The sequence below is a fragment of the Falco rusticolus genome, chromosome 5, assembly GCF_015220075.1.
Source record: "Falco rusticolus isolate bFalRus1 chromosome 5, bFalRus1.pri, whole genome shotgun sequence".
NCBI lineage: Eukaryota > Metazoa > Chordata > Aves > Falconiformes > Falconidae > Falco > Falco rusticolus.
In genome coordinates, this window is record NC_051191.1 from 39,713,953 (window position 1) to 39,858,131 (window position 144,179).

A 144,179-nucleotide genomic window follows, 5' to 3' on the forward strand; every position below is an offset into this window, starting at 1 on the left:
AGATTTTTACAGAGAAATTCCACTGAAGTAAAAGCAAGTTGCATATGTTATTAATCAAAGTCTGTTACAGAGCAGCTATAGATGATTTTTTTCTTCTCTAATAACTGTGAGAGGCTACAGGAAGCACTGGAAGCTCAGATCTTTACCTTGCCTACAGAACAAGGCAAGCAGGCATTACAATGTCTCCTAACCGAACAACATATGTAGTCTTCTGTGAAGGTCATGAGCTTAGTCTGTTTTGAACAGAAAGTGAGCAGCAGTAGATTAGATAAGACTGCTGACAATCTTAATTTTTCTTAAGATGAGGCTATACGTTTGAACACCTTCAGTGACAACAGTTCTTACATGACAGAGGTGATCTACCACAAAGAGATGGGTTCCAAAACACTTAAGGCAAGTCTAATATGGCACATCAACACCCTATAAGCCAGGGTAGGATTAATCCACTAGCGACATACTTCTATTTGGACATACAATTTACAAACCAATCTTCCACATTATAGTCTGACAGGAAGCATGGGAATGGTTCAAAACTGTGTAAGAGGGGTTCAGACTAGATACTAGGGAACATTCTTTACCGAGAGGGTGGTTAAACACTGAAATAGGCTTCCTAGAGAGGTGGTTGATGCCTCGTGCCTGTCAATGTTCCAGAGGCATTTGAACACCATTAACAATATGCTTTAATGTTTGGTTGGCCCTGAAGTGGTCAGGCAATTGTATTAGACCATCTTTGTAGGTCACTCCCAGCTAGAACTGTTCTGTTCTGTTCTATTCTACTCCTATTCTATTCTATTCTATTCTATTCTATTCTATTCTATTCTGTTCTGTTCTGTTCTATTCTGTTCTATTCTGTTCTATTCTGTTCTATTCTATTCTATTCTATTCTATTTTATTCTATTCTATTCTATTCTATTCTATTCTATTCTATTCTATTCTATTCCATATATCCTGTAGTTTTAAGATCTGTTTTCCAGACCTTTTGATCCAGAATGCTTTTGACTTCATTCTCCTTTTTTCAGCCTGTGCTCCAGTGTAGAGTTGTCTCCCATAAAACTCTTGCCTCCTTTTCCCCATCACTCCAGACCACTGCTGTTGCACCATATTTCTCCTTTCCTCTGGATCCTAAAGAAAGACTCAGCTTGGGGTGACTCATGTCAGGAGGTCAGAACAGACTGCTACTATCTAGGGCTCAGGGTAGTTTTAACTGAAAAATGTGAATTATTTTCTGAACAAGGATTGAAGCATACTGGGGTGTGCTGTGAGCTAGAAATAGTGAATGATGCTAGGGGTGAAGACAGGTAATACTGAAAGTGAGGAAGCTGATGGGTGCAAGCCAGCCTACAGGCCTGATGGAGGGGTACTAGGAGACTGCGGAAAATTCCTTCTCCTGGCAGTCATATGTGAGTATGACAACAGAAAAACTAGATATATTCATCAAAATAACAAAAAGACACAGAATAAAAAAAATAAATAAAATATATACAACTTTTGTTAGCAAGATTGTCAAAGAAAGCATAAGCCTCTCATTAGCTTTTTTAATGCAAAGGTCTTTGGTTTGTGTTCTAGTCAAAATGGATAAGATTTGTATAAAATAATTATTCTTTTAATGCTTTTGATTTAAATATACTTCTTTATGCTGCTTTTCCTATATTAGACTTCATAATTTTTATTATTTTTTTGCTAGAACACCCTTCTAACTAGATCTTCATTACACTTATGGATGAAGTGGCATTTCTACAGGAAACTTGTATATTCAGTTATTAAAAATTTCCAGAAGAAATAGACTTTTCAGGGCTGGTTGTTTGTTTGGGGTTTTTTTTTGTTTCAATAAAATAAATTTAAGTAGGGTGTTCCAAAACCACACAGATAAACAAATAAGTTCACTACATTGTTTTGGGGGTTTGATTTTTTTTTTAATAAATCTTGTTTTGTCATAACATTTATACTCTCATCCTCGTAGGAAATGCAATACAAATAAAACATAAGGCCCCATTAATCTTCCTTCCTGCCAAAAAAATATGCCAAAACAAACCATAGAAAAGTACTACGTTTGTTCTGTTAAAAATGAATGGAAAAAAATAAAGAATTTCTGAGACATAGTTTACAGACTTTAGTAGACTAAATCTATTTTATTATTCTCATTTATTGTACCACTAGAATCTTTTATTAATGTCCTAGACCAATTCATGCTAAAAAGAAATGGAAGACTTTTATTTAATTTTAGCAGGTGTTACTTGAATCATGTTTCTGTGATTACACAAAAGCTCTTCTTCAAAGTGCCTTTTCCAGCAATAAGAGCCAATCTCTGTTTCTTTCAAGGGCCTTCTCCAAATTAAGGAAAACTGTTCCTGAAGTCACCAATTAGAACACCATTCCTGAGTTTCAGAAGAAAAATAAAAATAGATCAAGACAGATTGTGCAAGTTGTGACTTTACTTGTAGCTCCTTTTACAACTCTTCATTCTCAGAGCAGTTTTTTTTCAGGTCAACCTAAATTTGTTCCTTTTTGTCCTTTAAGAGGGCAAAAGTTCTCCACAGTTTAGTTTTGGCCACACCTACAGGATGACCCATTTGCTATCCTCATATTATTAAAAAGCGGGATCTTCCCCTGACAAGTCATCTTTGTGGGTCTAATCACAGTTCAAACTCTGGAACAAAAAATGTGCACTTCTGAACTTCACAAATGGAAATTATAACCCCCATTACAGATATGGACCATTCTTTTAACCCTTTTCCTGCTATTTCTTTGGGTGATTTTACACAAATATGCACACACACCCTTTTCAATTTATAATTCGTTCATAGTGATCTTAATATCTTTGTTAAAGTCTTTATGAGGATATAAACCAGAATTTTTTACAGAATTTTAAGTATGTCAGACAAAACAAAGATCAAAGTAGTGCACAGTCTGGAGTTCGTTTTAAGCTAAATGTAAACATAAATCTAAATGTCTTTCATAGGGACTAGCAGACCTTTGGGTAAGAAATATTTGTATATGTGCATGTTTATGTACACACACAGATGACAGTAGAGAAATACCAATATTTCTAGTTACAGTCGGAGTACTAAATTCCACTCTGTAGTGCTATCTGAAAGTAAACCCCATTAATTCATGTATGAACTTCATTTAAGATTAGGAAAAAGCAAATTTATGAGAAATTAGGACTAACCAAGTTGTTTTAACAAACCAAAAGTTACTTCTATTTCTCCTAGAGTGTGTGGGCAAGATGCTGTGGTTATGTTAATCATTTAATTATGACAAAGAATAAAATTAGACAACAATGAAGATTAGCAATGAGAAGAAAAGAGACAATTTGTTGTTTCTTAATATTAAAACTTAACCATTCAGGCTGATTTCTTTGGAAGTATGTAACCATCACAGCCACAACATACAAGGGTTACCCAACCCACAAACTGGTCATGAAAATGGGTTTGTAGGATTCCATAATATAGAAGCACACGGACTCTTTGTTTCCATCAATTTACTTATTACTTTTAGTAAGGTTAGTATACTTACTGAGTATAGTTAAGCAAGCATACACACACACACACATATATATACATATTTACAAGGTATTACAAATTACCACTAGTTAAGCAACAAGTTGCTTAATTAATCATATGCATTAATATATATTTCTCATTCCAAGTATTAGCAGCACAGTCCATTAAACCCCTCTCAGGAGTGGACCAATCAATGATGTACAAAGTCTCACTGCAGGGATAATCCGCATCATGGAGTACAGCTTTGCCCAGGCATCCCTGGGAGGTCTAAAGGAGTGTGTAGACAAGTTCACACAGAAGGAGTTCTTGGAGGCAGAAGCTCATTTTGGGAAGGCAGTGAATGACTTTTATATCATTAGTGTGGATATACAAGTGGGCATAGGACACCAGTTCCTGGAACAGCTGTTGCTGATTTCTGCTTTCTTAGGTCAGTTTGTAGGTTATAGCAGTTTCTTTGTTCTGCAGGTTATGGCAGTTTGTTTTGTGCTTGTCAAGGATGCTCCAGGCTCCTAAACACACTTATCGAGGCCAACCCAGGCTCCCACTGAGGCTTGTCAAGGATACTCTGGCTTCTCAGGCCAGATTCCCAGGCTAGCAGTTCCCAGATTGGCAGACATTTTCTCTGTCACTATTTTAGCAGATATGTTTTATCAGCATTTTTCCCCATTATAACAAGGTCACCTTCATGTTTGCTCCGACATATATTTCCTCCCACAAATGTTAAGCTGGTAACACACAATGAGGGAAAGACTGAAAACTGAATGTATATTGCTTTATCTATATAATACTTTCATTTCCTTTTCATCTTACCATATCCTTGATGGTGAACATTTCCACTTAGTCTCTAATTTACAATACCTGAACCTTCAGAGGGCTCACATTGAGGAAAGTAAAGTATAGGAATTTACCTTTGTAAATTTACCAACAGGCAAACCATTCACACTCCAGCATAGATGCCTTTAGCTACATGCTAGGGGCACTTTCCTATGAAATATCTATTCAGCTTTCAGCTCCACCTCACATTCAGTATTTATAGGGAAACTGGGCTGAAAAAAATCATTTTGTGGTGAATTCACAGTAATGTACCACACGAAATCTCTTCCAAGTGTTGTACCAATGAATAGCGTTAGCAGTCCTTACTGAAAGTCAATAGCATACTTACCTTCCCAGCATCTACTTTGTCACACATTTTCATTTAATACAAGTTTGAGGATGAAACTGGAATTTGTCTCCAGTAGGTCAGACACTGCAGAAACACACACAAACCCACAATGCCTGTAATCAAAAGTTTACATCCTCAAAAAACCCAAAAAACAGACACAAAGTTTTCAGAAAGCTGCATAACATACAAGCAATGTTAGCATTGCTTTTACATACCATGCTACTTTAATTTTTTAATGTTTGGGTTGGGATCCTTTACCTGTGTTCTTAAGCACTTTGCTTCAAAAGTAATTCTGTAGTACCTTGGTGTCCTTTGTGGACTAATAGCTGTTCAATACAAGGAAAAGACCACATTTTGTTTATTTCCATTCCAGTAGAAAGGTTCAGGTTTTCCTAAGCTGTGACATTTACTTTATGTAAGGAGAAGGAAAAAGTGGCTGCAGTAAAATGAAGAAATAGATATAAAAGCACCATGATAAGAATCTGGGTGGGAATGATGGCCAAAGAAAGTGAAGAGAGAAAATCTTTTCTCTTACATGATTTTATGAAGGGGCAACTTTATTTTAAATGAGTTTAAAGCGAACAAAAAAAGATTTTATTAAGTTGCAATGAAAAGGGAAAATCAAAAACATTATTTGGCTGCATTGAAACTGGAATGAAAAATCTATGTTATTTATTTTCCTATTTGTAAATATCTTTCATTTAGCAAATTAACTTCAAATTAGTTTAATAGTTTATATGCTACTAACATAATGTCCTGTGGTTATACAGCCAAATCTATCCTTAAAATAATGGACAGATTTTAAATTAGAGCCTAAGCCAATACAAATTTCAGCAGACAGAGAATCCTATTGTTAATCATCAAAGCATTTACACAAGGGGAATGAAATCAATGTCTGAACACTTATCCTGTAGAAATTTACGTACCTTTTACACCTGCTGTGATGTACCCAAATGACACAATCCAAGACTATTACCTCAGTTTTTCAGTAAACTGGGGACAAGTAAATGCAAAAAAACCTGTCAAGTTGTTTAACTGGTAGGATCTAATAGAACAAAGAGCACAGGGCTGAAGTACAGAAGACACAGAATACAAACGAACATCAAATATACTCTTTGAACTGTGCCAAAAGGTAAAGTCTGGACTTTATAGTCATAATAGCATATTGTGGTTTACATGAAAACACAGAATTCCATCGAAGTTGCATAGAAACATGATAAATGTGATAATTCTTTACCAAATTGGTAGCAGAACTCTTCAAAGTTCACAAAACCAAAGCAGTTTTTCACAGCAGAACAAAACATATCATGGCCCAGGGCTAAAAGGCAACCTTTCTGGCAGCTGGATGTGTCAGAGGAAAATGTCCTTCCAAGGATGTGAAGGTACACATGTCTAATGGAAGCTGATAACTAGCTCCTGCTAGGAACTGGCTGCAAACTGGAAATCCTCCTTGACTGGAAATTCCAATTATTTTTTTTTTATGTTTGCCCTGAAACAGAAAGAAAACCAAAATATTTTATTTCCCTTTCCTCTATGGTATGTAGATTTTGAACTGTCTTTAGAAAAAAAAGTAGAAAAAGTTTTACTTAAGATTTTCCTAATTGTTCAAAAGCTGTAGTGGACCACAAAGGTTAGAGGTTAGGAATAGTTTTTTTCTAGAACTAGCAGCAATGTGGAGGTCTTGTGGACCCTGGCTCTGGGTTTTTACTGCAGAACACCCTGGAATCAGTCAGACCCAAAAGCGTGCCTTCAGGGAGCACAGTAGCTAGGGATTTGAGATTTTCTGGGGAAAGAAAAGGAAACTTTTAATTTATTTTTTTCCAATGGGCAGAAAATGAAATTTCCAATGCCAAGACACTCTCGATCATGATCTCTTAATGATTTACTTAAAAAGCGTAGTTTCAGCTCCTTCTGTGGGGAATTCAGGATAATGACAGTGCTCCCTTCCTAACAGGTGTCCTGGTTTCATCTGGGATAGAGTTAGTTTTCTTCCTAGTAGCTGGTACAGTGCTGTGTTTTGGATTTAGTATGAAAATAATGTTGATAACACACTGATGTTTTAGTTGCTGTTAAGTAGTGTTTACCCTAAGTCAAGGACTTTTCGGTTTCCCATGCTCTGCCAGTAAGGAGGTGCCCAAGAAGCCAGAAAGGGACACAGCCAGAACAGCTGGCCTGAACTAGCCAAAGGAATATTCCATACCATAGAGCATCATGCTCACTACATAAACTGGGAGTAGTTGGCTGGGAACCGTCAATTGCTGCTCAGGGACTGGCTGGGCATCGGTCAGCAGGTGGTGAGCAATTGCATTGTGCATCACTTCTCTTTCTTGGGTTGTATTTCTCTCTTTCCTGCTGCTGTCTCCCTTTTCATTACAATTGTATTGTTATTGTTGTTTTGTTGTTGTTGTTATTGGTATTATTTTTATTAAGCTGTTCTTATCTCACCCCACAGGTTCTACCTTTTTTCCAGTTCTCCCCATCCCACTGCAGGGAGACCGTAGGGGTGTGAACAAGCAGCTGCATGGTACTTAGTTGCTGCTGGAGTTAAACCATGACATGACACATTCCTCACTGGAAAACTAACCCTTGTTGCATCCTTTATATAGCCTGGGACTGTTTAAAAATATGGTCTCACTGTGGTAAAGATAGGTAGGGTCTGCTATGAAAATGTACATCTTAAAATGTCCAGTCCAAATTTAAACTGCATAACCACCAAATATTTGCTGAGATCTAGCATAGATTCAGGAATAAATGTGAACTGAAATTAAAATAAAATAAAATAAAATAAATTATTCATGAATAAATGGGAACTGATATGAGAACTGAGCTGCTGAGTGTATTGCAACAGCATTCAGATGATTTCAGCATTACATGATGCTTCCAAGTACTGAGAGGTTAAGGAAATATTTATTATGTTCTTTAAATCATCTTGACATTCAGAAGTCAGATACAATCTTGAATTTCCCATCTCTTCCAATACTTCTTGTTTTCTTTGCAAACCTCAAATTGTCCACCTCCTGAAACTCACACCACCTCAGGAGATCTCCAGTGCAACCTCCTGCTCAAAGCAGAGTCACACCTGAGCTCAGACCAGGTAGCTCAGGGCTTTTCCAGCTGGGTCTTGAAAACCTCCAGGGAAAGAGGCTGCACAGCCTCTCTGGGCAGCCTATCCCCCTCCCTGACAGTCCTTATGGTGATCCCCCCTGCCTCCATAATGTCAAGTCAGAATGTCTCCTCTTTCAATATATGATCCCTATCTCTCTTCCTTCTTCTATATGAAGAAATTGGTTCCACCTCCTTAAAATACTACTCTTAGCTGTTGGAAAAATATTTACATCTCTCCCAGCATTCTAATCTCTGGTTTTCATGAGTCCTCATGCTCAGTGACTCTCCTACCAGATGTTTGACATCAACTACCTAACAGAAAAGATGTTTTATTAATTCCTTCACAATTACAATGAAACATCTGCTTTTCATAAATCCTCCAGATATTACTGGATTATTTTTCCTGTAAATTATTAGGAATAAGGGAAAGCAAACAAGTACATCTCTAAGCTGGTTTTCATGCCTGAACTTGTAAAATATGATATGCCAGTGAAGGAGAAAGAAATATCTGTGTTTGTTGCATTGATATATACATTGTTTTCTCTTAGTAGACTCTTAAACTATTTTTAACATGAGAATATATTTGTTTATTTGTCACTTATACTTCTGCTATTTCCTTCCACTAGATACAGAGTCCAGTAATGAAATCCTGGTCCTTTAAATGCTAGCAGGAGTTCTGCTGTTGACAAAGGGGAATCTCACAAATGACTCCACACACACATATATATATATATATTTTTTTTTTTAATACTGCATATGTTTGTGCTCTCAACTCCTTTTACATATCATAGTGGTTTGTTTTTCTATTTTATTTGAAATCCCTGCAGAAAAGGCTGCACTTTAAAACATTTGACTTGAAAAACATACTATGTAGATAGAGTTTAGATTATAGGAATTGTGTATTTGACCAATTGGGGTAATTTTCATCAGTATTTGCTTAAGCTTCCCTATTTTTTTCTGGACAGGGAGATACCAGGGATTCATCTCTCTATGTCTGAAATAGGTGCAGAAGTTGATGTGCCTACTGGCAGGAATTCTGGGGAATTGTACTGCTGAATGACAAGAGGCACTGGCTTTGAAACAGCCCAGGTGTGAATGCATGTCTGCATGATTTCAGTTTTCAGTCACAATGTATTAAAATATGTAACTTTGTGGAAAGAAAGGCTAGATGTGTATTTTAAGTGAAATAGGAATACCTGGATCCATGATGCTTAATATAACGGAAAATAGAATATATTGCCATATCAGTGAGTTATCTTTCCAGATAATCAAAGTACTACTCACAAGAAAATCACCATTCCATTCTCCAAGATCCTCTTTTGAAAGTCTTATTTCTTGAGCTAGTTTTATTCTGTTACTTTGTTTCTTATTCTGGTTACTTTTTTCTTTTCAATAAAGCTGAATATTTATCAAGAATAATTTGTATTTCCTAGGTGTCAGTCACATTACAAAACTGATACTGAATCTTTCTTGCCACTTTGATGTGCAGCCATTCCTCTTCTCATTATTGCATTGCTAGTCTAGCTGACTTGTTTATACTCCATTCAAGCAATTTATAAAGATAAGAAATGGCAAAAGTAATTTGGAAGCCTGCAGACATCCCATATGGTAGACCTTCAAATGGATGTGATCTTTTTCCTGTCAAATAAACCCTTGCTATATATCCACTATTTCTTTTACAATCCTTTATTTTATTTAGCCCTTACTTAGGCATGAATCAGTGTGGAGATCTTCATCAATCAGCCAGTTATTCCATTATTGGTGATGTCCTGCTTTTTAAATTAGCATTTTCAGGGGGAAAAAAATAAACTGGGGAAAAAAAAAAAAGTATCTGTATGTGCATCAGACGATGAAAAAGAGACAGTAAACGGGTAAATTTAAAAATGTGATTAAGAAAAGCCCAGTCTGTGACAGAATTAAATTTCATATGTGAAGGATAGTTTTAATAGATGATCTAAACCCAAATGTTGATTGGTCTTAATACAAGACTTAATACAATGAACACTCAACACGAATAGTGCCAGACGAAAGTTTATAAATGCCTCTGGGAACTGTGTGTGGTCTCCTTCTACTTCCCATCAAACCTTCCCATTATAAACTCCCTACTGTCAATATTGCTTGTAAATTGAAGACCAACAAAGATGGGCTAAGTTTGAGTAAGCTCCTTAAAGATGAGCTGAAACATCTTGGCAAATCAGTATGTCCACAGACAGCTTTGCTGTCTTAGAACTAAGCAGAGAACAGGCCATAGCAAAACAATAATGAGTAACTGCTGCTCTGTTAATTAGAAGTCAAGATGGAGTTTAATGCTTTAATCAGACTGTAAATAAGAAGAGAGATTTATTTATACATATTTATGAGCATATTATCCTGATGTGAAGAATAAAATATTTTCTGCCTGTGAGATATTATCTTGCCCAGAGGAAAAGAAGGTAATCAGAGAACACAGCTAGAGGAGCAGCTGAATGGTGACCTCTCTGTGGAGCCTCCCAGTAAATGGGCTTAACACAGCAACCAGGTTATTATTCTCCATGAAGTTACTGACCTAATACCCAGCTGGATCAGAGAGGTTCTCTAACATGCTGGTTCAGAGAATGTGGGAAGGAAGCATCAAACTCCAGCATTCATCTCTGGACTCTCCAACATAAAAAGAACATGGACCTGTTAAAATGAGTCCAGAGGAGAACCACAATGATGATCAGAGGGCTGGAGCACCTCTCCTCTGAAGACAGGCTGAGACAGTTGGGATTGGTCAGCCTGAAGAAGAGAAGGCTCCAGGGAGACCTTACAGCAGCTTTCCAGTATCTAAAGGGGGCCTACAGGAAAGCTGAAGAGGAACTTTTTACAAGGGCATGTAGCAATAGGACAAAGGGTAATGGTTTTAAACTAAAAGAGGTAAGATTTAGATTAGGTATTAGGAAGAAATTCTGTACTGCGAGGGTGGTGAGGCACTGGAACAGGTTTCCCAGAGAAGCTGTGGATGCCCCATCCCTGCAAGTGTTCAAGGCCAGGCTGGACGGGGCTTTGGGCAACCTGGTCTAGTGGAAGGTGTCCCTGCCCATGGCAGGTGGGTTGGAACTAGATGATCTTCAAGTTCCTTTCCAACCCAAACCATTCTATGATTATATGATTAACTGTTCAAGACAAACCTCTGCCAGACAGAGAAGGAAAGGCAGCAGCTGCACCTGGCAGGTTTTCTCTCCCAGTGCATGAAGATCTACAGTTAATCTGGATCTACATGGGCTGTTGGGCAGAGGTTGTGAGAGTGCATTTTACTATTTTAATTAATTTATCTAAATGCCTGGCTAAGGCGTCTTACTAGGAAACAGTTTAGGATACATTTAATTCCTCACCTCAAACGATCAGGCACCTACTGGGCTAACAGAAGGGAGTGATTCTAAGACAGAGGCTCCTACAGGTGACTGGGGCACCCAGTGAGACACCTTCAGCATCCCACCAGCACATCACTTGCCAAGCAGATGGCAACCCTGCATTTAAAGAAGTTCTGGCCTGAAGACTAAGTGATGTACAAAAACATGGTTGCGTATGACCTGACAAGTGTTGAGGACAACTCATGAAGGTCATATTGCCTCTGAAGTGCTAAGAAGGCTATTCCACATGATGGCCACATCTCCAAAAAACTACTTCTACATCCCTCTTCACTAAATTATTAGTTAACATGCAAGAAGTCAAGGCACTGGCCCACAGGCAAATATGTTTCTTCCTGAGAACATATCATGACCAGTGGCACTAAAGGACCTTCAGTCCAGGCAGTAATACTTTTTGATCTTTCTCCTACTCAAGCTTAAACACCACTCAGCAGAAATGTTAGTATATTGTTAAGCCTTCAGGGACTATATTTTTACAGCAGGGGTCAGAACGAAGAATCATGCAATGCTGCTCTGTTTCAGAAGGTATTCCAGAAAACATGAAAATTCATATAGGTAAGAGAAACTTAAGATCATCAAGGGGCATCTAATCCATAGGTACAATATATCTTTCTGCAGAAAGCATCTCTCTTTTCTATAGGGTACTACAACCTTTGTGAAGCACTTGGGTTCCTAAAGACCATTCTCTTTCATTTCATTCCACCTGGTAAAAGACCAACACAGGACATTGCTCATGAGACTGCTTCATTTACATGTCATGTCAGAGAGCTCCTTCACCCTCATTCTCTCTATCCAGAGCAAACATTTTAAAACTTCATAATAATACCTGGAAGAAAGTGAAGGAAGTTTCAATCAGAACTTAAGGTACAGTCCTGGCTTCTTTACCAACCACTCTAATAAATAATAAGGAAAAATATTAAAAATGGAATTGATGCAGGCAGCATTGAAAGGAGATAGTATGTCTTTCCTAGACAGTTATTGTACTAGCACTTATTAACTGCCCAGACAGCTGGGCAGAGGAAGAAAGTAACATAGAAGGTCACACAAAACCTTATTTTAAAAAAAACAGAATCATATTAAATTGTCACGTGGATGATCTGCCTCTCAACAGTTTCTTCAGGCTGGTAAGCTTGAGCCAGGGTTTTTCTAAGTGTAATAACGTTTTTGTTCAAAAGGATTTTGTCATAATATGTCATGCTATTTTTGTCTACATGTATATATATATGTCAGAATCCTTTGAAATGAAGGTTCAGGTTCACAAACCATAGGCTTAGGAAACCTTTTATCTGTTGTAGGAAACTAGTCATGCAAACTCCCACCTAATAAAAGAGACCCAGGTTTAGGTAAGTCCTGATGGGAGTCTCTTCACTGTGGTCAGGATGGATGGGAAAAGTCTGTTTTTAGAAGGATGGATACTGAGAATCTAGTGTTGACAAAGGTTTGCTGAAGTGTGTGTACATGTGCGTGTCTGCATGTGTACCAAATAAATACTGAACCAGCAGATAGGGACTGTAAATTGCTTCTTTCTGTAACTTTTTCCAACACCCCTTAACAGGTGGTCTTCAGTATCTGGAGCTTATTTACATCTATTTGAAATTCTTGTTTCAAAACAAAACTAGCCCTGAGGAAAAGGTTTTGCCTGAATGATGTTTTTATGCATCCATCCCCAGCCAGCAAGCTTACCGGCTTATAATTCCGGGTTTGGAGTACTATTCACAGCAACTAGCTAAAAAATCTGTTTTCACTTTATCATTCATTGTTTGATTCAATTAATGGAAATTAAGATCATTTTACAGCACATTTTATCTTGGTTTTCAAAACATATATTTGCTAGTAACTAGACAATAACAATCGTTTAATAATATAATTAGTTAGGCTTTGATTTGCTAGACATATGACTTGAAACCATATGATTTCCAGGATTCCAGTAATTATTTTTTATTCAGGCTATAAAAATTCCATGCCATATTAACCAGCAAGGCTGGGAAAGAAGCCAAAGACACAGTTTAACTTTTTATGATTAAAAATATCATATATTCCAAACTCTGTTCCATTCCTAGCTTAGTAGTCAATTTTCTGTGCAGATATTTCAATGTTAAATCTGTGAAGGCTAGTCAGCACAGGATTAAACTGAAGTAGAATCTAGCAAGTAATGTCTACACCAGACCTTTCATTGATGAGCTGCTCCATGGACACAGTATGGGAGGATTTAAAATGCTCCAGCTCCAATGCAGCAACATGAAGTGCTCTGCCAAGCAAGGCATTGTAACCAGTGGGTTAGCAAAGACTACTTTGAAAGAGTTGGCTGAATTCAGCAGATAGCAACATAATCAAGATTTGTTGCATTTCATGTCCTACCTAAAAGTGTGTGTTAGAATACCTTTCTCAGCTAAAGAGACTCCCTTTAGATTTATTGCACACACGTACTTATTGCTCTTAATCTTCTTATGCCTCAGTTTTGGTTTCCCCCAGCCAAATAAGAAAAAACCCCAACTATTTATATATTTATTTGTTTATTTTAAACATGAGTAACATCTCTTTTTACAGAGATATTGAAAACCCAGGAACTGAACTTGAACTTTTGGTTATGTGGGCAACTCATCAAGTATTCCTCCAGGAAGTACAGATAAAACTTTCCTTCAGCTCATTCAAAGACAATGTCCAGAGAGGCTACGTCTCCTGTGCAAGAGGAAATTGAATTATTGAGAGAACTTTGATGTCAGCCAACAGTATTCATTTTAAACAGTGCAAAGGAAGCAACTACTATGGATCTGGAGCAGAACTGATCAACCTACTCTGTAAGGTTTTCAGCAGTTAAAGAATTTAAAGGGAAATCCCAATTCCTTGCATAGGAAGAAAGCACTCGTTTTGATACATACACATTAATAAAATTTGTAAAAATTATCATCATAAATACATTTTGATGTGAACAAATTGTTGAGGAAAACAATTTATATTTTCAATAAGCACTATGTGCATAGAGATGTACCCTGAGCAAAAACCTGGTGGATTCAGGCAATTCACATGGAACACACACAAATTGAAAGTTGAGCAGAATTCTGCCTGTGGATGTATGATTTCCATCCATGGCCATACTACTCAGCTGCAATTTTTTCTGATCCCACTACACAGAAAGTGGTAAGTGTTATTTACTTCCAAAATTTTTAAGCAAGTCAATTTTATGCATTCGTTTGCTCATAGACTTTATTCATTCATACACTTAACACCCATTTAGTCACAAGCACCATGCATGTACTCCCAGGTGGTTTCCCTACAGAGAACGGGGGATAATAGCTGTCAAGACATCTCTGAGGCTCTTCTGGATTGGCAATGAGGAACTAGTGTTTGGATAGACCTTCCCTTCCCTTCCCTTCCCTTCCCTTCCCTTCCCTTCCCTTCCCTTCCCTTCCCTTCCCTTCCCTTCCCTTCCCTTCCCTTCCCTTCCCTTCCCTTCCCTTCCCTTCCCTTCCCTTCCCTTCCCTTCCCTTCCCTTCCCTTCCCTTCCCTTCCCTTCCCTTCCCTTCCCTTCCCTTCCCTTCCCTTCCCTTCCCTTCCCTTCCCTTCCCTTCCCATCCCGTTGTTGACTGTGGTGGGGTTTCTCTTGCATAATTTTTTTTCTTAGTCCATTAAACTTAGGCCATGTTGCAGCACATTGTTTTCCCTTGTTTAGAATATGTGTTTGAAATACTGGCCCATAGTTAACTTTCATCTTAGACTAGAGGGAAAAAAGAAACAGTAAATGGCACATGCTGCAACCTTGTCACCACCCTCCTGGTGTGATGGTGCAGGGACTCCTGTTGACCAGACATCTGTGCTGGGGTTTTACCAGAGTGCAAGCTGCGTGACATCAACATAAACATCACCTTCCCCAATCTTACTGCTGGGAATGGGGTGCTGGCAAGAGTGTCCTGAGGTCAGAGTCCCTCAGTGTCAAGAGAGGCCACTCTTTCAACCTTTATACTGCTTTTCTGCTGGTGCTTGCACACTCTTTCCTAATTCCTTTCATAATTCTTTCATGTCAATATTTGTATCAGAAATTTCTGCAGCTTTACAAAAGTTGACATATATGACACATAAAACAGGGAGGTTTTCCATGGACCTAAGTCCTTTGAAATGCCAGCCAACATATAAAAGCAAGAGTTTGTTGATGGCTAGAAGAGCATTTCTTATTCTGCCTGTCTTGCAATAAATCTACCTATTTTACTTTATTTCTCTCATGTCTTCCTGGAACATGCTTTTCAGTTTAAATTGAATTTAACAAATATCTTGTTTATATGTTTCATTTTCCATGTTACTATTTTATTTTTAACTCATTCTAAGACCTTAGCTTTTATAGTCTAAACCACTGATTCATAACTCACTTTTCATCAGCAAAGATATCACGAGTTTCCAACTCTACTTCTTTTCTCTCAGTTATTAATGACTTAAGGCCAACACCATTAGAATGCATGTAATCTTTTGTCAGGTGCTTTGGCTTTGATGGTGATGACAGGGCACACCAAATCTCTTCATGAACTTGCACATTAAAGTACAGTACGGATACAAGTCTTGCTGATAATCAAAAAGCTGCTCTTCAGTGTCAGCAAGCTTTTCTGAATCACATAAGCTGGCAGGCTAAGACACATTAAATATACTAAAATCTTCCTTCTCTCTATAACATGAATTGGAAAAATCTCTGCTAGGTAGACTTTGAGCATGGTGTTTTTCATTGTATGATTCTGTCTTCTTTCCCTCAACTCCAGGCAGCCCAGCAGTCTTTAACTTATCCTCTTTAATTTTTGCAAGTATGGCAAAAGTTTTCATGGCTATTAAGAAAATTAAATTTCTCTCTATTGTTCCAAATTTTAGATACTTCTTTCTTACTGTATTTGCTAAGCAGAACTGAAAAAAGTGCTTGAATTTATGCATAAAACTTTAAAAATGCATTTTGTGATGAAGTGCTTTATGCTACTAAGAACTGCAAAATTATTACTGCACATCAGTTTAATTATGTAGCTTATTTTAAATGGGGCAGAATATTTTAATAGTCCAAGAAAAAACATATTTTATAACTTACAACTGGAGATGTATCTGTAATTTTTTCCATAAAGTATGCATGAATGATTTTCAGCTCCATTTAACTAATGTATTTTGAAGAGTCTTTGCAATACTAAATGCAACAAATCTCAGGCAAGATGGGAATTAATGTGTAAGTGTGGTTAAGAGTAACTTTTATTCTCATTTTGCACTTCAAATCTTGGACCAAATGTTTCTTTATGTAGATAGCTTCAGTATTATTCTCAAATGTGACAAACCGATCACCAGGTATAAAATTGCAAACTATGTCAGAAAATAAAAATTTCCATTCATCATAAACTACTCACAATGCATTTGTTAAAGGAAAAAGAAGTGTGTGCATCCTTAAATTGTCTAGGAGAACCTCTGAGACCTAACTATCAGCTGCTCCACAGATGGATGCAAAAGACAGTGTTGTCCTGAGCCTAGGTCTACTAAACAGAGAAAGAGCAGAAGTCACTGAGAAGAAGCAAGGGTTAAGATGTTTCTTCAGAAGCAAGGTTCTGATACTTCACATCAGAAGTAGGTTGCTAAGTTTTCAAAACTGAAAAAAAAAATTCCTGAACCCAGAGCCATCCCACTTAAGTCAGGCATATAACTCAATGAACCAACTAACGAAATGAGTGTCCCAAATGCTCACTTATGAACAATATCTAGAGCAAATCATCTCCACGGAGCAATTCAGCACACCTAAAATCTTCATCTGCCAGTGCTGGACCTCCTAGGAAAGAAGTGATTTTTACAATAGACCATAGAAAAAAATTAAACCCAGTTTAATTCTGGGTTCTGCTTCACCTCTAGTGAATTTGTAAACCACTCATGAAGAAATACACCATCTTTCACCTATTTCTAGGCCTGTGATTTTTTCACTTGTGACTACTTGGAAGTTTAGTTTCAAGAGGCAGAATTAAGCTTATTTTTGCTTTGGGTACAGTAGGTTTTATTAGAACATGAATCTAGGACTTGATGAAGCAGCTAATCCTGGAAAGGACTTCCAGGCACATTAAGGATAAGAAAATCATCAGAGAAAGTCAGCATGGCTTCACCAAAAAGAAGTCGCACTTGACTAACCTGATAAAAATTAATTTACGGGCCTGGTAGATGAAGGGAGAGAAATTGCCAGCCTGGACTTTAGTAAGGCCCTTGGCACTGGCTCCCAGAAGATCCTCAGAAAGAAGCTATTGATGTAAGTGCTTCATGAGCAGACATTGAGGTGGATTTAAAACTGGCTGAATGGTCAGGCCCAGAGGGTCATGATCAGCAGTGTAAAGTCTGTCTGGAGGCCAGTCACTAGCGGTGTACCCCAGGGATCAATACTGGGTCTACTCCTGTTTAACATGATGGGGCAGAGTGTGCCCTCAGCAAATTTTCAGAAAACACCAGACTGGAAGGAGGAGTGGCTGATATACCAGAGGGTCATCTTGCCACCCAGAGGGACCCCAGCAGGCTAGAGAAATGGGTTGACAGGAATGTAATGAAATTCAACAGAGAGAAATGCAAGGTCCTGCACCTGGGGAAGAACAACCCCTGCAGCAGTATCAGTGGGGGCCAGCCAGCTGGAAAGCAGCTTGGTAGAAAAAGCACTGGGGGTCCTGGAGGTCATCCAGTTGAACATGAGCCAGCAAAGTGCACTTGCGGCAAAGGAGACTAATGGTATCCCCAGCTGCATTAGGCAAAGAATTGCAAGCAGGTCAAGGTAGGTAGGACCTGAAGTGCTGGGTCCAGCTGTGGGCTCCTCAGTACAAAAGAGACATGGATATACTGGAGAGAGTTCAACAGAGTTCCATAAGGATAAGTAAAGGACTGGAACAGCTGACGTTTGAGGAGAGGCTGAGAGAGCTGGGACTGTTCAGCCTGAAGAAGAGAAGGTGCAGGGAGATCTTAGTAATGTATATAAATACCTGAGTTGAAGGGTGCAAAGAGGACAGAGCCAGGCTCTTTTCAGTGGTGTCTAGTAACAGGACCCAAGGCAATGGGCACAAACAGAAACACAGAAGGTTCCATTTGAACATCAGGAAACACTTTTTTACTCTGAGGGAGACTGAGCACCAGCACAGGTTGACCAGAGAGTTTGTGGAGTCTCCATCCTTGGAGATATTAAAAAGCCATCTGGACATGATCCTGGACAACTGGCTCCAGGTGGCCCTGCTTGAACAGGGTGGTTGGACCAGATGACCTCCAGAGATCCCTTCCAACCTCAACCACTCTGTGACTCTGTGATTTTGTGAGTTTTGGGGGTAGACTGTTAGTCTTGGGTGAATAACACGACCTATGAGTTACTGCACTAAAAGTGACATGGTGATACTGCTACTGTCAGTGCTGAACTTTTGAGGCTTATCTGACAACTGATGCTTTCACATCCTCCAACATGAGAGAGGAATGACTCAGATTTACTCTTTCTCTTGGTTGGAATAGGGTACACACAATACCAGAGGTCTGTAAGTAAACAAAGCCTTTTATTCCATAGTCAGGCTCATTGGTAAATAATTAGGTAGCAGAAATGCTTATCACTTGCCATGTGGATAAAGTTTTATGCCTTGCATTAATTACTAGAAAAAGGTAAAAGAATAAGAGAAAAAGAGGATGGAGGAGGTGGAGAGAAAGAAACAGAGAAATCACCAGTCCTGGACCCAACATTGGGCCCACCAACCAGGAGTATTTCTTGTAGGAGCACTTGTCCAGCAGTCCCTTCTTCTTTTATTCTTATTCTTATTGCCCCCTAAAATGGCACTTGCCTTCCTCTTTTATTCCCTCTTGTCAGTCTTTACTTCATAGAAAATAATGTTTTGTTTGATCTTGCAAGTATTTGAGACATCCCTTGAGTGTCTGAGACCTTACTTGGACAGGCGCAGGGGGTCTCCACCCCCTGTTCCCATTAACGCAGGGGTCCTCAAACTTTTTAACCAGGGGACTGGCGCGCGGATGCAGTGGCAGGCAGTCATCTGCGGCTGCTTGGTTCCCCCCCAACCCCCGGCAGGGGGGTCTGTAAATACCGGGGGCTGGATTGAGGACCCTGGGGGGCCGTATCTGGCCCACGGGCTGTAGTTTAACGAGTTTCATCTTCTGCTGTTGGTCACACCCTTCTGAGCTTTCCTTGGTGTTAGATTGCTTGGTTTTCCAGCTGGTCTCCTACAGATGCAGTGTCCACGGAAAGAGTAACAGCAGTGCTTTAAGCAGGGAGAAAGCAACAACCTTTGCAAAAGAGGTCCTGCTTGCCACGCCCAACTTAACCAATTGGAAACAGGGTTATCAGGTTTAGGAAATATGTCCTAAAGAATAAGCAGTTCTTACACATAACTATTCATATGTAGGACTTAGACCACATCTGCAATTAGCTAACTTGGCAAGTAATGAACTCCGAAACAATGCTATCCTTCAGCTCAGTTCTATGGCCAAATATTGCTCAATTTTCTGAAGAGAGAGCCTACGAGTTTAAATAAAAGTCTTATGTAAGAGTTTTGTAAATTCAGTCCTTTGTGTTTCAGTCAGCAACATTTTTTGCCATAAAATGTTGTGTTACTGCCTTGTAAAATTTATACAACTCCAAATATTTCCAATATATATTTTGTTTTCAATGTTTGAAAAGCTGCCTTCATATATTCTGTTTTCAGATGTTATAACAAAAAATAAAAAAAACACCACAGTATAAGAAGTATAAGATTATACTTTACATGATTGGTGGTATTGAAGTGAAAACATAGTTATATAGTCATTTTACTTCATTTTAAAAACCTGAACATTACTATTCATAGAAAGGTGGGATTGAAAATAGCTAACAGATATCCAGATAGCAGAAGAAATATAATACATGCAATGGCAATGAGCTATTTCTTACATGCTAAATTGCCCCATTAACATGACTTTTTCTGACCTTGAAATACCACACTGAAGACAAAAGAGTAGTTCTGCCTCAATTCTTGTTGATTTTTGCATTTTATGTGGAAAATGACAGAATATCTGGCCATTATAATTGTATCTGTTGCTACTCCTTGTCAAAAATATACGTTCAGCATAATCTTCAGATAAGTAATGTGTGAAAGAAAGGTCAACTAAAAAATATTTGAGCAAGTACAGACTAAAGATTGATTCAGTTTCCAAGGATGACAACAATATCTGAGGATTAAAGGATTATAAATTAGGTGTGCAAGTTATGTGTCACCTCTGCATGTAATACAGGTCTTAAGATCCAAAACCAAGTCACCACTACCTGGAATGTCGACCTTACATTCACTTTCTTGTACCAGTGGCAGATCAGGTTAGTACATACCATAAAGACTGTTCCCCAGGAGAATAAAAGCTAAAACTTTTTTTTTTTTCATTAATGACTCTATTACAATTGATTGTTGAGCTCTATTCCATCCAATTTCTAATCAATACAGTATTATCCACCTTAGTATTTCTAATTTAGCTATTTTTTCCAGTGTCAATAAATTAGGTGACTAAGAATTAGGTCAACAACATTAAGCATTTCTTTGCTCTGATAAAGGGACAAATGCAATAAAATTATAGAAATATTTTGCAACTAATAATTTATTTTATTATCATGGATGATGTGTGTAGGTGGTTGATAATTTCTGTTTTTCTCTCCACACACTCGGAAGTCAGACCAAAGAAGAGTAGAAAGAGCCCTGAGGAGCATTTGGCTGATTTCCCCATATTACTCCCCTCCAAAGGCAAAATTAACATCACGAAGCTAGATATAGTGTGTGACAACAACTGGGATGGAGCCAAGGCAAATATTCTAGACATATTGCCTAGATATATTCAGATTTCAAGGAGGTGGTGTCAACTTCAGTGAGTATTTAGTCAGATGCATATAATATGTTAACAATTTACTCAGACCAGCGTCTTCTGTAGCAGACATGGAAGTAGTATCCTTTTTTTCCTATTAAAACTATCTGAAACCCCCTTCTGTTTCATATCAAAATTAAAAAATTCAAAGGCACTTGCTCAGAATCTTGCAGCATTAGTTTTACAAGTTAAAGCTTCAGTCCAACTTCCAATTCAATATTATAAAGATCTTATGTGGATATCTATATTTATGTATCTGTGTGTGAAAGGAGGAGGGACTGTGTGCTCATGCGCACACATGCCTGAATATAAAATAAAAGGTAAATATAATATAGTAAAGGACAGTTTAAAAAATGGTTACATTTTGCTATTGATTTGCAACTCTGAAATAAAGTCTTGCATATAAATATCTCTTGATATCAGAGGAGTGTCAATATTTTATTCTTGACTAAAGCTACACACAAGGCAATGCCAGTAACAAGACATTTTATTTAAATATAAATTGTATTCCCACTCTCCCCTGAGAAAATTATCTAAATTTTTAATATATTTTTTTAACTAAGGGAAATATTTGAAGTTAGTAGTAAGAACATAGTTTGCAAATTATATTTTAAAAGAGTTTTTCACAGTGAGAGTGAAAGATTTTAAGAACATTAATTATCCTCAGATTAAGATATGCATTTATTGAGGATATAAAAATAAGTTTGGTGTGAGAAAATGTGATGTAAGCATGGCTGTTGGATATGTATCAAATTACTTTTTTTGCTATCTTATGTATTACTCTAACATGTGAGAACTGTGATTATTTTCTAATATGAAATTGGTATACTGTTATTCAAAATTGAAGTGAACTATTGAACCTCCCTGAAGTGTAAGAAATTTTATTTCTGACTTGAATAAGGTCATGTCTTCACCTTTGATTTTTCTAAGATACGTCTGATCTAGAGCGTTATTACAAGTAGTACCCTTTTCAATTAGTATACATGTTAATGTCAATAATTAATTGAATATGAGAGAGTAGTATTGCTTTCTTTCCCTAATATCCTCTATGACCATAAAACTTTAATTCATCATTCTACACTTAAAGAACCACATAACTTTCTTCTGTTTTACTATGCTCTACTGAAACCCCTGAGTTTTATAAATTTCGTGGAACTAAAAGGAGATGACAATAAACTCTTGATATACCATCACAGCAATGAAAGTAGAACTGATATTCACTAGTTGCCTGATGTTTCTGTGAAGTAGGAATATTAGCATATTCCTAACAGTAATAGCAAAAGTTTTTGAAAATGGTAAGCATGTGTTTTATTTCACTTTTATCCCTAAAGACACCTCAGTTTGAATTTCACTTTTATCCCTAAAGACTCCTCAGTTTGAAGCATTTTGTAACCACACCCTTGTTCAAATCTCACACTCAGTGAAGGTGTCTTTACAAAGGTTCCACGTCTCACATGAATGACTGAGCCTAAGAGCCCAAAATGCCTTCTGGAAGAAAAGGATCAGCTTGCTCTTTGATCATGTTGCATATTGCAACATACATACACAAGTGTATTTATACACACACACATATACTCATTTGTCTATAAACACATTCCTTTTGTAACATAAATAAAAACATTTCCTTTTTCCAAGTCCACTTATCCAATTATCAGACAATAACTGAGAATTGCTGTTAAATGAATTCTTCATGCGAAGAGCAGGTGTTAAATTACCTTGGGATATATTTTCCTTATAACCAGTTTTTATAAACTAGAATGTACAGATCCTTTAAATGAATATTAGGAATGTTTTGCCATGTTACAACAATTCTATAAAACCTGTCTTACTCCTTCAACAGTTTTCAAAATAAAGTATGCTCTTAGTCACTCTCCAGGAAATCACAGGCAAAGATAAAAATCATGTTTCTTTCTTTCACTAATTAAACTTCATGTTTAGGAAAGAAGACCCACTTTTAAAGGTATGACTTGCTTTTTACTACTAATGAACACCTTCAGAGCACTGTTTCATCTACAGTTTGCAAGGTAATTAAGCATTATTATTCTCTTGCTTTGCTGGGGAAATAGCGCAAAGAGGATGCCATCACCTTCTCTCCATCCACAGATCTGGGCCATGGTAGCAGAGCAGCCAGAGCCCACATCCTCACCCGTTGGTTACTAAAGCATTCTGCCTCTCAAGAATCAATTTTTGGAGGGTGAAATATATACTATGACTATCAGTGTATGAGAAGATCGTTTTTATTGATCTTTCTTGTGACACAATTTTGCTTTAAAAAAAAAAAAGAGGAAACAATTACAATCAGCAAGTGCCCAGTGGATTGTCTCAGAGAGGCACTCTAAGGTAAGGAAGATCTCAGAAATACTTCCTAATTTACCTAATAAATTCAATAAGGTAACAATCCACTTTTATTAAGGGTACAAAAACAGATGTAAATTTTGTGTCAGAATAGGCTACGTACAGGCCAAACACAACACAAGCTGTGCTGTTATGTGTGTTGAGCTAAGAATTTTGGGATCAAGTAACATGGTTCATATCTAAATTATTCATACTCCAACTTAATATGTCTTGAACCTCTGTACTCTGCAGGTAATATTGCATTATTAAAAATCTTCTTCATTTATGCTTTTTATCTCAGTAGTAAGTTCCTGGGAAATCTTTCAGATGATAGTCTTAAAAAGATACTCTTAAAAGAAGAGATTTAATATGCATGAACAAATACAAATTGCAAGTGTTTGGCCTTAGGAGTATTTCTTTTATAACTTTCTTGATTCCATGAAGAAAGATAAATTGGTGGGAGTATTTAACTCATTGGTGACAAGAAATGTGCTCATCCAGTTATTAAATGAACAAAGCATGATTAGAAGATACTACTACAAGGACTTGATGGAGTCCTAGCCACTTTGTATATCCACATGATGCTAAAACAACATTCATTTAATTAAGACATCATATGCATAAACAGTGAAGCTGAAAGGTCTGTAAAGCAAGAATATAACTAACATAAAGCACACAGTGGCTGAAGCCTGGCTTACAAAGAATTTATCATGCCCTTTACAATGCACAACAGATCTAAATCTCGTCACGTTTTCCATGAACCTTTTGCTCTCTTCTCCCTTCATCACAATACTCTCAGCTTCTTCATCTTCTACCATCAGCACCACTACAACACCCTCAGGCCTTCACTGTGATACCTCCAAGTGTATTGCAATATAATCTGATGTCGCCCACAGTATCCCCTATTCAACACACCAGCCAAGGAAAAGACTGAAGCAGAAAAGGGGACTAAGGCTCACCATATCATTACGGCATGAATTCATCCACTTCCTCTCTGATTTGTTACACAAGTTAAAAGTATGGATATGCTGGGACACCCTGAGAGCTGCGTGGGTGCTCTGTGCAGCTAATCAGCACATGCCTAACAAGTCTACTTAAGGACAGTTTTAGCAGATCCATGAAGTGTGAGCAGACAGGCCATACAACACCTAGACAGTGGTCAACATGTTCACAACGCAAGTGTGTACCCAAGGGCAGCTGATTGCACTAACTGAGCATGCAAAATATAGATGACCTGAACATAGGCATCTGTCATTTGTCTTGCTGCTGTTTCAAGTGGGCTGCTGGGCACCCAGAAATCCCAGAGAAAATGGCTAAAGCTGGTAGGAGAGCAGGAGGTGAGACATGAAAGCAATCAGCTAATGCCAAAAGCAGTAACATTAGCAGGTGCGTATTCCCTCATCTGCTCCTGAGGTAACCTGGATAGGATCATTGTAAAGTTGCAGACAGGACACACTATGAAGACACCGCACAGTAATTATTGTGCAATACGAAATCTTGTATTCAGTCATGGTCTGAAGCTGCTGTGGTTCTCACTATAGAGTAAAAAAGTAGTTAGAAGTTGAAGTAGGTAGGAGAAACATTGCCATCAGTTCTGCTCTGTGGCAAAATTACTACATGACATCTACCTAAAGCTCTTCATGGCTGTCTAAGAGAAGAATTTGGCCTATTATGGCTCTCACAAGTATTTGTCTTATGCTTTCCATGCTTATCGTTTCACCATTTCAGATTGATTTTAGCATTTTATTTACTGTTCACTCTTAGTAACAAACAACCACCTGGCACAGTATGGCCATAAAATATTTCTCAGCATTTGCTTTGTTAGGTTAATCATTAAGATCATTATGATGATTCCTATTGTCTTTATCAGAAGCAGAACTGGGATGGCAAGCTCCATAACACAATAGTATACATGACCTAGGTATTTATGTGAAAATATACATGTTGTCCAAATAAATTACACATACTGAAAAGAATTAAAGAACACACAAAATATGGTAATATACTAAAAGACATAGTATCTGTTTTTTAAAGCATGCAAATTGCATGTTTGTCTCAATAGGTTACAAACAGATGGAGTGTTGTGTTCAGCACATTTCTTCAGTTTCTAAACCTGCCTGATGGGAATTGCAGTACCTGCACCAGCTGTACAGGTGACCTCTTTGACTTCCACTTGCCAGGCTCTGAATATATGAGGCAGTGCTGGCATGATTTTAAAACAAAGTATATGCAAATATGGACATATTTGACACATTGCTGTAGTGCTTATTTAAAATGTATGCCGTCTGGTTTAACCCTTGCACCCATAATTACAAAGTATTCCAAACTGTCTGTGCAATAAAATGTTTTTATATCTTTTTCTTGATTAATCTACTTTACTTTTTTTTCCCTTAATCAGAAGCAATTAAGATTTCTTTTCACCTGTAATTGTGAGTCTTTTTTGTTTGATTTCACTGTGAAAAGTTACTACTGTATTCCTAAGAAGGCTGAATTTTCCAGACACTGAATGTCTACTTCCCACCCTAGGTGCAAATGCCTAGGAAAATCTTGAAAGCTTTCCCTATTGGGAGCCTTATTACACAGGAATTAGGATACATTTCTTGTTTTCATATAAACATAGCACATAAAATACTCCTCCTTTGGTTTCTGCCTCATTTATTCCAAAATACCAGAGTTAATGCATCCATTATAGAGTGTTTCAAAGGCATCCTAAAGCCAGTATTGAAAAATGACTAGTAGTTGTGTTGGTCTATAGTAATTTTCTGGCTGAGAGTGACCACACACTCAAGACATTCACCCTATTACACAAAAGGCAAAATACTGTTTTCCTAGGAGTATGAATAACCTGCATAAGACAACAAGCCTCATTCTAAGAAAGCATGCACCTAAATCCAGATGATTTCCTTGAGCTTCAGGTGCTCAAATGAGTATGGTTTTGAATGAGGATGTATGGCCCCAGTGAGGTTATGGCTGATTAATACAGTACATGTTAATGAAAGTGTAGTGTGCCCCAGAAAATGGACCAACCCTCGAAAAAGATCTCTGTCCCTCTACTTTGAGCTGGTCTGTAGAAGGGCTTCTGAAAGTTTAGCAAGCTATAGGAATAAGGGGACAAAATCTCTTTGAATTCTGCCTATGATCTTTTTCCGTTTCCAGCAATTAGTGTTGCAATGCTGAAAATTTTGTCTACAAGCAAAGGGAAAACATAACTTATATGTCAAGCCAAAAATTTACTCAAAACTGTAACAGTATAATCCAAGAAATACTATTGGATTTAGATCTAATTATTGCAGAAACAGAAAGACTTTTTTTTCTGTTGGGAAAATTATCTGTAATAAATAATAATAATAATAGTAATATAATAATAATAATAACAACAACAACAACAACAATACTAACACTACTAATACTATACACAAAGTTTTTACTCCTTTTCCTAGTGGTATACACACTCTGTCACTCCTGCAGGTCCTGAGATCAGTGGTTTCAGCCTGGTGGCAGAAGTGGATGTTATGATAAATGTCAGTATCTGGAGTCCTTCACCAGGATGAATATGATGTTCACAGTGGTGGTGTCTTCTCCCTCACACTATGATATACCTGGGGACATTTTTATCATTTATTACGACATTTTCATGCTTTGTTCTTTCTCCACTGATCTGAAGCTCCATGTTACAGCCAAATTTACTATACACAGTCCCTTTTACCTATATTAGATACTATTTATTTTTTCTCTTTGTTATCCCTAAAAGCAGTTTTGTCCAGCTCCAGTCCTTCCCTTCTTTAGCTGACCACTGGTGAGTTGTTTATAGGCCAGGGGTCTCCAGTGCCAGCCTGTGCCCATCACTTAACATCCCATGCCTGCCCTCTTCTGTGGCACATCCTGTGTTCTCACTTCTCAATGCCACTGGTGTTCTACCAGGCTGGTATTTCTGAATACTACATCATTATGGCAGTCATAAATACCTCATTCTACATAGAACAGCTGCTTGCTATTGTTATCTCAATAAAACTATGATCATACTCTACAAAGATAAAGAGGAAAAAGTCCAGTCTTGTTCAACTAATTCGTCAATGACCTGGATGAAGGGACAGAGTGTACCCTCAGCAAGTTTGCTAATGATGCAAAACTGGGAGCAGTGGCTGATACACCCAAAGGCTGCGCTGCCATTCAGCGAGACCTGGGCAGGCTGGAGGGTTGGGCAGAGAAGAACCTTATGAAGTTCAATAAAGGCAACTGTAATATTCTTCACCTGGGGAGGAACAGCCCCAGGCACCAGCACAGGCTGGGGGCTGACCTGCTGGGAGGCAGCTCTGCAGAGAAGGACCTGGGACTTCTGGTGGGCAGCAAATTGCCCACGAGCCAGCAGTGTGCCCTGTTGGCCAAGAAGGCCAATGGGATCCTGGGGTGCATTAGGGGAAGCATGGCCAGCAGGTTGGGGGAGGTGTTCCTCCCTCTCTGTTCCACCCTGGTGAGGCCGCATCTGGAGTGCTGTGTCCAGTTCTGGGCTCCCACGTTTAAGAGAGATAATGCATACAAATAGCATAAAGGCAGGTGTCAAGAGGATGGGACCAGGCTTTTTTCAGTGATGCCCAGCAACAGGACAAGGAGCAACAGGCTCAAATGGAAACACAGGAAGTTCCATCTGAATATGTAAAGTAAAAACTTTTTTACTTCGAGTGTGACAGAGCACTGAAACAGGCTGCCTGGAGAGATCGTGGAGTCTCCTTCTCTGCAGATATTCAAAACCCACGTGGATGTGACCCTGTACAACCTGCTCTGGGTGAACCTGCTCTAGGAGCAGGGGGGTTGGACTAGGTGATCTCCAAAGGTCCCTTCCAACCCCAACCATTCTGTGATATTGTGAAGGTAGAGCAGATTAGTGACAATCACAGCCATTAGGAAAATTGCTGTTAAAGCTAACCCAGGTAAAACAAAAACAGTTCAGACAGGGCAGGCCTGACACACCTCTGTCCTGGGCCTTGCAAACTCAGTTCAAAGCCTGCGGCCAGATAGTAGCAATGTCAATACCCTACTGCAGGTCTCAAGGTCACAGAGTTAAGTGTACATTTTGTAACCATAACCATATCTCATGAAAACCCACCAGAGCTTATTTTCATTTTGTGTCATTGCAGTTGCTTAAGATCGCTCTGCATTGTATCAAATTGACCTGCTGAATTGTCCCCTGGCAAACGTTCATGGTCTGGATTTTAACAGAGCTCTTCTGATCAGTGTGCAAAATGCATCCTGACCTAATACACCCCATTGCTACCCAGAGTCCTTTTCTATCTCCAATACACAGTCTGTGAGAGACCTTGCCTCCCTGCTGCGGCATCAGCTGGGACTAGAAATTTGCACAGTAAAGTGAAGACAGATACTCCAGGCAACCTTAGAAAAGAATTAAAAAGGAACTGATGTGGGGCATAAATATGACAGAAAAAGGGAGAAGGGATTAAACACGTTTTAGGAATGGGATGGTGGGAAGAACAAGAGGTGGCAGAGCCTGAGCTCTCAGGAGAGGAAGAGACATGATCAGCAAGAAAGCAGCTCAATGTCTGCTGCATGCAAGGCACAGAACTCATAAATGCAGAATTAGCAGATGTTCACTTTCAGCTTCACAAACAACATTACTGTGAGAAGTATAGGGTTAATTCAAACACCAGGTGCCTAATAATCAAAATGAAATGACTAGATGAAATGTCAGATTTATCATCTAAACTATACTGCAACAAGCTTTACAGATCCACCCAAGACCTGAAACATAATAGATTTCCTCTGGCTAGAACTAACCCTCTCTTTATATTTCTAAGCACCAGTGAACTTTAAAAATGTATTTGCTTTCAATCTTAAAGCTGTCAAGTAGTAATAATTCTAATCTAAATTTACAAGGATCAAATAAGTACTTATGGAAAGTGTTCTATAAGTATTGCAGAAACTATTCATAGTTTACAATGGTCCAACAAATGCAACAAGAGGCTACACTTGCAGACCATCAAAATGAAGTAAAAACTTAGATTGCTATTATGAATTTAAAATATTGATATAAAATCAATCTTTAGCCTAGCACCATCTAGGAAAGTGATTGTAACATTTTTGTTATGAAGTCTAGATATAGCAAGACTTTTGCAGTTTCTATAGTTTGATATCTGAAAGTGAAAACCATAATTCTTTAATTGCCTTTGGAAAATATTTTTATTTTCCATCAAAAAACAGCTGAAATGTGCAAGGATTTATCTGTCTTTAAAAGTAGCTTTGAGCAACAGCAGTAATCCCTTTTTGGAGAACATGGAAGCTACCTGTAAACCAAATTGCATTTTTCACAGATGACAAGGCAACTCAGTATAATGGAACACAGGTGTTAGACTAATTTCTAATTTAACCATAAATGAAGAGAAGAGAAATATTAATCCTCAATGCAACTTGTTGTGGTATTACAGAATCCATCATAATGAAGAAATGACCCCACTTTGCACAAAGGTTAACTGTACAAATGGTACTGCATCGACAAAAATGTTAATGAGTTTGTGTGGCAGCAGGTAAGCAAGATCTGGCAGAGGAAGCTATTGTGATAGGCAGATAATTACAATGGAAGTCATGTCTTTGGTAATGACTAGGATTCACATCACATATCTTTTCAGTCACAGTACAATTTCGCTAGCTCTGTTTATGGTAATCTATGGGATTATTTGACAGCAAGGTGACACTTTGACTTTGGAACAAATTTCTTTCATAGACAGCACAATTACTGATACTGTGACATTCAATTAGATACATCACTGCTGTATAATTTTGATTTTAGGAACTATAGAAACATAAGGTATATTTTTCATTAGTACATGAAGTTTTTTGGTTCTCAATTTGGGTTTCATCATGCTAAATGCTTTGACTTTACTAATGTGTGGGAATCAGGAGAAATGTAACAGTGCTGAATTTCTAACCATCCAACTGCAGGATTAATAATGAAAAAGGAAAAATTATGCATTTCAAATATGTAATTGCCTTAAAAAGAAGGAAAACACATTTTCAGGCAAAGTTAATCTGTGTTATAAACTCTACAACATAACAAATATGTAATATGCTTTTCAAAAGGGATTTCTGACAGTTACACATATTACATTCTAGGCCAAATCCGCAGCTAATCTATTTACCCTAATCTCACAAAACAGCTACAAATAGGAAAATATTCAGATGAAAAGTCAAATCTGTGTTAACCATTCCTCCCTTTATGGAAGGAATGTGAAATAACAGGGAGAGGACAAGACTGACAACAAATGTGGTAAGCAGCTCCTGAAATTCCACCATATCTTTCATCCACAGTAATAAGCAGGGTCTTACTGTGAGTATTTCACTGCAAGACCAGAGACTAGTCAGTAGTCTCCCACCACTACCTGGATGTAAGTAAAAAGTGTTCTACCCTTACAAATGATAAAAAATGTACTTTGGCAAACAGTAGTTTTTAAGAAAAATATATTCTCTTTGAAATTCTTCAAGAAATGTTTTGTTCAAACAAACTTTGTTTTCTGGGATGCTCATCGATATTTTCTCCATGTGTTTCATGTGCATGTTTCAGTGCCTGAACCTGTGTGTCTGGTCACCTAAAGCACATTTTGTTACCTCAGTTCTTTCAGTAGCTGACCTAATATTCCACAACTTGCCTCACTTAAAATCTCTTGTTTCATAAAGTTATATCCCCACAGATACAGCATTATAAATATTAATTTTATGAAAAAAAATAAAAGGGAGAATAGAAGAAGGTGTATGAATATATTAGAAGAAAAAACTTGCTTAGAAGACAAAAGAATTTCTACAAATACATTGCCTTACTATTAGCATGGCTCTTGTCCTGCTAGTGATTTCCTCCCTCTTTGATGTAGGTTTTACAATCTAAAGTTTATTTATCTGCCTTCTTTGTAACTGAATCTGTGTGAAATGTCTCCTATTTTAAGATACTTTAAGATATGGGATCTAAGTACTAAACAAAGAACAGCATTAAGGAACAATAGCCACTCTTACTCTGCATGATGTCTGCATCATTCCTTCCAACAAACTTAGGTGTAAACTTTTATACTGAAATTGGATTGGATAAATTGGCTTAGGTAATTTGCTTATAGTCATGATGTGGAAAAAAACCATTTGCTATCAGTATCCTATTATTTCCACTTCTGCTTAGAAATTTGTGACTTCAATGAACAAACCCTAAGGCTTTATTGGGATGAGGATGCTGCTAAGATTTGTTAGAGCAGCTAAATTTTTTCTCTCTCCAAGGAGACAAGTCACAGTCATAATGATCTTAGATTTTTAGAGTGTTTTTCAGGACAAAGGATGCCCAAATGTTTTAAAAAAATGACAAATTACATATGTGAATCTTACCATTCACCACTGAATTTCAGCAGCCTCGGTTGTGAAAGATTTTTAACAACACACAGTAAAGTCTAGTTCACTTTAGGACAAGATATGACTAGTATAAAGCAGGAAAAGTCTCAGCAGGCAGACAATAACCCTTCAAATGGAAATGCAAAGAGACCAGGGAAGTTAACATACTACTCGGGAAGTGTGTCACATCAATTTAACGACCTTCCTTTTGTGTATTGAGAGGACCATACATCCAATAACTCATTGAGTAAGTTCAAGTGCACTTTATGCACTTAAAGCACAGTTCTTCAAGGTGCTGAGTACTGTGGTTCACAAGACAACAAATGGTAAGTCTCTAAAAATGACATGATTAAATGTAAGTAAGTGCTTAAGTGCTTTACTGATCAGAACTTCCAGAGCTGTATAAAAGAGCCTGTGTCCCTGAGAGCCTGACATTCACATCTTGAAAGCAGGATTCCTGAAGGAGAGAAACAGAAGCAGTGAGAGGGGCTGGTATTTTTCACTGGCACAGTTTAAACAAACAGAAATAGATAATTCCCCTCAAAATCCATTCTCTCACCCATTCCTTGAGAATTTGCTTTATAAGGCTAGAGTTGAAGAGAACAAGGATTCTGTTTAAAAAAAAAATAGGGTGGGACGGGGACTAAAATATTTCAGAAGAAATTTAGACATAAACCTAGATCTCTAAAAAAAACTATTTCTATAAACATCTCCAGTGCTGTGCTGCAGCAAAGACTGTGCAAGAGGGAGGTCTACCATATGCACTAGTTTGAGTTTCTCGGATGGAGGCAAATGTGCCTGAGGACTAATAGCTTCTGAAGGTCCACGAGGATGGAAAGAGCAGGGAATGGTATGATGAGATGCCAGGAGATAAGGAGCACATCCAAGAGTCTTGGAAGAAGCAAGAAGGAGGGCTGTCACATCGAAGGGTGATTTTGAATAGCAAAATCTATTATCCTAGTGTTTTCCTAAAGTTCATTCACAAATGCCTCAGTCATCCTTGGGCAACTTGAGACCACCTGTCCTCAGATAGCCAACCTCTGGGACCACAGCTGCTGTCTTTTATGTCAGCATTTGGATTGGAGTTAAGTTGCTTATATTAAACAAGTCACGAAAGGTGGTAGTTGTGTGTCCCAAAAAGTATCTACAGCACGACAAGACAAAAGAAACCTAAGCTCATAATACTTCTTAAAGTCAAATCTAAAAGAAATGTTAAAGGAAGTGTTGACTTTTTTTTTTTTTTTTTTTCAGGTAAACACACATTCTTTAAGACTGTAGCACTGCACATGCAGTAGATGCCTTACTTCACAGTGATCTATGCAATGTACAAATTACACGCCCAGCCTCTCTGGGAGAGGTTAGTGCATTTCTAGAAAACGTCTTCAGAAAAGCCCATTTTCGACATGAGACAGGCAATCAAAAAGGACTGTGAACAGTATGATTTGTAAAAACCTAACCACGTCAAGCAATCAGCTACCCTGGACTTATTGACTGAACCCAGGAAAGCTTCTTGAGCCCATATGTCTAAAGTAGCGAGCGTTTTTTCCTTCCTAAGTAAAAGTCTGAGGGGGTTTGAACCCAGATTCTCACCGCTTGGGGAATGTCCTATTAGACTACTGGTACTCTGAAGAGAAGGCAGGGGACACTCTTGTTATCTTTTTTTGCATGGGGTAAGTGTATGAGAGCCAGAAAGAGTTGAAATAATAGCCAGTCCTCTTCAGTTAGTGGCTGGCAGTCAAATTCACTCTATTGGAGGCATCCAAAGAGCAGGAGGAGAGGACTGTTATATTAGAGCTGGCCTTTTAAGTCTGCTTTTACACAGCATTTCTGAAAAAAATGCATGAAGCTGGAAATGTGTACCTGTGACCTTCTTTTCTTGTATTCCCAGTCCTATGGGTAGTTAGTCCCCTACTCCTCGTACCAGATCTAAAGCAGCAGGCATGAACCCTGAGGGTAATATATATTCTGTGATACCCAGGAACGCTTCTCAGTTCCCATGAATGAATATTCAGCCCTGCCATAAGTTCAGGTCAGTATCGGCATGAGGTCTGACTGATAATCCCCATTCCCTGCCATGGTTCCATGTGTAAAGAAACATATGCCCAGATGGTTTCCTGAATGAATTCCATTAAAGCATCAAATCAAGAGACTAAAGCCTGGTGGACCTTCAGCTAGCACCAACAACAGTTTAGCATGGGTGCAAGGAGCACGAGGGCAGCTGGGGAATAGAGGAGGACAGCTGCAGGAGCTGGGGCATGCGAGGAGTGGGCGATACGCAGTCGGGACGCATACACATAAGCATATGACCAGAGGTGAGAAAGAAGCTCTGTAAAAATAGCACTGTGGGGAAGGGGATTCACCTTCTCATTCACAGTCTTTTGCTGGGAATCCCCAGTTTGCTCCCACCAGACCAGACTGAAGCGATCAGAGTAAAATCCACTGCTATAGGATTAGGAGGTGGAAACTGAAAGAGGACACTGGCATGAAATACCCCTCATTCTCATACATGTAATATAGCAGATCAGTTCCCCACTTATAATTTCATTTCCCTTTTCCCTTGTGCGTGTTTGAGATGCACAGTGGGAGGAGAAGGAGGTAAGGAGTAATGAAAGAAAAAGAAGAAAGGGCATCCTTTACTTGCACACACATGGGAGGAAGTTGAGAAGAGAGGGACAGTGTAATGTGTTCATTGAGAAGAAACTCCTTCAAACAAGGAGAAAACAGCAGGACAAAAATGGAGATGAAGGAAAACCATTCAGCTGTGAAGCATTTTGGGGAGAGGGAAAGGTGTCCCTGAAGCTGCTCCACTTTGCACTGAGAAGGAGGGAGAGGAAATAATCAAAGTTACTGGGTACCAAAGGCTTTCTGCTCCCTCTGCAGCCACCGCTCTGCCCAGCTGTCACCCAGCCCTGCCTTGGTTACAGCCTTTTCCCCAGCTGATGCCTGCGAGTGGGGAGCATAGGTGTAAATCCAGAGAGCACTTCAATACTTTTTGCTTAGTGCTAAATAGAGCAAGAGCTGAAACCATGTTCCCTTTTCATATATTTGGTTAAACCATGACACTTACCCACCAGCACATAGAGTCATTTGTGCATGCCCTTCTCCTTTTTCTTCTTTCCATCGTCTTTTCAAGGAAACTGAGAACAATAGTTTCACTCCTCCCAAGCTCTGAATGAATTTCTCATATCCCATTAAAAGGCTACAACAAAAACCCCTATTGAATAAAAAGATGATGTCAATCTTTATTTCCTAGTTTTCTTTTTGATCAGGCTTACAGGCAAACTAGAGGATGAATGCTTGTTAGTGAATTTGGGTGGAATTCTGATGGATAATAACCTCTTGGTGCTGAACTCTTCAGTTCTAGCAAAAGGTAAGACTCCCTGCACATGCCCTGAAAACTTCTGAACTTTTCATTATATCAGAGTTGGATTTTTCTGATTACTGATGATTTTTGTTGTTTGCACTTATAATTGCTACTGTTCTCTAAAACTGTTTTGTAAAACGACAATCAACACATGAAGGCTCCTGTGGTATTGGCATGCATCCAGGCAACTGAGAGCTAGGTACTACAAAATTTAAAAACACTTCAGCCAAGAAACTGTTCAGTAAGGTATGTCATGGCTAGTGCTTCTCCTCTAGGAAAAAAGAAAATCCCTAAAGACTCTATATTAAATTACTCTTCTTTGTAAAATTATAGCTCTTGGATATATTGTTTGGACAATGATGCTCTTTTTTTCTTTCTATTTGGTTTCATCGAAGCTTCAATATCTTTCAGGTATAAGAGATAAAATGATAAAGTATTGGAAATTCAGGCACAAGGAATAAGGAATTGAGCTAATACAATCTGTATGATTCTGATTACTGATGATGGGGCTTTACAGCTGGATGTTTTGGTCTGCCACATGCACCCCAGCATTTACCTAACTGTTGCTGCAACCACAGTCACACTCCGAAACAGCACAGATGTCAAAAACATTTCCATAAATGTTTTGGGGTGATCTTCTAAAGGAAGCAAATATTATGCAGAATCAGAATAATGCAATTGAAATATGATTAATTTTTACCCTATTTTAACATTGGAGTTATGCAAATTTGATTAAAACAGAGATTTAAACCAAACTGAAGTGCACATAGAGCAACAGCTGTGCACGGTCTGCAGCTGGCTTTCCAAGCAGCACGCTGTTCCACAGTCCTTCAGCTCCCTCTGCTGCTTAATCAGTTCCCATATTTTTCATATTTGCAGTTAGCTTTTACTCATTTTTTTTAACCTCTGTTTTGATGAGAAAACATGATGCAGATTAAAATTTCACCTAAAGCAATGAAATGATTGATTGAATTGATAAACAGTGTGTGCAAAGTTTCATGTAATTATTGTCCCTCCTTTCCTCAGGGAATGACAAGAAGCCCATTCGACTCTTCCGATTGCTTTTTGGTGACTTGTAGTGCCATTCTGCCATTACAATTTGACTTGGTGAAACTGAAATGTATCTGCTGCTTAAGCTGACATTTCCTGGTTACATGATTTTATTTAAAAGAATCGTAGAATCATTTAGATTGGAAATGACCTTTGAGATCATCAAGTCCAACCATTAATGTAGAACTGCCGAGTCCACCACTAAACCATGTCCCCAAGCACCATACCTACACGTCTTTTAAATACCTCCAGGGACGGTGACTCCACCGCTTCCCTGGGCAGCCTGTGCCAATGCTTGACCACCCTTTTGGGAAAGAAATTTTTCCTAATATCCGGTCTAAACCTCCCTGGCACAACTTGAGGCCATTTCCTCCTGTTCTGTCGCTTGTTACTTGGGAGGAGAGACCCAACACCCAGCTTGCTACAACCTCCTTGCAGGTAGTTATAGAGAGTAATAAGGTCCCCCTGAGTCCCCTTTTCTCCAGACTAAACACCCCCAGTTCCCACAGCTGTTCCTCATAAGACTTGTGCTCCAGATCCTTTACCAGCTTTGTTGCCTGTCTCTGGACACATTCCAGCACCTCAACATCCCTCTTGTAGTGAGGGGCCCAAAACTGAACACAGGATTCGAGGTACAGCCTCACCACCCTCAGGCAGGAAGGCTCTGCAGAGGAATCTGGACAGGCTGGATCGATGGGCCAAAGCCAACTGTATGAAGTTCAACAAGGAGGAGTGCCAGGTCCTGCACCTGGGTCACAGCAACCCCACCACCACCACCCAGCTTGGTGTTGTCTGCAAACTTAGTAAGGGCACACGTAATCCCCTCTTCCAGATCACTGATAGAAATATTAAACAGAACTGGCCCCAGTACTGAGCCCTGGGGACACCACTTATGACTGGTTGCCAGCTGGATGTAACCCCATTCACTACCACTCTTTGGGCTAAACCAGCCAGCCAGATTTTTACCCAACAAACAGTGCACCTGTCCCAGCCATGAGCAGCCAGTTTCTCCAGGAGAATGCTGTGGGAAATGGTGTCAAAGGCTTTACTAAAGTCTAGGCAGACAGCATGCACAGCCTCATCCACTAAGCGGGCCACCTTGTCACAGAAGATCAGGTTAGTCAAGCAGGACCTGCCTTTCACAAACCCATGCTGACCGGGCCTGGTCACCCGGTTGTCCTGTACATGTCTGTCACGTGGAAGGAGCTGGAGGCAAGGGGGAAATATTTTCCTAACCCTGGATTTTTGATCTATCAGCACCCCAGCAAAGCCGAGAGCCTTGTGCCCAACCAGCCTGCCAGTGTCCCATTACAGGGACCCTTCACTGAACAGTCCCACTGGATCAGAGGATGATTTGACTGCCTTGTTCAGGGAAACACGCCAACAGCATTAGGGGACCCCTCAGAGGGTCTCCCCACTTTGTTTAAATGTGTTACCTGCTGCAGGCAACTGCTAGCGCCCGCAAAGGGCTCACACTAACAGTTTATGGACTAACACTCTTATTATAAAATTGTGACAAGTTAGGATTCATGACTGCTGGTGAAAGGGACTGTCTGCAAAAACAAGCTTGAAATTATATACTACCAAATTATATGCAACCAAAACTAATCACTAATATCAGCTAGCGTGATAAGCATAAGCATGCGTAAGACAAAGTTCTTACCCAATACAAGTCCCTAGAGGGAGAGGACAGGTTCAGCCCATCAGCTGATCCCGGAAGTTATGATAGTGTCTTCCCCAGCTTCACCCCTCATTCCTTCACTTTTTAAACTTCTCTTGAGTGACTCTAGTCATACATTCTTTCATTAGACTGGTGTAAAATTCTCTTGCTTTTCATTTAAAGACATAGTTGATAAATGTAAAGCGCATACCTTGGAGGTGGGTAGCTTTGGGATGGAGGTGTGTGTACTATTATAATGAGATTATAATTCCACCATGGTTGTTGGCTCAGCATTGGACATCTATCTCTCATTTGATGGCTGCTATGCAGCTTGCCAGCTGTATGGTACCATCAAGTTCCCAGTCCTGCAGGAAGTACAGCAGAGCCTGGACACAGGGTCTCCACGCTGCTCCACCCTCCAGTGCTCCCCTAGAACAGCAGGTTGTGCTGCCTAGGGAACCATGGCGGAGTATAGTCCGTGCATGCCAACTGTCCTGAAAGTGGAAACTGTATTTTACCCTAAAAAGGCTGTTACAATGCCACTTCTGTTAGGTCCCAGTTTTCTCCAATTCCCCCCTCCAAGTGATTTTTGCACAATATTGCATGATGGCACTCAAGATGATCTCCTCCATAACCTTCCCTGGCACTGAGGTCAGACCTTTCCGGATCCTCTTTCTAGCCCTTCTTGCAGACAGGTGTCACATTTGCTAACCTCTTGTCAACTGGGACCAATGGTAAGCACTTCTGCCAGCTCCCTCAGTACCCTGGTGTGGGTCCCATCTAGCCCCATAGACCTGTGTGTGTCTAAGTGATGGTGGCAGGTTGATGACCATTTATCTTTGGACTATGGGGGCTTCATTCTGGTCCCGGTCCCCATCTTCCAGCTGAGTGGCCTGGTCACCCACAGAACAACTGATCTCACTCAGGCAAAAGCATTAAGTACCTCATCCTTTTCCTCATACTTTTTGTCACTATGTTTCCCCCTGCATCCAAAAAAAGGATGGAGATTCTCCTTAGTCCTCCTTTTGTTACTCATGTATTTATAGAAACATTTTTTATTGTCTTTTACAGCAGTAGCCATATTAGGTTCTAGCTGAGCTTTGGTGCTTCTAATTTTCCCCCTGCATAACCTCATGACATCCTTGTAGTTCTCCTGAATGGCCTGCCCCTTCTTCCAAAGGTCATAAATTCCTTGGTTTTCCCTGAGTTCCAGACGAAGCTCTCTGTTCAGCCAGGCTGGTCTTCTTCCCCACCGGCTCACCTTTTGGCACATGGGGAAAACCTGTTCCTGCACCTTTAAGATTTCCTTCCTGAAGAATGTCCAGCCTTCCTGGACTCCTTTGCCCTTCAGGACTGCCTCCCAAGGGACTCTGTCAACCAGTCTCCTGAACAGGACAAAGTCTGCCCTCCAGAAGTACAAGGTGGCCGTTCTGCTGAACCCCTCCTTACTTGTCCAAGAATCCAAAACTCTACTATTTCGTGACTCCTATGCCCGAGATGGCCTCCAACCATCACATCACATTTTGTAGTTTTAGTTTTTGGTGTTGTTTAATTATTTTTAAACTATATCTTCATATAGGTCAATGCACTTTTTATTACCCACGTCTCTGGAATACTTTTTTTCCTTGATGTTGTTCACCTATCTTGATGGTGTTCACCTATCAAAATGCTAAACAAAAAAAAGAAGTCACTTTTATGCTTGTATATTCTAGTCTTTATGGCTGCATTTTCCATTTCTACAGAGATTTGACAAAGCTTTCTCAGCAGACAACTATATATATTCAAACAACGTGTTGGTCAAAAAGCAATTTAAATGCAAACCACACACACACACACATTCGTTAAAGTAGAACTTTGGTTAATAAGGTATAATGAAGGGATAGAAATATCTGCCAGAATATATGTGAGAAGTGTCATAAAAAAATTCAGCATCATACATCATACTGACTAAAACAGGGATTTGAAAAACAGCAAAGGTTAAGGGAATATTAACACACAAGATTATGCTGTTCCAAGGCATCTCTGATCCTCAAGGATTTTAGAAAACCCAGAAGGTCTATCTAGATTACATCAAAGAAGGGAAGCTTAGAATTCCGTGATGTGTAATTTTCTCCATAGGTATGTAGGGTATTATACCCATCTTTTTTCTGTTTGGATATTCAGCCATGCAATTATGTTGGTCATTCATGGAATTACCCCAAGAAAATAAGATTACTAAATCTCCATTTGAAATTCTGCAAAACTGTTGAAAGCACAGGTTTGGGCAATCTTGGCCAAGATGTTACTTCCTCCAAGACAACTAGGATGACTTTCTGGGGAATCTGCATTAATTCTTGGCCCCAGAAGCAATGGTACTTGTGGGTATGAAAATGCAGCCCACCCATAATCCAACATGAGCAGAACAACTCGGACAAATCAGGCTTGATCAGATCTTTCAGGCACTGCTTGGATACATTGCTTTGCCTTTTGTGAGGACAGTGCTTATGTTTGAATCTCTTTAAAGTGTTTGCTGCTGTTCAGGAAATGGTGACACACTGCTGCTGGCTCTGCACAGGGGACAGGAGAAGCAGCTGTCTTTCCTACCACTTGCTTCATGCAGCATGTTCTTGAGTGGCACCTTAGGAACAGGCCCATTGGGTTGGAGACTAATTACGTGACTGAATTCTTCTCAGGAGGAAATTACAGAATGACTGTCAGATCCAAAAGGTTCTAGGCACGTGAAACAAATAGGTGGATTGCAGAAGCCCAAAGGTGCAGTCAAACAAGAGCCCCTTCAGAGGCTGCTTAATTCTGGAGGTGCTCAGGAGGATCTTTGCCTTCCAGCCTGAGCATCCGTCAGACACTTGAAATCCGTGCATGTCCTGACCTTCCCTTACCTGAACAACTCAGTGCCTCACTCCTGCTCAAATCTCACCAAGGAGTCTGCTGCCCCACTGCAGCCAGATCTTGTAGTTTATGTATTGCCTGTAGCTTCATACAATGACAGTCCCATTGCCAGAAAATATATAGGGACACAGAACAGGAGAAGGCAACACTGATCATTATACCCAGTCCTTCACCACCAGAGACAACCAGAACATGCTCAGCAATTCATAGCGTAAAGGACTCAAGTGACAAAAGCTTTCCCATTGCTGACAAATGTCAGGCCTACAGTCAAAAGGCCAACATCCCAGCTGGGATATACCACAGTCGGGAAAGAGAAAGCCTTTGAGGTCCCTCCAATGAGTTTCATCCTTGCAACAAGAAAGACCGTCACTCAACATTAAATTCTCAGGTGATTCAGATGGCTGCTCCTTCCAGGTCTGCCTTTCTCACTGGCCACTCTGTCCCAGTGGTCACTATAGGCTCAGGAAGCCTAACTCCCTGCTAACACCCCAGTGTGCAGGGTAGCTCATACTACACAGGCATAATCATCTGCTTCAGATCTCATTTCTGAGGACCAGACACCCAGCCTTGCCACTGTCATCGCAGCTCAGCTCAGCACTGGACTTGGCACACAGGACTCTTCGTTCAGAGGCTGCAAATGTAAAGCTGTCCACTAGCACCTGAACAGCATGAAATAGCATCCAGCTGCTCAACAGAAATGCCAGTCATCCCTACCAAATTAAGCAAGGAAAATTTCATTTCTGATCCCAAATTTGGTGATTAGTTTAACCTTGAACATGTGAGTAAAACACACCAAGGTGGTACTATAAGGGTTTAAAGATCTCAATTTCATCAGCTTGTCCTAACTCAGCCTTACTCAGCTGATCACTATGCCACCACCCCACCACCCCCCAGTGCTGCAGGGAAGACAAGTGAGAACTAAAATCCGGAGTTAGACATCTTTGGGGGTAGACAGCATAAAAGAGGCAGAATAGCCCTTTCCTTTACAGACTTTGCCAATGCCCAGAAGAAATCCTGAAATACAAGATTACTACACTGAAATAAAATGCAAAAAAAGTGATCACACAACAACCTAGTTTCAGTTGACCCTTTTTGGAATCCTAAAGGACTTAACTTTTCTCATTTTGGGATGAAACTTTTTCGTAAACTTTTCATCCCCAGTATAAAGAAAGCCTATTCCTTGTTTGTTTATTTACTCTTCAGCTGTTTATATACCAACTTCTAATTTCCTATTTAAATTAACCATGACCATTTCATAACTGTTCAACCTTGTACCATGACTTAAATTCCCTTTCCCAATATATTTATGGAGTCATCACTTCCACTCTCATCCAGTTTTTCTCACTTTCTTTCCAAACCTCGTTGACAAAGAGAACTGAAGAAAGCAAATTGCACAGCACCAAGGAAAGCAAGAGCCGAACCACAAAACTGTGGTCCTGTGATGGGAATATTCTTTGGGGAGTGCCTGCATAATAACCTGGGCTGCAGGATCTGGGTGTTCAGGTCTCCAAGGACTGCTTTTGCATTTTACAATAAAGAATAAAATACCTGTATGAACACAGCTATTCTTCTAAGTCATTAAGCCTGAGCTCCAGGTTTTAACTGCAAACTTGCATGGTGACCTTACATGCTGTCTAAGACGATCCAGGTAGCAGGCAGCATTCTATTGCTCTTTCCAGGTAGGTTTAACTCAACAAGTAGCAGAGCAGAGTGTCTTTTGTTCAATGTGAACAAAACTTGATTGGCAGATTCTTTTGCTTAGGATCCAAGTTCCAGGCACTTGACCTATTGATACACCCGCAGCAATAAATTAAACATGCCTAGAATGGTTTTCTGACACTTAAGGTAAGCGAGCAGAACAATTCACATGGAGATTTTCAAACTTCTAAAAAGTACACGTATGCAAACCATCTGGCTGAGATGTTCCCAAGTTCATATTAAATTCTTTAAACATGTCTGGGGCTCAGTCACAATAAGGCCAGACATTAGTGACATGCCCCAGGTATTGCTATGAGAGCCAATGCTGTTTAACCTCTTCATTTACAACCTGGAAGATAGGAGTAGTGCAACTCCTGCAAGTTTATGGACAATACAACACTGAGTGGGGTGGCTGATAGACCAGAGGTTTGGGCTACTAATTAGAAAGAACTTGACATGGCAGAGAGGAACCTCATCAAGTTCAAAGGGATATGCCAACTGCTGCACCTGGGCAAGAATAACCACAGGCACCAAGACACAATATGATCAGCTAGCTGGTGAACACCAGTTTGTATGCAAGCAACACAGCTTTGCAGTAAACAAGGCCAATAGCCTGCTGAGCTGCACTAGGAAGGGTGCATTGCCAGCTGGTTGAGGGAGGTGATTTTCCACTCTGCTCAGCACTGGTGAGATACCTGGAGTGCTGGGTCCAGTTCTGGGCTTCCCAGTACAACAGAGACATGGACATGGTAGAGTAGCTCAGCAAATTGCCATGATGATAAACGGATCAGAACATCTGACCTACAAAATGGGACCCAGAGCTGGGATCCTTCAGCTTGGAGAAAAAGGTCAGCGAGATCTTACCAATGTGCATAAATACCTGCTGGAGCAAGGGTGGAAGCAGAGAAGACTGACTCAGTCCTTTTAGTGGTGCCAAAGGAAAAGACGAGGAAATCGGCACAAAAAGTGAAATACAGGAAACTCCATTTACATGTAAGGAGAAAAAAAACCCAAACCAACCAACCTGCAAGGGTGATCCAATGCTGGAACAGGTTACCCTGAGAGACTGTAGAGTCTCTGCCCTTAGAGATATTCAAAACCCAACTAGACACGCTCCTCAGCGACATGCTTTAGTTGACCCTGCTCTGTGCAGCGTGGTTGAAACAGCAGTGTCTCCAGAAGTCCCTTTCAACCTCAGCAATTGTATGCTTCTGCAGTTATGAAGAACTTTACACAGTGAAACTGACACCACTACCACTACTCAGACTTGACATCCTATGCAATTGAAAGCCTGTCTAAAATGTCTTGCACATATGAAACAGTAACAACCCGGCCACTGTTTCATCTTCTCTGAACCCAAATTTCCCACTCAAGTCTGAATCCAGTAACTGTAACAGCAGCTATGCCCACAAACCTTTGACTGGGGACTCACATCTCCATTACATCAGTGAACCCCAGCAGTAGATGACTTGCACCTTCAATTTCAAGAGAGAGAAGAAAACGTGGTTCTCTTGCACCCATGACAATGAATATAATACTTTACATTTGGAAATAATGGAGGAATGAGATAGCTTCTCTCAGGATGAAGCTAGGAGCTTCTTGCTTTCCTCAGATGGACTTACCCACCTAACAAGCATAGCAAGAAGACCAAAAACTACACCCACATATTGAGCAAAGCTCAATCTGGTGAGAAGACTTTCACCAATGCTTATCCAGTTTGTAGTTTTGATCTGGTAAGCAGTACTGTTGGCCAAATTCCTAAAAAGACAAAGGGTTTTATCTACCTGTGAAGTTAACATTAGATGAGCTGGAATTCCAAAAATTTCAGGTGGTGCTCATAAACAAATGCAGCAGTCTACTGAATTGTGGGTTTAGCATTTAACAAAAAAATGTAATTTTAAAATGTTATTAAAGCTAGAGCTGTAGTTTCATTGCCCATCTTTTGAAATGGAGTGATGAAGATCATGAAGTTTATGACTTCATAAATCAAAGATGGTGGAAATGTAAAGAATTTATGAAAAGATTTATTCAGCAACAACAAAACTTTCAGAAACCAAGTCCTAGTCAGGCTGAGCAGAATTAAATGTGCATTGAAATGTGCAGATCCTTATTTGACAAGTCACTTGGTCTACTAACTTATCTTGCTGGAATAACAGATGAGGAAAGACAGTTTTTAGTCTTGTTCATTTACTTTGTTTACTTCCGTGGAAGTTGGGTCCTGGAAAAAGCTTACAAAATTAACTGACACATTTGATAGAACTGCCCTTTCCACCAGCACTGTGAGCATAGACTGTAACTCCAGATGTTACAGAACAATCAGATATTAATATCATTTTCCATGGTTTTTTTCCTTCACAAATTAGCATTATAGCGATCTCTGTTCTGAAAGTCTCTATAAGCACGTTTTGCATCTGTTTTACTGTGCGGGATTCTTCCAAAAGGTTCCAGATCATTGAAGCAGGCATCAAAAACTTCATCCACAGCTTTTTCTGCTGTTTCTTTGCTAACTTTTCTAACAGCCAGAATGGAACGAATTGCTCTGTCTCGCACACAAGTCTAAAGTGGGAATTAGATAAAGGAAAATCTGTCATTATTAGTATAAATAACTTTTTTCCAGGTTTTGCCAAGTATTAACTCCTACTACACATGCAATAATTTTTTGTATCACAGAAGAGTCAAACATTGCAATGTAATAAGCATTAAAGTACATTTTTATTCCATCACGTGTTGACTATGTGTTCTAGTTTTCCATGTGCAAATAAACCATCAGATAAGTAAAAGACATTCCATAGAAAGGAATTAAAATATAGTTTGGCATTTTTTTAGGCATTGAGTATTTGTACAAATTGATGCAGACACAAGAAAATACGTCAGAAAGAAATAGACATAAATACCAGTTAGTATTTTTCCAACTGAAATATGCTGTAAAACATACAGGAATGACTCCTTTACTGGCCATCATTTTGATACCTCTATGGCAACTTTTGCTTACAGAGTTTGTCTACTAAAAGATTTTTAAAAATGTAAACAACCCAAGCTACAAGCTAACTGCCACTCTAACATGAGCAACTCCTAGGAACTCAACCTGTAGTCTTTGTTACTATTAAAAAAAAATTAATTCCTGTAAGACTTAACACACATGGTTATTTAGCACCTCTGCCAATCTCCTTCCTCCAGTTTTCAAAGACTTTTTAGAGTTTTACCCATTTAAAGTGGCTAAGGTATTCCCACTACATCCCCTGCAAAACCTTTTTTTTGCTTTGTTATTAACTATCCCTTGTCAGTGGTAATGGTCTATGATTTGAGTAAGTACTCAGGAATCTCACTCCAACAAAAATAACAAGGTGAAAAAAAAATTATCATGCACTGTTGAAGGTTATTAAGGTTAACTAAGAGAAAGCAGCAAGTCCATGTCATCTACTTCTTTCTCTGATGCTTTCAGCTATGAAAGTGTAAAAGACAGAGATCAAGTAGGTAAAGATGGCTCATAACAAATCACTAGACTTTAACATCTACAGTCTTTACCTGATGGTGTCCTTTTAAACCAAATTTAAACCTGGCTATTTCATTCATCAGTGTGCAGTCTCCACTGAGATTAGCAGCTCGAATCTATTGAGGAAAAAAGTGCCACATGATCAGAGAAATACACAGAAATACAAAGTCAAAAAAGCTTTAACAAATTACTTTCTTCAATATCTTTATGGTGACTGCTGGTACAGAATATTCCCAGGGCCACTTCTACTTATTAAGTACCTATTACTGTTTATATCCACCCTTTCAGCCTCAATGAACTGCAAAGTATCACTATAGAACCTCTAAGTTTCTCCAGGGACCATCTCACGTATTCCCAAAGCTTAAATGAATGATCAGAAGAGATCCTAAGTATGTTTTTATTTATATATATATATATACACATGTATATGAACTGCTGAAAGAACATGGAAAGTCATATTCTCCCCAACCTGTATCAGAAGGTGTTAGAAGAGCCAGAAAGAAAGGCAAATACCTTTCAAAGACTACATGCAACATCCAGAAGAGCAGTAACCCACCTGCTTTAGGAAAAGCCACATTTAAATGAGTATGTGTGGTAGGTGGATGCCAGGTGCCCACCAAGCCATTCTACCACTCCCTTCCTCAGCAGAACAAGTTTGGGGAGAAAATAAGATGGAGAAAAAACTTGTGGGTCAAGATAAAGGCCAAAAGATAAAATGAAGCAATAGCAAAAGTCACGCACACAGAAGTCAAGGAAAACAGAAGATGTTATTCTCTACTTCCCATCAGCAGGCGATGTTCGGCCACTTCCCAGGAAGCAGGGCTTCAGTACGTCCAGTGGCTGCTCCAGAAGACAAGTGTCATAAATAACTAATGCCCCCCTGCCCCTTTCCTCATTCTTTCTTTTACCTTTTCTATCTGAGCAGACATCACATGGTATGGAACATGCCACTGGTCACTTTGACTCAGTTGCCCTGGCTGTGTCCCCTCCCAAGAACCTTGCCCACCCCCAGCCTGCTGGTGAGGGGGGATGTTGCAGAGACAGCCCTGATGCTGTGCAAGCGCTGCTCAGCAGCAGCCAAAGCGCTGGGGTGTTGTCAACACCTTCTAGCCACCAATGCAAGCACAGCACTGTGGGGGCTGCTCTGTGGTTCAGCCAAACCCAATACAGTTTGGATGTTTTATCTTGTTAGCTGTCTTGCCCTGTGCGCTATAATTTCTTTTGTCTGTCAGCTGTTCCACACTCTACCCCATCAGTTAGGAAACAGAACTAAAACTAGACTTCCCATAATTAAGCACCAGAGTGAAAATAAATGCATGGAAAGTATGAACTGTAAGCATTAAGAAGCTGACAATAAAGACTGTAAATATCATATATTAAAAGAAGTATCGAAAGACCTGAACCAAACATATGATCTCAAGAAGAGCAAGAACATGCACAATCTAGATTTGTACATCTTCCCTAATTTTATGTTTGAAGTTCACACACTTAGAGGGGAAAAAAAAAAAAATAGTTAATAATTCAGCATTATTTTATTGGGTTTACATGGCAAGATGTTGGGGCAGAACTGCTGGGATGGTTTCTGTGCAACAAGAAAAAGGGCTGCCCCCATGTTGGACAGAGCCAGTTTCAGCTGGCTCTAGAGCTGACTCACCACTGATCAAAGCTGAGTCCATCAGCAGTGCCTGAGATACCTCTGTGATGATATATTTAAGAAAGGATAAAGAACACTACAAGGCAGCTGTGAGAAACAGGAGTGAGAAAAAAATTAGATAAACAGCCCCAGATACCAAGATCAGTGAAGAAGGATGGGAGGAGGTGCTCCAGGCACCAGAGTAAAGATTCTCCTGCCACCTGTGGGAATGACCACAGTGACACAGATTGTCCCCTTCCAGCCTGAGAAGCAGACAGCAGAGCAGATATTCACACTGCAGTTCGGGGAAGGCCCGTGGCAGAGCAGATGGCCATGCCCTGAAAGAAGCTGCAGCCCATGGAGGGTTTTATGGCAGAACTGTGGCCTGTGGGGGAGTGACAGTAGAGCAGTCCATTCCTGGAAGATTGTACGCTGTGAAACAACACAGGCTGGAGCAGGTCTTGAAAAATAGCAGCCCATGGGAAAGATCCACATTGGAGCAGTTCATGAAGGCCTGTATCCCATGGGAGGGACCTCACACTGGGGCAGGGAAACAGTGTGAGTAGGAAGGAGCAGTAGAGGCAAAGTGTTATGAACTGATTGCAGCCCCCATTCCCAACCCCCCTGTGCTGCTTGAAAGGGAAGGAGAGGAATAAACAACAGTCAGGAATGAAAGAGCAAAGTTGAGCCTGGGAAGAAAGGGAGGTGGGGAGAAAGGTATTTTTAGTTTTATGTCTCACTATTGCACTCTGTCGTTAATTGGCAATAAATTAAATTAATCTTCCCCAAGTTGAGTATATTTTGCTCGTGACGGTAACTGGTGAGTGACCTCCACATGCTTATCTTGATCCATGAGCTTTTGAGTCTTTTTTTTTTTTCTCCCATCCTACTGAGGTGTGGGAGTCAGAGAATGATTTGATAGGTGCCTGGCAGCCAGCCAAGGTTAACCCTCCACAGTTATACAGAATGGCTTTAATGATACTGTATAAGGTTACTTCACTAAGTTTTATCTATAAAAAGATAAAGGTAATATGTGACTGCAACTCTCTTCCACAGCAAATATGAATTCAATTAATGAATTAAAATTAATTTTTTTGAAATCTTATTTTTTCTGTACCAAAATAATCATTTTGGTTCTCTCACATACTGGTTATAGGTGAAACCTGTGCACATCTTAAGTCTGGAATCAAATACATTCTCATTAAAAACAAGCAAACAAACAAAACCTAAAAGCAAAAAGAAACCCCAAAATAAAGCCACTATAATATTCTTACATATTTCTAAAAGCCACCCCATTCACAGAGTCACAAGAATGTCACTTCATAATATTCATCATAAGGCTAAGTCTTTCTGTGGTCAAGTGATACCAATTACATCAGAAATCAACTAAAAGCATGTGAATACACCTGACTCGTGTACACAAGAGGAATCCTTAATGGTCCGTGCTCAGTTTAATTTTACCTCCTAATGCATGAATTTTTAAGGCCTTTCAAGCAGCAAATTCCTACGTCCTTCAAGATGGACATGGAGTCATAACTAAAGTGTACTATTGGCAACACCACACCTAATCGAAAAATATGTGTTATAGCAGGGGTCCTCAAACTTTGTAAACAGGGGGCTGGCACGTGGATTAAGTGGCAGGAAATCATCTGCAGCTGCTTGGTTTTCCCCCCCAACCCCGGCGGGGGGGGTTCTGTAAATACCGGGGGCCGAATTGAGGACCCTGGGGGGCCGTATCCGGCCTGCAGGCCGTAGTTTGAGGACCCCTGTGTTATAGGAAATTATAAGTTTGTTGTTAACCAAAAAAATCTAAACAAAAATCAAGTTACCACAGTGTTGTAAAAACTACTCAACATACCAAGATTTGCAGGGGAGAAAAAGAACCCTATAAACATTTGATTAATGTGTGAACATACTTTCATCTCTAACTACTCTCATTTGTCAATAACCACTTCCTGTAACAGTTACACTCACAGTCATCACATTCTACTTTCACTGACTTATTAGTATCTGTGAAAACTACATATTTGTTTTCTGAATTATATTATTTAGGTTGACCTGACAGAAAGCACAAAATGTATTAACAGGATCAAACCAAATTAAATCTGTGTAACAGCCTACCTATTTAAACACGAATCCCTAATAACCAGCAGTAATTAATATAATGACAGTAGAAGCATTTTCTCTTACCTCTGAACATGCTAAGTGTTTGACATTTCTAAACCAGTCAACATGTGCACGGCAGTGATCAAAAGCATGAATCAATTCATGTGTAACCACCCGATTCATATGGGATTGGTGGCGAATGTTGTTCTGACACAGAACAATCTGTGGAAGAGAAGATGTAGATAGTCTTTTCAGCAAGTTTCAGCATTTCCCTTACTTCTCAGAGATCCAGCGCACACCACCCACAACAATTAGATTCTTTAGATCAGTGTTTTTCAACAGTAACAGCCTCATCATTTCGCAGTGTACTAGCTCAGATACCATGGAACATCTTTCATTTATCTTGCTTTTGTGACTAGCTCTAATATCAGCATTAGTAGATTTAAACCTAGTAACACAACACTAAAAGAACTGTGTAGTCTTTTTAAAGAGGACAATGTCCAGCACCTACCTGAGATGTGGCAGAATCAAAACCTCCACTGACACAGCCATCACAGTTTTCACAAGAAAAGTGCCGGTCATTGAAGACAGTGCTGAAAGGCCAAACAAAGAAAGTTATAGGGAAACCTTTGAAAAAGACCAGTAACTTCATGTAATAGTGATGTTACTACACAGAACAAGATTAATTAGTTTACATACCAACCAGATTGCTTCATAGCCTCAAGAAGAAGTTGCGCATATGGATCTAGAAAAACATTGCTGCAATCAATTTCTCCAGACAAAAGTTCTGAAAATCATCTATAATCAAAGTACAAAGATAGTATAAAAAAGCCCAAAACACTACACATGCAAATTCATACTCTGCAGTATTTAAATTCAGACTCTGCAGTATTTAACCCTAATGAAATGCAACTGGCAGCTGTTAGAGCTCTATCACTATGTAAAGTGATATAGAATCATGATAGATACAAAACTATTCAGGAATCATGTTACAATGTCTGTTAGTAATACACATAAGCAGATTGGCCTATTAGTGACCATTGTTTTCAATAACATTCACGGTCAATATTACGTAGTGAAAAGGGTACAAATGAACAAATCAACCAATCCTTTCAAGTTTTCACGAGAAAGAAGTAGAGAAAGGCTTTCTGAGAGGAAAAAAAACCCCAACATAGCCACTTCTGCAGTTGTATTTTCTTTATTTTCACCAAAATCAGCGCGTTCATCGAGCAGCAGCGCCGCCCCACGAACCGCTCAGGCCCCGTCCGGCCGCCGCAGGCCGGGGAGGGGAGGGGCCGGGCCGGGCCAGCGGCAGCGGGGAGCGAGCAGTCCCCGCCCCGAGACCCTGCGGCCCAAGGCCACCGCGCAAGCCACGGCGGGCGGTATCTGCAGAGAAGAAGGACGTCCCCGGTTCCACCCGGTGCGCCTGCCACTGCGCCAAACCCAGGCCCGGCCCGGGCCCCCTGGGGAAGCGCTTACTCGTCTCCAGGGTCATCCTCAGCATCAGCTGGCACCTGTTGTGGAAGGTGAAGAGGCTGCGGACCAGGAAGCTCTGCGGCTTCTTGTTCCGGTCTGGAAAAAGCCGGTAGCCGAAGTCGTCCTCCTCCTCCTCCCCCTCCTGTCTCCCCACCTTCTCCTCCGCCGGCGGCGAGGCGGCCCCCCCCTGCTCCATGACCCGGTCCCGCCGCCCGCCGCACCCGCCGGCCACCGTCCCCGGCGGCACCAATCACGGGGGCCGCTCCGCGCCACGTGACCGGGAGGGCGTGGCCAGGCAGCGCGGAGGGGCGCGGGCCGCGAGAGGAAGCGTGTCGGGCCGCGGGCGCATGCGCTGTTTGCTCCGGCTCTGCCTCCCCCTGCCGCCGGGGGGGCGGCCGGGGCGCGGGGCCCGTCCCGCCGGGGGGCCGCGCTGCATTCTGGGAGGAGGCTCGGCCGCGCGGGCAGGGCGTCCGGCGGCGGCGGTAGAAAGAGGCACGACCTGGTGCAGGTGAGGTTGCGGCGGGACCGGGCTTATCCTGTCCGGCCTGGCCGTGCGGGATGGGGAGGCTCGGGGGAACCCACCCTGAAGGAGCCGGAGCTTCGTTTGTAACTCCGGGGTGGTGTGGAGCGAGCCTTGCTTTGGGGGCCTCCTCGGTGGGAGGCCGGGCCTCCTGCGGCGTGGCCTCGGCGCCCGCTGCTGGGTGGGCCTGCGGTGCCGCTGGGTGCCGGCCTGCTCCGCTGGATGCCGGCCAGGCCTCTGGGGCGGGGCGGCTGCTGCCCGGTGGAGTCGCTGGAACAAGGCAGCCCTGAGGTGCTGGGTAAGGTAAAGGCAGGCCCTAGTGCTGGGGGTCTCAATAAAATTGCCTTAAAGGGCGTAAGAGCTGTACAGTAAATGCGTCTGCTGGCAACGCGTGGGTTAAAGCCGTCGTTGCTAAGCTGTGTGAGCAAACAGCGTTAAGCTAGTGGGGTGATGGAGCAAGTTTACATTAAACACTTGTGCAAGACGCTCTAGAACACGAGAAAAGAAACTGCTAAACCTATTGTTAGATGTATAAGAATATTATTTTAGTCAGTGATAGCAAAAAGAAAAGTTAACAGATCACAGTGTATTTTATTGCGTCTTTTAAAGTATCTTGTTCTAGCTGCAGTTGGCCAGAGTGTACTAGGCTGTATGGAATATGTGGTGTGGCCGTGCCCAGGTTTCATGGAATTAACTGGCTGAATATTGCAGGGACAGTTCAGTATAGGTCATCAGTTGTAGGTGGAAAAAAATACAGTAAACACCTACATTGGAAATATGATGAAAAATATGCATTTTTTTAACTTCATCTAAGGTTTTTTTTCCACTTTGTTTCAATGTGACATTCAGAAGATTTTAGGAAAAACATGGTGCTAGGGTGTAAGTGTGTAACCACCTATGTGTAAAGTAGGGAGAAGCACAACTGCTGCAGCAGGACATCTGCTCGGTGGCTTAGTCCTGAGCATGGAATAACATTTCTGCTTTGGTAGTGTTAATTCACTAGTAATTGTGCAGTGTATTTTTCCATCTTTCATGAGATTCTTGTCTATCATTACAGCACATTGTATTGCAGAAATCATTAGCTTTGTTTGGCCCATAATTTTTTTTATATTTTTGTGCTGTTAGATTATTATCTTACCAGATGTTAATAATAAATAAATTTAAAATCTAATCTTTTTTTTCTTCTCCCCTAAAAATATATCTCTACAGAAAGCTTCTTTGTCCTTAATGTGAGGATTGTAACTGATGCTGAAGCATTCAGTCAAGAGGTTATAGTTACCATTTGTAGCTTACTTTGTCTATGTTTGTATTTAGTTCATTATGATTTACTTAATAACGATTATTTTCAGATTGTTTGCTTTATCCTTTCGGCATTTTATACTATGGGCTGTACAAATGTGCAGGTTTGTGTTTGAATTGTAACCAAGAATTCTTTTAAAGTTATTTTTTACTTGTGACTTGATACTTACATGATAATACGTCTTTCATTTAAGATGCTAAAAATAAGACAACAAAATTGATGAAGACTATTAAGTATTAATAATTATCAAACAGTGTTTCAGGTACTTGGAGGGGTAATGATGTGTACAAAGAGCACATTCAAAGAATATTTTTGACTTTTAATTCACTAGACTTCATAATAAAATGCCTCATGTGTTTACTTATTTCTGTGCTAAAAACACATGCATATTTGAGCGTCCTTACTTGTAGAAGTCAAAAGTGCTGTTTGGGGTTGGTTCTTCGTACACCTTGTCTCTGTTCAGATACAAGGCAGCAGGTATATCTTAATTAGTTGTTGGGTTTTTTTTAGTTAAAACTTAACATGTTAAAGTGTTTTACATTCTTTCATCTGGGAAACACTGCAGAAATTGCTTTAAACTAAGACCACCTTCTTACCACTTTAAAGATTTTCATTGACTTGTTGGGTGTTTTACCTTACACTTGGTGAGGAAAGCATGAATAGTTGTTATACTTTGTTTTATCTGAGTAACTTCCCTTAATTTTTTCAAAGACGTTTTACAATTGTTTCTTCTTAGTCTATTAGTATTTAACGTTCCTACTATGCTGTTGGGAAGCCTGTCTTGCATTGTAAGTCAGACTTAGTTATTTTGAAGTAGCTATTTTCCTTTGATACATACTTCCAAGTTTTCTTCAGAAAGTTTTTTCCTTGTAATTTCGCAGAGTACAATGAGTGCACCAAGTAAAGCACTAGAGCTACAGCTGCAAATGAAGCAAAATGCTGAAGAGCTGCAAGATTTTATGAGAGAACTGGAGAGCTGGGAAAAAGATATTAAAGAAGTGGATTCTGAACTAAGGAAACAGAGTGGTGTCCCAGAAGAGGTAAAAAAAAAAATCATAAGTCCATTGTCAATATTAACTCAGCTATTCATAATGTGTTAATGTTTATAATTACTTTTTGCTTCAGCAAAATTACACATGTTGATTTAAAATACCTGAATAGAAGGTGTGAGCTAACCCAACTGACTTGTTCTTCATCTGAAGTAGCCCAAAGATTCCTCTGTAGACTTTCACCAACAGAGCTGTGGGGCAGTAGCCTCTGGAGGTGATGAAGCCAGTAAATTTTTAGTCACTTCCAGGTAGATCAGGGAGAATACTTCTATTTGTAGCATCAGTATTACTTATTTACTGCTGACTTTTACTGTATTGATGTTATTCTTCAGTGATACTCTGCAGAGAGTTGCCTTCTAAAACTTAGCTTTGTATCATACATGTAATATTTCCTATTAAGTACTGAAAGATTTACACTTGCTGTCCTTAGTGGTTTTGTAGAGCTCCTGAGAGCAGCTTGCTGGATGGATTTCCAGAATTAGCCAGTAGGTAGATACTATACCTAGATATAGGTACTAGAAATTCTTCAATACAAGTGACTTTCACACATCTGTTTTATAATAAATTGCTTATCTCAATTTAGAATTTGCCACCAATTCGAAACAAGGCTTTTAAGAAGAAGAAGAAAAGCAAAACTAAAGTTCCTTCAAAGATAACCACTGAGGAAAACAAGAAAAATAAGATCAAGTCATATGATTATGAAGCATGGGGAAAACTTGATGTGGTGAGTCAGAATGTTTGCTTGTTAACTGAGTCTTGTCCCCGGTTGATTCTTTTAAGTAAGATTTTGTTATGATGCTGAGAGTTCGGTCCACGAATCAGTATCTTACTGTGCTGGGTGCTGTATAAACACAGAAAGCAGCTTTCTCCCCAAAACATTTACAGGTAGTTACACATTTAAAAATTGGAATATTTAGAAATACTTGAGTTTTCTATTGACTGTGCTCTCATCCAGCAGATTGATTTGACTTTAAACCATTTTTTTTCTTGAGAATAGGTCTATTAAAAGGTCATAATTAATACAGAATATAAGACTAAACACAGCTGGCAGTATGAGAGGATAGATTTCTCACTTTTGAAGTGTGGAGTACTCCTTAGTAAAGAAGACTTAAGCTTAGAGATTTTTAAAACCACACTACTAATTCTCCTGAAGTCTTACTTGTAGTATTTTACATTGATAAATTATAATGAAGGTAATAGTTTATTTTGTATGATTTCAGGATAAAATACTTGAAGAACTTGATAAAGAAGATAGTACTCATGATTCTGTATCTCCAGAATCGGACTCTGAAGAAGATGGAATTCGTATAGATGCAGAAAAGGCTCTTGCAGAGAAGGAAAAGGTTATAGTATTATAAATGTTTGTTATTTGCCAAGTAGCAATTTAAGTCATAGAATCATTTAGGTTGGAAAAGAAGTTTGAGATCAAGTCCAGCCATTAACCTAGGACTGCCAAGTCCATCACTAAACCATGTCACTGAGCACTGCTTCTGTATGTTTAAAAAACACCTCCAGGGGTGGCGATTCCACTACCTCCCTGGGCAGCTGGTTCCAATGCTTAAACACCCTTTCAGTGAAGAAATGTTTCCTAATATCCAACCTAAACCTCCCCGGGTCCAACTTGAGGCCATTTCCTCTTGTCCTGTTGCTTGTTACTTGGGAGGAGAGACCTACTGTCACCTTGCTACAACCTCCGTGCAGGTAGTTGTAGAGAGCAATAATGTCCCGTCCCCCCCAAGTCTCCTTTTCTCCAGACTAAACAACCCCAGTTCCCTTGGCCACTCCTCATCAGACTTGTGCTTCAGACCCTTTAGCAGCCTCATTGCCCATCTCTGGACACGCTCCAGCACCTCTGTGTCCCTCTTGAGGTAAGGGGCCCAAAACTGAACCCAGTATTTGAGGTGCAGCTTCATCAGTGTGGAGTACGGGGGGACAACCACTTATTGTCCTGCTGGCCACACTGTTTTGGGTACAGTCCAGGATGCTATTGGCTTTCTGGGCCACCTGGGCACACTGCTGGCTCATATTCAGCTAGTTGTCAACCAGCATCTCCAAGTCCTTTGCGGCCAGGCAGCTTTCCAGCCACTCTGCCCCAAGCCTGTAGCATTGTGTAGGGTTGTTGTGACTGAAGGGCAGGACCTGGCACTTAAGTTTCTTTTAAAAGATTGTCCACTGAGATGACACCTCTGGTAGAAGAATTGCCCATTTGGAATTTATGTCTGTTTTCCTTGTTATTCCGAAATAGAAGATTCTCACTGCATTTCTGTTTCTTCTCATCACCAATTGCAGCAAAGCCTGTCAGGCTTGCTTTGAGAGGTTGGATTGCTGTATAGAATTACCATATGGATCAAACTGGTGTTTACCTGAACAAAGGGTCTGAATGCCACAAGCTAAATCCCAGGAATTTAAGATTAGTCCCCTTGTGAGGCCAGTACATCTAGGAATGAGGGGTGAGCTTGTGTCTTCCTTGCCTTGGTAATGGCAAGTTCATACCAGTTTAGTTTTACCTTATTTTCAGAGTAGAATACAGCAAGACCTATCTCATGCTTCAATGCCATATGAGATAGATAGGTTAAGTTGCATACAACTTCTGTGCTTCTGAGAAACTTGTTTGCAGGCACTATGTATCAGTTCATGCTTTTCTTCAGGTTTTTTTTAATATTGTCTGCATAGGTGACATCTGTGTTGTTTCCCTGCTGCTGTGGAAATTCTTTGATGTGTAAGCTGCAGTCTACACTGAGAAATTGAGATGTCTTTGACCATTATTGTATTGGCTACAGTGAAGCAGTTGAGGGCACATGAGATAAAAGTTGTGTCCCAAAGGAGGCAGAAATGAGAATAGTCACCTTGGAAAGCAAAGGTGACAAATCTAGTTAAAACTAAACTCAAAAAGACGTCAGTAATTTTCTATGCCAATTTAACCAGCTATGTATGTGCTTGTTACAGGTTTCTGGAAATTACTTTACAGATGTTGAAAATCAGTAAATAATAAAACCATGTTATTGCATAAATAATGAGAAATATTTAATATAGGATGCTTAGAATATTGTAGTCAAAAGAAACTTTTCACAGTAAAGCAGTACTTTGTGAGAAATGTTAAGCAAAAATGTTTGAGCATTCTGGAATATAAGCTTTGAATTCTTTCACCAAAAATTAGCAATGCAAATGTACAGTAATTTGCTAAAAAGACTTTTTCTGTTCATAGGGTAATAACTATTTTAAACAAGGGAACTTTGATGAAGCTATAAAATGCTACACTAGAGGGATGCATTCTGATCCATACAATCCAGTATTGCCCACAAACAGAGCATCGGCTTTCTGTAGAATGAAGAAGTAAGACTTACATTGTTAAATCCATAGTATTTTCTTATTTGAAATGCTTTCTTCAGATCTTTTTTGTCTGATTTTCAGTCTTGATTATAGTATTTATCATTTTGCAATACAGTTTACGTAAGACGGCTGTTGCAGCCCACTGCAGTTTCGAAGTATAATAGGAATTGCCAGGATAAGGAATCTGGTAGTCTTGCTCATCTTTTTATACTCTGCTTTCACACTAGAAGTTCACCATCTTCTCTGCCAGTGTAAGACTTCAAAACAAGAAAAAAGAGAAGGTTCAGTGAGCTCTACTTCTAAGGCTTTGATTTGTTTTGGGGGAGGCAAGGGTACAGGGGAGCTGGTTATTCTTTCTGTTGCAGTAGAGATTGTTGACCTCTGTTTTCCTTTCCTGTTTTGATGTATTAAAAATTTGAGAGACGTTTAAATGCTTGTTCTGTGCCCCTGCTGAAACATGTAAGATTTCCACTTTAGAGAGAACCTGTACAGCTTCAGAGTAAGCTAAATAGCTGAAGCTTTGGGTTTTGTTACCTAGATGTGTCCAAACTCATTCCTATATTTGACAGGTTTTCTGTTGCGGAATCTGACTGCAATTTAGCACTTGCTTTAGACAAAAATTACACAAAAGCTTATGCCAGAAGAGGGGCTGCTCGCTTTGCTTTGAAAAATTTTCAAGGTGCAAAAGAAGGTGGGTGGTCTTAAAATTCTTTCTTTGAAATACATATAAACTGTCTGCTTGAATAAATCTTGTGTGACTTGTTTATTTTGTGTAAGAACTGAATTTTAGTTTCCTGTAAACAAAGAAACTAAATACCACATTGCATATTCTGGCAAGGTAAAATTCATGCAGCAAGTCCAAATGATTGCTGTAGGTATTAGTACTTGTAGGATAATTCAGCTTTGAATGTCTTAGAATACTGTGTTCCTTGCAATATCTGAGGCTTCTTAGATAACTACAAAAACGGGTTATCTCAAAAGAATGCTCTTTATACTCTGTTTACTAGCCTGTAGTTCCTACCTGAAACATTGTTTTCTGATCTTCTGATAGATTATGAAAAAGTTTTAGAACTGGATGCAAACAACTTCGAAGCAAAAAATGAACTGAAGAAAATTGATCAGGTAATAAGAGTAATAGGCCCTAATGTAAATTAATGCACCCTGTTCAGTTTCTATCTGTATCAACTTATAACAAGAACTGAATTCAATAAAATCTCATGCTTTTTCGGGCATTTCAAGTTCACTAAGGGCAAAATCTGTAATCAAGTTTCTTCTCAATTAATTCATGTGTGCAAACATCAGTGTAATAGTGGATTGGTAGGCTAAGACTGAATGTGTGCACTAGCGTAGAGTGGCTTGGGGTTTTGTTTGAATGTTCGTTCAGATGTATTTTCTGTCTCCTGTGTTGATGTTTTTTTCAAGTCATGGTTAGTATTTTGGTACAAGGTAGCACTATGTAAGAGAGAACCTGTGTGTGCTCTTGGCCATAAAGCTGAACTGCTAGCTTGCTTGTAGTTCCAGGAGTCCCACTGCTTGTTGTGGTTTGCCAGACCAGAAAGTGGGTTTAAGCCTAGCAGAATGTAATACTCTGCTGCAAGTGTGATCCCTTTCATGACAGGGAGAGAATGTTGATTATGATAAGCTTAGTAAATATAAACCCACTTGTCATTACTGTGTGAATATGCTTATACGTTTTCAATTGTAGTTTTGAAAGTGCTTGAAAAATTGATTTTCAGAATGAAAACCAAAGTCTCCAGTAATTGAAGAGATAAGTGATTTGTGAATTGGAATATATATAGACAGGTTCTGTGGGTCATTTTACGTTGTGCTTCAGAAATTATGTACTTTTTATTCACCAAGTACTTGCAGACCCTCATAGAAATACATTTTCAAGAACAGTTTAGAATGATCTCTTCAGTTTGTATTCAACTTAAACACAGACACTTCCGTTAAGATGCAAAAGTCTGCCAAGCATTTTAAAACTTCAGAATATATCATAATGTTCTGAAAATGTGTAAGTGGGGGAATTAATTCCTGAGGAAAAAAAATTGCATCTTTGCAGGCTTTGTCATCAAAAGAAAGTTCAGAACAGAAAGAGTTTGAAGATGTGGTCAGACCAGAATTAACAGAAGAAGAGAAGAAACGCATTGAAGATCAGCAGCTCAAGCAGAAGGCTGTTACAGAAAAAGATTTGGTAAGTCACAAGCTCTGGTGGAACAGGAGAGAGCTAGCAAAGAGAAACATTGTGTTGTGCTATTAGCTGTACAAATGTGTAAATTAAACCTGATACTTCCCTGAAGTTCTTAAATACAATGTTTGTGATATAACCTTAACTGTTTCCCGTTTTGGGCTCTACAGAGAGAGGGACAGTGAGTTCTGTTTGCGCTTGTAGCCCAAATTGTATATGATAAATTTCAAACATCTTGTAAGATAAGTAGAAGTTGAACTGTATTTTTACAAAGATCCCGTTTCTCCAGTATTAGATGCATCTTGACTCCTGCTTGTACAAGTAGAGTTGTGGACTCTGTTTTGTGTTTGCAAACCTCTGATTACATAGTGAAAAAATAGACTTCATGGAGCGCAGGCAACCATGACAACAAAAATATATTTCTGGATACCTTGTCTTGACTCGGTTGGCCGTTTGATTTATCTCTCTCCCAGTTGTTGCTGTTACAAAATAACATCAGCAACTAAAACATGATTTTCTTACCTAGCTAGTAACCTCTGATATTTTTATCAATGTTCAGGTTTCCTATACTAGTAGTTGTAAGAGGTAGTTAGTAGGAAAAGAATGAAAGCATGCATGAAGTAGGTAAAGGGAACAAAAGCTTGAAGAGGCCACAGAAAAGCAGCCCAGCGCAGTACTTTCTTGGTAGCAGAGTTGACTAACAAGGGGGCCTGATCCTGAAAACATGGATCCAGGCAAGTATGAGCTGTGATATTTGCTTTTTTGGTAGTAAGCAGAGTAGTAGTGGAGAAGATAATACATGGCTTTATATTAGTACTGAGAAGCAAAAGACAATTTTAGTCTCTTGGAAACAAACAAAAAAAGTAATGTAATTTTTTTTTATGGAGCATTAATTAGAAAATAGTGCAACATTTAGGCCCCAGTCGTATTTGAGGATAACAATTGCATGGATGTAGCAGGATAAAGATGGATTTCTGTAGTGCAAAAAGTCATTCTGAAAAGGGAATTATAAAGGTTCAGCTTGGTTCAGCTTGTATTTAAATTCAGGAGGTACAGGGTGGCTTATCCTGCACTTTGAATGTAAAGATAAATCACAAGTTATAGACTTAAAAGTTTGCACTTAAACTATGCATGTAGCAGGATTTTTTATATCCTCAAAGTACCGGAAGAAATTAAGATACTTTTTGTGGTTTACCTCCCAAGCTTAGATAAAAATAAATACGCCATAAATATCTGCCCTGATGTGGGTGTTCTTTGTGATCCATCTTCTTGATATTGTGACCCTGTCTACTGAAAAGGAGAAAAGTTCATTGCTATAGATCTTTCTGAACGTAGGTTTTTGTTTTTTTTCTAATCTAAATATTAAAGGGTAATGGGTATTTCAAAGAAGGAAAGTATGAGGCTGCAATCGAGTGTTACACCCGCGGTATAGCAGCAGATGGCACCAATGCCCTACTGCCAGCTAACAGGGCCATGGCCTATCTCAAGATTGAAAAGTAAGTACGATTGCATGTGCTATACTGTTTCTTTCTTCATGGTGAACAAGACAAAAGAATGATCTAGTAGATTTTCACTCAAGTTTAGTTAATGTCACTCCTAATTCTTTTTAGAATTCAGTATAGAATAAATCATAGTGAAAACAGTAAGGGAGAGAGAACAACTTGATATGTGTGATCTTTTAATGCATTTCATAGGAAGGAAGTTCAGAGAGAATAAAATAGCATCAGTATGAAATTAGTTTCTAAAGTTTGAATTTCATTCTTTTATGTGAGTAAAATTCTAGATACTCACCTTTCTCAAAGGACCAGCCCAAAGCTTTATGTCTTTTTTTTTTTTTTTTTCTTTACTATAAAACCCAGTCAGCTACTAAATGTTGCACTGCAAAAAGAAGTGGATTATGAATTCGGACTTCAAAGGGAATGGATAGGAGCTTTTTCTGGAAATCATCATCTTCTACAATATTTTTCTTTAACTCCACTAATGGAGACATGTATGTGTAGTTAGTTAATTTTAATTAAACTTTATTCAAATGATCAGTAACAGTAGGAGATGCATGCTTTCTAGCAAATGAGAGAAATTCCATTTAACCACTTTTGAAGTCTGAATTTTTTTGACTTCCTGTTGGTGTGGTAGTTTAAAACTTTTGGACTGGTAGCATGAGAAGCAGAGAGTTGACCGTTGTGTTGGTCATTTGTTCTAACATGACATGTTTAGGTATCTGTAGAAACAATACATTGATTTCATAATTTGAGATTATAAAATAGATTGCACAGCTAGTATTTCTGACAGAACATCTGTAATTTAGTACTAAAGCCATAGAGGACATTGTAATGCAAATAATGTTCTCGGAGAATCAGAGAAAGTGATACTTTGAATGACCAAGCAAGAAAATTGATTCTGTATGATAAAACTGTGTATCACGGGTCTTTACATGTCAAAGATGACCAAACAGAAAATGCAACAGAAGCTCATTGTATTCTTATAAACCTCTAGAACTGATGAGAACTGCAAAGAGAAAAAATACTGTTTCCATAAATTTAATGATAGATAAAAGAGAAACGAATGGAAATACTTTAATGTACACATAGTGGAATTATGACCTAGTATAACTGTGATGAGGAAATTTGATCTTACAACGAAGCTTATGGCTTTAATGCAAGGATGTACTTCTGGTTTTGAAATAGTTAAGAATTCAGATACAGAGAAATTTATTCTCATATATGCTTGCTTATCCTTTCTTGAGTGTGTGTGTAATGGTATTTCTGGTTTTCAAAAGTAAGAAGCTTTGATGCTGACTTTCATTTCAAGGCTATTTAATGTTTAAAGTGGACTCTGCTCTGACAAGCTTTAAGCATTTATTTTCACAGAGGAAGTGAGTTTCTCTGTGATGATAAAAAGAAAATCAGCAGTGTGTCATGAGATACCAAAAGATTTGGCTGAAATTTCAAGGTGCTGAGAAATCATATTTTATATGTTTACTTTTATTTTACATTTTAGCTCAGTGGTGTGTATTTATATGTATATAGGTAATTAAGATCTGATTTCATATTTTAATTGTTTTGGATAGATCTGTCTTTTCAGTTGAAACTGCCTCTTGAAAATGATTATTAATTTTGTACTGTTCTTTTGCTGAGATATGAAGAGGCAGAAGATGACTGTACAAAAGCTCTGCTTTTAGATGCCTCTTATTCTAAAGCCTTTGCTAGAAGAGGAGCTGCCAGAGTTGCTCTTGGAAAGCTAAAAGAAGCTATGCAAGGTATGACTTTGAATTAGTCTAAATGATAAGTAAGAGATGAGTGTAAGGACATCCTGATTTCTTTTATAATAGCATTTCAATCAATTGCTGACTAATTGAGGTTAGAAGTGCAAAAGTTAAGGATGATGGAGTTTTATTGTGTGTCATTGAATATGTATAAAACATTTTGTGCTGGTATCCATGCAATCAGTGAATCGCAGGGGACAGTTTTGCGCAAAGTTACAGCTATTGTTGCTTATGATAAGTAGTAAGAAATACTTTGAAAAATGTGTTTAAAAACTAGGTCATGATGTAAGCATTAGGATGACTTGCCTACCTTTAATGATATTGTGACTATGAAGGGAAAAATAGAAGGCTTAAAAATTTGCAAGGAGTACTTTGTAACTTGAAATTGTAAATTGAAATACAGTTGTTGCATGCTGTTTCTTCCTCAGATTTTGAAGATGTTCTGAAGTTGGAACCTGGAAATAAACAAGCAATGAATGAACTCACTAAAATAAGGAATGTATGTATACTTGTGGTTTTTGTTGTGTGTTTGTTTTTTTCTAAGCCTATAGTAATAGAATATTTTCATTCTTTATTCTGTAATTTTTAACATCTCTTGTAATTATTCATCAAACTTTTGAACTTTTGGAAAACTTACCTTTTTTTTCAGGAATTAGCTGAGAAAGAACAGTGGAGTAATCAAGAATATCCTGCAGTATTGATAAAAGAAACAGAAATAAAAAATATAGTGAAACTGATTGATAATCCATTACACCTGAAATCAACAGTAAGTTATTTTTTGTGAGTTGCTTTCTATAATGATGGGAGAAATAGAGCTTAAAGTTAAAAACCACTTACAGCTTATTTATGTAGGCTAACTCCTGGTGGGTACATCTTGCCCGTGGAAAGCCCAAAATTTACAGATATACTGTTTTGATATTCTGCAAGAACATAACTTCAGCATTTCCACAAGTGTGTAACAATAGCTATGGTGTAAGCATTCAACCTGCAGTACCACACTTTGGGAAATATGGTGTAAAATGTTTTCACAAAAATGTGAAAAACGCGAAGGCAACCTCACAACCCTGTCCTGGATCCATGGCTAATATTGCAGTTGAGAGTAAAGGGGAGGCAGCTGTGTCTCTGTGTTTAATTGCAGACTTGAGAAACCTTCTTTACATCTGCTGTTTGCAGTTTTTATAGCTGCAGTGATAACAGGACACGTTGCCTACCCATGTCATATGCTGGTGTCACCTAGGGTTACTGCAAGAGATTTGAACCAGCATTTTAATCCACATAAACTGTAGAAAGCTGGATATTGGCTTTCAAGAAGGAACATATTTGGACTGTGAATTGTCAGTCGTTATGGTCAGATTTATGAATTTACATATGACAAAATAGGATAATACAGAGAATAATACCAGCTTTCTTTATGTATTAGGCATGCCCTTTTACTACATTTAATCTTTATACATTCAGCAGTGAGTTGTATAAATACAAGGCATGCTCATGCGTTGTGTGGAGTACTGTAGTGTTTTGCTTTTGATTTCAAAATGTTTGTTTACTACCATTAAATACAGAATTCAGATGGATAGTATTAATAGAAAATGTGTGATTATTTTCATACTTTTAAGGGAGGGAAGTATTATGCACTCTCTATAACCAGATACAATATTTCTAGAAAACTAAATGAATTTGTTGTGAAGTAGCTGAAATACTGGAGATAATTAATATATTAAGTTTACAGTTTGGCTGCTAAATTAAGTGGAGATACTAGGTTGATTATTTTTTTTTCTTGTTATTCTGTTGAGGTAGGACAAGTATAGATGAAGCAGCTGTGCTTCTCTAGTGCTGCCCAAGGATTGCAGAAAGAACTTTTTTTTTTGCATGTCCACCAGGCGTCCTCCCAGTCTTGGTCCAATGATGAGATGGTATATTGTCTAAGCAAGAGTGTATTGTCTGTCAATACACCAAGACAGGGTTTTTTTTGGCATGGCTTAAAGCAGTTTGCAAACTGCTGTAAAGATGATGGCATTGTGTTAGAGTTGGACAGAGAAATCTGCCATTTCTAAAAGTCTGAATTTTTGAGTATGTTTTGAATCTGTATTTCTAGAGCAGTATACACTATGTCCTTGTTCAGGAAACAAAATTCCAAAGCAAAAGGTGATGAATGTTTTTTTTTCTTCCTCTGCCCCCACTATATGGTGCTCTCTTGTAAGACCTGGGAAAGTGATACTAGGTGATGGCCAAAAATAACAGTGGTCATGCAAAATTAAACAACCTGAAACATTTTTGTTAGCATATCATCTAGGATGGAATGAATTACCTTATATTGTATGCAACTTGGTCAGCCAACAGGGCTGAGTTACAGATGTTTATTATCTCAAAAGTTTAAGTTGGCAGTCAAGGCCTATGTTGCTGGATACTCACTTGTTCAGCTAAATTACAAAGCTTGACTGGGTCATATGGTAGTCCTTGCCCATTCAACCTTAGTAGGAAGGAAAAAATAATATTTTTTTATTATTATTACAGGGGAAATAGGATGCAGATTCTGAGAATCTTTAGTGTAAGGATTCAGTGGTTTACAAGGATAAGGCAATAACATGATCACATGGTAACAGATATAAGGCATCCTGTACAATGTCATGAAGTTTCCTTTTTTGCCATTTATCTCACATGGAAGTATCTTCCATGTGCACCATTAAAGATGAAACTGGTTATAATGAGATTATTTTAAATTAAACACAGCTGCTTATCTGGGGCCTGTATATACACTGATGTTGAGGGACACACATGACATGATGAATGTGTTCCGTTTAGAAGCCTTTGCAAAGAATAGCCATTGAAGAAATTGATGATGACACACCTGATAGTGATTTGCCCAGCACTACTACTTTAGTCAATAACTGGAGGAATTCAGTGAGTGTTGAAACAACAGAGAATCTAGATCGGGATGATCAGTTGACTACAACGGACATTCCAAAAGCTAAGCACTTGAAAATAGAAGAAATCAGTGATACATCACCATTACAGTAAGTATAAAAATTCTGATCCTCCCTTTAAAAGGTAAATGTAGTTGAAATGTAATCTTCATTTTCAGGTTAGTGCGTATGATGAGGTATCAAACATATTTTGGAGAATTTTAATTAAAAAGAAAATACTGAAAAAGAAACCCCAGCAGTTCTTACACATCTGCATTTTTGATCATGCAGTGGTTGAGACAAATAAGATCTGTTTAGTTTCAGATGGAAAATTAGTATCTTTCTTTACATTTGAAATATAAAGAAATTAATAGTATTTTCCTGCATGCCATACCCTTTTGCTCGTGCTCTCGTCTTCCCTAGCTGTGATTTTTATTTGTAATGTTTTAAAGTAAATTTTGAGCAGAGCTCAAACATTCTTTGCACACCAGTTCTGCGAGAGAAAAGGAGCAGATGAGAGGGTCCCCAGTCTCCTCTGCTGAGCAGACAGCTGATAACTTTGGGTTTGCTCAAAGTTCCCAAGCTCTGTTGTGTTAGCAAGGGAAACTCAAGTGTGGCTGGCTGAAGCTAGGCTGAACTATAGAAACCACTATCCTAACTTTTATTTCTGCTAGGTGTTGGAACTCTGCTTATTGTCTGCTGCATTAGCATAATCTCAATCTGTTAATAGTAAATACTTTTTATGGAATTCTGATAGAAGAATTTCTAAGAAACACCTTCCCACACCTACCTTTTCCAGCTCAGATGAATTTACTATGATGTGTTGAAAAAATAAATGTATTTCTTAGCCTTTTTATAACTTCTGAAAAGTAAATGGACTTAACTGACCAGTTACAGGACAAAAAATAGCCCCACTGTAATCACTGTTACAAAGTTTGTTAATTTGACATGGTTATTGTTGTACGTCATGAAATTGCAGAAAGTCTTTTTTTTTTCAGCTATGTATCGTAGATATCTGTAACATAAAATGCAACTATTTCTAGAAACAAAGTAGAGAAAGGCTGAGTATATTTGTGTTTGCAGATGTTTGGTTAGGGTTTCTTTAGGAAAAAGTGAATCAAGCGTAAAGCTTCCATAATTTGAAGGGATTTTTTTTTTAGATACCTGCTTAAAGTAAAATACATTATTTTAAAAATAATTTGGTAGTAGTTTAGCTTTTAATGAATTGAAAGGTCTCCACTTAGGTCTCAGTGTAGGATTTCCTTGAATGTTGTCTTGATTATGTGTTTCAAAATCTCTCTGCAGGCTTTCTGCTAGTGTGAAAGGGATTTCATCAATGTTGCATCCATCTTTCCCTGTGAACAAACAGAGAGAAAAAGAAATCAAAAGATCATTTAGTTCTGCTTCTACAGTCCCTGCCATTCCTGCAAATTCCTTCCAGCTAGAGTCTGACTTCAGGAAGCTGAAAGACTGCCCAGAAAATATGTATTTGTACCTGAAGGTAAGAAACGTAGTATTGGTTGACAGTGCTTGGACAGTTTCTTCAACTGGCATTGAAGAAATAATGGAAACTTAGGTGGAAAGGGTGGCTATGTGTAGAGTGTCTTAACAGTGTACAATAGTTACTTTTCTGAAGTGCCTTCACTTAATACTAAGTAGTTTGATCCACATCTGAGTATTTCTCCTCTTGTGCCTGACTTACTTTGCTTTGAGTACACTCTGCATAATCAGTTTCTGCAAAATCAGGGACTATGTCTGAAAAAGATTATGTAAAGGCTTAAATGCAGTAGTAACCATGTTAAATTCTAATTTTCAAATGAATGCTTCTAGGGTAATTAGACATAGCAACTCTCTTATCTCTCTAAACTGAGGAAGTGCTTGAAATGCATCAATCTACTTAATATGTACTTCTGCTTACACATATTTCACAATAAAAATTCTTAGAATCCTTTTAAAAGAAGTTAGCTGTCACCATCATCACAAAAAAACCCCAGATTTGTTCAATGTGAAATAGTGCAAGTGATTTGATTTTTTTTGCTTTCATGTTATGTCAACATTATCAAAGACATTCTAATAACTTATTTCTAATTCTTGTGACTCAACTGTATTTTTTTGCCTAAAAATAACACTTTTTTTTAATTTTTCCAAAGCAAATAGAGCCTTCGCTTTATCCAAAACTGTTCCAGAAATCCTTAGATCCAGACTTGTTTAACCAGATACTGAAAATTCTACATGATTTCTACATTGAGTAAGTTTAACTCCACCTTTGTTTTACATGCTGTTCTGGTTTTTTGGTTGGGGTTTTTTATTTGGTTGGTTGGTTTTGGTTGTAGCTTTTGGTTTGTTTTTTGTTTTTGTTTCTTTTCCCCTCCCTAGCCCCATCCTTGGGCTTACAAAACTATTTCCAGCATGCGGCATTACATGAGCATGATGCAACAATTGGAATGATTCAATTGTTGCTTCTTAAAAATTAAACATATCTTGAAGAGTAAGATATAGGAAACAGGTAAAGAAATAAATGGCCTTTACTGTATGTTGTTGAATTCAGTTCTACTAAATAACATCAGAAACTGAATATTAGACTGCATGAAATTTTTTTTGTATTACTCTGTATGTCATCACGTATAATTGTACATTATTAGCTTTCTATATTAACTTTCTAAGGCTGAGAAATACAGAGGGTTTGATATTTGTGCGATGCTTACTGTGATGCATTCCGATTTTTTTTTTCTTTTTTTTTTTTTATTACCTGCTAGCATTTTACATTAGCCTGTGGTAAATGTGTATTGGAGCTAGAAGTTCTGATAAGACAGGACCTGACAATTACTTTTGAAATCTCTATGCATGCTACCAGTTGAGTCTTAAAGTTCATTTTGCCTGTCAGAGACAGTGTATTGCTTCTCTGAATTACTCTGAGAGCACACGCTCAGAATGTTTTTAGGGTGGTGTTTTATGGAGAAAAGCAAGAGTAAATCAATGTTTGCCCTTCCTTCAGTTTCTTTAAAAGAAAATATCCATCATGTGGATGAATCATGACATCTTAAGAGATACAGTCCTACATTTGGTGGTATTACATGCAAAGGCTAGGAAGTTGAAATTATTTGCAGTAAGGTAAAAGACATTTCTTCTGGAGGGAGACAGGACAAGTTGGGAAGGAAAAATAACTATTTGTTGTTAGTATTGTAACAAAGACAGTGGCTGTTTACTGTTGAACAGGAATGTAAAATGAATACAATTAGAAATTTTCTGGATAAAAACAATGGTAACTGTAATGAGGTGCTCCTTGAGCTTCCTATGACCACAGGTGCTACTTCCCTTCACACACCCAAATATGTATAGAAACAATGATGTTACAGCAAGGTGTAAGCATTAGATCATATAATTGCTACTCTGTATGTGAACAGCAGTCAGTTTGCATCAGTCTAGGTTTTTATATTTCTTCACTCTTGCTCTGTATCAGAATGATACTTGTACAAAGACTTCTGGATGATGACTTTTTGCTTCATGGGTGGAAGAATGAACAGAAAAAATGAGAAAGGCAGGGAATATGAGAATTCCATTGGTTCTTTAATTTCTTTCTCCTGAAGTCTTTAATATTGCTTGGAGCTACTGAATCTTTCTAATCAACAGTAGTTATTTTTATATTTCTAATAATCCTCAGGAAAGAAGAGCCATCGCTCATCCTTGAAATCCTCCAGAGGCTATCTGAATTAAAAAGATTTGATATGGCAGTGATGTTTATGTCAGGCTCAGAGAAACAAAGTAAGTAATTTTGTAGTGTCTTTTTAAGCTTCATTTGTGATGCTGTAGAATCTAGCAAGAAGTACGTAAAATTTAGTGCTGTTGTTGTTTATTCCAGGTAATAATCAGTTAAGATCTGTTAGTTGTCTAGCTTTTTGATTGTTTTAGAAGTTAATATGAATTTCATGTAATTTTTCTTATGTTTTGATTTGTTATTAATTGTTAAGACTTAAACTACACCTGAATCCTTGTGGGTTTTATCAGTAGTGCTGCATTTTAGTCTGACGAAATAAGCTTCGCTAGCATTTCAGTTTGGAGCTGCTAGTGTTACAATTTTATGAAGTTGTATGAAATCTTGTATCTGAAAAGCAAAGTATCCAAGTTACACAGTTTCCATAATTTATTACTAGGCAATCCTGACCTTACTGTTCACAAAAAGAATGCAGATGTTTCTAAACCTCTCGGCCTGGTCATCTTTCCTGTTCTTGCAGCATCACTTATATCAACCTAATATTCAAACTAATATTGGTTTGAATTCATGGCTTTTAAAAGTGGGGTTTGTCTCAAACATTTTCTTTATTTAGCACACCAGACAGTGTAACAGTGAGGCACTTAAAAGCAAAACATTTCTCTGGGACCAAGTAATATCAAATTTACTATTTACAGCTGAGTTTCACTGATAAACATTATACTTCCAAAATTTTGATATCTGAATCTCCTTAAAATAAAATGACTTGTTTGACTTGCTGAAGTGCAAGCTAATTCCTCTCAAGAAATGCAATCATGCCTTTAACTTGATGAAAGCTTTATCTGCCATCTGGCATTAACTTTTGTGTTCTGTATTTAATGGCATAGTGTCAAAATAGTAAACAAAACTGTTATGTTGTCAGGATTATATACCTGTTTAAGTAAATGTTGTTAGGTGGCTCATGGGCTTCAAAACAAAGTAAGAGCTTCCCTTTGCTACTGTTTTTTGATCTTTTCCATAGTTCTAAAAATTTACTCCTATTTCAGCTGTATAATCCAACCTGTACTCTGACTGAGGAAAGAACTGGACTAATTTACCTTAAGAGCATGAACCACAAAAATTAACAGTTGATGTTGGGTTTTTCTTTAACAGTTACACAGGCATTGTTCAGTCACGTGAACCACATGGGATTGAAAGGTACTTCTGTTGAAGAATTGGAGAAGAAATACGGCATTTTCTCTTAGGGAGATGGCTGACATGTAAATTACTGTTGCCATACTTCTTTCATGTGGAAGTCAGCTGAAGAAGCCCGTAAAGACTGGAATTTTGTTGCTTTTGTATAAGAATGAAACTCTTAAACTTGGTTTGGTCAAATGGCAAGTGCCTGAAGAGACAATTCAGGTTCTTCAGGTACACTTGCTTTCCAGCACCTGAAACAATACAGATCTACATTGTCTTCAGCAGAATCTGTTTGCCTAAAAAACAGTTGGGCAGATTGGCATTCAGGATTTGGACTGCAGATGGAGATACTTATTAAAAAGAAAAAAAAATTTATAAACATGTCTTCGGTAAGAATGAAATGATGTATATTACAAATGTGCATGGTTTTTTATTTTAGAAAATAAACTAAATGTTGAATTAAAGATACTAAATTTTTAAGGATTTTTTATTAATATATATATGCCTAAACAGTTTTTCTCTAAGGATGCACACATCAGAACATAAAACGTGCAAAGTAAACTTGAGGTATGATGGCCAAAAAATTCCAGAAGTCTTTTCCTTGATTTTACTCAAAAGCTGAGTTTTAGCATTGACAGCCGGATAATTCCCGTGAACCTCAACTGTACTTACAGAATAGAAGGAAGACAAATACTGTGGAATTCAACTAAAAGTATAGGGGAAAACACTTTTTGACTTCTGTCAAGAGTACTTCTAAATAATCTGATGAAATATTATCTTTTGGGTCAGTTGTACTTGAACAAGTAAAGCCCTTAAGAACCCTCAGGAAGCTAAGAGGAATAACTTTCCACTATGAAGAAGACAAAGGCATGAATTCACCTGAAGTTCCTAGATGAGATAAGAAATAATGTTAGGCATAATAAACTACTTATATTGTTCACATGACCAGAAGAAGGAAATAACAGCACTTGTCAACTATACTGTGAGATTTAACTGTAGTAGTTAAGTAGTGATGTCTAAAAATTTGCCTGTGTCGCTACACTCGACTGCTGGCTTTCGGCCTACTGATGCTGATGTTCTGTCAGTTTGCTTTCATCCTGCTCCAGTCCCTGTGCTTTACTGAAGCTTCTCTGACTATGGAAGCCTTCTGACGTTAATGCTTTTGGTTTAGTAGTTGTGCTCTATTTCAGGGGGATGATTAGACAGCTGTAGCATTCAAAATTCCTTAAAACTTCTGGGATGGGTTAATAGAAGATATGTTATCTTCTACGTAGCTGGTGTTAGAAAACTAATTTTAAAACGGTTGCAGCTGTGTGATGGCCTACACAAAAATGTAACAGAGCTGTGTCCTTGAGCTGGGTAGCAACTGACATGAATGGAGAGCACTAGATCCCCAAGGTAGCTTCCGGTTAGCCCTGGAGCTGAGCACTGGGAGAATACCCAGTGTTACTGGGGAAATAGAAGAGCCTTTATAATAACACTGCCTGCAGCTTACCTGCAATGTGAACTGTTATTACTAGTTGTGTCCAGAGTTTCTTGGTAACTGCCTATTTCTTCCCCTTGTTGTAAAGCACCTCGGACGATCTGTCAGGGATACAGGGATATTGCTGTAACTGGTAGAAATGGGGGGGGGAGCATTACTGAAGTAATTTTATAGATAGAGTTTTTGCAGATACAGTGTACCTTCTTACGGACTGTTACCAGTTGTTTAGCGTAGCACAGAGGTGTGTACCTGACTAGGTTATAATAATAGAGCATTTGGTACATTCTCAGAAGATGCCCCTTGAAGGTTGTTGGATGAAGAGAGGTGGCTGTAACATGGGTCCTTGACAGTAAAAGCAAGCTGATAGCTGAAAGATTTGAAAGCAGTAGGCCAGGAGTCACCTACAACTCCACTTCATCCACTCTGCTGTGCTTTTAACGAAAATAAGCTCCTGTATTTGGTTTCTGGTCACAGTCCTGCATTTATGGAATTTCTGTTCAGGATTTGTAGGTGCTAAGGAGGGCTGATTGAAAGGAAACTTGTTCATGCATGTAGAATTGGTTGGGGTGGGTGGGTAGACCTGGTTCACGTTGCTACTAAACCTAAGCCGCCAAGATTTATCTTGCCAAGTGGTAGGCTACCGTAGCCTTTTGTTTGTATTTCCAAACACAACATCTGATGGTGACTGAGGTTACTTTTCAGTGCATAGAAAGCGATGCAAGATGGAGAGCAGAACAGAGGCATTCAGGGGACTGCTAGTTTCGCTTGCTCCAGGAGATGGCAGTGTTCTTCCCTTCACGGTTGCCAAATCTCTAAATTGAAGTTTCATAAAAGATTTGTAGATCTGAAGTAAGTCAGGAATTCTTTTTGGGGAGAGAAAGAGATTATTTATTTTTTTTTACACCATTTCAATGGTTATATCCCTATTGTGTCAGGAAAAAACCTAAGGTAAATAGTGAGGCAATTAAACAGGAATACTTTATATTCCTTTGCTATGTTACGGCATTCAAGGTGTCAGAAATCTGAGGTCTTGTTTGCTGCAGTGACTGATTCAGACTTGAGTTTTGAATGATTCCTTTTGTTATTAGTATTAAAGATTTTTCTAGACAACTTTTTTTAACTTGTCAAGATAATTTTTTCCTTTGCCTGTTGTCCTCTAGTAGATCTGGGAGACACTTAAACTCTATATTGTCTATTGATTTTCATCTAGGTTATTAGGATGTAATTGGAAATGATCCTAGGACATCTGCAGAACATCCTTGCAGCTTTCTGTTTTGACAGTCAACTGATTTTATTTTTTTTTCTTTTCTGATAACTCTAGCTCTGCATTCATAAAGTAATAGTTTCATCTGAACTGTATTAGTCTTCCTTATGAGACTATCTTGTGATAGATGTCAAGATAAAGATCCTTCATTTACTGCTTTTTCATTACACTAATGTGGAAGAAAGGATTTTAACATAATTTGTTCTTGTCTGACCTGTCAGTTACTGTGGAAAGCGTTAAAAGAGTATAGTTTGAGATCTTGTTCCAAAATATTTTTTAGAATTAGAAATTAACGGTCTTGACTCTGGTCAAAGAAGGTTTTGCTGCTTCTCTTCTTCCTTGTCTTTCTGTTTACAAATAAGCATTTCAACTTGCCAGTTCTCAAATACAACTACTATTACTACTGGGGTTGAGGGTACTTTTTTACCGTATTTTTGTGTGGTAAAAAATTTACATATCAATTTTTACGTATATGGAGAAGCCTTTGGGGCCCAGAGAACCCGTGAACACTGAAATTCAGGACACATTCTAACCCATTCTTTCCTTTTACTAGGCAGAGATCTTTCTTTGTCAGTGTGAATACAGTTGCTTAGAGTTGCCATCACTAGGGAATACTGAAGTGAGAACAGCCATTGACAAGTTCATTTCTAATGTCATTAGCTGTCAGTTGTTTATTTTCCATCTTGTGTAACTAATGCTTCCTGGTTGTTGGTTTGTTGGGTTTTTTTCTTCTGATGCAGGTGTACTTACAGAGCAATCTCATATTGTCAACTGCAACTTTTTTTTCATCTTTTGGTTCTGATATAGTCCCTGTGTTCTCTTGTTGCTCCTACTTAAAGCAGGACAGATTATTTAAGAATTATTACTTATATGCTTTTTTCTTCTGATATCATTGAAGAGCTCTTTGTTGGTCAGGTTGGTTGCTTTTTACACTTGCTATCCTTTCTTTCCATTGGCATAATTTGAACCTGTTGTCATGACATTTATTTGGGAACTGCCAGGTCTCCTGTACCTTTTTCCACCCTCAGATTTTCCTCCCATGAAGCCTCACTGAGCAGTGTTAGAACAGCAGCAGTAGTAGAGAGCAGACTACTAAGTGCCTGAAGCTTTCAGAGTTGCATTTAGGTGCTGTCATGTCTAGGCAGCTCGAGATTGCTCTGCTGTCAGTATTAGAAACTTAAGATTTCGGACATTTAATATACATCTTTTCTCTTTTTTATTCATGTCCCATATGATGGCAACTGTAAGCAAATTTTTATTTTTATTTTTTTCAGTGAATTAGTGACTTCCTAGGGGTAGCAAGAAGGGCCTTGATAAAAGAGTAGGGCTGCACATTTGTTGATTCTCACTTCTCCCCAAGTAAGATTCACCTTGTAGCTTTTCGTTTGTAGCAGCTGTCAATTACTATATTTGTCTTTCTCAGATCTTACAGAACCAGTTGTATAATAGATACATATATATACTAACTGTGTTGTATCATGGCTGCCTTTGCATGACACTGTAGTAACTTCCTTAAGGTTTATTTCTAAGGGTTGTGTTATTCAGAAGACAAAATTACCCTGCAAAATCCTTTGTTACCTATTATCCTTGAGAGAGCAGGAAACTACTACCCTGATGTCTCAGGAACACATCCTAAGTTTGAATCTAGTCGTCTTGTGATATTGGCAGGTGCAAGTCTGCCAGATGACCTGGAATTGCATTAGTGATTAATCTGAGCTTATCTGCTTTGCCCATTAGGCCTAGGGAAAATACAGCTTTTGGAATAAAAGGTGAAATTGTATTTTTCACTGTTGTCGCAACTCTCTAAGTATGCAGTTCAGCCTGATTGCAGCTGTGAAGTTGTGTGGGTTTTATGCATGTCTGTTCCTTTTTCTTTGTACTATTTCACATGAACCATTTGTATCAGATCTTTCTCATTACATCTGTCACCATGTGCCGATTCCCTCTCTCTGAATTCAGTCTTCCTTTTCACTGTGCCCTTTCTGTTTTCCATCAGGTTCAAAACTTTATGTTCTCCATTGCCTACCCTCTCCTGTCATTAGTTGCAAGCAGCTCAGCCTCTAAAGGTGTCATCTGAAGGCTTCTTTCAGTTTTCTAAAAATTTCTGCTCAAGGCTTTGTTTCTAGAAGTTCCTTCCAACAGTTCTGCTTCTTCAGGCTCCATTTTGTAGGAATATTCCACTCTAATGTCTGTCTTTATAAACTGAAGCAAGTACAGTGTAGAAACCAAGGTAATTCCTTTTTTTTTCTCTTTTTTTTTTTTTTCTTCTTTTGTTCTCCTTGCTTCCTGTTCAAGTGATTGGTGAGTTCAGTTGTGGTTGGATACACTGGAATCTTTTGCTTTCTTAATACTAGCAGAAGGTAGTGTTTGCTTTCCAGACTTCATCTTCAAACTTCAGACCATCCAGTCTGTCCTCCCACAGTTGTTAAATCAATAAGGTTTAAGGTGGTAGGGTAAAAAATAAATTTGATTACTTGTTTCTTCATACCAAATAAGTCTGCCTGGGTTTATACCATTAAGTACAAATACTGATTACGTTAACGAACAATTGAGTATATGGAAGTCTTCCTTGTCCTGATGCCTGATGAGATAGGGCAGATTAATGTTCTGTATAAAGTCCTGTTTTGTGGCTACATACTTGGGCAGGTCTTCCACAATGAGCTAAGCAGCAGATCAGTGTAAGTGAGGAAATGCACAAAAAACCCTAAATAAACAAAAAGCAAACAACAACAACAAAAAAACCCCAGATATTTTGCTTTTATATGTATTACAGGAATGACTGCTTGTACTTCAGGTTGCAAGAGCATATACTCAGAGGCAGCTTCCTCCCTGAAGAATGAGCAGTCTATACAAATATCACCAGAAAGCAGAGAAGAATGAAATGGTTGATTTGCCTGGTTGTGGTTGCGATGGGACAATAGTATCTGCCTTAAGTCATAATCTGGTGCCTTTCTGGCTATACCAGGCTGACTACTCGGTTTGACAAATGGTGCTTGAGCTTGTTTTATAATGAACTGGTATCACTTTTGGAAAAATAGGGAATACTTTGCTGACTTCAGAGAAGTGTACTCCAGAGTCTTCGTTGGGAAGTGGAAAGACTGCCAACTTTTTCTAAAATAGCCTGAAGTTCAGATGGCTGAGATAAGAAGTAATGAGCTACTGCTGTGTGCTGATGCCTGTGTGTAACTGCTGATGCCTGTGTGTAACACTGTGTAGCACATGCACCTTGAGCACTCCAGTTCTGTCCTTGGTGTTAAGATTTCTTTGCATTTTGTGATTGGGTTCTGGTGGTTATGAAAATTAGCCAGCATATACAGGGTTACATCTTACTAAATGCAATATTTAAGAGAAAATGCGTGTGTGTTTTCAACAGATGGGTAAAACATTTTAGGGAATATTTTCCGTACAATCTGTAACAAAGGAAGAACCTGAAATAAATACTTAAGAATTTGTCAGATCTGAGATTTTCTTCTGCTTTCTGTTCCAGTCTTCTGTGGATAAGCTTCTCTCATCAATTGGTAAGTCTCTCACCCAAAAATCTACAAGCATTAATTGAGCTTAAGAACAATGTCACATTTGTTTAAATTTGTATCATCCCTAGACTTCAAAATTAAAGCAAGAGTGTGAAGTAGATTCAGTCCTTGCACTCGTTTGCAACTGGCAAGCTTTGGTTTGATCTTCTGACCTTGAGAGAGCCCTTGTCCTGCATCCCATCTCTAGTTGTACTTGAAATACTGCTGCGAGTGACTTGATGCTGGCTGAAAATATGTTCAGACCACAGCAAGTGGGCTCATGTGTGGCTGGAGCCTTTTTGAGAAGCTGAGGAGCAGCCTCTACTTCATTTCTGCCTGAAATTTCAAGGATGATATCTTGATAAAACAAATGCTTTGCAGCTTGTTTTGCCTGCTTTGCTCAAACTGTAACTATGTTGTGCAGTTTGAAATACAGAGGCCTGGTAGTTCCTGGGGCTGCTTGGAGTAAGTCCTTCTCCTAGGGCTTTGCGATCTAGACGGCCAATGGGTAGCATAGCCTCCCCACTGTTAAGAGATGTGGGACTTGAGAGGCTGGAGGGAGACTTCCCTTTCTGGGGTAAAACCATTTCTGTGGGTGGTCTGAACTAACTCGATGATTTTCCCTGAAGGGGAGCGGGAAGGACTGGGCTGCCCAGCGGTGAGGGGTGGTACATCTCCTTGAGCTATGGTGGGGGCAGAGGCATCAGCTGACACATCACATATCTGGGAAAGCTAGCTGAAGTTACTAAAACAGACCTAGGGCTCAAAAAGGGCCAGTGGGGTTTGTTCAGATCCTAGCTTCTCCAATTCTCATGTTAAAATTACTCATTAATGTTTAGATTTTACTGAATTAAAATGTTGAAAACACTGAATATTGAAACTGAGACTGGGAGGGGGGTATTTTATTTTTTTTTTTAGCTCTAGGTCTCTTTTAGTAACTTCAGCTAATTTTCTGAGAATTACATTTTGTCCTTGTCTTTGTCCTTTCATGCTTTTGCACCTGGTTTATGTGAAGCCAGCTGTACTAAGGACGGATTCCTGTGGTCAGTGTTCCAATTATCAGATTTTGTCAGAACAGCTCTGCTGGTTCAGAAACAATGAAGAAATGTGGCTTGATCAGGATACCCATGTGCTGCATATAAAAAAAAAAAACCAAAAAACACCCAAAACGGAGAGTCTTCAGCTGTATTCCTACCCGGCTTGTGCTGGTAGGAACAGGAAGGTGCTGTTACCACACCACCAGAGCTCCATTCTCAAGTCATTTTGTAACGTTTCTTTCTCCAACTACTGTAATGCCAATGTAAAATAACATTATAGGGATCAGCTGCTGTGTTCAAAGGCTGACTGGGGGTCTTGTTTGTTCCTGTTTGGCGACCTGGGGTAACAACGTAGGGCTCTTCATCTTAAGACTCTCAAACCTTAGAGCTCGATAAAGGAAGTTTGTTTATCATTCCCGGTTGCTTGATGCATAGAACAGAGCTTGTTCTAATCTTTGTTCTCTTCTTCCCTTGCTGATTCCCTCTAGGCTGGTATTTGCCATCCTTCAGCCTGCCTGTGCTCTGTCATTGCTGGTTCCTGGCTGAATATAGCCCATGCATTTGTCAGAGAAAGACTGACATTTTGAATGGGTCAAATTAAATTGGAACAATAGACCAAAGCAGTATTTTCAAGCGCCTCAATGTATTTGACCTCCCTGTGTACAGGATTCCCCCAGGTACAGTACTCCACACTGACAAATTTCAATTCTTAACAAGATGGCTATTTCCAAACTGATGAGTGCCTGTTGGGAGGCTGCCAAAGACACAAGTGACAATTAAACGCCCATATGCCTCTGAATCTCAGGAAAAAACAGCGGCATTGTACAGCCTATGGAAGCGGTGCTAGGTCCAGCGTTGTTACAGACCGCAGGGACGCTTGGACTAGTCAGTGCTTGGGTAAAGGAGGGAAATCAGGTGATGAAGTGAGGGACAAGACCAAGCCCCTCCATCGTTATCTTCCATTATTATAATGAATTGCCCTGTGTTGATATTTGCCCCACTTCTGTCCACAGCCCCATGCCTCAGGCAAGTTCCTTCCTGGAAATTAGTTGTCATCCCCTAAGTTCAAGATTCAGAAAACTTCTTTGTTTCCAACTTTATTGGTAAGACATGGCTGTGCTATTTTATCCTTCTGTCTAAGCTTTTGGTCCTTTAACTTGTTAGGTTCAAGGACCAGAGCAGGTTTGATTAGTTTGAAAGTCATGTGGAAAATTGAAAAGACACGATCACAGAAGGTCTCTCAACAGAAATCGGCTGCGTCACCCTGCTAACTATAAAACCTTTCTCAAAGAACTAATTTACAAGTGTTGATAGTTTGGGGGGTTTTTGTATTATTGAAAGCATTCTGGGTTTCCCAGCCCAGTGTCTCAGGCCAAAAATTATTAGCGGAGCTTCCATATGTCATCTGCGACTTGAGACATTTAGAGAGATAATTCTGCCTGAAGATAGACTGCTGTGTAACTTCTTTGTGTGCTTTTTTCCCCTAGATTCTTATAAATACTCTCTTCCCTGGAGAAAAGAGAATATTTCCAATAAATACTCTCCCATAATTGCTCTTTTCTTTTTTAGCCTATCCCTTCTTCCCCATCCTGCGTTCTGCCTTTCTGTGCGGGAGCTCTGCTATGAGTCTCCTGTGTAACCAAGCCAGCTCCTGTTACAGCCAGCCACCTGTCTTCCAGAACATCAAGGTGGTTTCTACCTGTGCTTGCCAGATGCCATCCTTAAAGGCTTGCCAGTCTCCTGAGATCTTTTCAGAGCTGCTCCATGATGTCCCACCTACCAGTCCTCACTGGCCTCTCCTCTGATTGCGAGCCATGAGCTTGCACCCAGCCCACCACCTGTCCCATGGCAATGCTCTGCACCACCAAGCTGCTGCTTTGCGCAGAGGGCATTTCCTTTCTTCTTCCCCACTGCCCATCTCACCTGCAGAGCTGGCACCCACCCACGTGGGCGGTCACAGCAGCTCTCCAGTCCTGCAGCAGTGCTGCAGCCTTGTGACCCTGTGGAGTGCTTGTCCCTCTGGATTGTTTCCCAGGCTGTGCACATGTGTCCACTTGCATGCCAGATGGGGAACGCCTCCGTTCACCCTCTTCCCGATGCCTCTTTTTTCATCACCCTACACGCCTCTTTTTCTTGAGCATGTCAGTTTTGACACTGGGCTTGGTTTTAAAAACCTACAAAATTATATTACTTTTACAGACCTCAAGTGTCTGTTTATCTGCAAGCCCACGTTTAAGTCTTTCTCCAGGTTAAGTTTCTCACCTAGGTCCATAGCTGCTGGCACTCGGAAAGATAAAACACAAGGTTTAAATAGTGAGGGCTGGGGCAGCAGGGGCATCAAGCTGATGCGAATCTTCTGTCATGTCACCATACCCGTATCTCTCACTTGTGTGCTGTCACTGCTGCCTCAGAACAAATTGTCAGCGTGTGAAATTGCAGCGTGATGGTGGAGCTGGATCTCCCGTTACACAGGAGGTGGAGCATCTGAGGCTTTCAGACATAATTAGGAAGACTGTTGCCTGAGCATAAAGATGAGTTTTTCTTCATTGGCAGAAGGTAAAAATGTTATCTCCTGATGGGGAAGGCAGCTTTAGGTCTGTGGGAGAGTCAGGACAGAGGGAGACGTGCTGAACCCCTCAGTGGGGCTGGAGATTCTCACAGGAGCTAGAGTTAAAATGAGAATTAGGGGGGAAAAACCTCAGAGCAACTTTTGGGCTCATGTTACAGCCAAGAGTGCTACTCATTGAAGATTGTATTTGATGAAATTTGCATGAGATATCCTTTTCCCTTCCTAATTATAGAGCTGGCATAATGATTCAAGAATATCCACAGACTATTTATGAAGTGAATTTTGTGCAGGGAAAGCTATGAACTGTATTTGTTTTGTTTAATTTATTTCACAAGATTTGAGTCTGATTCAGCTTGGGAGCAAAGAAATGCTGGCAGGCAAAGAGAGCACAGGGCCATTCTCTTCACCAAATTATTTCTGCCAGCAAAGAAAACCTTTGGCTCTTCAATTATTTCAGTCCCAGCCTTATGTTTATTACCTATCACCCAGCCCTGGTTCATCTGACTTGTCATACAGGATCATGGTTGCTTTTTTTCTCTTCTACCTAATGCTAAAAATGAGAATCTTGATTCCCCTCCTTACCCAACAGCCTACCAACAAGGTGTATTTTGACAGGAAATTTTGGAACTGCACAAAATTGCCATAAAATGCAATACTGGGGGAAATGATCACCCCTGACAGCTAGGGCACAAACTGTAAATAGATCTTCCAGGCTAATATGTCTTGGGACATCGCTGTTGCTATTAAAGAGTAGCACAAGATGGTTAGGCACATAGGGAGGGTGTGAGAGCCAGCATAAACAAATAGATAGAAAGAGACAGTAGTGGCCAACCCTTGGCTCCTGGGAAGCTTTTCTTCCCTGAAATGACTTGCTGGCACTAATCAGAGTCAAAGGAAATAAAAAAGTTAGAAAAGAGCCACAGCTTTCTACTCTGACAGGAAACACAAAGTTTGACACAACTTGCTCTTTCTGTCCTGATTTATCCCGGAATTGTGATGCCATGATAGCTGATGTAGATTTCTTCTGGTCACTGATTCATTCTCTTAGACAATGTAAAGTGTGTGTATTGATCGATGGATAAATAGGATACATTGGCTGTACTGAGCCTATTGATCGTGCTAGCAGACAATCACGAAAACAATGGTCCTTCTTAAGAGTATGAGTAGAATTGCAAAGTCAAGCACTCAAGAGGCTCAAAATGTCAGTTATGCCCAAAGTGATACTTAGCCTTTATTCAGCCCATCTGTGTATTTTTCATACCAAGGTACAATCTTTAACTACCTGCTACGCCCAATTTCTTACCTTCTAGCAGTAGGACTCAAAGTATGTATTGTCCTGTAGTCAGTAGATTGTTTGAAAGACTGTACTTTTTTTCCAGGAAGATTTTTGGTGCCTGTATTTAGCTGTCGAGGGGGCAGCCTGTCACTTCTGCAGCACAGTTCATGCCTCTAAGCTTTTCATAATACAGTTGTTAAAAAAAAATATCTAACAATGAGTTGCAGCCACAGAGAGGAAGGTAAAGTGAGACTAGTGGCCCTTGTTCAGCTGGTTATTAAAAATTTCATAATAGCATCAATCACACACCCAAACACAGAGTTACTCTGGTTTCCCTGTTGAAGTACTCTCCTGCTTCCCGGCTGTTTGCATGAAAGGCACCTGTCTGACAGACAGACATACCTCTGTGTGTTCACTGGTTCAGCTGTACTATACACCAGAGTATTTGCTCTATGTTAGGCAGACTGGGTATGAAAAATCGCTGTAAAACCTACAGCATCAATATTATTTTTATGAATTTTAGAGTGCTTTGCTTTTACAGACCTACATTGTTTTTCTTTCAGTTCATTTTTGTTCTTCTTACTCTAATTTTCCTTCCTACTTTTTTTTCTTTTATTCATAAGTGCTAATTAACTGTGCCTGTGAGCTGTAACACTTTCCTAAAGAACAAGCCACGAGCTTTTTGAAAGTACCTCAAAAGACATGGATAGAACTGCTTCCAGCGAAGCCAAACCCAGCACATCTCATGTTGGCCAGATGGGGAGAGAGTGGCTCTACTTAAGAGCCTTTTGGATAGTTGCCGATGCTGTGCAATTAAAAGAAAGCCTGTGAGCAGCAAGAGCATCGGTGCTCAGCCATGGCAGCAGTGAGGGGGTGAGTGCCTTGCCGTGTGCTTGGCAGGTGAGAGTGTGCCAGGAGGAGAAGTGCTTTCCAGGAGCCTGCTGAAGCTGCCCTGACTCCAAATCATGACATCATCCCTAGACCTAGCCTGAAAATGCACCATATTCCAGAAAAAAGAATGTCTGAGGATGGAGTGAAAGAAAAATGTTGCAGGAAGAGCCAGCTCAGCAGGAAGATGTGGGATTAGTGTAACTGGAGGTACATGGGGGTACCTTCAAATGAAGAGGGCAGTAAATAGAGAGGAAGGATTAGTCCTTTCTGGGAAAAGGCAAAATGGGAAAAATGGGGTGATTTACTGCCTTCACAATAACAGCAAATGAAATGGGTCTGTATTTCCATCTCTTCTTTTGCAGGCAAAGTCAAAAATGAGGTAGCTCTTCAGAGCTTTTACATTCTGCAACATAATAGCCAAAAGATGGCACTGGGAAGTAATCATCTAATTCACACTCTTTTCTTATTTTTTATGCATTTTTGATGAAAGGCCCTGTGCTGAACTGTCTTTGCGGTGCTAACATAAGTGCAAGTAATGAGAAAAAGAGAATAGAAATGGACTTCCATTCGGAGAAATTAAAATCTTTTAATATACTACCAAAAGAAATTGTTGTTGTGAATCATTGTGTAACAGAGAAAGAATAAATGTTTGATTTGCAGAAGTTCCTGCTTATCATTCACGGCAAATGAAGCAAATGCAGTTTTATTGCATGAAGGAACAATCTTCAACTGGCTCAAACTGTGCACTCCATTTAGCCCAGAGGCTAAATAAGACATGTAGCAAGAATGAAAGTTATGTAAAATAGGCATAGGTTGAGGGAAAGCTGCAAGAATGAAGCTACATGGGGCTGAAAAATGTCTTTCCTAAATTTCTCCATTTCTTCCACTTTGCCCATAGGGCCTGGAAAAAAACCAGAAACAGCATCTCTCAGGCTGAGCTGGCTCTTCTGTGTGGAGAGCATCAGCTGTGCCATGCAGCAGCAAGGAGGGAAAGGGAGAGCTGGCAGGGTATAAAGGAGCACCAGGACCCCCTCTTTGGCTGTCAGACCAGTGTCTGACTTTTTGTACACCTACACTTGCTGAAATCACAGCAACTGTTCCTGTGGAAAAGCGAGTTTGCTAAATACAAAGAATGAATGAAAAACACTGCTTTCAGGCATAGAGCTGGATGTCACGTTCCCCTCACCAGTGACAATATCCAACAACATATGCAACACACGTATTTCCCTTCTGTGGTTTCAAAACCACTTTTCCTCATTCATATCCACCTTGTCAAAACATGACAAACATGAATCTTTCATGATTCTTTGGTGCTTCTTCGGCCTTTACACGACAGTCTTGTTCACGACATAAAGCAAAACAAGGTTGGAGCAACACTGAATTTTCCTCATAATGCTTTTTTATCTGTGAACATAAATGTAAGAAAAGCAAAGCAATAAATAGCTTTATAGAATAGCTTCCACCAAAAGGGTCTTTATGCCAAAGTAAAGAAGAAAGATGAGGAAGAGTGTGTGGTCACACCACAAAGTACATTATGACTTTCTGTTTGATTGGTAGGCTGTACAGCAGAAGCCAGCATTAAACCTGATTTAGAAAAGAAACACACAGGAAGGAATAACCTGACTGCCAGCTTCATGATTACACTTGTAGAATGTAATTTTTTTCTAAATGACCTCTAAGAAAAAAAATAGACAAAAAGTATTATTAAATAAAATAAAAAGAGGGGAAAAGCACCACAGAAAAACTGACATAACAAAACCAGCAACAGAAATAATAAATCAGACTAAGCACAGTTCAGCGTGTCCAAAACCCCTGGCTTTGAAAGTAAATTAGGATAAAAACAAAGTCTGGCTTTTTCCTTTTCAAATTGTTCTCAGCCTTCTTGACTTGTACAGCTTGCACTTGTGAGCGCAACTATTGCTTTTTTACATTCTTGTTTAACGGCTTTTTATCCTAAGTCATTAAAATCACAATATTTCTGCTGGAGTCTTTCAAGTTGTTTAATAATTCTGTGGTTTAATTATTGAGATGATTGCAATCTATATTCAGTGAGTGCAGCGGCATGTTGGTGATTTGAAGGGTATGATATATGTGTATTCTCAGTGGTAGAGGAAACATAAACAGTCATCAGTCATGTTAGCTGCTCCACATAAAACAGTGATGGGGGGAGAGGTGTTTTGGAGGTCTAACAACCCAAAGAGGATTTCGGACCCCCATTGCTGTATCAGATCCAATTCTTCTCTCACCCACCCACCCCACCCTCCCCCATGAGGTAAAATTTCTTCAGCGCATGAATTTCCACCACTAAATTTTCACAATCATCTAAAGTTCCTCACAATAAGCACACGCAGACACCAAAGCCCAGGTAGAACAGAGTTGCCCAAGACTTGCCTGATGCTGAAACGAGTCTGGGATATTCCTTTATCTCCCCTACCAATAGGACCTGATCCTTTAGTTTAACCGTACCTCAAGGGAAAACTTGATGCCCCTATGTCCTCCCTAAGATCACACTGGATGAGCCTCAAAATGGGAAATCCTGTTCAAGTTCCTTTCCTTACAGCACAAGCCAGTGCCCTAGACTGCCCTGGGACTGTGGGTCCTAAATCCCTCTGAAAATTCCACTTTGTATGACCTAATCAGAGGTCATGTTTTTCAATAAAACTCCTGGTTTGTATTAAAATAGGAATTGAAATGCCCCAAATCTCTTCTTTACCATTTGGTAAAAGGAATTTCTCTTACATTTTTGCATGCAAAGAGCAGCACTTTCAATAGACAATGCTGTTGAAGCCACGTTTTTCCTCCTGCCATCTGAACATTACTGTAAGTCTGGTGGGGTATAGCAGAAACTTGAGCTGATGGAAAACCTGAATTCAGCTTTACACCATCCAAGGTATGTTTGCCCTGACTATTGGCATATTTACTATGTATGTCAAACAGAAGATGTCCTACTTTGACATCTTTTTAGCATGAGAAAGAACCCCTGTAAAGGTGTTTTAAAGGCACTGAGCGTTAGCAGGCAACTAACGATTGCAAATCCCAGGCAGAGACAGGAATCTCAACCAAGTGAAGTGTTAGGTGGTGCCATCTTCAAGGAAGTAGAGCTTGGTGTGTGCCTCTTTCCACACTTTTTAATAATTGTTTGAGAAGTTTCTCTTCTCTCACTGCCCAGACAGGACACATACTGGTAAATACTCATCTAGCAGACAACACAGAAATACTGTCTGCATGGGGAAACTGTGCATTACAATTAAGATTTGTAAGAAGACAGGACTACCAGTCACCTCAAGCACTTGTGGGGCATAGATCATTGTGTATTTTGAAAAGATGTGGAATAACATGGCAGAATACAAAGACACAAAACTTGACCTCTCTCCAGCTGCTGAGATCAACTTTCATAGCTAGCTCATATCTGCGTAAATACTGGATTGATGGCTACAGCAGCAGTCTCCAGTGTGTGTGCCACATGTCATGTGTAAAGTCGTGTGCTAAAACTGAGGCTGCTGATTGAAAACAAAACATGATGTTATCTGCAGGACATCCTCTTGCCCAATATTAGCAGTACCTGTAGTGGCTGATCCTGGTGTGCATGCTGGCTTTCTGGTGTGGGTGTGTATCACACTCTTTCCCTCCCATCTCACTTCTTTCTGTGGAAATAAAACCCAGATTCAGGGGAAAAGGAAGATACAGCAGCTTCCAGGAAGATCTCCAGTCTGGATGGTCAGATCCCAAACTGTCAGGTTGCGGTGGTTCTCTGCCAGAGAGCCTGTTAAAACAGTTTTTCTTAGGGAAATCACTGAGGTCTCCACTCGTGTTGTAGCACAAAGTCCACATTCCCTGGGTAGATTCCTACAACTATCTCTGGTAACAGAGAAGGAAGAGGGCTGATAGAAAATTGACAGTGTACTGAGGACAAAAGTATGCATTGCCCAATGTGTTTTTAGGCACAGTAGGAGTACATAAATTATCAGAGAGAGAAAATGCCTCAGCATCAAAGCCACGTTCAATGAGTGGGAGAGCCTCAATGCCAGCTCAAATATAGCACAGTGAGCAGATGTCTTTACTACAGTAGGCATACGTAGATCTCCCTGGATTCACAGCAACAACCCAGAATTGGAGTCTCTTTCATTCAAAAATTATAGCAAAAATCTATGTTGCCACTCACCTTTTATATAAACATGGGAGGCTACAACACTCACCCATAGTGAGACATCTACAGCAACAATGGAAAGGAACAGGAGAAGTCAAAGGAGGAAGGAAGCAGTTTCCATTCTTCCTCTTGAAGCCAGGCTTCCTTGTGTGGAAGGATACAAAATTCCTTGTAGCCAAACTGAGAAGGTGTAGACTGGATGGAGAAGCTACAAGATGGGTAAATAACTGGATGGGCCTTCAGGTTTCAAAAGTAATGATAAATCACTTGAAGTCTACTGAGTGGTTGGTAATGATTGGCGTTCCTCGGTAGCTGATACTGGGGCAAATACTGTTGTCTTCAACTGGACACTGTGGTGGAAGGCACAATCAACAAGACAATGAATGGCATGAAATGGGGATAGCAGCTGACACACCAAAGGGCAAAGCAGCTATTTGAGATGCCTCAACAAGCTGGAAGAATGGACTGGCAGAAACCTCATGAAGTTCAGCAACGACAAATGTAAAGACCCTGGAAAGGAATAAACCTATGCAATGTACAGACTCTACCTTGGATGGCTAGAAAGCATTTTGCAGAAAAGGACCTGTCCCCTGATGGACAACAAGTTGAACCTTGAGTCAGCAGTGTGCCCTTGTGGTGAAGAAAGTCAGCTTCATAAGGTATTAGCAAGAATGCAGCCAGCAGGTTGAGGGAATGACTCTTCATCTCTATTCAGCAGTTACAGGGTTGCTTCTGTCCTATAGAGTTCGTTTGTGGGCTGTGAAGTATAAGAAACATCAACAAACTGGAGCAAGTTCAGTAGAAGGCTCCCAGGCTGGTTGAGGCTGGAGCACTTGGCCTGTGAGGAGGAGAGGCTGAGGGACCTGGGCTGGTTCAGCCTGGAGGAGAGGCGGCTTCAGGAGCACCTAATTTCTGCCTTCAGCTGCCTGAAAGGTAGAGCCATACTCATCTCATAGCTGCACAAAGAAGGTGTCTTCCCTGATAGGGTAAGAGGCAAGGGACACAAGTTGTAACAAGAGAAACTTCAGCTGCATGTATTGAAAAACATGTTCACAATGAAGGTGGTTAAACACCAAAGCCATTTCCCAGAGAGGTTGTGAAAGCTCTACCCTAAAAGATACTCAAAATCTGACCAGACATGGCCTTAAGGAACCTGACCTAGCTTAAAAGCTGGGCTGGGTTTGAGACCTTCAGAGCTCCCTTACAACCTGATATATTGCTATGATTTTATGATTCATAGAACTCAAGAGAGAAAGTAGGCAACAGAAAACCTGCATACTTAATGTAATGCTCAAAACTTTCCATGAGAGGGGCAGTTTCTGGTAGATGGAGAGCCCTGGTGTCTGTTTCCACACCTGATGGCAGAAGGGTCCATGCCTGAACCTCATGGGTTTAATACCAGCCCTGCACATTCCAGCATAGCTCCTGTTCCCAGCCTTTGAGTGATAGTGTCCTGCCCACACAAATCTCACAGCTATGGGGAAACGCTTTGGGTGTCTGTGAGGGTGACTGTCAGTTAATCCTCACCTTACCAGATATATGAGGATATGTTAAAATTCTTGCTCCGTTTTTACTGGAGAGATTTTCACAGCCTATTTCACAACATTTGTTTCTTTAAGCCACGAACTACAAATACCACGTCAAGTTTCTGGAAGATATTGCTCCACACCTACCCCTCTGGCTTTGAAACAGTTCCCCAGAGAGAGTCATGGAAAATGGGTAGGTAAATGAACTAATAAATACATAGCAACAGCAATTACTATGAATACAAAACAAAGCAGCAGGAGCAGTAACTATCATATTTAATCCCTCCTAGCACCCTCCCTCTCATACACGTTGTAGGAGAAGCTGTTTAAAACTAAGCATCGAGTTCTGTTGAAAGTATTATATAAAACCTCACAGAGTATAACTACTGTGGACACATTGGTCTTTTTTTCACTTTACCTCAGTCAAGTGGAATACAGGATGGACAACCTTAATGGAAAAGTTAATTTCAAATAAAACTCATTGGTGATTTGAGAAGCTACTATTAACGAACTCTTAAGAACAGGACACTGATTTAGATTCTTTATTGGGCTGTTGTTATTGAAAACAACTCTCTTTCCTATTTTAAAGCTGAATTACTGGAAAACAATATTGAAGTATGGAATGTTCCTGTTTTATGATGATTCTGTAGTTATAAAGTTATATTGTTCTGACAGATTTACTCTTTCCAATTAGAATCAAAAGTGCAGACTAAAGTTGTAACAAAATCTTAAATTTGCATTAATATTTTAATAGAGGCATTTGAAACAGTCATTTTGCCCAGGTCAACTTTCTGAATATTTGATTCCAAAACCCAAGTAGAACTAAAAATATTGACTTAAAGTGTTAAGTATATCAGCCAGGCACTACTGCCTTGAAGAAATAGACTAGTGTGGGACAGCAGCAAAACAAAAGAAGCAGGTTTTTTTATTAGACTGCTAGCAACAAATATATGGGGTTTAACTGAGTGCCTGCAGTCAAGCCTCAGATAATTTCTTTTTGTAATGCAAATGAAAATCAATGATTAATGTAGCATTTCCTGAATGGATACTAAAACTACTTCATCTTTTTGATTAATCTCTTAGACATACACTGTAGTTTGCATTAAAAAGAAAATCAGATACGAATTTACTGAGCCAAGAATACAGCCGTCTCCTACTTAAAATGCATGTTCTGTGTGCATCCATTGCTTGTATCACATTGTGAAGAGAGAACAATTCTGAGCTGCACTGGTAGTGAAGGTTTCCAGCCTCTTTCACCCCTTGTCCACCACTACTTGTCCTACCTCTAAAAATACATACACAGTTGTGGGTGAAATTAAGTCTGTCAACCGAATATGAAAAATAATCAGAGGACTTTCACTTGTTGCTGCATGAATTGTTTTTCCAGTCTCTATTTTCATGTCATAAACTATATAAATTCAAAATTAGTTTTACCCAGGGTTTTTTTTTTTAGGTGTAGAGGGAATTTGAAGACTTTTCTAGAGAATCCAATCACCAGGTAAATGAGTACAGCACAGCCCAAAAAGTGCTACTTTGACCCTTGCAACGATGTATGGCACTGTGACGCAGGCAGCCAGAGGCAACTGCCAACTTTCTCAGCAAGGCTGAGCGTTGGCTTGAGTACCTCTGCGTTGTGCACGTTATGCAGCCATACCTATCATCACACCTGACTACAGCTGGCTTGTCACTGTTTCCGCCCAAGGCTGCACCACACTCCAGACACCTGAAGCCACTGAGGCTGCTACTGTCTGGCTCAGGACCACTGTTTTTTCCCGTCTCCCCATGAGAAACCCCATATACAACAAACTAGATTTCTCTTTCAGGTCCCTGTATTGAGACCAATAATTGTATTCAGACAGAGCAGATCACAGGAAGCCATCTAGATGTGACCTGGAGATGTCAAGAGAAGGAGAAATGCCTCCTCTTTGGTTCTGGTTTCTGAATTCCAGTTCATCACTGAAAGGGGCAGCACCTAAGTTCTAGCTGGATTTGGGCTTAACTTCCAGATGTTCACTTTTGTTCTGGTAGGTTAATAAGCCTCTTAGTATCTCCAATTTACTTCTCTCCAAAATGCCCATTGGTTAATGTTTAAACTGTCTTGGCAAGACTGATGACCTTGACAGATTTCCATATTGTCTCCCAGTACATCTGTTTCACCACAACCTTTTTATATTTAACATATTGGTTTAATTATCAGGGAACATAGAATCATTTAGGTTGGAAAAGATCTTTAAGATTATTAAGTACAACCATAAACAACAGATGAATGTAAGATGAGAATTAAAGGAAGGTGTAAAGTTTAAAGCATCTTCAATTGCATTGCCTTAAAACCCTCGGGATTAGTGTGAATCTTGTCTTTGAAATGCCTTTCTCTATCCAGACAACATGCATATCAGTGTAAAGCTCAGGCCGACAGAGATCATGGGACAGTGTGCCTTTCATCTGAGCTGCATGTTGAGCTTGTCTCCCACACCAAGAACCACCACTGTGCTTCAGGTGGGGTTAGCTCCCAGCACCCCCCTCTGGCAGGTGCCCATGCTAAGTTGCAGGGCAGGACAGCAAGTCCTGTTTTAGCAGAGGCTGAGCAAACACCAGAAGCGTGTAGCACTGGCTCTGAATCCTGGACCATCAACTTTACTGTCAAGAATAGCTAGCTGGCACAGACACAGCTTTCCAGCTGAAATCTGACTGCACAGGGCCACGTGGATGTGGATGTGTTGAGCTGGGCTGGTGCTGCCTGGGGTGTTACTGAGTAGATGCTCCTGAGTTTAGGAGATGGTCCAAGAAGGAACAGCTGTGCTCAGTCAAGAGCTTGGTTTGGAGTGCTCTTGACAAGTGGAAGTGTAAGTTGCTACAAGTAATGCATTATCATCCTTGACTTGTTTGGCTTCTTTCTGTATCTTCCTTGGGAGCAATGCAAAAGCCAAAGCTGTATTCACACAGCTCTCTTCCTCCTTGGTACTGGGAAGTACTGGGAAGGCACACACATTCTGTATCAATTAAACAACATACAGATGCCATGAACCAACCCAGAAAAAGACAGCACTTTACTGAGCCCTGTGCTAGCATCAGAAAAACCTACAGCTTGTTTCTAATCAGGGTTTGTTGTGCAGTGCCTGGAAAAGGATGGATGGGACAGACAGGATTTGTAGGGAGCCTAATGAACCACAGAAAAGACCAAGAAGAGTTTTCCCTTTTGAATTCTTCTCCTCCATTCGAAGGTTTGGGTTCATCACCATGAGCCTCTTTCAGACCCTATGGCAGTTTTCCCAGAAGACATGCCAAAAGCAAACACCCAATCTTTTAATGGCTGAAGCAGCTTAACAAGGAGTAGGTAAGTTCACACCTTTCCTTTGGCTAGGGAGGCACGGATTGAAAGTCATATCTCATCCATCCCAGGCCAATGTTGTGGTTGCTGTCTAACTGTTCTCTCTTCCTTTTAATTGATAAAGCTTCATTTACTCTGTTTGAAATGGGATGCAGTTAACAAAAGAGGCTAGGAGCCTTTTCTCTCCCAGTTTGTCAAGGTGGTTCATAGTTTAGTGATCAGGTGAGACAGGGAAACAGAGTTTCCTCAGAGAAAAGAGGGACTAGTCTAGAGATTTCATGTGCTGGGTGACTCCTTTCGTTACAGTGATATTGAATAATAATAATAATAAAAAAGGTAAGGTTCATTTTTGCATAGTTCCCAACCTGACTGGAGCGTTTCTCCAGTCAGATGTCCCACTACACCCCGACCAGACACAAACACTGAATGCGTTTGTCTGTCTCCTTCACAAGAGCAAATTTATCACTAAGACATCTCCACATGGTGTTACAGTATAGTAATGACCAAAAAAATCTCACTAAAGAAAAATCATTCATGAGAGCATTTTCAAAATACATCCTGCTATCCTCAGTTATTTTAGGTCTGATGTTTGTGACCCTCTGTTTTCTGGCAGAACAGCTATGCTTAATTAAAATAACAATTTGGAACAGCAGACACAGATCAAGCAATAAATGGCATATAAATAAACAAGATCACAAAGCAAGAGGCTCATATTTTGTCCCAAAATCTGGTTCCTACATCTTTCCCTTCCACCAGTGACATGTAGTTTATCCATTTTAAGTGTTTGCACTGCTGTGATGTGTTACGATATCTAGATCACTTCATAAGCAATTTTCACATTGCACAGTGGAATAAACAACTCCCAAAACGTATCAGAAAAACACCTCCTCTGTATAATATTTTCAAGACAAAATTATTTTTTGCAAAACTAAATTGTGAAGGGAACCTTACAGAAATTGTTCCGAAATAATGTGCTGTGAAAACTGAAACCTTGTTACATAATTCCTTAAACTATCAGCAAGGTTTGAAAAATATTGGTGTTTTCTAGACGGAGAATCTGCAACATTGGCCCAAAACACCTAAGCGATGCCGTAGCCTTTTCTTTGACTTTGTAGAAGTTATCTTCATCCCTCTTTTTGCAATTTCTTTAACCTATTCTTGAAGAAGTAAATGCCATTCCTAGTTATTCCCCACACCTCAGAATTTTTAATGGTCTCAGGGGGAACATGTTTGCTCTGAAGTAACGTATAGCTGTGCCAACATGAAATATATTTGGATTACACTCCTGTAAAGTGTGAGAAATGAGACCAGAAAGCCTCATCTGCGATACCAAACTTCTTCCAGTTGGATCATCAGACCTGTCAAACTACTAAACTCTTGGTTCAAATGCATGAAGCCAACATTCATCAGCAATGAAAGGATGGAGAAATTAGTTTTAAGGTCTTCAGTTAATGACAGGGGAGGCTCAAATCTGTCCAGAAGCCAGACTAGACTGTCTAGAGGCTAGACTAAGTTGTCTTGCAGTGGAAGCATTTCGTCACACACAAAGCAGCTCCTGAACCTCTTCATCCTACAGCATGGCACATCCATACACCCCAGAAGATTTGATCTAGTTGCATGGGCTGACAGTCAGAAGCTACACACATGGTTACACAGCTCACTTGTTGCCACAGAGGGGGTGGCATGACCATGGGGGGCGTGGGGTGGGTACACGGGCACAGTACGCAGCCAATTCATTTTAATCTGCCACTGTGTGTGCAAATTGCCACCCACAGTGTGAAGGGAAAAAGAAGAAGATTTACACTTTTAGAGTGAGATCCTTAGTTATTTACCATCTGGTAGGACATACCTAGCACCATGCAAGACTTGATGGCAACAGAGGAGGCGGCCCTCCACTCCTACCTATACAACTTGCTGGTTGCTCTTACTGTGAGCTAAATCAGCATGTGGGCTGGATTGCATCTATTCTGCTAGGTCATGACATAAACTCAGCTAAAAAAGCAATCAAGAGCCATTATTTAGTAGATGGATTAATCGAATGGAAGAGGGTTTACCTAAAATTATGGTTACTTATTTTTGCACCCTACTACGTGTATCAGCTCTGCAAGGTGTGTCTTCAAAATCCCAACCCCATCCAGACAGAGACATGCTCATCTCTTTGGTTGTGATTTAATTTTACTGTTTTGTGTCAGTATTAAACAAGCTCCTTAATGTTTTTGGAGCAAATGGGGATGTGATAAAGAGAATGGCAGTTTTCCCCTAATAAGCTGTCATTACCTAAATAACTGTAAATGTTGTGCTGTTGCTTTCACGCAACTTAAGATACTGCAATATACACATTATGTCACTATGAGATTTTAAAATCTTCCTCTAGCTTTTATAAGAGCATTTGCCAGGTCACAATTTACAAATTATGTTTGCTGTGAAGAAAGCAAATTCATTACACCTCACTGAGATCTTTAAATTGATTGGGTCCCTTTTCTGAAACTGTTAATTTACAAGTTATTTGTCTTTATTCACGAAGCCTGTGGATACCTGGGTAATTTTATTTTTTAAACATTCAAATTCTGAAAATGAGTCTTTTCATACATCCTCTTCTGTCTCATGTAACATCTATTAGCTTCTTAAGACAATCATCATGGTAAGAATATCTCATTGTAAGACCCAGAATACATTTCCTACATTTGTTTATGCCAGTGTTGGGGAAATTAAATTTTTAACATATGAATATGTGTCTAGTCTAAACATGACTAAGAAATGGCACACATATAAACACAAGATATGTAAGGCATTTCCTCTTTGACACAAGAAATAAGCCTGAGAAAAGAACACCATGAAATACTAAATACAAATTTACAGACCCCAAAATTAGATAGCTACGTTGCTATTGCGAAAGAGTCGGTTAAGTTAGCCAGCAATGAAAAGTTACCCTTGTGCTGACAGCTGCAAGTCAATACAAAACTAACATTGTTTTCCTTTTTTTTTTTTTTTTTTTTTAGAAAAGAGACAAGATTAAGCTCTCTCTTTTGCTCTCTGGACCCTTAGAAATAGCAGCTGTTATATGAGCTGGCTTCTGTTGTAAGAGCTCCCATTAGGTACTTCTCGCACTCAAAAGGGAAAGCATCTGCCCTTCCATCTACCTTCCTGCAAGTCCAGGGAGGGTTATCAAGTGCAGCTTTTCCAAAGTTGGGTGTTTTTTTTTTTTTCTTTTCCTTCACAGATTTTGATTTTTCCTTTCAGAATTGGGTACCTTTTTAGGTAAAAATAAAACAAAATTCCCTTTGCTATGCGAGAGGGGTTGTGTAGTATAGGAGAAGTTTTACGTTGTGGGATTCAGTAGGATGCACACAGAATCAGATGAGTGGGATTCAGAAGCCTGAACAGGAGCTGGGCAGAGCCTATGGGTTTAAAACTCCAGGCATATGCCATAGGTGAAAGTTACAGCAATGTTACTAAATAATATAGGCTGGAGACTGTTCTCTGCAATGCAGCCGGATACTAGAGCCTGACAGCTACATTCTCTTCCCCTCCCAAACAGCTGGGCTACATGCAGGCTGCTGCTGCCAGGTCTATTTGGTGCTGTCTTGGAAGGATATAAGTTACCATGCCTGCTCCAAACCCATACCAGGAGCAATGTTTGCTGTCTATCCATGCCTACCCCTTGCTGCTATTTCACTAAAGCACATTTATAGATTTAGTCCTATGGAACCAAGCTTCAGGACAGGCCCCAAGTTCTTCTCACGGCTATTTAACTCCCACTGCCATAAATGAACATAACATCTTACTGGGAATTTTACGAGGTGTCAGGATGGATAAATGTCAAGTAACCAGGGTGGTTGTCAGATCTTTTTGTTTTCTTTTGTCTTTCAACTAAAATTCTTATTTCGACAAACAAATCACCTGTCCTGCCTAGCATGCATAAGAAACACTCCATAAAAGAAGGATGGTGTGTAACTGGAGAAGTTATTTCTGCCTTTGAACTGTAAGAATTTGGAGAGGGCTGGCTTATTCAGAAGCTTGGGGGTTTTCCTCTTTTTTTTACATCCTATCTCAGTCCATAATTCCAGTTGCTAGCAAAAGCTGCATCAGTGATACTGCACCAAAAAAAAAGGAGATTGACTTTCAATTGCTATTTCTTTTGTGGCTTAGGAAATATGTATGTCTTTTAAAGGATGCTTATTTTCACTTGAGTTTCTTGAATTACACAAATTGCTTTCTTATAAAGGAAACCACTATTGATCATAAAAGATGGTTATTTGTGTGAAGATCTCTGTAAACTAAAGGTTACATTTTGAGATGTCCAGGCTATAACTATTGTCAGGAGTCTGCTGGAAGCAATTTGGGTAAATGCAGAAAATGTTTCTACACACTTACTGAAGAAGTGTTGCTGCATGGTGTTCTGAAGGGCTGCTGCAAGAATGACAGTGAGAATTAGCTATTCTGAAAAGTGTTGCAGAATATGAACTGGCAATATGCACTGGACAAACAACTCAGTTCTATGAAATTTTGATGTACCAATGCAGTCTACATCAAAATTTCATAGAACTGAGTTGAGTTTAATTAAAGGGTAGGAAAAAAACTGATTTGTTTTTTAAAAAACCAAAACATATTCAATATTTTTGATGCTGTATTTTAAAAAACATGTTTAGTTGAATCTAATTAACTACAACTATAAAAAATATAAAAGACATTTCAATTATTACACCATGGATAATTCATTTTCATCCTGATCATTATTTTCCAGGGGGCAGAGAGAAGAAAGACGTTTCATAAGAAAAAGAGAAGAAATCTCTTTATGGTAAAGGACTTTTCTTTCTTCTGTTTTGCCACTGATAAAAAAAAAAAAATAAAAATTTCACAATACTGATAATGAGCTTAAGTCTGTCACCCATAGTCATGTTATTTTCCAAATTAATGAAGGAAAGCAACATCTGGTTCTTGATCGAGACATACCTTGTTTTGTTCCTGCAAATCTGCATTGAGTTTTGCTCTGATCTGTGACAAAAATAATTAAAAATCACATTCTGGTATATATTCCTAGTACCATGTGTTTTAAGTGAGTGTAAACAAAACTTGATTTTTTAATTTATGTATTTATTTAAAATATCCATGTAATTAGTTATTTAAGTCATACAGTCATAATTAATTTCTCTCAAAAAGGAAAGAATTAGAATCTTCTGATCATGAATGGAAGTTATAAAATAAACTGAGAGGGTACCACTAACTTAAAGAGTATCTGGAAAACTTCTTGATCAAATGAAGCTTGCTAAAAGCACCAGATGCAAAAGACAAAAGACTAATTGTCAGCATCAATGATGCTAAGTAAATGTTTGACTTACTGATTATAATGAGCCACTGCTGTTAGTGGGAGCTTTGTGAAAATTGTTCTTGAATTAGTCTTCCATGATGAAAATGTTGTTTTGGTGGCATATTTCATATGCAATTATTTTATCTCTTGACATACAGCTCATTTGCCCCAGGAAAATATCTCTTATTGTCAGTTGGGACTTTTGTAGTATGTAACTAATTTTTCTATAAAGAATATTGATTAGACTAATATTGGTGGGTTTTAATTTTAAAGCTCTTCACAGTGTCTAATTTGCCTCCATTACTAATAATTTTTGTATACATGAACTTTCTTCTAATTGCCACTGAATATCATTTGCAACCTCATAGGACTTTATAAATAACATGTCTGAAAAATCAGAAGCTCTTCAGCTAGCAGTTAAATGTTCAAGACACAGCAGAGATTCACAAAATGACATATGACTACATGCTCATAACAAAAAAACTCCATCTAACAAGACCTAGCCGAGCTGTGAATATAATCAACAATCTCCCATTGCTAGCAATATTTAGTTCAAAAGACCTTCTAAAAATACAATTGTGGCATGCCATGCATTTTAATTTATGTAATTGGAACAGAAAAGAAAATATAAATTACCATCAAGAGATTTACCGGACATGGCTCTTGTTTTCTTAATGGTAGTAAAAAAATAATTAAAAGCCATCAATATTTTCCATGTTTAGAACATAACATGATTTTGGTTGCAGATTTTGGCTTGTCATCTGTGTTAGTGCTGCGCAAATACCTAAGAGTATTCCTGAAGAGAAAGAGAGGGGAAGATTGCTGTTTTAGTGGCTCTGTGCTTCTGATACCCACTTTGTCACATCTTAGCATATAAGAGTTTTTGATCGCCGTCAAGCTCACACTGCCAGGTTCCTCCTGGGTATGGACTAGCTTCATGAGCAGCTGGAGACTAAAATCTCTACAGACCCAGTCAAAGCGGTAGCAGAGTCATACCTGATGCTGTGGCCTGGAATATTTTTACACCTGAACTAGTCACAAGAGGTTCTAGTTCTCCAATCTAAATTACGCTGTTACTGACTGTCATAGCTTAACTCCTCCTTACAGACCTCTGAGGTGAGAAAAAGGTCCGACCCAAGCATTTTTGAAGGGCAGCCAATGAAAAGGGGTGAGTCATGGTAAAAAGAGGCAAAGAGTAATGGCAGAAAACTGAAGCAACCTATTCTTCCAAAACCATTGATCTTCTCTTCCTATACATCCTTCTTAGTAGTGAGCAATGTTTGATGGACTTACCTTGAGGTTTCACTTTACACCTCGGCAACCCTTTCTTGGGTGACTTTGCTCAGGCTCAAAGAAGCCTGAAGGAGCCAGCTAAAGAGCTATGTGCAAAGGGGCTCTGCAAGCAAGGCACGCACAGGTTTATAGTGTAAAGCAATTATTGACTATCACTCCCAGGTGCTACAATTCTAAGCTTTAGTGTGCTTACCACCCTCACAAGACACCTGAGGAAGCATTGCTGGTCAGAAGGTGCCAGTCAGGAAAGAAAGAACTGGCCCCTGCCCCTGGATTGGATCCTCCATGCTGATGAGTTATCATCTGCTGACTCCACCTTTCTGCCTTTAGGGTTTTATTCCTTTCTATATTGGTATTTTTCCTTTTGAATCTGTCAGCTGCCAACAAACACCATCTCATGTCTCTCTATCCATAATTTTACCCTTTTTATTTTGCATGGTTCTCTCTATAGGCTTTCCTATGGCCCTTTTCAGAGCTTTGTTACTTGCTCGGAAGTCTGGGACAAATTCGTACAGTGGGGACCTGTCAGAATTAGGCCTGAGACACGGGAAGACAGACAGCTGAGCCCAATGGTGAGGGCGGTCACAGAGCAAGAGGGTTATGGGTTTTGTTTCAGTGTGTCAGGCTCCCAGAGGATTCAGAAGCTCTTCCTCTGCTGAACAAGATACCTTGTTTTATTAGCAAGTGTGTTGCAGGAAGATTACATATGTGCTCTGGGTTTGTTTCTGAGTGTAACTCAGAATAAGTATTTATCTATAAAATTCGTGCTGCAGCTTGGCCCTAACTATGCAGCAGATACCTAGGCAGACATACTTCTGTTGTCACCCTGACCCTAGAATTTGAGAAACCGCCTCACAGTTGTACTATGCTCCTGACTGGTTCCCCATTCTCCAGTTCCTGATATATTTCAAGACAATGCCCCAGTCTTCTTGATCCAAACTGACACTGTGACCCTCTCATGTGATAGCTTTTACAGAGGCTTCCCTGCAAATATATTAAAACACATGTTGCTGAAATCTCTAGCAGGGTGAAAATGACCCTGGAGAAATAGTGACTGCTTGTTTTATAATGAGACAGGTGCTTAGGGTGACATACACATTTTCTCAGAGTCTAATCACAGCACTTTGTGTCATTTATGACAGACTGCTTGGGGTGAATTCAAAATGCCAGCTGCCCACCTACTCAGCATGTAAGCTTACTGTGTGCTGTGCACAGGAGTGAAAAATAAATGGGTATTAAGGTAGTGGTTTAATAACTCTGGGATATCTTAACAGGCACAGAAATCAAAGGAATCCCTCTCTGCCTTTGCATGTGGTATCGCGTACATGTTGAATAGAAACACTCTGGAAGGTGTGTGATGGGGATCACCAAAATGTTTTCCTTTTTGTGCAAATGAATGTGCCAAGGTAATTTCCTCAAAAGCATTTTTTAGGAGAAGTTGCTCATTGTTATGTGGAAAGGTAAAAGCTGCAACTTAATGCAAAAATGTTGATTTAATATCCCTGGTATTCATCACTGACAAAAAGGTCTAATGAAGAGTTTACTGACATGAATAGAAAGATTCCCATTGTCTTCAAGCACTAAGCATCAATATTACTAAGCTAATGACTACTTTGAGGCAATGTCTACCAATTACAACTTGAGGATTTCTGAAGCTGATGTCTGTTCTTGGCAGAAATCAATTACGGTAAATAAAAAACAGTAAGTTCAGAAAATGGAGATATTGTTAGACTGATGTGGCCCACACAACTGAAACATTTTATATGAGGAAGTAATATGCAATAAAGGAAATTACTGTTCTGTGAATCAAATGTTATTATGTGTACAGTTTCTACAATGCTAATCTATTGTTAAGAAATTAAACGGAAAACATTACACTATTTACAAAGTGACTTCATCAGTATTCAAGCAAAGGTTTTCTGAAAATAATTAATTATTTCTAGGTGAGTTTGAATCAAAGCCAAACTCTGAATATTATCAGCTTGGCTGAAGACATTTTGCACATTAACTCTTCTCCTCTGGGAACAATCATGTCTGTCTGCATTTTGGAGCTGTCTTCCTTGTCTTCAATTAGTTTAATAAGCTCCTACAAACTTAAGATAAAATCAGTTGCAGAGCCACCTCATCAAGGAACAACTTTGGTCAATTTAGGTCATTAAGACCCTGTCAAACTCTCACATTACTGCTGTTCTCAGAGGAAAGGATTCACACACACACCCCCAGCAAAACCTTACAGAGAATAAACAGCCTAGATATTAAGGGGGCAGGGGGAATTCTTTCAACTTTAACTTAGAGTTAAAAGATAAAGGTGTAAATCAAGGAAATGAGTCCACAAAACTGGAATATAACAATATCACTATATCACTCATCATGATGTCGCTAATTTACTGAAAAAGTGTAAGTGCAAACCAAAGACTATTAAATTAATTCCAGAAAACCTTTGGGTACAAGTGCTGCTCTTTCATCATCTAGAGCATGAATTGAGGTTCCTGGGTTCTGGGCTATCACATAGAGAAAATCAGGGGGCTAAGAATAGATGTCAACATATTCTTTACAAAGCATTGGAAGAGCCCTCTCTAGTTTCTACATGAGGCACTTCAGCATATTTTTTGATGTTGGCTTGGTCCTTCTCTGCAGAGCATTTTTATTCCAGATTTTGCACGATATGGAATAAAAATCTTTAGTCAATTCTTTAGTCAGACATTTCACAGGACCTGGACACAGAGAAATACCAGCCAGACAAATGTAGAATAATTTAGAAGTAGCAGAGCTGCCACGGTAGGGTTCCACAGATGAGCAGTTAAACTGCATTACATAGTGTGTAACAAGCATGAAGGATTAGGACTAGTAAAAGTGAGTCTTAAGAAATATTAGACTAGACAGCTAACTTTTAGATGGCTAAATTCAGGTAGAATTCACCCCAACTTGGATATCAACAAGAAAATTACAATCCTAACTTAGATACTAAATCCAAAATTACAGCCCTCAGTGTCAGCATGTACCTAAAGGCACTGGGAACCTCCCCTTGCACCCAGAAACTCCCTCAGTGACTCAAGGCTATGATGCCAGCTGCCCACCTACTCAGCATGTAAGCTTACCGTGTGCTGTGCACAGGAGTGAAAAATAAATGGGTTCCCACAGAGAAAACATGGCGCTCAGTTGCCATCCAGCTTTACACATCTCTGGAAACTGATCCACGTGAAAGGTCCAGGGCAGTGCACAAGAGTAAGCACCAGGCACCATACCTCATGTTACAGCATCTCTGCTTCATAAATACCACAGTTCCACCAATAATCACAGCAGAAATTATGGCACTCTGAAAGAAAAATAACTAAGCATGGAAAGCATTCCATGGTTTCCCAGTCTGCTTGGAGCTGTGCAAGAGTTTTTTATAGGAAATGAATGTCAGGTTTGCCTTTGAGAGTTGAAGGCTGTAAAGCACTTGTCAGTGACAGAATATGCTTCATATTATTTTATGTTTTCAGTAAAATCAAAAAGTAGAAAGGGAAAGCTAATTCAGGAAGTGTGTGCTGGCAGCTAGACATATTCATGGGAGAGAGGAAAGGTGCAGATGCAGCCTCTCTCTAGAAGCCATCTACCTGGCAGTGCTACAGCAGTGAAGTATGAGGAGGTTTTCAAATTTGAAATCCCTATAGTGGAGAATGCTTGGACTTTACAATGGTGTTTTAGAACATGGCCTACATTTTGTTTCACAAGCTAACAGAACTGCTGTATCACTGCAGTTTGCCTTCACCTGCCTGCAGTGCAGCTGCATCCAACTCCTGCTTCAAAGGGATTTAGCCATCAGCCAGTTCCTCTGATCCTTGGAGGGGATAGAGGAATGCTCTTTGCACTGTTTGGGTTTAATTCTGGAGCAGAGAGGATCCTGCTGAACATGTCGTGTCACTAAGTGAGCAGGCAACACACGTGAATCATCTGAGGGAGATTTGCATTGAGCATTGTCAAAGCACGGGATTAGCCTTGCAGGCTTGTGGGACTCTGCTTGCTTTGAATTTTGGTTGTTTCACATTCAGACAAAACATTGGAACAAAGACAACTCATCTGAAAGAGCTGAAGGCTCATCTGCCTGGTTTGATCTCAGATTACACCACTGGGTTCACCTGGTTCTCCCTCACAACAAAAACCAGCCAAGCGCTGCTTAGCTGTAGCGCTTGGTCAGGATGAGAGTTGTGGGCCTTGACGAATCCTCACTAGACCTGTCCTGAATGTTAGTTTTTTTCTCTCATTAGTATTTTGATACCTTTGGCAGCCTTTTCTTCTTAATGCCTTTATCTCATCTTCCATTTTGGTAAAAAGTATGTATGCTCCCTCCCACCAGTGCATGGGACCCACCTCTTTCATCACTGTAGGTGCCTCCTGTGCATCCCCCTGTCCTGGGTGCCCTGCCAGAAAGCAGACACTGCCCACCCAGCCCCAGTTCTCCAGATCTTCTCCTCAGCCCACGCCCCCTGCATGCCATCCAGCTGCTTGTGCATGACCTGCAAACTGTCAGTGTCACTTAGAGCCCATCCACCCCAAAACTGGGCTCCACAGTCACCTGTACATGTCTGTCCTCCAGTCACTCCATTTTCTCACCCCTAAATCCTGCCAGACACCAAAAGATGGGACAACTTGTCATCTAGGAAGGGGAGAGTGGTGGGGTGTGTGAAGAACTGCTCAGAGACAACCTCCACTTGGACCTCAGGCCATGCCTGGCACATGCAAGAATTTTCTTCATAGAGTGGTAGGCATGGGCACATCCCCCTCACGATGGGTACCCTGGCTCATGATCCTTCTGTGGCAAAAGGTAGTCCCTGGCACACATGTACCCCAAATGTTTCAGGTCACTGTCACATTGCCAACTCCTCCGTATCCTCTTGCTGAAGATTTGACTGCACATGTCTCTTCAGCTCTTCCCCTGTATGAGGCCCAACCAAGTCACTCCACCTTCTCATCCTGGCCCTGCCCATGTCCATTCTGACCACCTGAAGAAGGAAACTCAATGAAGAGTTCCCAAAGACTTCTGCTCTCACATCTGTCATGTCTCCAAACAGTACTGTGTTCCCAGCTCCATGGATACCTCCTAGGATAAGTGGGTGCTCTCAGAAATGTTGAGTGTCACTCAACAGCTCCTCTGCCACGCATGTCTGAGCTCCCAACCCTCACACTTGTATTTCTGCATTCATTGTTCCCCATCACTGGCTATCTGTCCTCCTTATGTTTCATATTCCATTCTCTCCCTCTCATGCACAAGGCAGAGCACCACCTACAGGACTTACACAGCCCTTTGTCCACTAGCGCTCACCATACTTCAGTTGCCCCTTTACTTTTCCTATTACTACAAACACTCCTTTTTTGGCATTTCTGCTTGTCTCCAATAGAAAAGGCTATGACAGTGCATTCAGGAAAAATATGAGAAATAATTTAATCCCCATGTGAATTTCTGTAACTGCAATAATAGACACTTTCTCCTAAAATAACTCAAAACACTCCACAAATAAATACGCAAAAAAGTCCTTTGGCTGTGCATGCCTTTGGTTTGAACAGCATACACCTCTGTGTCTTGGATGAGAGCTTTTTGTAATTTGATTTCATAAAGAAACATAACTGTTTTAATGTAACAGTATTGCAAAAATGATGTTAAACAGTGACTCTACTGAGGTTACTTCAATCTGTAGTTTCCTAGTAAATATAAAAAAAAGCTCTGAAGTCAAATTAATATTTTAAAATGGAGGCTTCACACAGTTCAGATCAACATTTACAATTCCCATGTCTCTTTTTCTTTCTTTTTTCAGTTTGATAGTCAAATATCTGAATTACTCACAAGACAATACATAAAATTTATAATATATTTCAGGGATCCATTATGAAATAGAAGAAAAGAATTATACACATTATTATTTTCTCTTTTAGAAAATATTATCCTATATTTCATATCTAGTATGTTCTTAAGTCTACAGTACCTTATAAACACTTCAAAGTTAAGATTAAGCTGTTGTTTTGTGCTTTAATAACACTCCATGTCTGATAGCACTAGAACCTTCTAAAGTGCTACACTTAAACAGCTAGGAAAGTATGAAAGTAAAGCCCAAGAATTTCTGATCTTTTGGCCTATTGACCTTGTGTTATAATTTTCATTTTGATGCACTAGAATTACATTTGAATTGTGTCCTGTTCTTCATGAAAATCTTATATTTTTTGAGCTCCTGCATTCAGGCACATCTGCCATCTCCCATTTTTTAAGTTCCCATCGTGATATTTTGCACAAATAGGAGCTTCAAAAATTTGACACAAAGCTTTAGTCTGAAGTTTGCTGTTCTGAAAACGAAGTTGCAAAAACACAAGCGCAGCTTGTATCCTAACACTGGCTTGATTTTTACTTTTTAATTTTATTTTGCATGAACTAAACACAAGATATGAATTTGACACAGACTGTAGAGACCATCTTAGCACAAGCTTGGAAACCTAGAGGTTTGCAGATAGTCCTGTCCCACATGTCAGTTCTGTATTCCTGAGATGTGGTCCATAAAAGATGACAGTCCACCCAGACGGGAGGTAGATGCCAAGAACAGATTGCAAATCGCTGCAGTAAAAGAGTATGAACTGAGGTGTGAAAACAAGAAATAATCGTCTATGCAAGAAAGTACCTGGATTTGTGAGTCTGAGAGTTTGGAGAGAGCAGTGAAGAAAAGGAAATATCTTAATGAGGAAAGGCCATCCACAAGGCAGACCAGGCAGATATTTAATAAAGAGGACCGCGGGCGGAACCGCTGGAGGCAGGCAATGGCATTAGTCACGACAGGGTGGAAGTCAGTCACAGGTCCAACTCACACAGCAGCAGCAATGAACATAGATGCACCAGGTGGCTTTTCACAAAGCCACACTGTAAAGCTCACATGAGCCAGACCCTCCCGAAGGAGGGGAAGGCAGACCTGTGGCAGGACAATTGTTAATGTTTCCATTGTTTTTTTACAAAAGGAAGTTCATGTGATGAAATTATATTGATAACAACAGTTTAACCAAGGTTAAATGACATTCCTAGTCTTATCTTTCCTCCCTTTTTTTCCTCAACAACCTTTTATTAAAATCAGACACTAAGAGGCTAATTTGTATGTGATTCATGCAGATCCTTTCTTCTTTGCCTCTGACTTTTATTCCCACACAGTCACAATACTGCTCATATTGATATAATTGGAAACACTGCCGTTGATTCTGGTAGGAGCAGCATCCAGCATAGCATAGGTGGGTTACTGAGTTTCCATGGGATATCCATTGTCACTATTCAATTCCAGCATCACGCAGGCCTATTACAGGAACACAAAGTACCATATGACAATTATAGCATTAAAGATCAGTACATTGTGATCACATCTAAATTGTCAGCCTTAGCAAGAAGCGCTTAAAAGGGAAAACTGCTCTGTTGCAGACAAATGCTTAAAGAATAGAAGTAGCTGGATGAATTTTTTTGTACAATAATGTATGCAATGTCTGATTTTCTATAGGAGACTATCAGGAATTATCTAAATCATCATGCTCACTCTAGTTAGGGCTTCATGTAGTTCAAATTTATATAATTCTTCTTTGAAGCTACTATGTGAGTTCCATTAACTCACATGGCAACAATGCTTGGCTTTCAAAGCACTTTCATAAAACAGCTGTACAGAGTCCATTTCAAGTCACAGAAATGAATAGTGATTTTGACAGCCAAGGCAGTAATGCTGAGATAGGAAGAACTACTTTCCACATCATTAACCACAGCCTTTCCCCCTTGCTAGAGTAGCTGGTAAAAAAGGGCAGGGTACTTTTTGTCGTAACAACTTCTCAGCAGCTCATTTTGTAGGGTATAATCATGAATGTCTTTTCAACTTTCAAAAAATTTATTTTTGTTTGCATAATGGGCCTGATATAATTTTCACTAAATTCACTTATTATGACAAGTAACCAGATTACTGAAGTTTATTGAATTTAAGATTAGGTATTCTAACTTTCAAAAACCTTCAACCAGTTCAAAATGTAACCACCTTCTCAAATACAGCCTCAGTGTAACACTAACCAGCAGTCAGTGCGGACTCCCCAACCTTCCTCTTCCTAATAGGAAAGGTCGGTTTAACAGTCCTTGTGGAGTATCTGCCCTCAGTGGAACTGCTGAAATTATCATAACAGCTCATGATAATTTTCCAAGCAGCTGAATCAAGCCTGGAGTGCTTTATGAAGTACGACAATCAATCTCTGCATCTAAGGTCTGAAGAGCAAAATTCCCTTCTTTGGCCCTGTCACAGTAGAGGGAGAATGTTGGACGCGAAGAGCTTTATATTCAGATATGTTTTTGAAGCACAGGCTGCACTCACAAATTGACCTTGTCTGCCCAAAATTAAGAGCAGGCATGAGAGCAGACCACTGTCTTCTAGTCATTTTCCGTCCCTATTATCACCTGTTTGCTTGAATTGATTTTCAGTTCAGAAGATGTAGTATACTGGCCTTAGGAAAACCCCAGGACAGGATAGCTGCTTCAGGATAAATCTGTGCATGCTTTGCCACATTTGTATGTGACCTGATCAGATTGACCTGATCAGAATGACCTCCTCCATTAACAGGCACTTGGACCTACCCTGGGACTCTAGTGGCAATCCAGAACTAAGACTGAATTCACACCCTTGTACATCTACAATAAAGATGGAGCATGAGGAAAAGTTATTTTGACAGCAAACTTACAGAGTCCTTACAGCTCTTTTTTTCTTTGGAGGAAGGAGCACACTTGTTGTTGGAGCTCACCACTAGATAGCAATAAAGACAGGCAAGGAATGCAGTAGGAACCAAAGGTCCTGTATGGAAGCTGCACAACAAGCTCAGCAAAACAATTCTATTATGAAAGCACTGACATGAAACAAATGCATTCTGCTGTATTGGTTAATATAAGAACTTGGTTGCCAGAAAGAGATCTTAGGGAATGATAAATAGGTCATCTATTTTTATTTAGTATGGTAGTTAGTATTATAGGCTTAGAAGATGAACACAGAAGAGCTGAATTCCATTCATTTCCTGGCTATTGTAATGGTACAAATAAATGGAATTTTCTACATCAGGGAACCAGCTTTACAGAAAGGTTGAATCCACTGGGGTATTAGTGTACTTGTTAAGAAGGTATTGCAAATGTTGCTTATCTAACACTGGCTGAAAAAGACATGGATAGAAAAGAACATTTGGTACCATTTGAAACATTAACTTTTAAAGTTTCCACAAAGTGCTGCTGTTCTTAAGGATTCTAAAATAAAAACTTACTGTTATAAGGAGTTTGAGATTTACTGTAGCAAAACATTTTACATGTGCAGAATAGGAATTCACAGTTTTCTCATAGGGAAGATTTTTTTTTTCTTTTTAACAAAGATTTGGAAATGGGTGAAAACTAAACTGACAATCTTACAGTTCAGAATTTCCATTAAGAACTTTCTATTTAGAATTACATGTTTTAAGACTGTAGGAGCATAGTTAAAAGTTAATTATGACAACACTTTTTGAATATAAAAAATATTAATTCTCAAAGTGTTTGAAATGAAATAACTAACTGAAATTAAATTCTATTTCCCCAGGATTTTGAGTAATAAAAAAGTCAAAATTAGTTTACTTACCTTTTGGAGAGGTCAAATAAATACAACTTGTCAAAAATATACAGAATAGAAAAGTGTTTTCCCCCCAGCTACACTCCTAGCAGTATTTCCCAGAGCTCCTAAATGTCAGATCTCCACTCCAACATTCATTTCTATTTAAAGACAAATAACTTATTTATAGTATTTTTAATGATTATGAGTATGCACTGAGTGGAAACAAAACAAAAATACTGAAATGCTTACTTGCAGCGTAAGTATTTAGATACCCAGGACAGATACTTCATCCAGCCACATGCCAACCCTCTGGATTCTGAAGCAGAAACTGCTATTGCCTTTTGGTACAAGTACTACGGCATTATCTGACTAAGCAACACTTCCTGAAAGTGCTATCACCTGAGACTGTGCTCTGCCCATATGCATTTTGGCCTGCTGGTAGAAAACAGTATCTTGTGATCCTTGTGTGGATGACTGACTGCAGAGATGCAAGGGCTGATGACTTCACCTTGGAGCAGCAGCACAAAATTCAAGCTGGCAGAGTTCAACTGGATATGTTTGACAACAAATTATTAAGATTGTTCTTCAGAATTCAGTGATGCTCCCCCTTGTGAGAACTACAACAGCTCCCCCCAGAGACACCCCTTCTCCCTCCTACTCCCTGCCCTGAGGTATGATAAGAGCATGGGACATCTCAGCTGGCCAAGTGCACTCCTTCCCATTTCTGCATTGACACCCCTTCTCTTGCACCCTGCAGCTTGTACAGAGAACTTGTCACAGCACTCTCAAAACTACCCAGGTGCAACAGGCTTTTACCATCCCATACCAGGTGAACTTCAATAAGTAGTTCCCACACCTTGCCCCAGAACAGCCACCAATCCCCCACAAGGGTTCAAAACTTTATCTACTGTCCACATTGTGCTGTGCACTGCACCACACCCTCCTCAGGGCTATTTAACTACTTAGCAGGAACGAGCTACAGCTGCACATCATCCATGTCAATCAGCCCACTGCCTCTGAGGCAAGGCCACAGCTGCATGTTATCAATGCTGATCAACCCACTGCCTGCATTCCTTTACAGTGGCCTTTCTTCTGCTGGGAGATATGAGCATACCAGTCCAGGAACCAGTGATCTGCCAAATGCCTTTTTTTTAAGGGTGTCCTCCTTCCATATTCCTACCTTTAGGGTTACAGTAGGGACAAGCATGCTTATTGAAAAAACCAGAATGAAATACTTTTTTTCTATTTAACAAGGCAAAAGAAATGTTTTAAAGATATTTATTATTAGGGTCTATGCCACCTGAATTCTTCTTGTATTTAAACTGACTATCATTTCAAGACCACTTTGCCAAATTCACCCAACATACCTTGTGCATTTAGATGACAGCTATGCTTCCACTAATGAGGAATACGCATATTTCAAGGATCAAATGCTTATTTGAAAATAGTTGACAATTAATTATGGCCTAAGGAAATGTCTCAGACCCATTTCTTTCCCTTGTACCTGAATTTTGCCAGGATAATTCTATCAAAGCTAGGCACAGCCGAAGCCTGTCAGCCCCACAGGTCACACGCTGTAAATAATGACTCATGTAAGAGAATGACCTTCATAGTCTTCTGTCACTGCTTTCTCTGGCCCTGTCTCCGGCTGTCCTGGCATGCTGCCTGGACTTCCTAGGTGGACCTGGACCTGACTTGTTACCTCACCTCATCTGATGATCACTGAATTGTTTGTTGATGGACTGTGTCCTTACCACCACCCTGCTCCTGCGTGGGTGTGGTGGGACTGGCCTCTCAGGGTATCTCTGCCTGCCTGTGCTGGGGTCACCCTCTCCTCCTGGCTCATCCTCCTTCCTGAAGCAGCCTTGCTTTTGCTGCTCCCTGACATATGCATCTACTGTAAGCACCTGCCCCAGAAATACCTGTTTCTTTCCACTGACTATTCATGGATTAGAAGGTGCATACTTTGAACAGAGCTAGTCCACTGTAGACATGGGAAGGAATCCCATCTAAGGCAATAATTTACAACCCAACACCTCCTAGAAATTACTCTGCATGGTTTAATATTGATTCTCTGAAAATCTTTTCTATTTTTCAGTAATTTTGTTAAAATGAAGTTCTACATCCTTATATTGTCATCTGGACAGCTATGAGATTCCTAAGGTCAATCAGTTGCTTTTTAAATTGATGGTCTTTGATTAGCTCCTGTCTTTTCTTGCAGTATTCTGTGGTTGTAGCTGTGGCTCTACCCAAAGGGCCTTGAGTGAGACACCCAATTGTGCTTTCCAATAAAACTACTCTTCAGTAATCTCCCCATCCTACCCCAGGATGTTAGTGCTACAACAGAAGATGTGGCCTTTCCTAGCTTTCCTTTAAACACAGATTTCCCTTTTCTATACCCCATTTTATAGGAATAAAATTGCAAGAGTTTTGGGGGTTTTTTTTCCTCTTCTCTGTGTTCTGCTGATATCCCTAAACTTCTAATGCAGCTCTTGACCTTGAATACAGTTTACTATGGATCCAGTGGGAGTAGAATTTTCTTTCTTCAGGAATTTTACTGGAAGAATTAATCAGAAATTATTTCAGCATTTTCAAAGAAAATCAAAATGTTAAAACTTCAAAAGCTGAAGTTTTTACTGGCAAATTCCACTTAAGCACAATCAGGTACATTGACAAAAAGGAGGAAATATGGAAGCTTATACGTTTGGGGTTTTTTTAAAAAGGAGTACAACAAGCTCCATAGCTATAGAGACTGGGATGAAGTGGGAAGTGGTCCCTAAGTGATTGTAATTTATTCCCCTTTTATTATTTTTTATTCACTTATCAGGAATACTATTATTTCCAAGGTTTTTTCATACTCACTGACTATTCAGTTCTGCCCCGCTTTATCACTTTTGTTTATATTGCACTGTCATGGTTTAACCCCAGCTGGTAACCAAGCACCGCGCAGCTGTTTGCTCACTCTCCTCTCACCCAGAGGGATGGGGAGGAGAATCAGAAAGTAAAACTCAAGAGTTGAGATAAAACCAATGTAATAACTGAGGTAAAATAAAAATGAAAGAGCAATAGTAATAACAACAATAACAGCTATAATGAAAAGGAGGGGGAGGGGGAGATGAATGAAATCCAAAGGGAATGGAAGAAAGAAAATAAGTGATGCACCACACAACTGCTCACCACCTGCTGACCGATGCCCAGCCAGTTCCTGAGCAATGATCAGCCCACTCCAACCACCACCACCACCCCCCAGTATATATACTGAGCATGCTGTCCCATGGTATGGGATATCCCTTTGGCCAGTTCGGGTCAGCTGCCCTGGCTGTGTCCCCTCCCAGTTTCCCTGTGCCCCCCCAGCCCTCTGGCTGACAGGGCCTGAGAAACTGAAAAGTCCTTGACTTAGTATAAATATCACCCAGTAACAACTAAAACCATCAGTGTTATCAACATTGTTCTCACACCGAATCCAAAACACAGCTCTGCACCAGGTACTAAGAAGAAAGGTAACTCTTTCTCAGCCAAAACCAGGCCAAGCCTGTTGTGTAAGAATTACAGATACTGCATTCTCCCACAGTATATATCACATGTATTAGCATGAAATGTGATGTTAATTTTGAACTATAATAGTCCAAAATAAGCATATTTATAAGATCTGTATGATTAAGAATGTCTCAAGCCCATTGTTGTTGTCACTAGTATTGCTCCTATTTATGGGCTTACAGGATTTGGTCAAGGGTGGTAGTGGCATCCTTTCAGTATTTTAGATTCTACTATGAATCGTACAAATAAAAGGAAGTATATGTTTATTTTCTGTACATAAAGCATAAGAAAAGATCAAATAATTGGATGGGGGTGTGTGTGTGTGTGTATATATATGTATATATATCAGTATCACTGCAACTGGATATCTGCTTGAAGATCTTAAACACATATGCCATGCTTAAACCACATTGTGATGCTACTGGAGAGAGCATTTGCTTGTTAAAAACAGATCAGGTTCTGCTGCCCTTTGTCTTAGTGAACCCTCATTCTCTGTATATAGGTGTCCTGCACTGACTCATGGTTCTTTCTACCTCTAGCATGCCTACAGTTAGCAAAATCTTCCCAGAAGGAGATTAGGCTATATAATAGATCAAAACTCACACAGTAAGAAATAGTGGGAGTAAAGATAAATTTATATACTTAGATTTAGTGGTAAATTTCAATGAGAGTTTAAGATGTAACAAAAGACTTGGATTAATAGGAATGAGTTGTGCAAAAGAAGCTCTGATGATTTTATTACTAAAGAAAACATTTGCAAACACAGGAATCATGCAGAATACTGCAGAAGGAAGATAATCAAAATTCCACGATAACCCCAAATGCACTTCCTTTCAATGAGTTTACAGAGCATCACACTTCAAAATGTGTCATTTCTGTTTAGAATGAATTACTACTAGGTTGCAAATTTGAGGAAACAGTAAATATTTACTTCATATTATGTAAGAGGCTGTTTAATCTATGGGATTTATGGGATGATAAGGATGTAGGTAGCCATATCCAAGGGGGAAAAAAAAAAAGCTAACCCACCACCACCACCACATATGAATTGCTATTTGTTTTGGGTTTTTTTAATTATTTTTTGATTGTTAATTTTTCACTGTCAAATATCATGGTATCATTCCAGGTACATAACACTTTTTTTACTATACAAAATGAGGACAAGATGTTTCTTTAGCTGTCAGATGATAATTTGGACTAAAGACATTCTCACAGAAAGCAAAAAACCAAAGGCACTTAAATTTTCATTACATTCAAATCACTAATCTGCAATATTCACATGGTTGCCAAGATAACAGAGATTACAACAAGAAAGCAATTGGTATCTTTACAGACAGACAAAGAATACCAAAATGATGAAGAAAACAGGTGATGCTAAGTGAGATCAGCACTGATGTTCATTAGCTATGACATAATCCATCATGCATTTAAAATGTGTATTCTCTTAGGAAATCAAACCAAAAAATGTAAAAGACAGATGTATCTTGTAAAAGATCTTAGGATCAGTTTGACACAAATGGCTCCTTTGTTTAAGTTTGTGCTTAGATGTGCTATAGAAATAATCTGACGACAGCTACTTTGAACTCTCTAAAACTGAACTGCAAGTCCCCATCACTGGGGGAAGGTAAAGCAGTTACATGTGGACATCAACTCATATCTACCAGTACTACAGCATGGCCGTCCAGAACATTACCTGCTAAGGAATAATTTTTCACCTTTTCAAAGTTTATTTGTGAGAATTTCTGGCATTCAAAAAGAATGGGATGATCTCCAGAGAAGAGAGATATTTTTTGTGTGCAGACAGAACGCAATAAATCATTTTACAATACTCATTTGGAGCTGTTCAAAATCATTTTGTACGCTCAAAATAACCAGTAGGCAATGTTAACCTTTTAGTTTCTCAAAGCAGATGCCAAATCCTCTCCTATATTCTTCAGCATACAGCAGGAGAACTGCTACATTCCATCTTTCCAGGTTTCTAATACAGGATCCATCTAACAGCTTAGAGATATTCAGTTGCTGTTATCTTCCAGGCAAACCAGCACAAAAGCCTTATAACAGTAGAAGGTATATTGGGTGTATGTGTCCAGGTGTTGGCAGTGGTGGGAGGCTGCAGAAGTGGCTTCTGTGAGAAAAGACTAGCTGCCACCATGTTGGACAGTACCATTTCCAGGCACCTACAAGACAGACCCACTGCCGGCCAAAGCTGAGCCCATCAACAATGCTGGTGGCACCTCTGTGACAACATATTTAAGAAAAGATAAAAAAAGATATGTTGGAGCTATGAGAGAAAGGAGTGAGAAAATGTGAGAGAAAGAGCCCTGCAGACACCAAAGTCAGAGCAGGAGGGGGAGGAGTTGCTTGAAGTGCCAGAGCAGAGATCCCCCTGCAGCCCATGGAGAAGACTGTGGTGATGCAGGTTACCTCCCTGCAGCCCATGGAGGGCAATGGTTGGAGCAGATACCCACACTGCAGCTCATGGAGGATCCTACACTGCAGCAGGTGGATAAGCCCTGGAGGAAGCTGCAGCCCATAGAGAGGAGCCCACACAGGAGCAGGATCCTGGCAGGAACTGTGGTCTGTGAGGGAGCCAAGCTGGAGCGGTCCATTCCTGAAGGACTGTACCCTGTGGAAAGGACCCATGCTGAAGCAGGTCTTGAGGACCTGCAGCCCATGAGAAGAACCCACCTTGGAGCCGTTCTTGAAGGACTGTATCCTGAAGGGAGGGACACCATGATGTAGCAGGGGAAGAATGTGAGGAGGAAGGAGTAGCAGAGACAAAATATTATGAACTGATCACAACCCCCATTCCTTTTCCCCGTGTTCCCTTGGGGAGGACAAGGTAGAAGAGCTGGGAGTGAAGGAATGAATTAGAGCCTGGCAAGAAGGGGAGGTGAGGGGAAGGTTTTTTAAATTTTATTTTTATTCCTTATGATCCTACTCTGTCATTAATTGTCAATTGATTTGATTGACCTTACCCATGTCAAGTCTGTTTTGCCTGTGACAATAACTAGTGAGCAACCTCCTTGTTCTTGTCTCAGCTCATGAGGCTTTTCGTCCACTTTCTCCTCCTATCCTCCTGGGGAGGAGGAGTGATAGAGCAGCTTGGTAGGCACCTAGCAGCCACCCAAGTTTAACCCACCACTGAAGTAATTTTAATTATTTGTAAAAAATATAGAGAATAAAGATATAAATGAAAAAAATAAATAAATGTTTGAGATTTAAAAAAAAATGTCACATCACCAAGCTACAAAACCAATAGTCTAAAAGTTTTGGCAGAGCAGAGCAATAATAATGTCCTTATTTTCCAAAATAAGTAGAGTGCAATAAAATATGGATCTATACTTGAACCACTTTTAACATTTGTTTATTGACTTAACTTTGAATTAACTGTAATTTTGACTCAGTTTTGAACCACTGCCATCATAGCTTTTATTTCTCTTTACACTCTCTAAAGGTAAAGAAAAGGGTGAGCAACGATGCTCATGACCATTTCCTGCCAAGAACGATTTCAGTGACTCAACCCTTTATAATGAGAAGCTATTGAGATTAAAAACTCCTTGAATTCTCACTCATCCTTTTTATAGGATTGAGCTTTTCTAGAGTTTCCATACTTTATATCTATCTCTATTGGGTCTGGCTGAGGTCAAGTCAATTTTCCCCACAGCAGCCCCCACAGCGCTGTGCTTGCATTGGTGGCTAGAAGGTGTTGACAACACCCCAGCGCTTTGGCTGCTGCTGAGCAGTGCTAGCACAGCATCAGGGCTGTCTCTGCAACATCCCCCCTCACCAGCAGGCTGGGGGTGGGCAAGGTCTTGGGAGGGGACACAGCCAGGGCAGCTGAGCCAAAGTGATCAAAAGGATATTCCATATCATATGCCATCTGCTCAACAATAAAAGCTAAGAGAAAGGAGGAGGAGGGTGGGGGTCACTCACTATAGTGATGTTTGTCTTCCAAAGCAACCACTATGTATACTCAAGTCCTACTTCCCAGGAAATGGTTGGACACTGCCTGCTGACGGAAAGTAGCGGAGATATCTTTCAGTTTCCTTTGCTTCTGTGTGTGGTCTTTCTTTTGCTTTATCAAACTGACTTTAACTTGACCCATGTGGTTTTTTCCCACCTTATTTTCTTCCTCCCCTGTTCTGCTGAGGAGGGGAGTGATAAAGTGGCTTGGTGGGCACCTGGCATCCAGCCAAGGTCAACCCACCACACTATCATATATAAATTTAATGATTTTTTCAGGCTGTATTAAATTACAGGGAATTAATAAAATAGTTGTGTAAATCAAATGAGCAATATATGCAGTTCATGTATTGTATTCTTGCTGTTATTAATTAGAATTACACATATATAACATAAGAAAAAAAGAGTTCAACCGACCTGTTCGATTTCAGTAACTTAAATTCAAATCCCGTCACATGTACTTCTAGGGACTTATTCATTCTTTCATCTCAAATGGGATGAAACTTTATAAGTAAGCCCTTGCCCATTAGAACGAGTCTAGACAATTGCAAGATAGGTGCCAAACTAAGATGAAAAAAGATAGGTGTGATGAACCTTGAACTTAGTTTTAAACCTTGAAGATGTTCATATCCTACTGCTGAAAGCAATGTAAGTGAAATGTAAGAATTTTTTCTGCCTTCAAATGACTACCATGTGTCAATATGCTCTGGTTTAGCTTAGCTCTTTGAGTACATAGCAGGATAACTGAAGTTTTGCTAAAATTGGCCAGAGAAGCAGAAAATTAGAACTCAAAAATATCAGGGTTTTTTTTTTTAAATGGCTTTTAAATCATATTGAAATTGCTTAATCACTTCTCTTTCCTTCATTTACCTCTGACTGCAGAAGGCAACAAAAGGCAACTAGGGCCTTGTAGGCAGAGGAGAAAAATAGTCCTCTTTTGAAAAACCTCAGCCAAAAAATATAATTTGAGAAAGATGTAGTTTTCATAGGGAAACAATGAAGGTAAGCATATATTAAAGATAAGTAGTAGATTCTAAAGGACAGATTTAATATATTACCACTTCCTGAACAGGAATAAGCTCATATGCATTTTTTTCTCAGACCTTGCTAACTTCTACAGAACTCTGTCTTGGGTGTTAATAAATGGCAATGAATCATGACTATTTGTTTACAAGCAACTCTGGTGCCCAAGAGTACTGCGATACAGATTTATTACACTATTTTTCAATGGGACCCCTGCTTTTCAAAATGGTTTTCTGGCTTTTCCCAGAAGAGAAGGCTAATGATACTAGTATAATTGGCTGATTTAAGGGTTTCAGTAGTCCAAAATCTATTTTGCTATTGAACGTGTCTTTCATCTTTCTGAAAAACACAGGCTTTTAATACAGGACACTAGAAAAGAAAAACTAGGATATTTCATCTGAGCTGTCTGTGTAATTTAACTTAGTTGCTGGTTTAGGTCGATGATTCCTGGAGTGCACACTTTCCAAAAGATAAGCAGTTCACATAAGAATCCCTTTTTATATGGTTTCATATTGTCAAGAAAAATAGTCATTTTAAAATGAAAAAAATGGAAAAATGGCAGAACTGAAATGAACTCTTCCCAGTGACTGTCAAATAGAAAATCAGGCTTTCATTAATCACTGAATTCATTTAACTGAAAGAGTTATTCCCAAGAAATTATCACCTGCTCGAGTGGCTCCAGAGGACGGCCACAGAAATGATCAGTGGGCTGGAATATCTCCCATAAGAGGACAGACTCAGAGAGTTGGGATTATTTAGTTTATAGAAAAGAAGGCTCCAGGGAGACATTATAGCAACCTTCCAGTAGTCAAAGGGGGCCTACAGGAAAGCTGGGGAGGGACCCTTTACCAGGCAGTGTAGTGATAGGAGAAGCGGTAATGGCTTTAAACTGAAAGAGGGTAGATTCAGATTAGATATGAGGAAGAAATCCTTTACTGCGAGGGTGGTGAGGCACTGGAACAGGTTGCCCAGAGAAGTTGTGGATGGCCTAATCCTGGCAGTGCTCAAGACTAGGTTGGATGGGGCTTTAAACAACCTGGTCTAGTGGAAGGTGTCCCTGTCTGTGGCTAGGGGGTTGGAACTAGCTGGTCTCTAAGGGCAAACCATTCTGTGGTTCTACAATTCCATTATTCTAAGTCACTATCATGATAATAAAGTAAATTAGGTCTACTGATCTCCTAAACCTGTCCAAAAGCCCATTGAAAGTGATGTGAACTTTTAAATCAGATTCAGAAATAACAGTACTAAGCAGATGCTACAGGTCTGGGGAGTGTTGCTGTTGTCAGAGCCCTTAGAAGATCTTCCCAAAAGGACAAGAGGGAAGCTAATCCAAACGGGTTTAGGGCTTCTCATGAACAATGTCTTAATGATACATGGCTACAGAGGAAATCAAGTTAAATTATCTGCAACAAGATGGAGTCAATCTGATTATTTCTCTGCTTCAAGATGATTTCTTAGCATTTTGACTGTGTGGTGCACACAACAGAAGAAAATGTATACTTCAGATAGAAAATAGAGGTAAAATTAATGAGTAGTTCTTTGGGGATAGTTAGCAATTCCAAACAAGATGAAGCTGTTTGACTGCATGTCTAAGCAGATAATTCTTTCAAACATGAGGCCCCATTTATTCCGTTATAGGCTGAAAGAAAATAATATTAGTCTGAAAACCACATGAAAAATAAACTTCATTTTTAGTGAGACTCCATATTAACCTAATTGTCTCGGCAATAGTAACTAGGTAAGAAGTACTGTGACAATCGATCCTTACCTTAACTCATCTTTTCCTAAGCTATCACTAAAAAGCTAATTACTTCTGATACTTTTCCAGACAGAGTTTTAGGTATCTGTAAACACACTCAGGCATACACAGGAAAGCAGTTAGCAATGAGTTAAATAATCAGAAAGCTTACTTAGATTCTTCTGCGTTCCAGGTAAATAAAAGTCTTCCCTATCAGACTAGGAAATACTGTAATTACCTGTATCTGCCAGAGGAGTATTTAAATCTTGTGATGAAATGACTTAGTATTTTTCAAGTGCTAAGACATGTACCATTGTTATTTTGAGAACTGCTTAGGGCATAACCAAAAATTATATGGAATTTGCAGTATTTTGTTATATTTTTTCTCATTTAAAAAATTTCACAATTTCTGTGTAACTAAATCAATACTTTCTAACAGTTTTCCAATGCTTGTATTTTTTTTTTCAGATTTATAAGATCACCTCTTATTCATTCTCATACAATGGGTTGATTTGGGGAAACCAGTTATCTCTAATGCTTTTATGAAATTGCAATATCATTGATGGACTCAATATGCAGTAATTCAGCCCTAGGCTGAATATTATTTGAGAAAAAAAGATAAGAAATCATTATCATTGACAGCAGAGCTTTGCCAGGCCTTTTGGAATATTGGACTGGAATGTCTGATATAAAAAAAAAAAAAAAAAAAAAAAAAAAGAAAACAATTTCACCAATGTTATCTGCAAAGACAAGTCGACAAGTCTATATAAACTAAAAAAAATACAAACCAGAAAAGTCTGGATCAAGATGACAATAAAAAAGGAGCTTGAAAGAAAAGTGGAAAACAAGTGTGCAGACTTTTTGAAATAGATGAACTCTGTCGGATCATGGGACAAAGGTCAAAGCAGGCTGGTTGAAAGATAAGGTCATAACACCTCAGCTTTCAGAGGAGTTGCTATCAGGGAAAATACCCAAAAGAAACAGTTTGGAAACTTGAATGGACACTAGCACATGCCAGGAGGAGCAGTCCACGTCAGTTAAGAAAGCAGTAGGTGCTGACGTGAATTTACTTGTACCTCTTCATTTAACCATGTATACCCCATAATACTGAAGCTCTGAGAAAAGCTGGATTTAAGCAATGAGGAAGACTGAAGGATGAGTTTGAAGTTTAGTGGCTCGACGGTTCTGATGTCGACTTTCACGCAAATCATGGATCTGGAAACAAGTAGGAATATTCTGTATAATGCTATACTTCTAAAATGGAGCGTTCTAGGTTAACACAGTTATATAGGTTCTGGACAATTACCAGTTTAGGGAGACAGGCATCTCCTGAATGAAACTCAGCCCCTCTACATTGATTGGTGCCCTGGGTTAGGATGTAATGAGCTGCCTTCTGGAAGTGTCTGTCTCTCCCCATTAACTACAGAATGCAATCAGCTAGATAAGGTTAGATACCAACCTATTAAGTTAATTTAGGTGAGGTGAATCCTAGACTGGAAGGCAGTATTGGAATTGCTGAGACCTGGAAAATTTGAAGGAGCAGCAATTCCCCATGTGTGCCCCAAAACACTCTGTGATGAAACACTCAGTCTAATGAGCAACCAGTGTATTGCCTAAACTATAAGATGCTATCACAGTGGTAGTAATTTTTTCTTACTTGTATTCTGATTATATTTCTCACACGTTATTCTCCTTATCTCTCTCTTCTCATTACTGAAAAATGTATTTGAACACAGGCAAAGTTTCTGCCCTGCTCCAGTCTTTCAAGATTGATTTCACACAGAGAAACTCCCTACAAAAGAATGGGAAAAATTACCTGAAGTATCTATTCAGATTTGGAGTGGCAGAAAAAGAGGAGAGTCCTAGCATGGGTCCATCACATAATTCAGCAGTGGTCCTGCCAAAACCAAATGGAAAGTAACTCAGATAGACATACTTGAAGAGGCACAGAAACTTTTTATGTTTGTGTACCACATTTTACAGATGTCTATTATCAGCCTTAAAGGACAAACTAAATCATTATTTCACACACTTGTCAGTTTTAAAGAATGTAAAGTTACTGAATTTTCTATGTGGACTCAGATTGCTATTATTTGGTGAAACTTTGGATCATTAATCACATGTTAGCTTTAAAAAGCTGTTCTCTGTCATAGAGTGAATCAGATGTCAAAGTTAAATTTGACTCAGATTCGTAACTAACCAGTAGGCATGTGGAAAAATTATTGCATCCAATGTGTACATATGCAGTAGGTACCTGAAAGTCCCTGAAACCCTGTTTCCCACATCTGCTTATTTTTTCTTCAGACCCTGAAGAATGTTTATGGAACTGAACCTTTTGATCTTTACAGCTCTTCTCTTTCCTTGAAGTTGGTTCGGGGGAAGGCCATTGTCCCCTGTTTATAATTGGTCTCTGGTGTGTGAAAGTCTGAATTAGCCTGATCCAGCTCAAGTGAAAGAAAATGTAGGAGCAAAATATCTGAACTGTTGCATAGTCTTCATGTAAGAAAGTCGGCGTTTTGCACTTCATATTTCTTCCTGGACTGCTGCCTTTTCCCTGGGGAGGCATGAAACAGGACATTGACTTAAACAGATGGTTGCTACTTCTGAATTATTTAGCAGCTAAATCAATGAGAAGATTCTGCTGCCATGTTTGCTGGAAGCATTCCTCCTCCTCCTCCTTCTCCTTCTCCTGTTAGAAGTGGCCAGGAACAGCTGGCTATTGGCAGCATCAGAGCCTGTAGGGGTGGAAGTGGAGGATGCAAAAGTGAAACCTGGATTTTAGAGTTACTAAAGGAGAGCTGTCTTACATAAGAAATATGTTTCTCCTCTTCAGATGATCTTTCATCCAGTTAGGTACTCACCTATGGTTACTAGGTAGGGTTGATGGGATAGGAGGATTAAGAAAAAAAAAAGCAATCCAGCTACTTAGCCTGTGTAGCCTGTAGCTTTGGAGTCTACGTAAGATGTGCTCAGATCTCATTTTTGAAACTCTGTGAGACCACAGGCTAATTGCTTTGAGCTATCAGCATAGTTTACAGACAATAACTCAGGAGAAACATTGGAAGGCCAAATTTCTCCATGTAATCCCTGTTTGAGATACAAGTGTATAACCCATTGCAATGCCCAAGTATCTTCCTACTCTCACAAGAAGGAACACTCCTTACTGTCAGTGCCATCAGACTTGTAAAAGCCTGGTCTTGCCTTGACAAATAGAATCTTCAAGCAAACATCATGCTCAGCAGGTCCAACCCCAACTTCCCAACCTTCTAATTCTGAAAACAAAGGTGAAGCTTTGATCAGAGTCAGAGAGATAAAAGCTTCTCTTCAGTCCTCCAAATGTGTTTTATTGGTCGAAGGCGTGACTTAGAGCCGATAGTGATGGTAACAGCTGGTAGTGGAGGAAAAATACCTCTTCAGGGTAAGGTCCCGGCCGTGACCGCTGGCCAGCTGCAGCCCGGGGGGCGGGGCGGGGGCGCTGTCCGTGGTGCTGAAACGCCGCGGCACTGCCGGGGCTCGGGCTGCCCGAACCGCACCAGCTCCCGCGGCCCCACATCAGCCCCCGCGCCCCGCGGCAGCGCGGAGCAGCTCACACCCCAGGGCGCGCATCTGGAATGCACTGCACACTGTGAGGCAAGCAGGTGTTTTTTTCCGGGCTTGTAACCAACCCTCATTCCTGGTTTCTCTTTAACCAAACAACCCAAGGATCCATCAGCTGTTGGGCTGACTGCTAAGTAGGCTGTGCACAATGGCATATACTTAATAGGTCATGAGGGAAATAAATAAATGAATAAATCAATAGAAACAAACCCCTGTACTGCCACCCACTGGGGGGTGGGGGGTGTGGGGGTTGGGGGCTGGAGGAAGCAACCCAGGAAAACATATATGTAGCTTATTGTGCTGCTGGACTCAAAATCAAGCCTGGACAGAGGCCACACACAGAAATAAATTATGACCAGTTCAGCAGTATCATGCTTCCACAAATGTAGAAATGCATTTTAATATAAAACCCCTGACATTCTATGTATTCATGTTCATGAATAAGACCACCTTTAAATGTTTGAAACTAAAGACCATTTTATAATCTTTTAGTACTGCTAGGTCTAGGATAGGAAGAATCTCAAGGCACCTCTGTGCACATGTGAGAAAACTCAGCCTGTATTGGCATATTATCATACAGCTACAAAATCTGAATTGCTGTGTAAAACTGATCTTCTGGATCAATCATGTATGATGTAACTTTCTAGTTAGTACCCCGATAAAATGAAACAGAGGTTAAAACTTTTAGCTGGCTAGAAAGTGGTAACTTTTCCTTATGGGATTTGCTGCATTCATATCAAACAGGCAAATAGCAATCTTTTTATTTGTTGACATTCTGCAATCTTTTTGACCTTAAATCCTAACACAAAATGTGACTTTAAAGTTGTGGGAACAGCTTGTGCCAAATACTGGAATGAGAGATGCTTGGAAGTACAAATGAGCAGACTAAAGACATGCAGTTCTGGGTATGGAAAGCATAAAGACAAAAATCTAAGTATCATTGTATTATTAATTCACCTGCCTTAAAATTAAGCCAGCCTACACACTTTTTCTTTCTAATTGTAGAAAAATGAGGCTGTTTACCTCCTCACAGTAATGATTTATTATTCATAATGAACAAATCAGTAACAACTGAAATCTGGTGTTAAGGGAAGGAAGCACCATAAACACAAATGACCTTTTGGCACCCAGTTCCTTAATGCAATGAAAAAATTGCATAGCTTTAAATATTACCACAAGATACAGCCGTTGCTATACACCAAAGTAATTAAGTACATTCTGAATCTCACTAAACTGGCACACAAATTGTTTGGAGATAAGGATGTATTGATATAGCTGCTTATAATAGTCAAGTTTACACTGAACAAAGGGATAATAAATCAGTAAATGGCAGAGAACACATAGCTTCTCTGCAAAAAAACTTCAGTTAGACAGCACATGGAAATAATGTATGTGCAAATATAAGCCACCAATTTTATTAACTATACATTTCCTTGTTAACTTGTTTTCATGTTGTTTGTTTAAACAAGCTGGCCACAGATCCAGGTGATCTGACTTTCCAACTGACTCCAAAATATATCATTAATTAAAGCACTTTGCTTCTTCCTATTATTCTTTCATTATTGTAATGTTATGTAAATTATTTTCATTAGGTTGTAATGCTTTCCTCTGCAAATCTGCCTGGGGCAGAGAATTCTTTGCTTCATTTTGCCCTAGATTATTTCATCAACTTTGCAGGGCTTCAGCATACCTCATTGACTCTAAAAGTTGAAAGTGAAACGTAATAGTAGAAGTTCTCCACTAAGATTTTCTGCCACATATAAGCAAAGAAAAACCAAGCTGCTTTTGAAGTGCAGTAGCCTGCAACCCACTAAAAAATATGGACGGTTCTGAGGTTACCTAGGTATTGCAAACAGAAGCCAAAGAGACATGGCCTTGTGTCTGGTAAGCAGAATTCTGCAGAAACAGTCTCAAGAATTCTTTTGGAGGCATTGAGACTACAAACATAACTATTAGATAGGAAGTACTAAATTCTTGTTACACAGGCACTAGGAAAGCTACTTACTTAATTCCCCAGTTTTGTTTAAGATTCACTTACAAGATCAAATTTAATTATGTAGATTTAGGCCTTAATTGTGTAAGACTGTAGGCAGCCTTACTGCTGTCTAGCTGAAATCTCCACAAACTAGGAAAGAGGTAGGCTTGTGTGTATCTCTAGATGTGGGTGTATGCACATGCATCTAGTGATGAGCTTGAAGCTCTTGCAAATAGGAAGTTTCCCCCTAGAAATAAAATTGAGTTAAAGCAAATGAAAACCAATGTGATCTTTCCTTTTTGTCACTCATTATAAATATAATATTTTTTAAGTTTAAGCCATGATTTTTGAGCAGGGTTAATCTCTAAAGATTATAAGAGAATTTACAGACCAAGAAACAGGCATTTTTCGTGTTCCAAACACTCTGAAAACACCAAGGTCTGCAGTTACTGGAAGAAGCAATAATTTCAATTTGGAAGTATCTTTTTCAAGTAGAAGAATGGCAGATATAAGCCCAGGAGTGCAGATGTCCAAGAAAGATGTAATACCCTCCAAAGGTCTGACATGAATCGTTCTGTTGTACCACTGATGCACTGACAGCCATCCTTCTTCATGGCCTTCATTCTTTTTTATGTAAATCATTAAATGCAGAAGCAAAATTTCAGAGTTCTTTGAGGGCAAAGCAGTTTTTTGTGTTAATGTAGTAAACATCCTTAAATTTATTCAAAAATCTAAGTATTTGCCTAATAACTTCTATGAAAGTAAAAATGTAGTGGACCACTAATTGTCCACACCACTGAATATGTCCAGCAGCCTGCAAAACTGTGGTGGTTGCATGATACAGTACAAGCTCAGTGTGGCTGGGGCTGTTGCAAAAAAAAAAAAGTAGGACAATAGAGAGAACTAATTTTAAACTATGGTCTGCCAGATTTACTTATATCTCCATTAGGACAGCTGCCAATATTTTGACATTGTGACAAACAATCAAGGGAAAAGTTCATACAGATTCCATCAGCCTTTCTCCCACAGGCATGGGTGAATGGGTACAGTCAGGCTAAGGACTTAGGAAGTGAACATCTTGGGTATGTTCATATACCCCTATATGACTGAATCTAAGATGATTATGTATTCCACATATATGTGCACATAGACATGCCAAAGGATATATATACTGTCTCTTTTCCAAAGAGGAAATGGATGAAAACCAGCCTATATCAAGGCTTCCACATTCCTATTTTGATCACCAAATATGCATGTCATCTTCACGTACGTAGACATATATGCACATTAAATATATATATATATACACACACACATATGTATGTATTTATGTAAAGTGATCAAAGTCATAAGGGGAAAGACATGCACACACTTGATTCAGAGATATCACTTTCCAGTAGCAAACTATTTCATGACTCTAATGAAAAAGGTGGCCTGCTATCAGTTAATAATATTGCCACCCTCATGGTGCAATATAAAATATGAAGGTCTTACCATCATTGTCCTTTTTCAAAACATTTAAAATGCTCTTATTCTGTCAAATACATTTTTTTCAGGTATATAGCTGAAGCCAGTTTTCATGCAAATAGCCTAGTGGTTTATGCTATTTCACGTGACAGAATCAGCTCATCCATGTTCCATTTCGTTTTCTTAGCTAGGTGACCATGGCAGAGAAGGACATTGTCCCCAGGGGTTGTCCAAAGGAGTCTCTTTCTTGTCCTTGCCACAGCAATTTGCAGACCCCTGGGGAGGACAAACACTCTGCTGCCCTTTGCAAATGTTTTCAGTGTGTTCTTCCACCTGTAGAGAGAGAGAGGGCTCTGCAGGGCTCCAAGGCTAGGTCATCTGAGGTATGCCACTCTTCCTTCTGGAAGCTCCTAATGGGTCTTTGTCACCCAAAAACAGAAGAGCAATTTGTTACAAAGAAGAACAAAGGAGATAAATGGCTTTTTGTATCATCTGCCTTTGTTACACAACTAGAGCACAAGCCTTAATGTTTAAGTGACTTTTATTAGAATTTCAGCTAATAAAAAGGGAGATTTCATAACAATATTGCTAAGATGTTAGAAAAATGCGTTGCATTCTAAACCACTGGTTTAGAATTCTGGTTTTGTGCAATATTGACAGTTTGACATTCAGAGCTTGCTGGTATGACACTCAGACAATGAAACACTCATCTGTCTCTGAGTCAGACAATGTCATCTGTGCAGAAGGTTTCATTTGTGTGTGTCATCTGGATCCACTCTTCATTCCCTTCTATATTACTTAGCTAACCACCTCATTAACATTAGGTTGTCCTCACAAAAATAGGGAAGCATGATTATGATTGTTTTACAGGTAGGAAACAGAAGTAAAGAAAATTGTAAGTGATATGCCCAAGCTGGCATAGAAAATTAAGGCAGAAACCAGAGGACTTGAGCCCTAGCTGAGTGTCTCACCTCCCAGCCACCAATTCTCCATCTTAAAGTGATGTCCCACTCTTTGGAAAGCTGAATATCTGAGCATCCAAGAGTTTGTAAGTAGCCGCTAGAATTCACAGCCAAGGGAAAGAAAAGGTCACACAAAAACGGCAAAGCAGGACCTGCACGACAACGCTGATCAAATGCAGAAAATAATTCTTCAATTCACTGTCCCATGTCATATCATCCTTTGATATATTGAAGCAGTGTTATTAAGCTTGTCAATTATCACCATTAAAGGTTGGTTCCTTCAGTTTCAGCAGTGAGAGGAAAGAATCATTTACAGTCCTACTTTAATTATTAATTGGAAAGGATGCTATTAATGGCCCTTTTCCTCCTTGTGAAATGCATGTGCTAAGTCATACTCTGGACCCATGCTAAGTATAATAAAGAAAAAAATATTCATTTTTCTGAAGTGAGGCACATACAAATGCAGACATTTTATTTCTTTGAAGAACACTGAGCAGATAGTTCTGGCACAGCAGAATAGGAGCTGGCTTCTAGTCCCATTACATAGAATAAGTTTCCAAAAAATTCCCTAATTTCTCTCTCATTATTTCAAGCTAAGACAATATAGCGGAAAAAAAATGTTTTTCTAAATATTTGCTCACATTTTGCTTTGGTATGATTGCTAGCAGCTTATATTTCTTTTGTTCAAATGTTTGTATGATCAAATTGTGCTGGCACAAGTGTTGGTGGAAAACAGATTTTGAAGTCATATGCACAAGTATTCATAGAAACTGAATATTCTGTCCTCCCACATGACAAGTTACTTTAGAAATGTTCATTTATCAGTCAAATCAGAGCATGGAATTAGCATCACATGATTTATCTCACCTATTGCTACCAGGCAAAACAACTAGAATATGAAATATTCTGAGAACCAGTCACAGGCAAGCCACAGATTAAAAATTCTGATCACAAATACATTGATTTAGTAATTGTAAGTAATAAAGAAATCCTGAAAAGCATGATCTGCTTGCAAATATCCTTTCAGTAGCCAAGCAGTACATTGGTTTTGTGAATTATTCATCCAAATCTCATAAATATGTATTTTACAACAGCAGGGTATACTAATCCATAACTTCTCCTAATAACCTGAATTAAATATGAACTGTAAATAAAAATTTTAAGAGGTTTTGTGCCCTTTTTATGCTTTTGTGATCAGCAAAATTTCAAGGGGCCTTCTGAATTTTAAATTTAGAAGTATCATCAAGTCTAGGCTTGATTTTGTTCAAAGGCTTGATGAGGCTTTCAGAAGTGTAGTTGAAATGTTTCCTTACATTGATTGAAGGGCAATGAGAAAAGATGCTAAGTCTTTAAACACTTACACTTTACTTTTGAGTGCTTATTTGCTGGAGTTCAGTCAGAGAGAAATGGTGAAGCAAGATATGTGAAGCAAAGCTATATGGCATGTGAAATAAAAACTCAGAGTGCATTGGCTACCTCCTTTTCCCATCTCTTCACTGAATGTCAACCAGCTACACGAACATTATGAACTAAGCACCAGCATCTGACCTGAAATACAGGCACTCCCTTGATGGGGTGCATGTACACACCAGGCTGTGTCACCCAATGGCTCTGTGATTTCCACCTGAAGCTGCATACGTGTGCACATGCTGGAGCTTTGGTTGTGTTGTCTCCTTGCATGACTTGTGTGCATTTGTGCATACATGAGTGTGTGTGTACCTGTGTGCAGGACCAGGGTCATGTATCCATATAAAGAATGCTTGCATTTTGCTGCTGTGTTGTCTGGCCACATCCAGTAAGGTAACAGCAACTGTTGGGCCCCTGGGGAAAACTGGCACCAGAAATTTGTCTGCCAGGTTTGTAAAACTTGTAGTCTAAATGTCCCCAGGAGTTCGTTGAGGAATAAAGCATGGAATTAATTGGATTTGTTTTTTCTTCTGGCAGTCAGCGTAGTGTGTAAACTGTTGCACAAGCAAGGAAATCACAGTTTTGGCAGGTAACCACATCATATAATTCACCATAAAAACCTTTGGCTCCACAATACCTATTATAAATTGTTCTGAAAAAAAATTGCCTGAATGTTATAGACCTCCCCCATCTCAGTACCTTTCTGGACAGTTTAATCCAAAACCATCAGGTAAAACCTTGCATTTTAGTGTAATTGTTTCTTTCCCTTTTTTTAGTATTTACTAATACATACATATATGTTCATTTCAGAGAGCAATCAAATTCCCTCCCAGTCAGAAAGCTCCACAGCTGAGACAGAATCTAAGTTTTTGGGCCAAGATGAAGCTCCGGTAATGTGGTACACTTATGCACCATGTTTAGCAGTTAGGAGGTTACTATGGTGACAGAGTAATTTCAAGGTAGGGTTTGAGAGCTACCTAGAAAATATGCAGCTTTGGCTTATCTTTTCAGGTAAAAGCCTGCTGATGGCTGTTCACTCCGATTCTTCCTAAAACATAAAAAAACCCTGTCCTCATCGTAAAGTGCCAAACACAATTATGTGAGATTCCAAATTGCTACTGAAAGCTCTCGAAAATCACCATAACCTTTCTTTTTACAGTCTTTTAAATCCATACAAGTAATTCCTAATTCCCCCCATCCCCTCAGCCACAGAAAAGTGTCTGCACATGAGAACTGAAGTCTTTATGCCTAGTTTGTATTTCAGTGTGTGACAGTTTTCAGAATGCTTTGGGATCTTTTTCAAAATGAAGCTGCTGTGTCAATGCAAAAAAAAAGTAAATTATAAAATCAAAGCTGAAATTACAGGGAAACATGATAGTCCTGCTGTAAAAAGGATCTTGCAGCAATTTAATACAATATTCTTTGCCTGTGAGGAAAAGAAGACAGTACTTCATGTCAAAATATCATATTCAGATATCTTTCATTTCAAAAAGCACAACAAAAATACTCAGATGTAGCCTAAATCACACATCCTTAGTTGTATACATATACATTGTAGTAAAAATTTTAGTGTAAAAAGATAGCCACTGTTTATTTATGACATATTTGGTTCCATTTTAAGGACACCGTATGCCAGTCAGAAGAAGGAATTAAGTTTATCTGCCCTGACGTGCACTGTTGTGCTGACAATGCTGAAGGCACTGGTGATAAATTGAGGCAAAAGAGATGCCTCCAAATTAGATCCATATTAGAATTTTTCTTTATGAAGAAAAAGAGAAACCCTGTTATTTATCAAAGGGGGGGAAAAGGATTTATACAGCAAGGAGGTAAATTTTATTCTGGGTTTTGAATTGGTTATCACTAACAATGGAAGATGCTAAAATTCACCATTTTGAAATCCCATTCTTAATATTCTGTCTTGCTTGATAGTTTGGTATACCTTTACATTATAGTTGGTCTATACTCTGGAGGCAATTAAACAGCTGTTCTTCTTTTGAGGACCTATTATTAAAAATAATGGGAAAGAGCTGTAGAATATAAGGCCATTGGCTGAAAGGAACGTTACCTGCAGAAAGACAGAATGTGACACTTCTGTAACTCCTCGAGTCATTCCCATTCCAAGAGCCTAGAAGGAAAGAAGTGTTTTATTGTGTGTATGAAAACAGCTGGTGCTCTGTTGCACCTTCCTTAGGTCTAACGTTGGTTTGGTTGAAAGTTTTGGGGCACAATGCCATTTCTAAAAGTTTAGCCAGGGTATGTGTGGAGAAGAGAGAATTTTCACTAAGTATTCCCATTCCATCAGCCACCTGGGTGCACCAGAACTGCTATATTGTGTCAGACAAAGGAATCATCTAGGCCCACATCCTTGTCCTGATATCAGCTAAGCATAGATACTTAGGAAAAGGCACTAAGAAAAGATAGTTTGTCGTTACTGTTCTTAGAAGCCAAGCTCTTAATCTGGAGCTACTTTGGAATAGTTTTGAATGTCCTATAATGAATCTGTCCTTCAGAAATACGATTAAAACTATTTCTAGCTCTTTACAGCATCACATGTTAATGATCTATAGGAACTCTTTCCCTAGCTCCACAAAGTGAAATATGAAGTAGTGTTGATTTTCTTCTTAACCTCAGTTTAACACTGGCTCTTTCTAGTCAGCTCTTGTAACTAAAACAGGTTTCAAGCAGATAAACACTATGAATTCACACCTCTCAGCTGAATAAGATCCTGATGTATGAGACTCACTTGACATGAAGCCGTGAGGCTGTTGGATGGCACCTGAACATGGCATGACACACTCCATATCATGGCATGGTCTTGAGACCCAGGTGTATCATGGCATGAGGCAGGGAACAGTTCTGCAGCTGGGTGGGTAAGTGCTTTCTACCAGTACATGGTCCTGATTATAGAACAGTCCTGTTCAGCCATTCTCATCTGGGGCTCTTGGCACAAGGGTATGGCAGACAGGTACATGCTGAACACACACATCTGGTCTGAGGGGTCCTGAGGAAGGACAGAGTCTGGGGACCTGCATGGAAAATGTGCTGGATCTATGGACTGCTACAGGGGAGTGTGAAAGGGGGTAAATTGTGCTGTCTCACACTCAGCATGCAAGACTTGATAGCTCTGTGAATCTGCTGACAGAAGTGCTCTGTAAGAACATGGAAGGGGTATAACCCTAACAGCTGCATGGAACTGGGGTTAACAGTCAAAAATTTAATGGTCATATAAAAAAAAATGATATGGATGCTAAGCGAAAATATTTCTACTTACATGTGAAATGATGGAGGGTTTCTGAATAAAGTTGTTCTCTATTCAGTTTGTTGTCTTCTATCAGATCCCCTACAAAATCCTAGTACCTGGGTTTTCTCTAGAATGTCCTTTCCTCAAACTATTTCTGCATATAGAAAAAGCTTTTGAATAGATATGTATTATAGTAATAATGTAACTAAATATATCATCCACCCATACACTTGCAATTGACTTTCCTCTAAAGCTGGTCTTTTCTCCATAGCTTCTGCATCTAATTATCATCAATTTCAGCTCAGGCAGGAAATGATATAACAATGAAGAGATCAATTATGTTAGCAGCAAAAGGGAAAAAATCAGATTAGTAAACTGGGAATTTTAGGTGGAAATTTGATTTTTGGGACATGTGCTTAGAGGAACAATGCACAAAACAGAACTTATCTGGTGGAAAACAAATTGAATTCAGTATAACAAAGTGTCAGAGGCTTCTGTAACTGAACTGTCAGAGTAATTAATTTCCATCCAATACCTGACAATAGCAAAATGTCCTGTATAAAATATGCTTAAGAGGAAACAAGGAAAGTGATAATACACTGATCTCAAAGAGAATGATGTCATTCTCTGAGGATATGGCTTGTTTTGTTTTACAGCAATACTTCAGCAGAGTCAAACATAATGATTTATTAACACAGAAGAAGTACCCCTGGCAGGCATAGTTAATATTTTAGTACTGCAGGCGATGGAATGTGACAGTTTCACTTGTTGCTCTGACCTTTATTTTCCTTTGTACCATAATTTCCTAGAACTTCCATTTATCTGGAGAACATGCAATTAGAAAGATACTTTTAGATAAGCCACAATCATTTCTCACAAAATTTTAACACCATTTTTTTCTAAATGAAGCTGCTTCTTCGCAGTGCACACTTCAAAACAGTTCAGAGTAGTTCACTGAGTACAATAAAGACCTTAGACAAGATACATTAAAAGATACCAATTAGTAAGCCGACAATTTTAGACTAAAATTTTATTTTAAAACATTTCAGTATTTCAAGGAACACTGCATACCAAAAAGCACAGATATAACCATGATGAGAGAAAATATTCATTTATATCTTTAAGTGAAAGAAGAAGAAGCACCTGAGTGACAACTTCATTAAATTTGAATACCTTGTCTCTAACTTCTGCTGTAAAAGCTTCAGGAGCAATTAATTTCCCTGCTACCGGTAACGATAATATATCATGGAACAAGAAACAAGAGAACTGAAAACAAAACAGGCAGGGTATGCTAATTCAGGAATCTGAAGAGCTAAATCTGATTTTGATAATATGTAAGGTTGTTTTTACCTTCTTTCTCTACTACTATTTCATCATCTTCCTTCAAAATTACAACTTATTGGAAAACAGAGGTATTTTTTCTTGTCAGGTCTGCATAATATTTTAGTTTCTTGTAGAGCTGGGTATGACAGTCTCATTACCTCCACGTAGTGATCTTCACTTTTTCCTTTGCATCCCCATGTCTGAGAGGTAACTGCTGGGTTTTTTGCAACAGGAGATCACCATGTAACTGAATTTACCAGAAATATGACTTCAATTTTCTCACATGGCTTTTCCAGAATCGTATTTTGTGGGGACAGTAACTGCAATAGCCCAGCATGTTCAGGTTCACTGCTGAATAATCTAGTGAGATCTGCATGTATCTATGTTCTAGAACCACAAAGCAGGCAAAGTTTTGTTTGAGTGAGATCTGCCTAAGCTTTTGCATTACACTGACACACTTCCATTCTCCTCCCTTTAGACCCAGCTCACTCTTCCCTGTGCATGCCAGGAGCCCTGTGCAAGCCTTCTGCTTTACCCCATGATTTCTCTTCTACCTTTTCCCTGCAGTCTTTGAGAGGGGATTTTTCTCCCTCCTCAGCTGGTGAGAAAGTCCCAAGGGCAGCAGTAAACTTCTCCCCTCCGAGAGGGTCCCACCATCCCAGCAAGACACATCACACACATCGCTTACAAACAGACAACAAGAAAACCAAATACACCACACCAGGGCTACAGCACATTAGAGCTATTTCCAAAAAGATAGCATTGTTTATTTGCCTCCCCAGAGAACCTCCAATCTGAAGTGGTGATAACCTCTATTTATCAAAACTGCACTCCAAAAATCTCAAGACCAAAACTCAGTTTGGCTAGCAAAAACCTGACAGTGGGGGGCCGTGATGAAATTATCTCATCAGTATTAAACATTTTATGAAGCCAGAAGAACTGAACTCAGAAGAAAAACAAACATGTAAGATCCATGCAGGCTAACTTAGACTGGGGAGGCAGGTTGATAAATTGCATCTGGAGTCACAGAAGAGAGATGTACTCCTCCGACAGATGAATCAGAGCACTTACAGTTAGGCTGCTGCTCTGAATCACTCTCTGCAGGTATTTTTCTTTATTCACATGGAAGAGGAGCCTCAGAAAACCACCTCACCTAAACCAAAGCAAGTGCCAGTGCATTGAACAGTCTGTTCAGGTCTTTCAAAGTTGATAAATAGTACGCATAAACACAGTTAAGTCTTCTCAAATCACTAAAAGTAACCAGGAACTTCACTTTTATTTTCAAAAGTACAGTTAAGGGCAATGAGGGTTTAATTCCTAAATGTCTACTGGCTGATTTTAAAATGTTGCTATAATGACGTTCCTCTGAAAAATACCACCTTGAGAAAAGAAGCCTTCTGATTTAACTTCACGTCAATGAACATGTTTGTGTAGCCAAAGTAAGAGTAAGATCTGGAACAAAAAACTCCTATGTTAAAGAGGTTGACAATTCAAGTCTGGCACTGTTGAGAGTTTACTTGGCATCACACAAAAGCAAACACAGTGAGATCGCAAAAGTTAGCAGCTAGCCATAAACATTTATAGGTTGAAACTGAAATCTTGAATTGTTTCTGTAAATTAACTAAATAAGCCATTATATTTTGCACTTGCTTAGTATTCTGAATGTTTTTAAGTTATAGTTTCATGCCCAGCAGACAGGATTATTTTCTAGAGACAGAAAAGACTACTTTTTAAAAAAACATATATTTGCATTGTGTTTACACAGTACAGATTTAATGATGAATTTGTGGCCATACTTAGTATCTGATCAGTCCAATGTGCCCAAAGACTGAAAACATTCCCAAACAACAGAGCAGGCACCAACAGTGTAGAAGTAGTCATTAAATAGTTTTACGCAAAGGACAGGTGCTTCTTTGCTTGTCTCCATTAATTCCTAACTAACCAGCAACAGCTGGTTAGCCAGACTTGAATTATGACCTATGTGTTAAAACTTTGCTCCATTACACAAATCAGTTTGAGCAAAAGTAGAGTAACTTCATTGTAGACTAAAATTGTAAGCAGTGTGTTTCCACTGGCCTTCCTAAGTGTCTGGTATTCATGTTAAAGAAGATGTACATGGTAAAATAGTGAAGAATTGAAGTCAGTATTGTGTATTATAGAAATAAAATTTCAGTGCTGTTCATTGGGCAGAAAATAAGGATGTTAGATGCTGTGAGGAGTTCTACGCCAATAATACTCAAGACTTGCAGTGTTCACTTGTCTGATTTTCTATTAAAACTAATGGTCTCTCTTCTCAGAAGTGTGCTTAAAGGCAGTTGTGGAGAAGTAAAACTACTGTGTTAATTTCTCACCCTGCTACAAACATCCAGGCAAACTCGGCTTCCAGATCACACTATATTGTAGTGCAGTTCCCTCCTGCCGATATGTATTGTGGGCACTGCTTCAGTTTCCAGCACAGGAATACGGGGAATGAGGAATAGGATCTGGCAGAGAAAGCTGATAGAACTGGTAGAAAAAGGACCCCTGAAGTGGCAGTCTGGAAATCAAGGTACTGCTACCTCCTTGTTAAGATTCAGGCTGAATCCTTTTAAGAGGATCATAATTCCCAACTTCCTTTACCCCATACATTCATATGTACCTAGTCTTATTTTAAACACCTAAACCCAAGCTGCAACATCACTCTCCAGCTGCCACCCAGGAGAGTCTCTCAGGCTTTTTGGGAGAAGCTGATTCATTCCAGTGCATCCTGAATGGAGTGACAGAACCTGCTACAACAGAGAAAAGGGACAGGCCTTTGTGAACACAGAAAAACATCAGGGTTGGGGCTCTATGTATTGTTGGGGTTTTTTGAAGCCAAATATGGATGATTTCATAGGGGTGCATCTGGCAGATCTCGAGGCAGGCAGGTGCCTGCTCCTCACCATCGCATGGGCTTTCCATGCCTCCAGGCCATAGCTGCAGTTTCAAGGGAGCAGCTGTTGGCACATTCCAGTGTAATCTCTATTTCAAAGGTATTTTTTAACTGAAAAGCAGGGTCTTGAGAGAAAAACAATGGATTGCACAAAGAAACCTCATGTATTTTAGGGTATCCATCTAGAATCGCCACCTCATTCCCACTAAAACCATTGGAATTTTGTTTCACTTGAGTAAATACCCCTATTTAAAGGTTTCATGTTGGCAGTCAGAGTTACTGTTGCTATTCCAACTTCATCTGTCCAAAACAAATGGACATACCAGTGAATACTGGAAGCAGCATAGCTCAATACTTCGACTAAACAAAAAATAACTAGGAATCTTTCATTCTAGAGAGTATAGTGAATTAATTACATTTTTCTGCTTCTTAGCTATTAATTAAGTTGTGAAGTAGGATCTATCTATCACACATCCATTAGACCAAAAGATTATTTATTTGCCATCTGAATGCTGCAGTTGCTCTTTGCTCAAGTAATACAGGCAGGACTGCAGAAAGCAGAATATTTTCTTAGACTTCTGTATGTCTTATTTCTTTATAAATGTAGACTGGCATTATACCTCCATGAGTATAAAAATCAAAGCGCTTCTCTGGAAACGCTGTCAATGGCAATTTTCTTATCATTAGAGATTATAATTAGAAACCTCACCCTGTGGAAATGAATACAGAGATCAGATATCATTGCCAAGCCTTGGCAAAGGACCAGCTGAGCTAATATGACACATGTCATTATCCTATCCTAGTCACAGGTATGGGAATTAATTGGGAGAAAATTTTAATTTATGAACACCTGCACCTAGATAGTTATAGTCTATTACAGCCTCATGAGGGCTTTTATTAATCTACACTGCACCTTATCTATATGCTGCAGATTAGAGATTTTAACACTAGTTATTTTAAGAGTGAAATAGCACCTAAAAAATGCTATTGTCTTATAATAATTGAGTTGAATTTACTGGGGGAGTGTGAGGTGGGGGTGGGGTATATACTATGTTCTTTACTGAGAAAGTTTAGGAAGCATCCAGAGAGCCATATTTTTCCTTGGTAGGAATGGGAACTTTTAATTTTAAGGAAGGCTGCTTATTTCCACTGGCTAACTGGATTCAACTAAGCATTTTGCGGTCAGACTAAGCCCAATGTTTTCATTTAATTCACTATGAAATATGTGCTATTATACCTCCTTAACTATTGAAGAAAATTCTTTTTTTTTTTCCCCTGAGTTTTCATGTTTTGGAGTTATACTGCACAACCTGTCTTTCTAAATGTCACAGGGGACCTAGAAAACATGTGGATAATTGAGGATTTGAATATCTGAAGGGCATTGCAATGTAATGTGTCTATTCTGGATGAGATGACCTTCTTGTAGAAAATAGAATTCTGGATGTTTATAATATACATACCCCAGTGCTTTGCCAAATGATTTTCTACTGTAGAATCACTACTTTGTGAAAACTTTCCCCCAAGTTAAATAGATTTTATTTTTTCATTCCCTTCCCATAGTCCAGATTCGTCTGCAAGTGTGAGAAGACCAGCGGTTTGTCTTGGATATTTTCCTATCTCCAGCACACAGATGGAAGCCTCCAGAGTGAGTATGAAAAACTCCAGCATGAACAATGATGGAGGAAACTCCCCCTGGAGGAAAGTTAATTCTATAATAACTGGTCAGTGTCCCAAAATTTTGGGACACTTTCTTGGCTCCATTCTTCCTGAAATCTTGGAAATTCACCAGTGTTTTATAGCAGTGACTTGAGTAAGTACCACCAGACAGTTTCATGGACATGACAACTGCTATAAGGTTGACGCAATTTATGCAGTAATTGACTCTGCCAGATCACTTACAAAAAAGTTTAAATTAACCCAGGCATACCCAATTTCTTTCACATGTCCCTCCACACCTCAAAGTGCTGACTTTTGCCTGCCATTTATATTCCAAAAGAAACTTCTTTGCCTGTGTTTCAATGTTTCTGTCAAAGAGTTCAAATTAATTAATTTCTTCAGTGAAGGTTTTTCTGGTGTACAGACACACTGCAGCTTCTGCATTCTTCTTTACAGACGCTGTATACCACATCACAACATAAAACATTTTCAGTAACACCTCTCTCTCCCTCTGAAGAGTTGGTCCATTTTCTTAGATAGAAAACTGCTGATTAAGAAACCTGTTATTCATATAGTGGCTCAGATGGAAGCAATGAAAACCAGCTAAGCCAAGACTGATGTGATCTGTGTGTCACATAGAGGTGGGAGATAATTTTAAGTTCCTTAGTAGAGCAGCCTATTTTGTGCCAGACTTTGTACAGTTTCTGAGCATCTTGCAAACAAAATTATATTTACCAGAATCTAATGATTACTTCAGTTATTGATGTATCTGCTCAATAACCATCAATAACAGTTATTGATGCATTCTCATTATAAATGACACTGAGAAATGAGTGAAGTCTCCCATGAAAGATTTTGGTCCCATGATTACCGAAATATATTCAATTCATAATGTCCAACTACATTTTTCACTTGCATTAGACCATAGTAAGGGGAGAGGAGTATTTGTTATTTAAAGTGGGAATGCAGTCAGGCCAGGTCAGCCACAGTACATTTTCAAGCTCCATTTTACCTCTGTTGTTTCGTTTGTTTTTTTTTTTTTTTAAAAAAAAAGCAGATTAAAAAAGTGGGTGACTTATAGTCCTCTCGAGCCACTGATTATTACCCCTTAAATCTTCCAGCTAGAGGCAAATGAAGCATGGAATGTCCAGCATTGACATTATAATATAGTAAAGACAATCTGTTAAATCATACATATATTGTAGCTAACTCTAATTTAGAATATAAATCTTTGTGACAGATGATTGTGACATCATCCACCCCTGAATTTCATTGCAAGGAACTGGAGCTTAAAGATAATGAAATGCTTTACATCCCAGCAACCCTTTTAAGGTCAAGCAGGGGAAGTACCGGTACACTGCTGCGTGAGGGCACTTATGAGCAAGTTCATCCTGGCTCAGCACCCAGTGCTAGTAAGCCTATTTTTCTTCATCTGTTCAGGAGATTCCCAAAGACTGTCTGATCTTTTGACTTCCCCAGATTTTCCCTTTTTCCTTCTTCCTTTCTGGCTGAAAGAATCTAAGTTGCAAATAGTTCAGTGTTTGAGAGCTTTTGCAATATGTTACTTTTTCTCCATTTGTTTGCAACAACATAAATTCATTGTGCTTATGGTACCATGCAATAAGTACTCAAATTGCAATGTCACTGTTAACTTTTGTCAGCCTCTTTGAAATAAATCAAATGAGAATTCCAGGGTATAGGTGTACTTTGACTAGTAAGCAAAAGAAAATAGTGTGAAACTCCATATTGTTTTTCTGATGAATGTAGCTAGGTAGAAAGTGCATGTATTTGTTGCCTGCTGGGGAGGTTCCTCTGTACACTCTGTACTTAATCTATGCCATTGCAGAAGGTATCTAAAGAGTCAAACCGATATCCATTTATGACTTCCGTGGACTTTGCTCTTTGTCAATTTAACACCAGTATGTGATTTTACAGGATCTCTTTAAAACTATTTTTTTCCCCTTATAGCATGAATTCTGATCAAGATTAAATAAAAAAATATTCATTTCAGACTTAAAAAGGATAGTATAGTGAAATACAATTTTAAGATCACACTCAGACCAATTTGATACTACAAACATAAACAGACTATTAGTGCTTGTCAATGAAAAGAAAAAATCTCAGAGTGAGTGATAGAAAAAGAAATGCAGAACTTTTCTCTATCAGAAGATGTGGCTCATTCAAAATCAGGTGACATCTAGAAATTATGTCAATATTCTTCCTTGTGAAAAACAAAACAAAACCCATTTTTTTTCAGCCTGCTTCAACTTCTTAGCTAGAAATAACTTTTTATTCTGCTACTTTAAAAGTATGTCTGTTTAAGGGTTGCCAGTGTCAACACCACAATGGAATGCTTTTATTTTGTTGAAATGTTCTGACAGCTTTGACACAAAATATTTAGATTTTTTTTCTCCTTGGGAAGAAAGTGTGATTTTCTGAGAGAGCAGACACATGAGAAGCTGTTGTGGGGGTGTGCCCATGTCCCTCACTGTATTCATGTCATCTTCACTTGTAGGAAAGTTTGTGGTGGAGGAGAATTAACTCCATTGTGTTACCCACAAATTGAGACAAGGACAATTTTCATGGAATAACTGAAACCACAAAAAATAGTCCTTGCTGTTGTTGTTTTTTGCCTCTTGTGTATCAACTAAGATAGCAGGAGAGACAACCATCACTTTTGAAGGCCTTGTGCAAGTAACAGGCATATATTGAATTTTGTTGTTTCATCAAATTGATGTAAGTCAAGAGTTACCCAATGAAAGTCAAGGGATTTGCAGTAGTGCAAGGTGGACATAAATGAGAAAGCACACCCAAAAATCCATTCACATTCAATAAACAACTTACAGACACATTGTTAATAGGGCAAATTAGCAGGAAACAATCTGTTCATTACAGGATTGATTTTCAATAATTTGAGAAATAATCACTTTCCACTGACATCACCTGGACTTCTAAACACTCATAATTTCTGAAAAATCAGCCTTAAAACTTTTTGTTATATCTGCCTGATTTTTGCAAACCTACTGCAAACGTAGTGGAAAGTGCTGGATGGATCTAGATGGTTCACTGGTGCTCAGACTTGCATGCACATATTCTGCAATCTCCCTCTTTCCCCAGGAAGGAAGGAATTTACGTACCCTATGTGGTTTATTTTATTACACTGTTATTTGTTGAGCTCAGATAAGCACTATCTTACCTAAAGAAACCAAAAGTGAATGTTTTTGCAGCTGGATGAGAAATACCTCCAAAGAATAATCCTCTTGCAGGGAATCTGCAGTAGCAATCTGTTTCCCAAAGATCTGAAGGCTGGCAAATGAACTGACCCCAACTCTCTTGAAACGAGCATTTCTGTCTTCTCTTCCATTAGGCTTCAGACAAAAATGTGACAGTCTTTATATGGATTGAGGTAATTTGCTTCAGCAGAAGGTAGTGAAGGAAAATCACTGGACAGAAGGAAGCCAGCGGAAATCAATAAAAATACACCTGACTGCAACCCCAGTTTCGCAAGGTGGTAAATTAAATATGTCAGTGTTTTATCCTATTAAAGCCAATGAGATCAAGCATATGCTGAAGCACACACACACACACACACACACCCAAACCTCTTATGAAATGAGGCCAAGAATGTTAAGGCCAGATTGGAAATCCTGACACCCAAATCTCAGGTTTTCCTTTTATTTACGATGGTAAAAAACAACTGAGGACTATGGAAGAGGCAGATATAAGCCCCACACGTGTGGTTAGACATCAGCATCTCCAACTTGTTGCTGCTGAATGCAGACTGAGTTCCTGATCTGTTCTTAAAGATGTGTTGCAAATAAACTGTCAGATCTAGATATTCTCAAGTTGAATTTGAGGGAGGAAAAGGAATTGAGAATCTTCAGTAGCACAAGCATGTCTAGTTGTTCATGCATGAAAGCCAAGCACAGGCACTTAAGGTTTTCTGCACCACTTCTGTATTTCTTGAAACACCTGGCTTTGTACTTAAGTCCAGAATATCTATCTATCTATCCATCTATCCATCTATCTATCTATCTATCTATCTATCTATCTATCTATCTATCTATCTATCTATCTATCTATCTATCTATCTATCTATCTATCTATCTATCTATCTATCTGTATTTCTGCCTATACCCAGGAAACAGACAAAGGTCACCAACTTTTCCTGGTGATGAGCATATGGTGTCCCCCATCATCCAGTTGCTGTTATAAATTCCTTTCCAAGGGATCTAATGTTCACAGAATTTCAGCTCTCAATAGGGCAGGATCTGTTGCCCTCTTGGAGGTCGAGTGTTTTCAATGGCATCCCCAAGACATTCAGGCTGGGGCAGCATGTGGGAAGTGGGATGCTCAGGACATCAGGCACCTAGATGTTTCCCTCGTAGAATCGCAGCTGAAAGGTAGGCTGGAGTGTGTTTGGTTTCCAGCTTAGGATTTAGGTGCCTACAGCTCACTTACACCTTGCTTTACACACCAAAATCCTCTCATAAATCTAGTCAGTAGCCATAAGAGAATGGTATGCACCATTATTCTGCACAAATACCTGTGTAAAAATGTCTTCAAATGCCTATGCCAGCTCTTTTAGAAAGATGCAAGATTGTAGGATGAATAAGCAGTGAAGGAGAATTTACCAATTATCACTCCAGATATCTTTACCTTTGCATCAGTTAGAAGTTTGTTTTATGGGCTTTCACATCCTCTGGGGTGTCATCCTGGTTCTCTGAATCTCTACAACTCTAAGCTGTGTGCATCTCTCTTCTGAAGTAAAACCTCTGAACCCCATTCCACAAGAAGGATTACCCAAGCACTCAAATATCTAGGAGAAAAGTAATAAGTCTAAGTCCATTGGCAACTGCAGCAAGTGTGTACAGATTTCTAACCTACTGCATTACAGCAAACTGTGCAGGCGGCCCAGGACCTCTGAATCAGCCAACAGTGGAAAGTCTAAACTGATTAAACTTTTTCAGCAGATTTATGTCATGAATCATACAGGTTTTAGTTATATTATTGAAAATGATCCTATTAAACTGTAACATTATAATCAACCATGTCAGTGTGTTTTATCAAATGCTCTTGAATAGCAAATGACTTTTTTAAACAGGGATAAAAGAAACCTAGAAAGTGCAGTTGTCCCTCCAGTCCTGAGACCAGCCTTGACAACTGTTCACAACTGGGAGAAAGTCAAAGAATTTCCAGAGTATACAAATACAAAATAAACTGCTGCTAGTTCAGAGACTTGGGAGCAGAAGGAAAGCATCAGATTTTAACAAGGTGCCTTTCAGAACATCTGCTTCTGCAGGGTTTTTTGTTGTTTTTGAGATAGAATGAAAACTGAACATCTCTGGTGTCTTATACAGTCATTCAGCAAAATTAATATAGATAACAGAAGATTTTTTTTTCGTATTTTGTTGTATCCTCATATTTACATAGGTCCACAGGCAAACAGAATTAAAAAAATATGTGTATTGAAAAGTCAGGCATTCAGAAGTTAGGGTAAACTGAAGTTATATAACATGTAGGGGCAGCATTAATTTGACTCCAGCTTGTGTGCATCTTGCTCTGTAAAGTCACTTTGTGAACTTTGTGCTCAAGTCACTTGGGGAAAAAAAAAACCAAAAAACAAAAAACAAAAACCAAACAAAAAAACCACCACCAAACCAAACCAACAAAACCCATGCAGCTGAAGTCTGTATCACAATATGTAAGTGCAATGGGGGCAGGAATAAGAAGGGAAGCTATGGCCTAACCCTTCTCCTATGCTACACTTTTGAGTGGTACCTAGTACAGACTGTTCTACAGGAGCCAGTGATTTAATTAACAGTGATAGCTTCACTAAGAATTTCCTGGGACAAAGAAAAGACTTTTCATTTTTATCCTTTCTGCAAAATCTCAAAGCCTTGCTGCAAACAGTAATGTTAGAATGTCTCAGAAAGAAGAACAAAAAAAGATCATCTGTATCTGCTACAAGGGAACATTAGGAAATTGAAGTTTTGCTTTTGTCAGTAAAGCAGAGATTTTCATAATGATTTCAAGGCATTTTATCTGATGGGTTACATTCAGCACAAGATCAAGTGTAAATAGTGGCTCATGGATATTCCTTCCAATCTGCATTAGTTGTTTCATTTGCTTATCATTTAGTTTTACCTGCTTCTAGACCACCCAAATTCTTGGCATTGCAAACATTATCAGTGTGCCTTTTGGGCACTGACACTTCAGATGCTCCCTCCCTAAATGAACAAATTTATTTATTTAAAATTCCCCATGCAAATATATACATATATGTATATATGCACATGACCTTGTATGTGCATATATAAAAATATATGTATACACATTACATGTATACACATATATACTAATACTGTGAATAGTTCTACTAACTTTCCTTTCCATGCTAGCAGAAAATAAAACATTGAGCTGTAAAGTTCTGAAGACTGAATTTGTAAATAATTTTGCAATTTATTTGTGTTTAGCACAATGGAATGTACCAAAAAATCCTTATACTTACCAATTTGACATAATTTTGCTAGGTTTACTGTTCTTACTTTACGGACATGGCAGAAAATAGCCACTGTATGCTGTGTGTGAAATTTTGCAAAGATTAATTCATAAAACTTTGTGATTTCATTTATTTCTCTCATGGTTTGAGGCTAGGAAACCTCCTGTGAAGAATGGTGAATGGATTATCCAAGGGCATGTCCACAGGGTACAAGGTGGGATATAAAGTCAGCTCTCACGGCACGGCTTTGAAGCAGCACCCTGCGAACACGGTAGGATGGGTTCAGGGAGAAGTTGAAAGCTGCAGGTGGCACAACATCAAGCTCATTAGCTTCTACCTGTCAAGGCACTCAGGAGGGCTCATGAGGATGGGTGTAGTGATGCTTTTAGGGATGAGACCAGGGATTTCTAAAATTGCACTCTGTCCAGGTGTCACAAGAGCTCTTCTTTGACAAATCTGACTTTTCAGACAAGTTCAGAAATAATGCCTGGATTGTCCTTTTAGTTACACCAGTAACCTTAAAGGGCCTATGCATGGTCTTTGCCAGCTGGAGAGTTTCTCTACACACAGAATTTTGTATTGATGTGACAGACTGGGCCTGTATTTATATGTCTTACTGGCATGTCTATATCAGTTAGGTATTAAAAAAATGCAAACCCCAAGCTCCAGAAAGACACGTACAAGCAAAATATCTCATACACGAAGTCTACTAGCAAAACATTACTTCACCTTACATAATTACTCCAGTGTAATACCCAGTTTCACTAGAAGAATTGCTCTAAGCTGTAAAAAATGCCATATTGTAATTCAGTGGTACTTTTCCAACCAACATTTGAATGATTCTCTGATACATAAACTACATCTCTATGAGGATATACCAATGCCAGCAAGCTCTCCTAGTTGCAGAGTTATAAATACCACTTGGAAAAAAATAGAGCTCTTTTTAGATCTTTAGTGAGGGCACTCTTCTGCTTGTGGAAAGAACCACTATCATCATAAAGCTCTTCACGTCTCCTACCTAGAGAGAAAGTTGCAACAACTGAAATCACTAAAGAAAGATGTAGATCATCAAGTGTACATTCTTATCGCAAGACAGGATCAACAGTACCCTTACCATTTCTAACAG

At 39.2% G+C, this 144,179-nt stretch overlaps 2 protein-coding genes and 1 long non-coding RNA gene across 6 annotated transcripts; 1 reads left to right on the forward strand and 2 right to left on the reverse strand.

Annotated features, from left to right (window-relative positions):
• Nucleotides 1-44,374: 44,374 nt before the first annotated feature.
• ATP23 (ATP23 metallopeptidase and ATP synthase assembly factor homolog) lies at nucleotides 44,375-51,304 on the reverse strand. Of its 2 annotated transcripts, none has more exons than XM_037387694.1 (6): nucleotides 51,082-51,304; nucleotides 50,302-50,347; nucleotides 50,114-50,195; nucleotides 49,687-49,824; nucleotides 45,896-45,979; nucleotides 44,375-44,926 (listed from the first exon to the last, which is right to left on the reverse strand). In XM_037387694.1, the coding sequence occupies exons 1-6, from the start codon at nucleotides 51,272-51,274 to the stop codon at nucleotides 44,723-44,725; spliced, it is 747 nt and encodes a 248-aa protein (XP_037243591.1). In that variant the 5' UTR covers nucleotides 51,275-51,304; the 3' UTR covers nucleotides 44,375-44,722. The 2 variants fall into 2 exon arrangements, with proteins under 2 accessions (XP_037243591.1, XP_037243592.1); XM_037387695.1 differs by having other exon boundaries at nucleotides 50,302-50,400; nucleotides 51,082-51,265.
• Nucleotides 51,305-51,416: 112 nt separating this feature from the next.
• RPAP3 (RNA polymerase II associated protein 3) lies at nucleotides 51,417-70,984 on the forward strand. Of its 2 annotated transcripts, none has more exons than XM_037387693.1 (17): nucleotides 51,417-51,586; nucleotides 53,780-53,938; nucleotides 54,531-54,671; nucleotides 55,168-55,290; nucleotides 57,153-57,280; nucleotides 57,847-57,968; nucleotides 58,329-58,399; nucleotides 59,340-59,471; nucleotides 60,834-60,961; nucleotides 62,600-62,721; nucleotides 63,156-63,226; nucleotides 63,377-63,493; nucleotides 65,527-65,738; nucleotides 66,933-67,128; nucleotides 67,778-67,875; nucleotides 69,289-69,389; nucleotides 70,489-70,984. In XM_037387693.1, the coding sequence occupies exons 2-17, from the start codon at nucleotides 53,786-53,788 to the stop codon at nucleotides 70,578-70,580; spliced, it is 2,007 nt and encodes a 668-aa protein (XP_037243590.1). In that variant the 5' UTR covers nucleotides 51,417-51,586; nucleotides 53,780-53,785; the 3' UTR covers nucleotides 70,581-70,984. The 2 variants fall into 2 exon arrangements, 1 of the variants encoding a protein (XP_037243590.1); XR_005104293.1 differs by lacking the exon at nucleotides 51,417-51,586 and adding an exon at nucleotides 53,664-53,686 and having other exon boundaries at nucleotides 69,261-69,389; nucleotides 70,489-70,979.
• LOC119148079 lies at nucleotides 64,582-108,371 on the reverse strand. Of its 2 annotated transcripts, XR_005104294.1 has the most exons (5): nucleotides 107,998-108,371; nucleotides 107,776-107,906; nucleotides 86,110-86,191; nucleotides 66,418-66,982; nucleotides 64,582-65,194 (listed from the first exon to the last, which is right to left on the reverse strand). It is a non-coding gene; the product is annotated as an uncharacterized LOC119148079 (long non-coding RNA). The 2 variants fall into 2 exon arrangements; XR_005104295.1 differs by lacking the exons at nucleotides 64,582-65,194; nucleotides 107,776-107,906 and having other exon boundaries at nucleotides 66,825-66,982; nucleotides 107,998-108,363.
• Nucleotides 108,372-144,179: the final 35,808 nt, after the last annotated feature.

What these genes read in the sequence shown, in the direction of transcription:
- ATP23 (XM_037387694.1), bottom strand. Translation starts at nt 51,274, where the DNA reads ATGGAGCAGGGGGGGGCCGCCTCGCCGCCGGCGGAGGAGAAGGTGGGG. An exon ending in TTGATTCTGCCACATCTCAG is followed by an intron (nt 49,825 to 50,113) that starts GTAGGTGCTGGA and finishes TCTCTTCCACAG; the next exon opens with ATTGTTCTGTGTCAGAACAA. An exon ending in AACACTTAGCATGTTCAGAG is followed by an intron (nt 45,980 to 49,686) that starts GTAAGAGAAAAT and finishes TTTCCTCAATAG; the next exon opens with ATTCGAGCTGCTAATCTCAG.
- RPAP3 (XM_037387693.1), top strand. Translation starts at nt 53,786, where the DNA reads ATGAGTGCACCAAGTAAAGCACTAGAGCTACAGCTGCAAATGAAGCAA. An exon ending in GCTTTCTGTAGAATGAAGAA is followed by an intron (nt 57,281 to 57,846) that starts GTAAGACTTACA and finishes TATATTTGACAG; the next exon opens with GTTTTCTGTTGCGGAATCTG. An exon ending in GCCTATCTCAAGATTGAAAA is followed by an intron (nt 60,962 to 62,599) that starts GTAAGTACGATT and finishes TCTTTTGCTGAG; the next exon opens with ATATGAAGAGGCAGAAGATG.